Here is a 133,090-nt window from a genome sequence, read left to right as displayed (position 1 = left end):
GCGGGCCCCGCGTGTCACCCACCCGTAGAGACTAGAGCGAGGAGGAGGAGCGCGCAGGCGGGCGGGCAGGCGCAGCGCCAGAGAGCGTATCGTGGGCGGGTGGTACAAATAAATGCGGTAATTAGGGAGTGGGATTACAGCAGCGCGCCGGGGTAGGAGGGGGTGAAGAAAAGGTGAACGACAGGGGCGGTAATAAATGCATGCGTTGCCGCGCCAATAACTGCGCGCGCGCAGTAACGGGCCGGCCGGCGGCAGTGAAACTCTGGCGCGCCACCGACGCGTGCCCGTCAGGCCGTCGCCGGCGACCGGCTGCTCTCCCCCTCCTCCCGCGGCCAGCGGACAGGCCTGGTGTGAACTGAACTCGCCGTCCCGTTCCGTTGCGTTGCGTGCTTGACTAGCCAAGCCAGACTGCCAGAGGGAGAGAGACTGACGAAAGGCGTCAACAAAAGTCAACAGCCCTCTCCCCCTCTGTCCCGTCCGCCTGGCTGCTGCTGCTCCGGCATGCGCGCGGCCTCGTAGAACGGGCCCCCCCTTTGGCGCGCGATCGCTGTCCGTCCGATCTGGGCCGAGAGCGCGAGATCGGGCCCGTCATCGTGGAGAAAGCGCGTTACGGCGGGGGCGGGCATGGCGCGCATGTGCGTGGTCTTCCTCAGCCTGTTGCAGCGCGCTGGCTGGGCTAGCCGTGTGGCCTGTGGCGCTAGGCCCTGGCCGTGCGCAGCGCCCCCTGCCTGCGGCGTACGAGCGCGCATCCATGCATGCGTGTCGCGCGCCATCAGATCACAGGGCGTACGCGTGCCACGCGGATTTGGCACAGTAATGGCGCCGGGGGAGGATCAGCACGTACAGCGAGATTGCGGCTAAAGCAACCAATGCGCCGGATCACACCAAATCTTCTCTTCTTATTCCCTTCGAACGCTGGTAGGCGGCGAACGTGATCACCGGGGATATCGATCAGAAATCAGGATGGTCAGCGTCTTCTTTTGGTCCTGTTGGACGCCAATGTCTGTGGCGGCCATCGCGGCATCGCCGGCGAGCTTCTTGGCGGCGGCGATGGTGTTTCCTGCAGGCGGTCGTGTGTCGTGCTGGCAATGACGTGTAGGTGTGCCGTGTGCGTGCCTCTCTTAAGGATTGGGTTGTAATTGGCTTCTATGATGAGAGCACTCTTTTTAATATAGTATATGGTTATTATAAAAAATCAAAATAGTTCCTTAAAAACAATTCAAAAAATACAGCATTGACGTGGCTACGATAAGATCTGCACGAAAAAAAAGAAAGCATGCAATACCGGAAATCCATTTCTGTGTGAAAGCTTAAGATCCCATTTGATAGGGCGTCGGTTTTTCCACTTTGATTTATCAGGTACAACTAGTCTGCGATTGAGCAACCAATGCACCATATCGCACCAAATCTTCGCTTCCAGCATTCTCTTCGACGCTGGTAGGCAGCGACCGAGATCACCGCGATATCAAAATGCCATTGTCTTTTTATCCTAAACAGATAGGGGCGGAATCAGGATGAACACCTCGGGAGGACTAAATAGTAGAGATTAAGGGTTGGATCTAGAAATTAACGGTGATTTGAGACTTCATCTATAGTGTTTTACAGGTAAAATCGGGCTCGGGGGGGGGGGGGGGGGGGGGGGGCTGGATAGTGATGCCCCTGCAATAAAATTAAAGAGTGCACATTCCATGCTTAAGCAGGCACGGGAGGAAAAACTAAAAGTGGTCGATGCTTGGAGCCGTTTCAGCGTGAAAGCTAAGAGTTTCACCATGGATGACCAACGAGGCAATGACTAGTAGTACCAAAGGAAAGGAAAAAATATATATGCAGTTTCCATTTTAGGCCTATATATGCAAATTCTTTACTTTTCTCTCTCTTTATTTATGCATCTTTGAGGGTTCTGGGATGATCGTGCACGTTTACCGTAGGACGATTAAGGTGTGGTTTTCCGTTCAAAAGTTTCTTCTAGATTAGACAATGGCTTCGTGTCCAATGTCGTTGTCCTCTTTGAGGGTATTGTTTTCGAGTCATATACTTGTACCTTCTCATTGCAGCGGTGCCTAATATAGGAATGAGGTTATGGATTCTTGTAAGCAATTTTTTTTTGTGCTGACGGAACTTTGATGTTAGGCTTTGCTTTGTTCGGCTGACTAAGAGGTCGATGTATATATATTGCCTTCAAGCTAGTGGGCATTCCATTGGCATTATTTGGCCCCGTTCTTCTCCCTGACTCCCTTCATATATTGCAGGGCGATGGCGAGTGAACAAAGCTCATGAAACCCAAATATAATGAGAAGGGCCGTGGTGCATAGCTCCTGAATACGTGCTTGTAGCTCGTCCAAGAGATTCGACATTTTGAGCCATTTCGTCATGACTTAGTCCATATATGGGCAAATCCTTCTGTTGTCGTACCAACCACAACTGCGACAGATTGATCGACATCATTGACATGGATAAATTTAAGAAAAGTGATATACTAAACCAATATTTTAGAAGTACGATACTAGACTAATACTGTGGCTTCCTTCCACAAATATTTTGGATCTCATTAACTCTTTAGCAGCGCATGCATACATACATACATATCTATAGAGAGCGTGAGTATGAGTATACTCTATGGCTGGCTATAGAATAGTTATTCTATAGCTACACCACCTGGCTGCCAGTGTGCACTCCCCACCTCCGTTCCGGCTAGAGGGCGAGCCAGCCGAGCGTCCAGGCTAGGAGCCAGGTCATCACGCAATGGGTGCCAGATTGGGAGGAGTAATCAACAGTAAAAAATAAATTTCTGATAATTCTAGATTTCAACTAGATTATCATGCTAATCAAAACATGTCTCCGTCCAGTAAACATGCAAGTGCAGCTTACATGAATTTTTTTTGAGTTACGAGAATCTGTCTTGTATCTGAATTACTAGAATATAAATTTTGGATTTTTCAAAAAAAAATAATAGCCGCTTTTGCTAACTTTGTAGATCCAACAACCGATTTATAAGAATCTGTTAACGATAATTTTATAAATGATATGCCTTTACAAGTTATTTACGATAATCTTATATTTTTAGCAAAATGTTGTGCTATAGACATAGAGTTACCACAACCGGGCATTACTACATAATGTGGCGGGTGATTTACCGCAAGTGCAAAGGTAAAATTCAGGAAAATGGCAGTGGCAGGCTTGATTGATACAAATGGTAGGAATTCAAGATAATTCAAACGTCTATATCAGATATTGGCGTGTCTAAAGACAACAATATACACTGATCCTGGGAACGGAACGCAAGAAAAATTATGGCAATGAAGGCACTATGCGTCAGTATTTCTTTTGACTGTAATCATCAGCAATGAAGATCAAGATGGAGGCATGTGTGCCACATATATGTCTAGCAGGACCTTATTGATACTGTTCAGGGAATGGTAAAGCCTAGAGTAGCTCTGACATAGTGGCGCACATTTTCTTGCATTTGTAGTTCAAGAAAATCAGGACTGAACTGCATCGAGACAATTGCAACAATGGAAAATGTGGTAAACCCTATGGATCGGAAAATGGAAACATTCAATAGCTCCATGTGGGCAGTGTCACTTCCTAGTGGTAGTTGATGCCTCTAAGCTCAAGTAGATCCAGGCACGAGGTTTCTTTGCCAGCATTGACATGGAGAGCTACCTGATGCGAATAAGCACAAAGCAAAAATACTGAATCAAATTGGGACAATGTATTAACAAACAATTTGAGATAAAAATGCATGCCGATGTGGGAGTTTGTCCATCAAGATCTTAAACTGTCTGCTGATATCTGAAGAAGACAGCCAAAACCCATATCTATGAACAGTGCACAGTTGACTGATTTTTGGCAGCATACAACTCAGCACACAAAGCACATAATGTGGTGACCAGAACGAAGATTTTTTTTGTGTTGTTGCTATAGTAATTGAAAGTTGAGAAGTATAATAGAAGGAAATAAGGTCATGAGCACCAATGAACCACATATATAATAACACAACAAAATTGAACGTAAATTACTGACAATGATTTATGAGAAACACACTTCCTGATAAGGAATTAACATAAACCTATGAATTTACTATAACATTGACCAAATTCCGACATTTCACAAATTTAGTAGTAAATCAACCACAACTCCAATGTATTTAGTAGTAATCGACCACATCATTCAAAAATTGTGGTACCTCAGAAAGAGTAGTAATTATATCATGTATTTACCAATGAGAAGGGTTAATGATTGTCTGGTAAACTTACAAGAATTATGTATGATTAAATTTTAATCGAGAATGTGTGAATAAATTAGTAAATGGTATGATGTAGTTACAATAGTGAAGAGTACCTGAAGATCATGGAATCTCACTGAAAAATTATGTATGGTCGTCTGCACAATATGTTCAGGATTAAAAAATATACCAGAACTGTCTAGTTTGCATTTAAGAAAAAGAGCAATTTAAGTTACACTAGCATTCAAAACATTGCTTTCACGAAACTTAAGAAACAAAGCTACTGCAATCTGGTGCTGCAGTCAAATTTATATGATATGGATACAACAAAAACTACCAATTTCTTACTTGGAAAACAAACCGATTGAAAAGCTTGGATAACCTAATTTAAGAGGAATCCGCTACTAATCTAGAGGGAATTGTCTGCAAATCAGATTTATTTTAATTTGTAAGGTGGATTTCTGTGGCTGCTCACCGCAGATGTACGGGAAGGCACTAAAAATCGGTTGAATAGTGAAGGAATAATCTAATCCAATTGTAAAAAATTATGGATTTACAATGAAGCGATAATCCTAAACTGGATCCTCTACAGGTTGAATCAGAGAGGCAGAATTGCCTCGATGCTTACCTCTGGTATCTCCACTCGATTGGATAGGAATATGGGTACCCTATGGGTCCTCACCGACTAGGGTACTGGTCGGACCTGATAAGTGGGCCTACCCAACCAGGGCGTGCGAGCCAAGCACACGCAGTTACTTGGAGTACACGTCAAGATAACAAGACTGTCCAAATCTACCTGGACATCATGGGATGCGTTTTGTAGTCCGACTTAGATTGCTTTCCATGTAGAGACCGAGTAGATTAGATTCAAACTGACTTTTAATCCTTGGTCGCCAGCCTATATAAGGCGGCCAAGGGTGACATCTCATTGATCCCATCTCACACAAAGCACTACAAACCAGAATATAGGACGTAGGGTTTATTCTCTGGAGGCCCAAACCTATCTAAAAACCTTCATGTCCCTTCGTGTTCTCGCGATTACCTTCGAGATCTTGGTTTCTCAATCGCCCTCACCTACAAATCAACCACTTGGGTAACCCCCTAGTAGACTTCCGGACTCATAAATCCGACAGGGAGCACCTATGCCTGCTCACCGAACGAATCCGGGGATAGCAGTCCTGCATCAAAATCCTCGCACGCCGAGATCCAAGGGTACCTCGATGATGCACCGGCCGAGAAGCTTGGGCTCCATGCGCTTCACGGCATCTGTCACGAGAAGAGTGGCAGATAGCCGCTGAGACGATGCAAAGACACCATGCTACTGGGCTGCCGCAAGAGTCGCTGCCTACTGGATCACCGCTGCTCCTGCTGATGAGGGGAACGCCTCCACTGCCTTTCCCTACAGCCAAGATCTGCATCTCCGAGCCACACGCCAAGATGACGAGCTCTAGCTTACTGATGGCAAAAAGGCTTGGGAGTGTCTAGACTCTAGATTGGCAGCGTCTTCGGTGGGGCACGGTTGGGGCAAACCAGATTGAGGCTATCTCTGTTGTGACGGTAGCCAAAGTAGTCAACGGCCGGTAGGGAGTTTCTGGGAGGTTCCTATTCCTGTCACGTAGGGGCTAGAATCTGGGTATAATTTAGGGGAGTGCCGCTTGGCTCGCTCAACCTGCTCGCTTCGTGCGGAGGCTATGGAAGCTAAGCCGGGACGATGGAGACGGGTGCACACTGTGGACGTGGGGAGCAGAGGTGGTTTGGGTTGCACCAGCGGTTCAGTCGCGTGCATCTGTTGGGTCCGGCTACATAATTAGCTGTTCTGTGGTCGGCTATAGGGAAATAGATTCCCTAATGAGCAAGCAAACTGGTGATGGGTAAAACTATTATATATGCCAACAGAGATCGTGTCATGTAGGACGGGGCATGCACACTACTGGTACCGACCAAGCTCGAGTACTGAATGGCCAGCAATGTTGACGCACAATGAGGCCTAGCTAGCTAGCAGCGTAGTCCGACTCCGATGAACAAGGCGCATGCAGCCTGGCCTCTGGATAGACTACTAGATTGATGGCTGCTGGTACGTGCGTCGCCGAGAGCGATGACACCTCCTTCATTAACTCCTCGGAACTGCAAAAATACATTTAGGCCCTGTTTGGGAACCAAGTGCTAAAGTTTAGCACAGTGCTAAAGTTTAGCACCCTCAAATAGAGGGCTAAAGTTTAGCACCTTAGGATGTTTGGATAGGATGCTAAACTTTAGAACCTTTGGTGGCAAAAGACAATTATACCCCTCCTTTCCCTCCTCTCCTTTACCCCTCCTCAACTTCTTCCTTCAATATCCCTCATCTCCGCCGTCTCCCGTCCCCGTCAACTCCTCCTCCTACTCCTCCATCGACGCCTCAGCCTTCGCCGCATTTGCCACCACGTGGCTCCACCTCGCGCATCTCCACTCCTACTCCCTATGCCCCCGCTCGCTCGTCGTTCCCCACTTCACCTAGTCCCCTTCCCTTCCCTTCCCTTCCCCACGAAACCGCACCGCCGAATCCCCCAGCCCCGCTGCTCCCGCATGGCTAGGCGCTGCCAGCCCTGGCGCCCCCGCACGGCCAGATCCCAGCCGCATTGATGCCGTACAGCGGTGCCGCGTGGCCCCACCACTTAGAGCACTTCTTCTCTGACGCGTTCATCGGGGTGTCCATGGTCGACGCGGTTTTCTCGGACCTCGCCGCCGTCGCGGACTTCGACTCTGATGTGTGGATGGACAGCCTGATAGGGACTCGCCGTTCGCAGACACTGACCTCGAGCGCCTCATCTTTACCACCCCGCCACCTCCCGTCCCCGTCCCAGCCCCCACTGCGGCAGCCCCCGTCGATGCGGTGGCCCAGCCCAAGGCCGCAGCTCCGGCGTCGCGTCCTCAGCCTACAGTCGTGGCCGCGCCGGCAGCGCGTTCCTCTCCGAGCTTCCTAGACGTGTCCTGCTCTAAGCCCATCCTCCAGTCCCTCCTCGCCTGCTCCCGTACCGCAGCTGCTGACCTGGCGCTCGCTGCCGTGGAGCTCATGAAGGTGTGCGCCGCTGCCTCCGACGATGGGGACCTCGTGGAGGAGCTGGAAGGGCCCTCGGGCGGAGGTGGCGTGACCAGCGGAGGGCGGCGGGGGTGTGGCGGGGAGGATAGAGAGGGAGTGCGGGGAGGGGGGCAACGGTGGGAAAGATTAGAACCAGGGATCACTTTAGCACTTTAACACATTTTAGCACCCCTTGGAGGTGCTAAAGGAAATGGGGGTGCTAAAGTTTAGCACCCCACCTTTAGTACACCTGTTTGGCAACACAGGTGCTAAAATGGGGCTAAAAGTGGGGTGCTAAACTTTAGCACCCCTCTTCCAAACAGGACCTTACTAAAGGCATGTGGTTTTTGGTCATGGACTACCGGCCCTCGTACGGACGCATCATGTGTGGTCCGCTCCTAGCTAAGCTAGCTCAGCTCGCTCTCTTGGGCCCGACTGACCTTCCTCCGTCCGCACATTCAGCGAGGTTTGTTTACGAGTGAATTCCCTCGATGCCACAAAAATTAACGTCAATTCCCTCAATGCCATAGATTTGCGCGAACTTCCCTCGGTGCCATTGAAATTTTGATTTATCCTCTAAGTACCATTCCATCCATCTATCCATCCATGAACTGTTAAGTGTGGCTGGAAAAGACAATTTTGCCCCTCCTGGATAGACCTGGGCCCCACCTGTCAGCTCCTGTCAAGCTCCTATCTTTCTTCTCTTCCTCTTTTCTCTATCTCTTCCTCATCTCCCGCCGGCAGCTTCCGTGCTCCCTAGCTGCTGCCCCATCCTCCGTCGGCCCCAAGCTCCTCCCCATGGACCCCTCGTGCGCTAGCCCCGAAGCTCCTCCACGCCGCCCCATCCTCCGACCTAGTGCGGTGACCCGGTGCGAGGATGCCAGGGCGCGCGCGCCGTAGGTTGGGGTCGCGTCCACCATCAGGTGGGCGTCAGCACGCATCGTGGGTCCAAGGAGCAGCGCGGGGGACAAGGCACCGGCAGCTGAGGCCGACCTTGGAGCTCCTCCCTTCCGCCTTGTCCTCCGCCCGGCTCGGAGCTCCTTCCCACCGCTGACCCTGGAGCTCCTCCGCGCCGACCCCTCCTTCACTAGCCTCGACTCGTAGAAGAAGGGCCCCACCCAGGGCATGCTGATCCCCAAGGGCAGGTGGGAGCTGGATGAGGTGGCACGGAGCTAGAGGCGCGTGCGGCTAGTGTTGTGGGGCCCATGGCTGGCGCGCATAGCGGACGGTGGCGAGCCAGCGGTAGTCTGGTAGTGCTGTGGGGGACGGCAGTCGGTGCTGTGGAGAGGACCTCGGAGGCCGAGTGGAGGACGAGGCACCGTGGAGGAGCTCCAGCTGGCAGTGGAGAGGGCATCTGGGAGGTCAGAGGAGCTCCGAGGCCGGGTCGAAGACCGGGCGGCGGGGAGGATCTTCAAGACCGGGTGGAGAAAGAGAAGGAAAGGGAGGAGATTGAGAGGATCTGGGCAATGACAGATGGGGCTAGGGGCAAAATCATCTTTTCCCACATCAGTTAATAGCACATTGACGGAAATGGTAACGGAATGGCACTGAGGGGATAAATCAAAATTTTAAAGGCACTAAGGGAAGTTCGCGAAAATCTATGGCACTGAGGATATTGACGTTAATTTTCATGGCACTAAGGGAATTCATTCTTTGTTTATTGTATAGTGGGATTCATAAAAGTGATGATTCCAGTGAAGAAATATCATTCATATCATTATTTTTTATTCTTTTAAGTGAAAAGGTTCAATTTGCTCCCCTTACTAATCAATTTTATCTTCTTAATCACGAACAAAATTTAGGCTCCATTTACTCCCCTGAACCATTTCAATTCATACAATCTACCCCTCAATTAGATTTCTCTTTTTTATTTTTATTCGCGTCCAAGTTGTGTTTTAATTTCAGATTTTGTTAATTAACTTATAACATTATGTCCTATATTAGAAAAATAAATTAGAATTTTTCATGATTAGTTTTTCATTGTTTTGTATATCTACGATCAATTTCATATTAAATGCTCCTAGCTATGAAAAGTAATCATGAAAAATTCTTAGTATAATTTTTTAACATAAAACACCATGTTTTGTATCTACTCATAAAATTTGAACTTAAAATTTAACTCATGCAAGGAGAACAAAAAGAAAAACTTATTAGGAGATACATTAGGCCAACTGAAATTGTTCGGGGGCAGGGGCAGATCTAGCGGTGGGGCGGGTAGGGCTCAAGCTCCCCTACCACCACTCGGACAATGGAGACCCCCTTAGTCCCCCATGAATTTTTAGGAAGAAGGAAGAAGAAGAGAAGGAGGGAAGGAAGAGGAAGAAGAGGGAGCCCCTCCTAAGCTCACGGGCTAGATCCGCCACTGTTCATGGGAGTAAAATTGAGCCTAAATTTTGTTTAGGGGCTTAAGCGAACAAAATGAATAGGTGAGAGGAGTAAAACTAGCTTTTTCCTTTAGCAAATGGTTCATGTCATCCTAGTTGTCCGCTCTTTCGCTCCCCTCTCAGCTCTCGCTGGTTCTCTCTAGAGGGGACTCGGTGGCTTGGTAGTAGCTCGGGATGTGGCGTCAACAAAAGTGTGGCTTCTAGTTCACTAGTGGAATTGGAGCCTGGGACTGATGTGGCCTAGCGCGTTCTGGTAGTGATAGTGCTGTTTGTACTGATGGTTGGGGGTGTGGGCGCCGCTTTGAGGGGTTTTCTTTGCATGAAGATGACATTTGTCATGCCTGCGTTGGTTCTGAAGTTCGGTTGGTAGCCGTGAGGTTGGAGTTGTTATGCTGTTTGGGTGTCTCGCCTGGTGGCGGTGTCCAAATGTAGTTCTAGGAAGTCAAAATTGATGTGGTGAATGTTCAACAAGCTAAGCAACAATGACTTAAATATGTCATTGGTCAATGGTGGTGATCTGCTTGGAGTCATGGCCTTGTCTTCATTTGGCATGGCATTCTTAAGTGCTTGGAGTCATGGCCTTGTCTTCATTTGGCATGGCATTCTTAAGTGGTTTAGTTGGTATCCAGTGTCGTCTTGTGAGCAAGTTGTTATGGAAGTTGTCCCAAGCTCCAGTCTAGTTGTTAATCTAGATCGGTGTTAATTGGGCCAGGAAAGCTTTCGACGAGCCCGGTACATGGTCCGATTTTGCTGGGTTTTGGTTAAAAACTGACGGGTTCCTGTACCTAGGGTACCCTAGGGAAGAGATTCAAGATAGGCTGACACAAAAAGGCTAGGGGCCAACAGCAAGAAGCATACGAGAGGCGGCCCACCTCCTAAACTCCCTTGGTTGGGCGTTGAGGGACGTAATCCCCTGATCCGGCTAGAGCAGGGGCGAGGCCTGCAAGGGACCCACAACGCCCCACCCACCCCTTGACCAAGGGTGACAAATGCCGTACCGGGAGCATTAAATGCAGGGTGTGCCCCCCTGACCGCCCCACGCGGGGACGTGACTGGGCGGTGGGAGCCAACCTTTAATCGAGGGATCCGAGCGTGAGGCAACACTGGACCGCTCAAAACGGCTTGCAGGACGAGGCCATTTGCGGTCGTACGTGCCCACATGCCCCAACGTCATCAGCACCCTCACCGTCAGGGCGACTCGTTAAGATCAAGGCCATGCCACCACGCCAAGCTTGGTACGGACCCGCAGGTGAGGCAGGACCCAACATCAGACATAACAGCATGGAGTGGCTGTGAGCATGTTAAGGAGGTCGGGGAAAGCCGAAAAAAGCGGCACGCCCTTACCAGACCGCTGACCAGGGCTCACTCACTCATCGCCAGTACAGACGTCAACAGCAGCTTCCGTCCCGTTCACTGCCACGGGGTTGGCGGACGGGACGGGGCACACCGCAGAGCAGGCCAAGCCATGCGTAAGCAGTCCACGCCACACAGGAGTAACCGTACAGGGCGTGTGAAGCCCACGATCAACCAAGAGGATAGGACGAGGAAGCCTCTTGGCACAAGACCGCCCCGACCACCACGACCCCCGACCTCTAAGGTCGGGGACCCCCTCCTTTTCTCAGCATTGTCGCCCGGTCCCTGGCCTATATAAGGGGAACAGGGCCTTCCTTCTCTCCCTCTCTTGCATTCACACACATACACACCCTCACATTGCACAAATGCTTGCTTGCAAGCACCCCGTTGTAAGTCCAGTGCACTTGATCCAAGAAACACAACTCCTGCCGAAACTGGACGTAGGAACCTTCCTGGACCAGTAGAACCCCTTGTCTCTTGTGTGCAAAGCCATCGGAAGTGAGGAGAGCGCGGCGTACAATCACTAGTCGGCGGTACGAAACACCGACAAAAACCAACCCAGGCCATAAGGGACTCTAGTTGATGTTTTAGAAACCGGTGGGTTGTATGGTTAATGGTTTCAACCGATCGCTAATTAAACAACAAAAGCATCTAGGCAAATTCATTGCCAAGACTGGTGGGCGGCAGTGGCGGCGCACAAGCTGTCCCTAGTGCACTGCTCATCTTTCTCATCTTCTTCGAGGTCGCGAGGTCTCCTACGGTGAAGCCGTATGTGCAGTTGTTGTCGCTCATTATTGTTACACTTTTAGTGCCATTTAAATGGTGCTTTCATACATATTCTTATACTAACCCGCCACTTGGCATCTGAAATAATCCCGTTTTCGCATATGCATTGAATTTTGGAGAATATTCTATTTTCACAGAAAATTGGACTATATTGGAACATAACTGGACAAGGCCCTGGACAAGCAACAACCCAGAGAAAGACGAAGGAACCCAGAGAAAGATGAAGGCTAATGGGCCCAAAAAGGGCCTAGACCGACTGGCTTATAGAGGTCCAGGCCGACTGGCTTATAGAGGCCCAGGCCGATCGGCCTAGGGTCCTCAGGGCCCCGATCATGCTCATTTTTGTCAAGCACTCCTCTAACATTACTTAAGGGCTAAGTTTCTGAAGATATGGCAAGATGAGTTCGGGATTAAAGAGGATCAAGCGGAGATTTGGAAAGTTATCATCAATCTCATCCTGAAGCTATCGACGTGCCAAGCCCACATGCACGGAAAAATAAGCTTCCATAACATCAAAGGAGACTTGACAATGAAAGAGGGCGCAAGATGACGAAAGGAAGGCCCAGGCCGATCGAACTAGACCCCCCTAGGCCAATCCGCCTGGGGTGTTCCTTCGCCCGATCGCCTTCCAATTTCTGCCACGCGATGTCCAAACTATAAATACCCCAAAAATCCACCGAGCCCCGGCATCAATCCACTAGAACTTGATGAAACCAAAGGCATACACCAGAGGGAGCTGAGGGCCACTGCAAGTCTTCAGAGTTATCTAGGAGATGGGCCGACCCTAGCCGCCATGGCCTCCCTGCACGGTTGTGCCATGGTGGAGATCAGGAGCAGGAGTAGATCATCGATGGTATGGACTCGAAGGTGATCTAAATACATTTATTATGTAAGCAATGTTGTTCATGTCATCCGATCTGTTAGCGACTCATTGCCTCCTTCTATGCTTTGTCTATCGTGGATATGCTTGTTCCTAGTCTACTTTCGGATTAGAGTATCTAGCATGCTTGATGTAATCATGGTGATTAGATCTAGTATGTCGATCCTTCATGATAGCTAGACATGTTCACCTCTGTTCGTGCCCTTAAACTGTCTGCGCCGATAGGAGGGATCATGATAGGGTCTGCTTCCATGTAGGGTGGGGGTTTTTGGGAGGTTGACTGGAGGTAGTAGTTTAAAGATTGCTTTGGATGAGATGCATGATATACTTGCTTTTTAGCTAGATCTACAACTAGAAGACGATAGGTCCTTGTTACTTATGGTTATGCTATCTCATATGAATTTGTGGATGTGATCAATCTATACTCTATCATTCATATCTATTATGATTTTCTTTATATGCAATCGATGCTTCATGTTAGGATTAGATCCGTTGAGTTAGATAGAAAACCCTAGTTAGTCCACTGCCGATCCACGGATTGATAAACCTTGGATGGAATAATGTAAAAGAAAAGCTACGATGATCCATGCGCTTGCAGTTCACAACTTGACGTGTTAACTACCATCAACAACAGTTCATGGGTCCGCTCTACGCTGCACTTCCTCACCAGCGTCGTCCCCACCGTCGGTGGCTGTGGCACCGTGCTCTTGTTCCTCAAGTACATGGTACGGCACTCACTGTTGTCGGGTAGAGTGGATTGCCATGGTGCTCGAGCTCGTGTCACTCTCGTCGTTCCTGCTCATGTCCAGCATCTCGCTGACCAAGATCGATCCGCTACGAGCCTGCGATGTCGCCAAGGTCTGGAAGCTCTTCTTCAACATGGTCCGGAAGCTCGTATTTGCCTTCATGACCAATAGATCCGGTGAGGACCTCGTGGAGGTAGAGCACGTTGGGGTGGCACAACCCGCGCATGGCGGTCACCTCACGGAGCACGCGCGGCGCCATGCCCGTCGTGCCCATGACCTCGGCCTTGTTAAGAACCTTCACCACCATGGGCTCACCACCGGGGACCGGGCGCACGAGGTAGGCCTTTGCGAACGTGCCACGCCCAGCGTGGATGGGCACGAGGTCGCTGGTATTGACGAGGCGCAGCGCATAGATGGACTCGCGAAGGCTGTCGCGGACTAATACCTGAGCCTTGCTTGAACGGGTTATGTGGTTCAAACCAGAGTAACCCAACCTGTGCATGGTCTTCAGAAGTGGTTTCACATGGGCTAGTTACACGGGTTAGCCGGGTTGAAACCTGACCTTGTATGGGTGGTAATGGATCATGGCCCTTATGCCTCCTTCACAATCTAACTCCGCCTTATCTATTTTTAGTTCAAAATCATATAATATTATGACCCGACCTTTATTGAGCCCGATCCTTAAATTTGCTAGGCTAAATTAGAGGACCCTTTAACACCCCTATGAGCGTGCTTGGATCCTCGAGCTAAAATTTAGTCCTGTCACATCGAATGTTCGGATGCTAATTAAAAGGACTAAACATGAGCTAATTATAAAACTAATTACAGAAACCCTGGGCTAATTCGCGAGATGAATCTATTAAGTCTAATTAATCCATCATTAGCAAATGTTTACTATAGCACCACATTGTCAAATTATAGACTAATTAGACTTAATAGATTCGTCTCGCTAATTAGACTCCATCTGTGCAATTAATTTTATAATTAGTTTATATTTAATACTCTTAATTAGTATCAAATAGCCAATGTACAGAGCTAGCTTTCTTCCGTATAAAAGATGTTGAGATAGTGGTTTTGTTGTAGGTTAGTTTGGTTGTGTTCAACCAAGTTGACTCGGTGTTGCGTATCTAAGCGTATGGTGGTACGGAGTTGATTCGATTTCCATTAAAAAAACTAGACCAGCCTTTATCTTTTTTTCGAATAAAAATCGCTGCAAAAATCAAAAATAAATCTGATCTGCCCGCAGTAATGGGCCGCCCATCAAAAGGCCGTAGTACCACTATCTCCCACCACCTTGCTTGGCAAAGCCCGCCCATCGGGGCCAGGCCCAATCAAACCCCAAAATAATATCCAACAACACGTGGCGTAGCGTCTCACTTCAGTTCGCGTCTCTTCCCTGTCACTGACTTGTGTGTGTTGCGGGGGCTCGCAGCACGCCTCGGCCTGCCTTGTTGTCGGAGCGGCCGCTGCTCCACCCCTGCTCAAATCGACGCCCAGGCGAAGCGAATGGCTCCCCTCTTCGCCGCCGCGTCCCACGCGTCCCTCATCCCCCTCTTCTCCCCGGACCCCGCCGCCGCCCGCCTGGTCCGTGGCACCCTCAGGTCCCGCACCTCGGGCCTCCGCCTCCGCGGTGCCCCGAGGGCCGCCGGGCGTGGACGCGGCCGCGGCCGCGGGAGCGGGGGCATCCCCGACGAGTGGGGTGAGCGCTCTCCGCCGGGCGCCCCCGAGCCCCCCGCGCAGCCCGACCTGCCCGTCGACGAGGACGAGTGGGGCGGCGACACCGCCGAGGGCAACTCGCGCCCCATCGTCGTCGACGAGTGGGGCGAGCCCGCGGAGCCCGAGCCCGAGCCCGAGCCCGAGCCGCCCTCCGCCGCGGACCCGCCCAGCCCTTCCGCCGACAACGAGTGGGGGAAGGATCCCTCGGCGCCGGCGCCGGCGCCGGCGGCGGAGGAGGTGGATGAGCAGGCGGAGAGGAGGGAGGACCTCAAGCGGTGCCTGGTGGACACGGTGTACGGCTCCGAGCTCGGGTTCCGGGCGTCCACGGAGGTCAGAGGGGAGGTCGTCGAGCTAGTCACCCAGCTCGAGGCGGTCAACCCCACGCCCGCACCCGTCGAGGCGCCGGATCTCCTCGACGGCAACTGGATCCTCATGTGAGTTCTTGCTATGCGGAAAGCTATAATCATTTTCTGTGTTCTAGCAAGTTGATCGATCGATGATTTGGGGGTGATGAGCTGTGTTGCTACTGCTAGTAATCATCCATGTTCAAATGATTGGGAGGTCAACTGGAATCTTTAATGATTAGGGGCGAACCATTTGCTTTGAATGCACCTGCACAAGTAGATTGTCCCTCTGTAACCAAAACTGAGCAGCTTCTTGAGCCATGTGATTAGTACAACACCGAAGCATCAGCGAAAGTTAAAAGATGTGGTTTAAGTCACAACTGAACATTAGGGCATCTATTGGACACAAGAAACCGGTATTTATGGGTCCACTAGAATTTTGCTTGGTGCTTACCTATTTATTGGTTTGGTTGAGATGCTTGTAACCATCAGATAGACCATTGTTATTGTGATCTTAAATGAAGTAGGACCAATGTCCTCTTGTTCAAGGAGGTATCTACGAAGAATTATTACATAATCATGTTGGCATTTCCTGCTTCTAATCATTGATTTGCTGGTTCTTTATTTTGGTAGCTTCTTGCTACAAATAAGTTACCTCAAGGTAAAGTGGTTGCCTTATCGTGTTTAATTATTTACTTGCAGATATACAGCATATTCTGAACTCCTGCCTATTCTAGCTGCTGGGGCAACTCCTTTTGTGAAAGTAAAGCAGATATCCCAAGAAATTGACTCAAAAAGCATGACGATAGTCAATGCTTCAACCCTTACGACTCCATTCGCGTCATTTTCATTCAGTGCAACTGCCTCTTTTGAGGTTCAAAGTCCATCAAGGATAGAGGTACAGAATTGATAGCCATCAATGTCATGCTGCTCTATTTGGATTTATTATTCAGTTATAGACATAAGTCAACAACAGCTGTTGATTCACTTTCTTGAAAATTTAGAATTGTGATAGCGTCCTATTGTGTTATTTAGGTTACTATGCTACATTGCTATCCATGTCCCCTAACTGGCTGTAATTGTGGAATGCTGCATTAGTAGTATGATTGCTACCATACTATAGTTTTACTTTCAGTATCAGATTATGATGCATTATATGCTTCTCAGTTGATACTTTAGTGCACAAACACTATAGGCTAATGTTTCCTCTGATTATTAATAAGTTGCTTGATCCATCCTTTTCCATTTATGCTGTTTTGTGATAATGAGTAGAGTCAAACTTGCTAGTGATCAATTGAATGCAGGTCCAATTTAAGGAGGGGAGCTTTCAGCCTCCAGCGATATCATCAACAGTGGATCTACCTGAACAGGTCGATATATTCGGGCAGAAGATCAGCCTGGGGCCAGTCCAGCAGGTGCTGAACCCTTTGCAGCAAACGTTTGCTAGCATTGCAGGCTCCATTTCTGGACAGCCACCCCTCAAGGTACAGATTCCTGGCAACAATAGAGGCCGGTCGTGGCTCCTGACAACCTACCTGGACAAAGACTTCAGGATCTCAAGAGGTGATGGAGGCTTGTTCATTCTCGCTAAAGAGGGGAGCCCTTTCCTAGATCAATTGTAAATCTGTAATAGGTCACGGTGGGAAAGGAAAGGCATCATTATTCAGAACTGCACAGAACTTAATAGAAGACACTGTTTCATTCTTTACCTCTGCTTATCAAACAAGCTTGAGATATGCATTGCTATGAGATCTCACTCTCAGTAACCAGTATTGAATCAGCTACCTTGTGTTACTCAAGAGTCAGACTAAGATTGAAAAAACCAAGAATACTTTGAATTTTGATGCTTCGTTCTGATTGGCACGGTATTCGATTATGTATGGCGTCTGACAACCATCTCTACCTCGGCAACATGGCATGGACAATATTACTCGATATTGTTAGGAATAGCACTTGTATTCATAACAGGGGCTCTAGGCCTATATATACCTAATCACGCACCCGCGCGTGCTCGTATCCCCTAAAAGCGACCCCGAATAGTAGCTCAATAGTGCGCAATAGTGAGTGAATAGTGGCTGAATAGTGCCGCCACCCATAGGTGCTCCATCCACTCCCGGTGAGTGCTCGGGCACTATTCATATTCCCGAATTTGAATAGTGAGCTGAATTTAAATAGTACCGCGAATTTGAATAGTGTTCGCCGAATTTGAATAGTGCTGTGAATAGTAACTCGAAATTTGAAATCCGAAATTTTTCGGAGTCGCTCGTTCCCTCGCCCTCGGTCGGTATTATTCCCGCACTGGTATCAGAGCCGAGGTTGTTAAAATTTTTGTTTCGAGGGTTTTTCTATATTTAGTCAAGATTGAAAAACTTCACTATTTAAATCTAGAAGTTAATACCGGAAAGACAGTTAATACTAAAGAAAATATAAATATAAGGTGCAGAATAAATAGCTCTGAAGATCATACTTGGCATACTTCACACGGTCAGATCAATTTATTAGTTGATTTAATACATAACTTCTATATATCTTGGGGTAAAAGGCAAGACGATTTAGAATTAAAATTTGAAAAACTACAGAAAGAACATAAGCATTTAGAAGAGAATATTTTAGCCTTGAATAATAAGCTAGAATTAATCTTGCAAGCAGCAGAAGAAAGTAGAAATTCTCTAGGAAGAATCATTCAAAATAGTGATTATATTAAAAAGGATATAACTCACCTATATAAGAAATTTGATAATACTAATTTTGAGCATAACAAAGAAATTGTTCTATCATCAACAGGATTAGTCGAGTTTAATAGATCATTAAACTCTGAAAAATGGAAATATCTGAAAGTCTCTCTAGAAGAGACAAGTCTCTCCAACTAATAAATAAAGACATAAAGCCTTTAAGCTTTATGGATAGATTGAAAGGAGGATGTGATGATATTGAAAACTTAGAAGATATGATAGATGTAGAAAGAGATCTTGAAAGATATCAGAGAGATACCTTAAGAAAGATAAGACCTCAGCAAATATATCAAATGGGCTGGTTTGAGAATAAAAATGGGCTATACAGAATATCTAGAGAAGTAGAATTAAGTGTTCTAACAGAACCAGTTCAGCTAAGAATTGTTAGTAAACAATTTGAGAACGGGCTAAAATATTCACGCTACAAATATATTCATCAAGGAATGTATATCATAGGAATTAAAGGAATTACTAGGAAGAAATTAGGAACCAAAGTTCTAATAACCTTGTTAGATAAAAGATGGGATTCAGTGAATAAAGCAGCATTGGGTTTCCTAGAAGGAGATATGAATGAAAATATGTTAATAACATACATAGCTCCAGATTTAATAATGCCAATAAAAGAATTTATAGATAAAATGGCAATAGGGTTTCAGACCAAAGGTTATGAAGACTTTAAAGGTACAAATTTATTAGTAAGTATAGAATTTGTAGGAAGGTTAACTAATAGAAGTGCAACTAAATACAAGGTAAATGTAAACAATGTAATAGAAAGTATGTAGTCTAAGGGAATAAAATTCATGAGTCCTTTAAAAATTAGTTCTGAAGAAAGAGCAGGTGAAGAGTGGAATATAAGTGCTTTAATAGAACCAAAGATTTTAAAACAACCTAAAGATTATGTAAGCTATGAAAATAGTAAAGGCAAAACTAGTATCAGGTTTGTAAATTACAAAGAAAGAAGTTTAGATGATTTAGAAGTTTCAACTTCTGAGTCAAACATAGGAGAAGCTAGAAGACATAGTGTATGTGAATTCATGGAAAAATTAGATATTGATAATGAAATAAAGCACTATGAGAAAAAACTAAGTAATGTTCAAGATGAATATAATACCTCCATGATATGTGAATGGTCTGCTATTAGAGAAAAAGAGCTATATTTCAGACGAGAATTATATAGACTTAATAAAATTAAGAAAGAAAGAGAGTTAAATAATAAAAAGATTAACATGCCGATAATAAAACATGAACCTACTTTGCAACATGTAAGTGATAAAAATAGTAAGATTCAGAAAGAATTAGAGAATAATAAAGAAATGGTAAAGGAAAAAGAAGAGGTTGTTATAAGTGAAGAAGAACAATGGGAGATCAATAATAAAATTTTATTAGAAAGTTATGAAGAAGAGGATGAAGATATAATAGAAATACATAGTAGTAAGTCAGAATCACATATTCTTTCTTTAAGAAGTGAAGAATTATACAATAAAAATACTGCTATAGAAGCCATGGATATAGATCCTAGTCCATCTAAAAGAAGACGAGAACAAGGAAGAGATATAAAAATTGAAGGAGAAACGGATAGACCATCTAGAAAACCAGGCAATTGGCCACCAGAAAAGGAAGAACCTACATATACCTATATACCTGGACAATATAAGCATATGGGTTCAAAAAGGAGAGAATTTGAAAGGACTGTGCAATTTTAGAATTATAGAAGTGATGGTGCAATATTAAATTTAGCTGCACATGATCCTATTGATTGGCCAAATATTATAAGCATATGGAAAAGCTTAATAGTCCAAAAATATATACAAAATCAGCATAATATTGGGAGTAGAGTAGAAGATATGATTACATATTTAGAAACATTCTTAGGAGAATCAGTTAAAGTTCTATGGGAACAATGGGTAGAAACTTATCCTCATTATTATGAAGAATTAAAAAGAGCTGGTAGCAACCCTTATAATTTTGCAAATATCATATCAAGTATTGTTATAGATGAAGATCCAGAATTAGGTTATACTGCATTACAAAATGAAAGATTGAAGGAAATAGAGAAATTGACTTTAACAAATTGGAAAGGAATAAAAGAGTTCTCTCAGCATTATTTGTATAACGCCACAACTGCTAAGCAAGGCTATAATAAGAGTATAGTTGAAAGATATTTTAATAAACTACCAGATCCTTTAGGATCTATGATATTTGAAGAATATAAAAAGGAATCTAATGGAAGGGAATATAATATTTCTCAGGCTATAACATTTGTTTTTAAGCAACTAAGAAAAATATGCACAAGCATACAAGCTCAAAGGTCAATGAAGCAATCAGATTACAACTTTTGTAATAAAATAGTTCAAATACCATTGACATATGGAGAAGAGAAATATAGAAATAAGAAATATCCTAAAAATTATAAGAAGGGAAATGTAAAGACAAAGAAAAGATATTTCCTAAGAAGATCAGATAATAGAGCTCCTTTTCTTCACAAGAGAAATGTAAGAAGATATAATCCTAGAAAAAATTATGATAGTACATGTAGATGCTTTATTTGTAATTCTCCAGATCATTTAAGTAAAACTTGTCCTAATAAAGATAAGAAGAGATATTCTAATAAGCAAGAAGAGCAAGAAAAGGTGTTAATTATAGATAGTGTTAATGAAAACATTCTGGTATGTGATGATGATATAATGGATGATGAATCCATATATTCAATAATAGAAACAGATGAAATTGAATATAATGAAGAAGATGAATCGAGTGATGAAGAGACAAACTTGATTGAAGAACTAGCAGGGTTAAAGATAGAAATGATGGATCAAATAATTCGGGATCATAAAAGAGATGACGTTAATATAAAATGTGTATTTTGTATATACTATCAAGATCCAGGAAAAAGGGCTACTTGCAGTTTATGTATAGAACAGGCATGTAGATCATGTTTAGAACAGCAAAGTGACAAGAATGTAGTCAATACGAAGTATGAGGAAAATAAGATCAGTCCGAAGGAGGACTCTTCAAATGATAAAAGAAATAATAAATATTTAGTCAATACTCCACACGAGTTTCTTATCCCTAGGATAAGTTTTAAGACTGAACAAGTGCTGGCATATTTTACACAAGATATTATAGATCTAATATGGAAGAAATATGCTGAAAGGCAGTACAAAACATTTCATGATATACAAAATTACTTCATGAGGCTATATCAAGGTATAGAAAGGAATTTAGGAATAATAGTTACTATAAATACCTTTCCTTTGCTTCATCTTGATGATAAGTTAATTGTTAAGCCTCATCATAAATTTATAATACTTAAGGCTGATATAAACCTAAAATATTTTACAAACATACAAAGGCATACAGGAGAAGATATTTCTTTACAAACTATTATTGATCATGGGTTAGTCCGAGATATTTATGGAACATTGGAGGAAATACTTCAATCTGATTTAGGAAAGGCTATTAAAGAAGCATGTAAAAGATTGGCGTGTGTTCAAGGAAAATATAAAATAAAATACTTTTCTAACCCACCAAAATTTACACTACCATTAAGACCGGCAAGTCATGATATATATATTATAAAAGGTTCGTATAAATTCCCTACGATATGGTCTTCAGAAATATGGTACAATTATGAAGAAATACGTGCCAAAAATAATCATGATAATTGGAGAATTTTCAATGAAGCAAAAGAAATAGAAGGAAACACTAAATTCAATACTGAGTACCATATGATGTATCAAAACAAAATAACAAAAATATTTCTACGAGAATATTATGGAAGGAATAGTATAATATCGAAATAAGTAGGAAGGCTACTTAAGCCAAATTATGGAATGGAATGCCAGTTAAGAAAAGAATATCGTGAATTACTGTCATGGTATGAACTGTGGCAACCAGAGGAACCGGATTTTGAAGAAGAAGAATAGAAATACAGCTCGCACAAAAAAAATACTTTGTCACACAAGGAAATAAGTCTCCAGTGTTGTTAACGTGTTAACAACAATTCGGCCGGGGCAGAATAATACTACAGCAGAATAATTCTACATGCCATGATGTTTTGATTGAAGTCTGCGGCGTCAATCATTCGGGCGTGGAAGACCATACCAAGCAGCATCCGGAATATCACGAGAAGACAGTACGCGATAGAGGACAAGGCAAAAGGAATAAACAGCAACTCTACTGTACCCAGGACAATTATTGAGGACCAGAGAGCCGTCCAAGTGTCCAGGCAACAGAAGAGGAGAATAGTTGAAGGCACCAGAAGCCTTAAGCACGAAGCAACTCCAGAAGCCTCTGCCGCGACTATAAAAGGAGGTATCGGGTTAAGCATTGGAGGCACCACACTACGGCATCAACCAGACAACCACCAGAGCACCACCAAGAATCACGAAGGCACACTCCACCACCGAAGACCTCCACTCATACTCCACTCATGAAGACATCCACCACCTCTCCCTGAGAGAGAAAGAATTAGCCACCATATTTTAAAATCTACCGCTGTATTACTCCACCTCTGTACTACCACCACTAGAATAAAGGGGGGCCGTTGGAGCTCGTTCCTCGGTTTGTAAGGTAATCAAGGTTTGTGCTAAGTGCTTGGGGTTTCCCGAAAGGGAAAGCCGCATGTAAGCTTGTCCCGTGAAAATGGATTAAGCTGTCCTGGTAGCATCCCTGCCTTCCTTTAAGCTCGTTCTTATGGGGCGATGTCTCTACGCTAGGGACCCTAGAGGAGAAACCTCTGCGTGTGTCGTTCTCGTGTTAGTCCTGGTAGCGGCGTTTGAGGAGAACCCTGTGTGCGCAGAGAAGTGTTCCCTTTGGGTGGAACTGCCTGGGGAGACGGTAGAGCCTGAGTCCTGTGTGAGCGTGGCTGGGGACGGTGAGGGTGCAGTCCGGGCTGGCCTGGTTCTGAAGCGAGCCAGCGAGGCATGCGGTGAGTACCGAGTAGGACTGTCACAAGCATAGCAGCACGACCGGCTGAATCTTCGGTCTCGCCAACCCGCAAAGATCCTGAGAATAGGCTTAATCAAGGAATATACCTAATCACGCACCGGCGCGTGCTCGTATCCCCTGAAAGCGACCCCGAATAGTAGCTCAATAGTACGCAATAGTGAGTGAATAGTGGCTGAATAGTGCCGCCACCCATAGGTGCTCCATCCACTCCCGGTGCAAGAAGGGAAAAATATACAGAAACCCCCTAATAGAAAAGATAAACACCAACAGTAGATATACATCTAACACCCTCCCCCCTCAAACTCATGGTGGGTCAAGAACACTGAGTTTGGAGAGGAAAAATCTATGTTGAATACGTGTCTGTGCCTTGGTAAAGAAATCAGCCAGCTGCAATTCGGAAGGCACATACTGAAGAGCAATAACCCCATCCTGAACCTGTGAACGTGTATAAGAAACATCCACACCAATATGCTTAGTAAGCTTGTGCTTCACTGGATCACGAGCAATACTGATAGCTCCTGTACTGTCAGACAAAAGAGGAGTCGGCACAGAAACTGAAACACAAAAATCCTCAAGCAACCACCGTAACCAAGTCACCTCTGCTGTCACAAACGCCATAGCACGCAACTCAGCCTCAGCACTCGAACGAGAAATTGCTACATGCTTCTTAGTCTTCCAAGCAATAAGGGAACCACCAAGAAAAACACAATAGGCAAAAAGAGACTGACGATCAGAAGGATCACTAGCCCATGTAGCATCACAATAAGCCGTGAGATGTAAGGAACTAGAGCGTGGAAAGAATAGAGGGCATGAAATAGTCCCACGAAGATGACGTAAGACGCGAAGAAGATGACTATAATGAAGATGAGAAGGAGCTGAAACAAACTGACTCAGAATATGCACAGCATGAGATATATCAGGACGAGTAACACCAAGATAAACAAGACTCCCAACGATATGTCGATAACGAGTGGGATCCTCAAGGGGCTCACCATCAGTTGCGCGAAGATGAACATTAAGTTCCATGGGAGTCTCAACAGTCCGATGATCAGTAAGAGAAGCCCGATCAAGAAGATCCTGAATATACTTTTCTTGAGACAGATAGAAGCCTTCGGGCATAGAAGAAACCTCAATCCCAAGAAAGAAACTAAGAGGACCAAGATCAGACATAAGAAACGTCTCACTGAGACGAGTCTTGACAAAGGCAATATACTGAGAATCATCGCCAGTAATGATCATATCATCGACATAAAGGAGGAGAAGAGTCCGACCTCGAGGTGAAGTATGTACAAACAGGGCAGGATCATGTGCACTGGCAGAAAACCCAGCAGCAATGACCACGGAGGCAAAACGCTGAAACCAAGCACGAGGAGCTTGTTTTAGCCCATAAAGTGAGCAACGAAGACGACAAACCATACCCTCAAGAACAGAATACCCAGGCGGCGGCTGCATATAGACCTCCTCACGCAGCTCACCATTAAGGAAGGCATTCTTGACATCAAGCTGAGAGACGGACCACCCACGAACAGAGACCACAGCAAGAAGGGTGCGAACAGTGGTTATCTGAGCAACTGGAGCAAAAGTCTCGTCATAGTCACGACCATGCTCTTGCTGAAAACCACGAGCAACAAGACGAGCTTTATAGCGCTCAAGAGAGCCATCAGAGCGAGTCTTCACCTTATAAACCCACTTGCATGTAATAGGGCGCACATTGGCAGGATGAGGAACAAGGTCCCACGTGTGAGTGCGCTCAAGAGCGGCAATCTCCTCAGCCATAGCGTGTTGCCATTCCGGATGAGGAAGAGCATCACGATAAGATGACGGCTCCGAAAGAACAGTGGCAGCATAAGCAGAAGAAGAATACCAATCAGGACACCTACGAAGACGATGACTACGATGAAGAAGCTGCTCAGGAGGTGAATCCTCTGAAAGAGAGGCCTCAGTAGGAGAAGAAGGCATATCAGACGAAGAGGGCACATCAGAGGGCCGAACTCTACGAGTATAAACATGTGTCACCGGTGGCTTTACAGAAAATTTAGTAGGACATTCCAGAGAAGTAGACTCCGGGGAAAGCACATCAGCACGATGAACAGGCGAGGAGACTACAGGGGGGACCATGTGAGGAGGTGCCGGACGAGATAAAGGGGTGGTAGCAATAGAAGTATCTGGTAATATTAAGAAGGAGAGGGGATCGACCAAAGACTCCGAGGAAACATCAGAAGAAGGGTGAGGATAGAAAGGATGGGATTCATCAAAAATAACATCCCAAGAAATCCGCATCCTACGTCCAACTGGGTCCCAACAACGATATCCCTTATGCTCAGAACTATAGCAGAGAAAAACACACTCGACAGATTGAGCAATCAGCTTCGTGCGTTCACGAGGTGCAAGAAGCACATAGCACACACAACCAAAAAGACGAAGACTAGAATAGTCAGGCACCTTATTCAGAAGACGCTCAAAAGGAATCTCACCATGAAGCGCAGAAGAAGGTTGAATGTTAGTCAAATAAGTGGTTGTAGACACAGCCTCAGCCCAAAAGTGAGGCGGAACAGAAGAAGCAAGCAGAAGAGTACGAGCAGTCTCAAGAAGATGACGATGCTTGCGTTCGGTCACACCATTCTGAGCATGGGCGCCAGGACAAGAAAACTGAGCAAGAGTGCCCTACTCAGAGAGAACCTGACGAAGGGCTACTGAAAGGTACTCGCCTGCAGAGTCAGCACGAAAGACATGGATAGAAGTGTCAAAATGAGTGCGGATCATAGAAGTAAAAGACTTGTAGATGGATAAGGCCTCGGTACGATGTTTCATAAAATAAATCCATGTATGACGAGAAAAATCATCTATGAATATAATATAGTATCGATGGCCCCCTTTAGAAACAAAGGGAGCAGGACCCTAGACATCCGAATGAACAAGATCAAAAGGACGCTGTGACACAGACTCACTAGAATGATAGGGAAGCTAAATTTGCTTGCCCAACCGACAACCTTGACACTGAGCTAAAGACTCATGACCTGAAACAGAACCTTGAAGACCACGACGAATCAAACTAGATAGACAGGAGCCACATAGATGACCCAAGCGATGATGCCATTGATCAAAAGATGCGGTCGACGAAGCAGCCAAAGCGGAGCCAACTAGACTGACGGGCGCAGCGGAAGAAAGACGAAGCCAGTCAAGCTCCCAAAGACGCTGAGAATCACAACGACGAGGGCCAGTACCAACCAGCTGACCCGTGCGACGATCCTGAACATAACAAAAATTAGGATCAAGAATGACACGACAGTCATGATCAGTAAGCTGGCCAACGGACATGAGCTGCATGGTCAGATCGGGAACATATGAAACATTAGGGACATGAAAAGAGTCGGATAGGAGAGTGCCATGTCCGACAACAGGAAGAGAAGAACCATCGGCTGTATGAACAATAGGAGAACCAGGTGGAGACCGTATGGAAGAAAGACAGATGCAATCAGGAGTCATATGAAACGAAGCACCAGAATCAAGAATCCATGGACAAATACCTGGAGTAGACATGGAAGGTGATCCCAAAGTGGAAGACTGCGAAGCAGCAGCAGAACCTATAGGTGCAGAGGGCTGAGTCACAGAACCCGCAGCACCTGGTGACGTAGAGGTAACAAGGCGACTGAGCAACCTGATGATCTCATGTGTCTCAGAACCAGCAGAACTCCTCTGAGGACTTCCAGAATCAGAACCACCAGTAGCACTAGCACCCAGCGAAGAACGAGCAGAACCATCAGCAGCACTAGGACCCTGTGAAGAACGTCCACCGCGGCGAGACTGACCCTCACGAGACTGAGCCTTCTTCTTCCTATAATAAAATGCCTCCACATGATTATCCTTGCCACACCAATCACATTTAAGACCACCCCCTCGACTCTCAGAAGATGGCACCGCAGGACGAGTAGAGGAGCTAGCAGCCAAAAATGAAGAATATCGCATCAATCCAGCAGCAAGAAGGCGAGTCTCCTCATTACGAACAGCAGCAAGAGCCTCCATCAGTGAGACACAGGGATGGCAAGCAAGCAGCTGTGCACGAAGTGGCTCAAACTCATCCCGAAGACGCGTCAAGAAGTCGTAGGTGCGACGAAGCTCAAGAGCCTGCTGCTAACACAGGCAGGACTGGCAGGTGCTAGGAGACAACGGAGGACTAAGAGTGTCGAGCTGGCGCCAAATAGTAGAAATCTGACCATAGAAATCATCAACGGTACCATCACCCTGTCGAACGAGCTGCTCCTGACGAATGGCTGCAAGAAAAGTAGACTGACCAGTGGGCTCATAACGTGTGCGAAGAAAAGCCCACATCTGATGTGCAAAATCAAGCTCAATAATATCAGCCGAAACCTTGTCCTCAATGCTAGCAACAAGAATAGAAGCAGCTCGAGCATCCTCATCAACCCATGTCCGGTATGCAGTAAACTGAGACTCATAAGATGCAAGACCATCATCATAATAAGCAAGGAGCTTCGCCACATCTGCATCATGAGTAGCAAGCAATCGATCCATCTCTTCAGCCGTAGCCTTCTCTGGAATCACTGGCTTCGTAGGAAGCACCGGATATGTAGGAGCAGTAGGACGAGGTGGACAAGGCAACTCGCCAGTAAGAAACTCCCAAAGACGAAGACCACGCATATGAATCCGTAGACGAGGAACCCAATCGCGATAGTTGTTGCCATTGAATAGTACCGGGCAACGTAACACTGGGACACCACCAGACGAAGGAGTTGAAGGAGCCATGGCGACGGCGAGAGCACAAGGAAAATAGTGGCGGGCGACGGCGAGAGCGCAGAAGAAAAGTGGCGCAAGCGTTTTTTTCTTCTTTTTTTCTTTTTTTTTCTTTTTTTTTACGGGACCAAACTCCTTCACAGGAGTCTTATCCTGTCACGTGGTCTGCACCGCACCGCACCGCACCGCACCGCACAGGCGAACGAGCAGGGCGGCCACGAGGGGCCAGAGCAGAGCGGCGCGGGCGAGCGGGGCGCCGGGGCTGCGCGGGCGGGCGGCGACTCTGACGGGGCAGGCGGAGGGGCGGCGCGGGCGGCGACTCCGGCGGGACGGGCGGAGCGCCGGGGCAGCACGGGCGGCGACTCCGGCGGGGTGGGCAGCGTGGGCGGCGACTCCGGCGGGCGGGTGGAGAGCTGGACGACGACGAGTCCGGCGGGTGGAGAGCCGGACGGGCAGCGCCCGGAGTTGACGGAGGAGAATAGCACACAAGTGCAACGTGCGGAGGAAAAAAAAGGAACCCTAGGGCAGATTGGGAAGAAACCTAACCCTAGTTCGGCTCTGTACCATGTTAGGAATAGCACTTGTATTCATAACAGGGGCTCTAGGCCCATATATATACAGGTACAAGAAGAGAAAAATATACAGAAAACCCCTAACAGAAAAGGTAAACCAACAATACATATACATCTAACAGATATAACAGTTACCTCGCTTCTTAGATATTCCCTCCAATTCAAAACATGTTCTAGAGTTGTGCATATGGAAAGAGAAGTTGTTAGTGATAAAATTTATTTAATAGGGGCAAGAAAAGAAGAAAAAAACTAAAAAGGTGATTTAAAAGTTGTAGGATATGTACGGTGGTAAACCAGGAAGACAGGCTGTTCATTGCAAAGACCAATTTGTACCAAACATGCTCACGCCTACATGAAGCACAGATACCTTCTGATTCAGGTGAGATTTCACCTTTCGCTTTGGAGACAAGCGAGTGTCAACAAAAGGAATATCCGTGATCTATACGGGACTGAAGCGAGGTGTTCACCTTTTGTTTTACAGATTAGAAAGGGCTAGCAAGATGTTTACCAACGAATTTTGACGGGCATTAGACATGAATATCCCAGACCCAGAATAAAAAAAACGCTTCAGAAAAGGGAGCAATCAACTCAGAGATGGTTTATACATCATCTACCTTTCTTTTCACACGACTAAACTCCACCATGTGATACACGTTTGCTCGATATAATTACACATGCACCCCATCAGAAAACCATCCTGTACTTTGCTTGTGTTGTAATTTGCTTGATGACCCCTCCAAGCGGTTGCTGCTCCTTGCTCACAACATCATGGAGAACAATGTCCATGGCATACAGTCACACATGCCAAGTGCAATTGCTTGATAGAAACAGATCGCACTCTTCACTGATTCTAGCAACAAAGCATAATGCCAATGACATATCCAATTGCAACACCACAAAGATGTTCCCTGGCAACTCCAGCTCATCCTTCATCATTGTTCCTGATGTTTTTAAGGGTGAAAAGATCAAGAGTACTCAAGGTTGGACCAGAGTTTTGTCAAAAAGATACTTTATGCTAGCAGCAAAGGATTTATATTTAGTTAATGATACATTTGCATTACAAAGAAAGCACACCACTGAGAGGATTGGAGTCATATACAAGTGAAACAAAACTGATGCAGATACAAAAATGAGCCAAAGTATAGTTACAGGTTCAATAATTCTAAATGGCTTCTATAAAGATCTCCAGATCACAAACTGTTAGCTTTGGTTGTTATTTGCTTCTCCTACTCATGCAAGTTTCTTGCATTTTCATTGTCTTATTGGTTCAAACTACTATTTTGCAGAGCAAGAGAAAAAACTCTAAAAAGTTTACCATTTTCCAGTACAGGCAAAATATGTGACACTGGCGGGCTAGCCAGCAGTGACACAAAATCCCATCGGCAAGGTTTTTATACAGGGAGATCAACCTGAAAAACAAAGTGGAATTCTCAAATAATTAAATGTAGCAACAGAAAACCTGTTAGCATAGCTTGTAAGGAGAAAGCTGTGGACTGCACCTGATTTTCATGTTAGGACCACATCCTGCATCCTTTTGAACACCTCGTGAACAGATGACGGGTCTACATCACATCTCACACCATCGCCTCCGTACTGTACAAAGAGGTATTCTCTCGCAGACATTGGTGGGGGCAAAAGATCTGATATCTCTGCCACATCTTGGTTGGGCGGTAAAGGTATATCCCTTTGGTTTAGTGAGTAATAAACATCCGCCAAGAGAAGCCAGACAAGGTCAGCATCCATACAGGCAAGGCCTGCCAATGCCCTTATAGCAGCTTCTTGCAAACCTGTCAAACTACTGTAGGCGATACCAACCACAAGGCCACAAACCTTCTTTAGTACACTTTCTAATGCAATAGCACTTCTTTTGCTGGAAGATATTGTGGCGATCATGTCCAGGACCGCAATCTGAATTTTTTGACTGGAGATCTCAGCCATGGGTTCCTCTGAGGTAAGTGAGGTATCCCTATATGGTAAAATGATTGCTTTTTCATCCATCATTGACATTCTTTTTCGTCGGAATGGAGATAATGCCAGCAACCTCCAAACAATATGTCCATCCTTATGAAAGCGGCGTACATAAAAATCACCACCAGACATACTAATTGCTCTACTCAATACTTCAGTGCACTTTCTAACAACCGGCTGCAAAACAACAGTCTGGTAAGCGCAGAAATTACATAGAAGGGAGATAATGTACAATCAGGCTGAAATTAGAGCAAATGCAGGTGCATAGAATAAAGCAACAAACAAAAGAAAGTTCACAGTTCAGCAATTGTTGAAAATAGAAACACATAGACTATCATATAAAAAAATAATTAGATGTCCCAACTAAACACCGCAAATTCCTGATATAAGCTCAAGCATATAGATTATGTCTAAACACGTGCTTGAGTTCCAACTAACCAGGACATAAATTCCTAGTATGACAGAATTTATGTTTTAGTTAGCTGGAAGACACTTGTTCCCTGACTTCAAGAATACAAACGAACTGAACCTTCAACAAAATGACGGACGATATCAAAAATAATGGAGTTGAAGCTATGAAGTGAACAGCATCACACGCCGTACCAAATTCAGGTATGTATCCACCTAAATTACTGTGCACCAACATAATGGGAAGCCCCAGAAACTAAGGGAAAAGAGAAGGAAGGAGGTCCCTACAACACATGAAGATTAGTGGCTTATCAGTTGGATGAGTGATATGTTCTGGTAGATCAAAAGCCCTAGACCATGACTTTGTGCAAGGGAGACATGAAAACTAACACTGACAAACGATCTCAATGTAGGAGGGCAGTTAACATGGGCACAGGCTAATATAAGAAATATTGTGAGTTTGTATATGGTTGTTTTCTTCTCGAACATGCAGGAGAGCCATGTATCATTTCATTGAGTTATCTATGATTGTTTATGGTGAAAATTAAAGAAACAAGCTAGGCAACTGAAAACGGACCAATCAGAGGCGAAAAAACATACCACTGATATCTTGTTCCTTAGACAGATAATCAAGTAAGGCCATAGTTTGTTCATAGCTGGGAGCAATCGATTCTCATCAGCATCTTCGCTGGCATCTGTACCATCAAGAAGTTCATCAAATGACAGAAACTGGATGGACTCCTCAATAATTCCTTTACTTTGATTTTCACACTTGTAAGCCTCCTCAACCTTGGTGATAGATATAATAGCATTCTGGATACAACAGATAACATCATTATTATTGCCACAACTATCAGAAATAACTTCACTGGGATGAAACATGAAAGTTGCAGGTATATGCTACCTGTGAATGTAACACTGCAGTAAATTTTTACCAATATAAATAAAAATGACAATAGAAATTATGATATGATAACTATCAGGTAGCAAGATTGCAAAAGCAGTTGGGCGATTGGTGCTATTCCATTGGTATAGAAATTGGAAAACAAATAACTTGAACATAGCTGTCCCATGGGTACTGCATAAGCACAGTTAAGCTAGACATTCCTTGACATACAGAATGGCATACAAACCAAGTTAACAAAAAAAAATTATTTGTAATATCACTGCAAATGATGGCCAAAAAGAATAGCAAATGAAACAATGGAAACACATGAAAAAGACAGCCCTAAAACTAAGAAAGTGGTATTTGCCTTCCAAGAAGACAGAAAAATTTCACAATTAGAACTTACAATGTGTTATTAACAGAAAAAGAAAATACCTCCACAACATCAAGGGCCACAAGACAAGCTGTTTCCTTAGTTGAAGAGAGAAGTGGGGTGGCAGCTGATAAGCAAGAACCTGTAAGTGATCCAACTATTCTCCTATATCTTCTCATCTCATTTAACTTACAAAGTAAGTCCTCCCAATATTCCAAGCTCATAAAATCAAGTTGAGCATCAGCATTCATTCTTTCTGATGCAATACAAAAAGACAGGGCATTAGTGAGTCTACAGCGTAAAGCCACCTTGAATAAAGTAAATCTGAAAAATTAAATACAAGGTGCCCAAAAAAACTATATAGAAAGACTGAAACATTTTATTTTATTTTGCATGGAGACGGTGGTTGAGGCTGAGGTGCTGAGCCATAACATATTGCATGAGAAAGTAAGAAAACCGGCAGAACGACATAGAAAAGTAACTAGAACATGCATAAGAGGATAGGAGTCGCAGGAAAAACCTAGCATAATGTTAGCAGAGTACCATGCAACAACAATAACAACATGAACAAAGCCTTTTATTTTCAAGCATGTTGGTGTAGGCTAGAGATGAACTAACGCAAGCTACCAAGGAAAATGGTGTGACAGGGTAAAAAGGCAATAAAATGTTAGCTCAGCTGAGTACCATCATGTTTAGATATCTACACTAAAATATAGGCACTGCAAAATTTCATAGGAAAACAAGTAAAAAAGGAATGAGTGAGAGCATAGCATTATAGAAATGATGGACCTTAACTTCAATAAGGAATTTGCAAGAGCGCTATACGTTAATGATGCAGTATTAGCCCACCACATATTATCAAATATCAGCATGTAATTCAAAATAAAATGGGAAACAAATTCCCATGGTGACTGGTGGTTATATGCGTATTGATCATTTGCCTATTACTTTGATGAACTATAATAGCTGCTGTAGAACATGCTGAAAAATAAGAATGAGTCCTATCAAGCAATTACCAGATGTTGCACTGGATTCCATTCTCTTCTCGATCATATTTTTGACTTCTTGGCCTTCTGAACTGACCTTCAAATAAAATGATTGGGCGTCATCTGGCAAACTAGTAGATTCATGTTTGCATGCCTTGGCAATCTCAGAAACCGCCTAGATAAACCAAAAAGAAACATGAAAATAAATTACTAACTCATATGAAACATGAAGCATCAGTAATGCGCAGGCAGCCAGGCACACTCTGAAAAGAAGATGTAAACAAGTACATGTGTAGAAATTGGATCTTTGCACATACCAACGGAAGGAACAATATTACCACCGATTAATGGGTATTTTTATTTAACTTCGCATAGAATTTTGACATAATGAAAAAATTGTGGACTTCACACATAATTATTTAATTAAGAGATAAATAACCATAACTAGCCATATCCTTAGAAAGCTTTGCCTGAAGAAGTCACTGTATCACTGTATTATCACACACACGAATTTGTGGGCTTGAACCAAACCAAATAACCAAAAATACAAAAGCCTCCGCAAAAACGCCATCCCAACTGTGAGCAGGTACCAAACTGTGTACACAATATTACCTTCAGAAATGGAACAGTTAGATGTGGGTGGTCATGCCTGCCAAGTACCTCCAGCTCAGAAGAAACTGCTCGCATCTGTAAGAATTTACATGCACCATGATGAAATCAGAGGGATGAAACTTACTTGCAAAATAAGGTTATTTTTCATTTAGTAAGAATTGCATAAATCCTCCCCTATATGTCACTTCGATTTATTTTGTTGCAAAAGGCCTCTTAGTAATGCGGGCATGCCCCCACCCCCCCCCAAAAAAAAACAAATACTAGTGATGTACTTCACGAACTTAGCTTTCACTAGCAGGGCATGGTTGGATTACTCATTATGCAGATCAATGATGGAAAGACACTGACAGAAAAAAAACAAGGGATGACAATGGCAATTAAAAGTGGGGCCATCCAAGCACACCGGAGAGAGCCTAAAGTTACTGCCAATCATCCAGCAGTGCTACAAAATAAAAAAAAATGAATCCACATAAGTGTATCGCATAGGCCAAGGGTGAATTAGTAGCCGGCTTCAAGAACATAGGCATCGATGTACTAGGTTGGCTGAGTTGCGCAATTTTCTTACAGAGAAAGTACAGAAGCACCACCCAATTTCAAAAAATCAGCAAACAAATATAAAGTTTTGAACCTTGAGATTTATAGCCACCCTAAAACATACCGGTTCTTCCAAGAATGGTAAAATATCATGAGAAGCACCAATGTAACACAGCATGGAAGCAAGAACATCAGGGACATGGGGATTCATGTCCAAGTGACGTAGCTGTCTACAAAGAGAGTCAACAATGTAATCTGCATTCGCGACAACAAATTGGCCAACCTGTACAGGCAGGAAGACAAATCTTAAATAGAAAATCTAATGATAATTAAACAAACTATGGCATGAGATAAGGCAATCTATTACCGAACAATGACCGCCAGCAGCAGCAAGCGCTCTTAAGACAGCATCTGATGCAATTCTTATCTGAGCACTTGAGCTGATAAGTTCACGGAGCAGAAGATAAAGGGAAGAGTGCATAAACCCACTACGTGCGAAATCTTGACCAAGAACAGCACCCAAGACTCCAATTCCTTCAAGCGTCACCTGAAACCACAAACTGAAATACTTGAGAAGATAGTATTTTCAAAACAGATATTCAAAACTAAGGAGCGAAACAATTCCAATTTGTGAATGATAATTATTCATTATTACCGTGTGCAAAGCAGTGGTATCACGGTAGAAGTGCAATGGCAGGTTCAACTCTGTTAGGCATAGCTCAACATCCTTTTCTGTTGGAAGATCCCACACTTCTGGACATATATATTCATGCAGAATACTGCCGGTACAATGAATAATATTGTCTTTAGTACCCTTTTGTTCATTACATCCCCAGACTTCTCTTTCATTAGTAACTCCATTATGTTTAACAGAAGCGATCAATTGATCATTCTGACAAGCTGTCCTTACCATCTGTGCTGATCTCTTCTGGAACAGTTGCAAAAACATACCAAGAGATCTATCTGACAAACCATATATGAGCTCATTGAGCATGCAAACAGCTGAACTTGCCTGGCGTAGTGTATGTCCAGCTTCACCATTCATGTACCACCTATGACCATCTCTGTAAATATTTTTGGATCGCACCGCAGTGCTCAACCTCCTGAAGTGATCGAGTAGAATATCAACAAAAGGAGATAAGGATGCAGCAGTTTCTTTCCCTAGCATCAATAAGCAAATAAATATGATGAGCCACGATTACAGCATAAAAATGACATAATTCGTAGAACACGACAAGTGGAACACCCTGTAAGTCACTAATTTGCGAAGAAGGTTGCAAAGTACCTGACACTGTTGATAGGCCAACAAGTCTAATTATTCCAGCAAGAACCAAGTAAAGTTTCTGACTGCCAGCATGCACAAACCATGGAGGCACATGGGGCAACTCATATTCAACAGTACCAAGTATTGCATTCGACAAACCGTTATCATGGATAACAGATATTTTGGAGGCTGCCGGCGTATACGTGGCCTGCAGAGAACTATTAGTCATATCTTTAGAATAGGCACCACCCTTCAACTCAGCAACTGAATAGAGGTAACCAACAGACAGTGGCTTTGATACGATTAACTTGTCCATTGAACCAGAAAACTGCGAACTATGACTTATGCATAGACCCAAACAATCAAAGAAACGAGTAGCGATAACCTGCCAGGGAATAAATTTCAAAGTCAATAGACGAATCATGCATCCACATAAGGAACACCTGAACCTCCAGGATCCCAGAGGGCGGTTTTGGGTGGGGGGGTTCTCACAGGAGAATGGTGAAGATGATTTATCAGAAACTGAGGTCCTGCATAAAATATCAGAGCCAACAGCCTCTTAGCATGTGACAGTGCAGTTGTCTCCTCACTTCCAAGTACCACTTGTGGCAACCTTTCAACTAGCCTGCTTAAAAATGAACAACAGTAAGAACTTTGCTCACGCAGGCCACCATCAACTGTGGTCATTTAAGAAAAGAAAATAGCACATACCTGGTAAAAATATCAGAAATCTCATTTTCTGTAATAAAATTGTGACCCTGGTTGAAAAGATAAAGGAGAGCATCTTGTGCAGCCTCAGACACAGCGGCGGCATCATCACATGCAAGAACACATAAGCATTCCTGCAATGTTATATTTGTGAAGTTAAGAAAACAAATACAGCTTTGAGTCAAGGACTAGGAGATTGCTAACAAAGGTAAAGATATTATTTCTCTCGAATACAAAGGCAAAGATATGAATGACACAGTTGTAAAATAACATAATCAAAGATCCAATACTTTCATGCTCACAAGTGACAAAAATATTACAGTTCACATACCACAAGTAGCATCTTGCTTCGCTTTAATGTAGAGCCGCAGCTAGACAAAAGCCCCCTCACACCACTAACCACCGACCTCCTCACCTTCTCAGATGAATGAATAGAAAGCTGCAAAAGATCACACAATATTAAGCATACGTAAGATTACATCAATACATCTTGTTTTCAAATATACTATATAACAAAAAAAAGAAAAACATACATGTGGGAATGTGGCAGAAAGCAATTTATCAACATTACTAGTTGTTTCCTCAAGCCATTTTTTGGTCCGCTTTACATGTAGTGCCTTTCTATCAGCAGAGGGATTATTGGCATCGGAGGTAGAGTCATCTGTAGTTTCATCATGACCTATCTGTTCAGATAGACTTTTGGTTGGTAATTGGCGAAGCATCTGCAATACATGCTCAGTTGAACCATCACCACCAGAAGAATGGGCCCAATCCTCATTTATAGCCATATCAAGGGCACTAAAATTTTCCTTGTCATTTAGGACTATCATCAAAGCCTCTGTCAATCCAAGAATGGCTTGTTCAATGCTCAAAGAACTCCCAGCAGCACCGCTAATCATAGTCTTCGATGTGTAGAGAACCTTTCCGAGGCGACTGACAATTCCAGGAAGGAAAAAGGCAAGTGCATCAGCAGAACCTACCTAACAAGAAAAAGGGTTAAAAGAATTATATGCATTGTGGGCAAGGAAAAAGAACAGTCTCAGCAGGAGGAATCATGCCTGTAATAGATAAAAACCATTGAGTAATGCCTTCATGCAATGTGAAATCTTGCGCACAAGAAAGATACTAGGGCATACCAAGCATAACTACGAGGTTGATTGTCTTACTAATGCAATAAGAGGAAAATTGGTATCACATATATGAGAGTAGGTATACATAACATCAGTTGAATATATCTTATCCATTGTTTTGTTTTTAAAAATAATTGAAATTTGCCATCTCCATAGCATTTTGCATTTCTCAACAAATATAATCTGTTTGGCTATTCTAAGTGGTTCTTTTTTTCTGGGTAAAGAAGAACTTGTCATTTTGAATTCTTGGGTTCAAGAATTTTTCTATAACTTAAATGACTCAATAAAAGCTTTTCATATTCTTTTAGCTAGATTGGTTATTATGCCGATCATCCAATTTTTGTAGCTTCAGTCTATTTCATGCTTCTCTGCTGTGGCAGGTGTAGTTCGGGAAGAAAATACTAGCAAGGCAACTGGTAATCAATGATATGCTTATGCTTAACTGCTTAAGCATCTTCTCACCTTGGCAATAAGAATACGGAGAGCGTGTAATGCTTCCTTTCTAACATCTGCACTTCCACGGTGCCCTCTTGATGCCTCAAGTTCTGATGCCTTCCATATGAAAACAAACATTAATGAGAACTAAAGCTAAGCCATTTTCCCAAGAAGAAATGGATACACACTATATTCAGGAATGTATGTCATACCTGTAGAAGAAGTGAGAGCCAGTGTCCAACGGCAGCTGAAGCATTTTGTGACTGAAGGAATGCAAGCAAGCACTCTTCTGGCTGTGCAGGGAGCTTTGAGTGAACTACACTCCTGGCCTCCAAGCTTGTATTGGTTGAGGACGTAGGCAACACTGTTGCTTGCTTGCAAGAACAGGACCGCTCCAAGCATGGTTGTAACTGCAAAACCATGGCTCTGAAGCATCTTATGATTCCAATGCGGAACTCCTCTGAAGCCTCCAAAGGCGAAAGCATGGCCCCAGAAGTCAACTTTTTCAGCATTGCAACCATCTAGGGAAGGGGAAAAAAACATGAGTTACAGATGTGGCTTGGCAGATTAAAACCCAGATGAAAACATAATCCACATTGTGTGCCTAATTCATTTCATAAAACACTCAATTGTCCAAAGACCAACTACTGAATCAAATAATGCTTAGTTACATTACACTACAGAGTCTGCAGGTTTCAGTAAAGCAGCTAATTGGCAGGTTGCAGCTAAGGGATCCATGAGATGATGCTAGGCTAGAGCGGAATTAAGCGCCTGACCTGATTGACTGAGGTGAGGCGGCACTTGGTTAGGAGCACTTCAAGGCAGGCCAGCCCAGCTTCGGCGACGGCATCAGCGATGCCAATGTCCCCAGCACCCTGCCCCGGTGCATTGCCTTGCTTCCTGCACTGCACCGCTGCATCCAGGAGCATCAGCAGTGGAAACACTGTATAGCTGAAAGGGGAGGGGAATGAACACAAATTAGCAGGCCCAAACCAAAACCAAAATCAAAACAAAAGGAAGCGGTGCTTGAGAAAATTACTCGAAGCAGAGCTGCAGTGCGGGGGCGGGGGCGGAGCGGAGGAAGGCGGCCATTTCGCGGAGGGAGGAGGCGGAGCTGGAGGCGGCCCGGCGGCTGCGGAGGAGGTCGAGGAGAGCGACGGTGTGGGGCTTGAGCTGGGCGAAGACGGCGGCTAGGGTTTCGTCGGAGGCCGCCGCCGCCTCCATCTCCATCTAAATCGGCGGCGACGGTGAGGAGGAGCTGCCGAGCTGTGGGATTGCGCTTGCCTGCTTTTCCAGTCGTCGCGACTCGCGAGGGTTCAAGGTGTGTCGGGCGGAGACGAGACGAGACGCCTCGGGGGTTTTTCTGGAAGCGCCAAGCGACGGGGAGGAAGGAAACAGGGGGAAGACGAAGGTGGCGCAAACTGTGGCAATCACAAGGTTTCGTGTATAGGCTAGGAAAACGTAAATACCAGATACGTGAATTGAACATGAAAGCGCATTAGCAATCAGTTTGTTTATCCCTCGCATTCGGGTTTCTCGAGTCTCAAAGTCCAAACAAACATACATCAATACATGCAAAGACATGTTGCATAGTTTTCGTGGTATAACTTATAAGCACTAAGCAATTATCAGTATAAAAAAAGCACTAAGCAATTAAGATAAGTATCCAAAATATTTCCAGCTTCGGACCAATGAACCACGATCAAAGGCATTGTTTGTGTCAGGCTCAGGACAATGCAGGTTCATCTTCAGTTCAGAGAAGGAGAGCAGGACAAGCCGGCGATCTCATTAAACGGTTGTGCCGTTCATTCACCATTGGACGACAGTCTCCCTGATCCTGAAAATTTGGTTCTAGCATAATATTATCGCGTCTAAGCTTATCCATGCTATAAATTGTAGACACGGCAGCCATTGAGCCATATATGCAAGCACAAAGTCGAGAATAAAACCGGAGTCTCGGAGGTGATGGAATGATTCAGAGACTTTGTTACCCTAGAAGCACTGTGCTCTGCAGATTCAGGTGCTAGTTCCAAGCCGATCTAGTCGAGGTCGCTCCAATAATCTTGTCGATAAGAACACAATGCAGAATACTATGAACTTTCACAAGTCATTTGTCGGTATTCGTGCAGTCGCAACAGATGCCGAACACATAGATAAAACTTCAGATTGCACTAGGTCTGCACTGCCTAAACAAGATGCGATACTTCTTACTCTAGCTAGTGATCTTCTTTTACATCAAAACGAAACAGCCCGAGATTCACCTTTGGATAACGTGTATGTATCACATAATCTTCCAGTTGCGGCCTGCAGGTCAAAACAGACCAGATCAAAGCTCAGACTCTGCAAAAGGTTTGAACTTTTCATTTGGAACTTTGCAGATGTTTAGTTTCGAGACTTTTCTTGCCATTTGGATTCTGATCAACACGTACCACCCCACGCATGATTGCTTGCTTGCCTGGTTGTCCAAAGCTAATAACAAACTCCACCAACCAAGTTCGAGGAGAGCCTACGTGTTCTTTCTTAAGAAAGTGTCAATGTTTCAATAACTTTTTTTAAGTTAATGCTTCAATAACTTGAGCCGAGCATAAAGGGTAATGATTGCCAGACATAGGCTCAATCATTCGAGAAGATAATCCAGGACGACGAACAAGAAGCAAGGATTCACACCAGGACGATCATGCTGACATCTTATCATCCTTGGCCAGAGAGGAACTAAACTATGCCATGCAAATATGCAAGAGACATATGCACTCCATGACTGCAAGCAAACACTGACGGAAATGGATGAACACATTCAATCATGCATGTAATTTGTCCCTAAATTGATTCTCTTTTTTTTTGTTCTGTTATTCACAAGAACACCACACCTCATCTATACCTTCCTAAATTAATCTCCCCAAAAGAAGAAGAACAAAGTGAAAACTGACATGATCAAGGTATGAATCGACGATCGACACCCATGCGGATCGTGGGAATCTCTGTCGGTCGGTCAGGAGAAGATGTTGTCGAATGCGGCGGCGGTGATGGCGCGCGAGAACTCCTGGAAGTTGATGCGCCCGTCCCCGTCGGTGTCGGCCTCCTTGATCATCCCCGTGAGCTCCTTGACGGTGAGCGCGTGGCCGAGCCTGGCCATGGAGTGCGCGAGCTCGGCCGCGGTGATGAACCCGTTGCCGTCGCGGTCGAAGATGGCGAAGAGCCTGCGGAGCTGGTCCTCGGAGTATGGGGAACTGTCGGCGAGGAGGTCGGGGGCCACGAGCGCGACGAACTCGGAGAACTCGACGAGGCCGTTGGAGTTGGTATCGGCGCGGGTGATGAGCGCGTCGAGCTGGTCGGCGCTAGGCGTGAGGCCGAGGGACCGGAGCAGGGACCCCAGCTCCAGCTGCGTCAGGCTGCCGTCGGCGTTGCGGTCGAAGGAGCGGAAGATCTCCCGGAGCTCCGCCAGCTGGTCGTCGTCCAGCCGCGACTGCTGCTGCTGCTGCTGCTGCGCCGCCTGGCTGATGGCGGCGACCACGGAGCTGCCGCCCCGACGGGTGGTCTCCGGCGACGGGGCGACCGGCTTGTGCGCGGCGGCGTCGACGGCGGGGTCTCCGGCTCCGGCGGCGACGGCGGGGGCCGTGGTGGCGTCGCTCATGTCGAGATCGGGAGGCGGGGAGGGAGACCAGGGAGGAGGACGAAATTGGGTGGAGCGGCCGGAGAAGTCGGATCTTGGAGGGGTTGGCGCCCTGGAATGGCGGATCAGTAGTGGAGACGCACGTACTTTCCTATATGAGAGGGCGCGCGCGGGGGGTACCAGTGTACAACAGACAAGGCACAGGCGCACAGCTAGCTTTCTTCAAACCATGGCACGGCACGGCACCACGCGCGGGAACTCGCGACGTGGCCGCCGGCCGAAACGAGCCAGCCAGTCGACACGGCAGGACTTGTTGGAAGGGGCCAGGAGGGAGGCTTGGAGCGAGCAGCGAGCAACATACGGAGCAAGAGCAGAGCAACGATAGACGGAGTCACGGAGGTCCTCTGTAGAAATGGACCTGCGCATTAATGCGTGGATCCTTTGGCATCAGGCCCACGCGTCAGTGAGTGAATCTCTATGCAATTATTGCAGAGAAAGCTCATCCAACTTATGCACGTCTCCTGTTTCGTGGGTGCATCTAAATCATGCATTATTACTGCTGCTTTTATTTACTAATATTAGGTTTATTAGGTTTATGTATGTGACGTTGCTACGGGTGACAAAAGATTTTCAATATGAAAAATATGGTATTCATATTAACAACATACGTGTCAAAGGCTCAAAGCACCGAGATTTTACGTGTGTGTACGTGCTATGGAAGTGCTATTTTAAGACTCACTGAGATTTACTTATAGTGTCAAAACAAAGCACAAATATAACATCAAAATTTTTTTTGACTCCCATAGCAACATATACATACACGGAAGTGACGGAACAGGTGATGTAAGATATTGCATATCACCTTTAAGTCACTTCCAAGATGTAACCGACGACAGTACGGTGCCGTTTGGTTGAGAAATTGTAATGCAAACGATAACGATAACAGAAAGCAGTGGGATCTGATACAAATTAACTCAATACTCTCTTTGTTTGTTTCGTGTGAGGTAACGTAATCAGAAAATGCTTATTACACAAGGCCTTCTCTCTCCTATGGCTGATTGCTTGTCCTCAATAGCTCATCGTGTATGACCAGCAAAAAAGAATCGGCAATTGACGAGAAGGGTACTGCGGCTTGTATCATTCGGTCAAGGTGATCGATCGGCGGCCGTTACCCTGGATCTGTGACTGCTAATCTGGATTACCGCTTCGACTTGAACACTGGTGGCGGGATTTCGGTGGGTAGCAATGTAAACGAACACCGGTACGACGCCTGGTGGTGGAGGGTTAACGGCGATTCCCAGTAGTTGGCGTGAGAGACAAGGCTACGAATCGGACACTACATTGAGGCCGCCGCTGCGATCGCAGCGCTCTAGGTCGCCATGGGCACCTCACTGGAAGCATCAAGGCTAAAGTTTTTAGCGAGAGGGCAGAAGTCTCGGCGTCCCCGTCTTGTGCCTGCTACATCGCAGTCTCCGCCGTGATGAATCATCTCGTCAACGTGCGCAACCGCCACTGTTTGCGGCGACCACAAGCGCGACCATCTCCATTTTTGGCATTCACGAGCACGACACTCTATCATAGTGAGAATGCGGCCGGGAAGGACGACTGCAAGAAGAGAATCGCATCGTCGACTGCTGTGTGCAGGGGCCGCGAGAAAAAGGAGCGATAATGGGATACGATTGCAGTCGATAGGGAGCGCAATTGCGGTTCTACTGAAACGTTCTGTGTTTACGGATGATGCTCCATCCAAAACAATCATATATTAACGTGACTCGTTGGATCCCTCCCAAAATCAGCCGAACGTTCACTTTATCTTGTTAATTTCAGTAACTTTTCCATCCAATATTTGATGGTTGCCAAGATAGAACCTTCCTTTGAAAAAAATAAAAAATGCAACTGGGTAATGACTTCACCATGCCCGGCTGTATTTTTGTCCAACTGCACAGCCGCATATATCCGTCGCTCATCTATCATCCAGTGGCTCTCACACACAACATTATCCTCGGCACATTTTCTTCCTCGTTCACCATCTCTTCCCCGCAGGCATCACACGCTCTGATGTCCGCCGCCTGCCCGCCTCCTATTCTATCATCTAGCTCCGATGGCACTAGGGTTTCATGGGCTCGCGAGTTACGACTGCCGCTCACCACGGAGGAGGCGGTCAGCCTTGTGTCCACTCCTCGCCATGGAGGAGGAGGAGGAGGCTCGGACTCGCGCCCGATGTGTGCCGCTGTTGTGGTGGCGGAGCGGCGGCGGCAGCGTTGAGATCCGGCAGTGGGAGAGGAGTGATTCAGTGGTTGGAACGCGATGGCGCTGGTGAGGGCCGACCTCAGGCGACTGCGGTGGGAGCGGGTGACGCAAGGCACGGCAGCGTCGGCGAGGGCCGGCCTCCGGCGATATGCGGCGGGAATAAGGTGACATGAGGCGCGGTGGCGTGAAACACAGCTCTGACGATCGGATCCGAGCAAATGGCGTCCGATCCGCTCGTCGGAGCGACGGATCTGAGCAGGCGCCACCCAATCCACGAGTTGAGGCGGCTCGAGGGCCTTGCCAGGCTCCCCTGCATTTATTCCCTCATCGTCAACGAGTTCCCCACATCGTTGAAACCAAGGTTGCATCCTTTTATTCCCCTCATTTCCCGTTATTGCACATCCTGTTTTGAGCTAGGTCTCGTTGGGGTCGTTCAGCTGGAATCAGACAACGAGAAGATCAGGGTAGTTGTTTATGAGTAGACATCCTGATTTGTAAATTGCTGCTACGTCCTTAGCTCGTCCTCCTGCTCATGGATCTGACACAAACATAACTGACATTTTTTATCTTTCCATGTTCCAGTCACAATGCCAACCACCAGATCATGCAGAGCCTGAGGTATAGTAACCAATACCGATGTCATATGGCTTCTTGTAGTACTATAGTTCACACTAGTATGCAGATGACATTACTCTACCTTATACTTCTAAACTACTGCTCTAAAGATAAGAGGGAGGGAGGGAGTAATTTTCAGAAAATTTTCATGTGTCCATTCCTTTGCAAATGGTTTAGCTAGCTCAAGTTTCATTGAATAAGAATTTTAGTGAGAGACTGACAGTGAGTGGAATAGATAGCAGCTCATGCATTTAAGCTTGTGTACTGCCAATGGTAGAGCCTAACAAAACCTTGCCATATCGTCCTGATTAAGGCTTCTAGTCCTTCCATTCTAACCTGAATAGAAGGTTAGAAGATTGAGGTCGATAACTAGAAACCGTGGTCAATAACACACCTTTTGCTTGCATGGATAAACCACTGAGAAGACTATAACGTTAGCTTGTATAGAACTTGTCCTATTTAACTCAACAAACTTCAGTCTGATGTGCCACAAAAACACAATCACCTTTTTTCTTTTAGGTGGTGATCATGGTCTCATCTCAATCTGCCTCCTCTTAAGAACAACCTGCTCACATTTCACTTCTCCCCTTGCACTTTCAGAGTTCAGAGTACCATGTGTTGGTTTCACTGGTCATAGCTTGATGCATCTTAGGAAATGGAAGCATGAAGTTAATGGATTGTGGCAAGGAGGTAAAACACATTGCTTTCGCTGCATTCTGGGTGGTATTACAAGGTCACAAATTGGAGTGATGTGCTAATGTTTGTGTTTTTTTGTTCAGTAAAGTAGTATAGCAATATAGAAAAAGTGTCAGGAGTACAGTGGTTAGTCATGGGAAAGAAGTTATATGCAGAGATACGATGCAACTAGAAGGCTCAGCTTTCATTATATGCCTCTGATATGCAGTATGCTCTTTTTCGATACATGTGGTTGTGACTGATAGACTGGAACTGATTTTTTGGACAACATGTTATATGTATTTTAGTTAGACAATAATATGCTACTGAATTAGGAAAAACAATATACTTTAGTAGGCAATAATATGATTTTGAATTAGAAAGAATATAAGTATATATTCTACATCCACTCTTTCTTAGAAAATTATGGTTCTGATCAGGCAAGAATGCATTCTGCATCAGGCAAAGGTTAGAACCAGGAAAAACAATTCAATCTAGCAGTCATATTTTTTACTTTTTCATCCGTAAAAAAATGTGTTTAGAACCAGGCAAAAAATGCAATCCAGTAAGCATTTTTTTACTGCTTTCATCAGAAAATAACGTAGGTGCATCTAGGAAAAACAATGGATTTCGGTAGGCAATTTTTTCATCTTTATTTTTTGCACTACATGCTCTCTAATCCTGCTACTAACTGCCCTTGCTATTCTTTAACTAATCCATGCTTCCGTTTCCTTGTTTTATATTTTCCACACCCCAATTCTCTATGTCATGTACACCTAGGCTTAGACACAATTTTGAGCTGACTTGTTTCTACAGTGAACTTATCACTATCAATTTGGCATTCCTACACAGTATTTTAATAGCAAGGAAACATATTGATTTTGTAAGAGTATGCTCATGCTCTAATCTGATATAGTATTCTTTATGTCTTTTGCTTTGTCATAATACATTTAGGCAAAACAATGTATTTTCGTTAGCAATAACATGGATTGGACTAGGCAATAATGTGGGTTTGGTTTAGGCAAAACAGTTAACTTTTGCTAGTTAATCATACTGTCAAATTAGCAATAACATGGATTGGACTAGCAATATATGGGTTCCCTTGTGTTTTTAGCCCTATTGTTGTGATGTACTATCATATCCAAAAGTAGTTTTTTTTCATCTGTTTTTTATAATTCTCCAGCCTCATTCGTAGCTGGAGTATGTGCACGTCTTGGTGTTTGATCTTTTGTTTTACATCAGCAAACTGTGCTAGCACAATTACTTTGCAACTTTGATTCTGCCAATGGACCTTTCGCTGCCATTTCTGTCATAGTTATGATTGTTTAGTTGTATCAAGAGTTTGTTGTCTCATCAGAAGCATATCTACCTAAAAGAATGATGTTCTAAATGGTGATGTGTCTTTTTGGTTTTCAGATTTTAGGCAAGTTATTCTAAATCAATAAGCAAATTAGTCATATCAGCTAGTTTTTTATTGCATTGTTTTACTAATAAAATTTCTTTTTGCCTATGACTTTTTACTTTGTAAATGCAGATTACGTGGGCAGAAGTAATGGGAAAACTTGAAGTGCATCGATAGTGCAGATAGGAAGACGTTGCGCGAGGGTTTAAAGACCATTCCAACTGGCTTTTTGTTGGCAGATAGTATTTAAAGTGTTCGCCTCAAGCAATTTCGAAAAGTTAAGCTTTCTAAATCTCAGCTGATGACAAAGTGAGAAGATGCATGGCAACAAGGATTGAAGCAGCTACCCTCTTGTGCTTATCTACCAATCTGTCTTGTGGGTACAGCACGCCCTCAGAAATCTAGGCCTGATTGGTCCCAGATTTTGTTGCAAATGTCTGCCACTAAAACTTATGTGAATCTAGAATGTTACAGTCTCAGTTTCCCTGCAGGCCCCTTCCTCATTACCTATACACTCCCAGGAGTAATGTAACAGTTTTGAGCGCATATCAGTAGATTATCTATGTAATTTTGTTGCTTCCTTTCTGGTGTTCAGCTAGCGGCAGTGCCCACTGCCCAAGAGCTGGCAGTTTTTGCCTTTTTCCAGTGAAGAAGCAATGTCATTTGAAATCTTTTAGGAGAGCTGCCAAATTTTTTCCAGTAGAAAATAAATGCGTGGGTCATCTGGGAGCGCGTGCAGGAGTAGTTTTTGTCAAGGAAAAAAGTAGCGGTAGCAGCCTTTTGTCATAATAGGAAAGTTGGCTTTTGTCGTAACAGAAAAGTTAGTTTATGTGTCACATCTTCGATGTTCCTAGCAGGGTTAAATATGAGCTTAGTAGGATTAAATATGAGCTAATTATAAAATTAATTGTAGAACTCCTAGACTAATTTGCGAAATAAATCTATTAAGGCTAATTAACACATCATTAGTAAATGGTTACTGTAGTATCATATTGTTAAATCATAGACTAATTAGATTTAATAGATTCGTGTTGTGAATCACCATATTGTCAAATCATAGACTAATTAGATTTAATAGATTCGTGTTGTGAATTAGACTCCATCTGTGCAATTAGTTTTGTAATTAGTCTATATTTAATACTTCTAATTATTATCCAAACATTCAATGCAACATGTGCTACTTTAGCAAGCAGGAGCCAAACACTCCCTAAGTTAACTTAGGCGGCTCTACATCCGGCCTAAATTACAGCCGGCTGTACGTTAGCAATGTCCAAATAAAAAATGCAACTGCGACACAAGTTTTCACCGACACTCCCAAATTCCAACACATTATGCTTAGAGAACCTTCTTTTAAGAAAAATAAGAAAGAAAACCAAACTCACCGCACTTGAAAAGTTAGGGCTCATTCACCATCCAAACCAATTTGCTCGTCGTCGGATAGGACTCATTCATGCTCAAGTTAGGTTTTCCATCTTTAATTTGCCGAAATCAGTTTATTATCCTCAAATTAAATTGAACCCATGAAAATCATGTTCCCAAGTTGCCAGACACATGGAGGACCTCGGTGTAGCGTACAGTACTACAATTGACGGTCTTGGTGACCTTTATGAGCTAGATGGTGGCACGGTGGCAGGCGGTCAAACCAACATGGCTTACCACCGGTGATAAATTTCAGCTGAAATTTCATGAATTTCGCAAAATTCAGTCTTTTCGGTGGTGACCGAAATTACTGTTCACCGAAAGGGCACCTTGTTAATATGAATTTCGACTGAAATTTTACGAATTTCGCTTTGTCGCGGACATGAAATAGGATGGCATGCATAATTGGAGAATTTGGTACTTTATAGATGCTTTTATGGTCTCCGGGACATGCAACTGATGCAAACTAATACTCTGCATTTTCTTCTCCACTTAGCTCTAGATGGCATAGTTAGTTTGGATTCATGAGTCTCGGGTAGAAACTTTGTGCAAATCACAAACTAAATGTAGGTACTTTTGCCATGTCTCGATTTGTTTTCCGTGTTTTCGGGAGATGATGAGCTTGAGAAGGTAAATTCATACTCCAACGGAAGACAAATGGGAGTCAAGATTTACCTGCACTAGCGTGCAAATCCAACTGCGCCGTGAGAAATCCGTGTAAAAGTGGGAAGTGCACTCCGTGCAAATTCAAGAATTTCTGTAAAAAAATCTTGCACAATTATTTCAAATCAATCGTCCATCCGGTTAAACTCTGTCTCTGCTATTGGTAAGTCTTCATATCGACAAGATTTTGATAGCCAGGAATTGAAAGATCACCACCTCGCCTTCCCCCTGAAGAGATTTGTGACAGTGCTCCTGATCAGAAGAGCAAATCTCATCTGGATCCGTATAGAGCTTTTCAAAAAATGTGCCAATAAAAAATCCAAAAGGATGCGCGATACAAATATTACAGCTCCCTGGACTTTAACTTTTTTTAATACTTATTTTAACGTTAATTTACAGCTGGCACGTGCACTAGCACCGGCGCGTCCTCTCCTCTTGGGCCACGCAAAACGGGACAGACATGCTGGCATTTCCAGCTCCCTTTCCTTGCGCAGTAAAAACCTTCCCTCGTGGGACGAGCGAGATAAATGCACACGCCCCCTTCCTCCGTTAAACCTCGCACCGCACGTCCGCAGCACCTATCCGGCACGGGCGCACGGCTATCCCCTCCCCCCTTCCCCACGCATCGCACCAACAGAAAGGAAGAGAGAGAGAGAGAGAGAGAGAGAGAGAAAAATTCGCCGCCGCCGCCGCCGCCGCAATGCAGCGCCTCTCCCTGGGCTCGCCGGGCGGGAGGCCCTCCCGCGTGAGCGCGGCGGCCGAGGAGGAGGCGGGGCCGGCGGACGAGAAGGCGGCGAAGGCGGCGGTGGCGAGGGCCCCGGCGGCGCCGGACAGGTCCATCCACCTGGTCCCCGTCCTCACGCTGCTCTGCTTCCTCGTCCTCTTCCTCCTCTCCCACGACCCCTCCGCCGCCGCCGCCACCCGCACCGGTACGTCCCCGTCAGTCCGTCCCCGCGCAAGCCGTCACCGCTCGCTCCGCTCCCGCTAATGTAATCGAACCCGCGGCGGATGTTGCGCGTGCAGATTCGCCCGTGCTGGCCGCGGCCGCCACCGTCACCGCGCGCTCCCTCGATGCCGCCGCCGCAGGCGCAGGTGGGTGCCCGAGGATCTCCCCCGCCGACGATGCTGCCACGCCAGGATCTCGCCAACTTCTCACGCTTTTTTCCCTCTCTCTCGCTGTGTGTCTGTTTGCAGCCGAGGCGACGACGGCGTCCAGTGGCGTGTACCGGCGGCTGAAGCAGTCCCGCGTGCGGAGGCTGGGGATGGCGCGGCGGATGCTGTGACGCCAGCGCAGGAGGCGCGAAGCTAGCCGTTGGACGCCGACGACGCAGCGAAGGGAGGAGCGTCACTTTGCTTTTTGCCTTCGTGCCATTCTTCTTTTTGTTTTTGTCTGGTTCGCTTTTTCCGGCGGCAGCTGCGTTCGGTGGAGATGGCTGCAGCGAGCGAGTGCAGCCAGAAGCCAAAGCTTACTATTACATGCATATGGGCAGCCGTTCGGCTCCAGCAGCTTGCTGTTTTGGGCGTGCAGCTGCAGCATAAGCGCTGCAAAAAAATCAGAAACGAACAGGCTGGAAAAAAGTCAGAAATGGTAGTGCACAGCGCAGGCTTCGTCGTCCCGTGTAGGATTGTGTGTGGATTGGGGTTCTAGAGTTCAAGCCCGAGAGATTAAAAAAAAGAAGAGAAATGGTTTCCACAAATCATCGCCAGAATCATATGTTCATACTCCGCCTTTGTTTTGTTCCCCCTGCGTCTGGCATTTTTGTTATGATGAGTAGTGCGCCTTTTCTTCTGCTGTTCCTTTTTCCTTTTGGACTCGGAACCGGAAGTGCTGCTGATCTGATCATTCATGGCCAATTACTACTATCAGAGAACATCATTATCCACCCGTAATACATTGCTCGTCTTGTGGATAGGGCCACTGAATCTTTTAGTCCTTTTTTTTCCCCCTCGCTTTCGATACGAGTGGTACAGACTGACGGGGGGAAAGGTGAGAGTGTGAGACCGAGTGAGCTGAGCTGGTTCCAGGCAGCACACATGTGTGTGCGTGCCCAGGCAGCCAGCACGACCGAGGGCTCAAGAAATTCTCCAGCCGTCGAGTGGTCCTACCCCCAGCAGCGCGGACAGTGCTCACTGATCACCATTTCACCAAGCACGAGTGGACGAGTGGTCAGATAGGAGTCAGTACGCAGCAGAGCAACTTGGGAAGGCCGAGCAGACCAGTAGGTCTGTTTGGTTTCCTTTGCTTATCCATAAGCAACTTAAAAATAAGCAAATAAGTTGCTTATAACCCAAACATTCTTGCTTATAGAGTTGCTTATAAGTTGCTTATGCATAAGCAAATAAGCAAGTTTTGAGTTGCTTATGGTTGCTTATGGAGCACTTTACATCTCCTACCCTCATTCTCTCTCCTCTCTCCCCTTTCTCTCTTCTCTATCCTGTCACCACTCAGGCCACCGCCGGTTCCGCTCGCCGCCGCCTCCGCGCCGCCCGCTGTGCCCGCCGCTGTTGCGCCGGCGCCTCCGCGCCGGCCGCCGCCGCCGCGCCCGCCGCCGCGCCGCCCGCTCATCGCCCGCCTCCGCGCCGGCCGCCGCCGCTGCGCCCGCTCGCCGCCCGCCCGCCCGCCTCCGCGCCGCGCGCCCGCCGCCGCTCGCGCCCCGCCGCCCGCCGCCGCCCGCCGCCGCCCGCCGCCGCTCCTGCCCGAAGCCGCTCGCGCCCCCCCGCCGCCGCCTCTGTACTGAGCTGGTAATGGTTGGGGGTAGTGGGAAATAGGATGGCAGGGGCAAATATGTCATATGCAATCAAATAAGCAACCCAAACCAAACACCTAGACTTATAAATAAGCAACTACAAATAAGCAAATAAGCAACTTATAAATAAGCATCCATAACCAAACAGGCCCTACATCAAACCCAGTACTACATCAAACCCATTAGGGGGTGTTTGGAAGGAGGGGGCTAAACTTTAGCCCTGTCACATCGGATGTTCGGATACTAATTAGGAAGACTAAATATAAGCTAATTACAAAACTAATTGCAGAACCCCTAGGCTAAATCGCGAGACGAATCTATTAAATCTAATTAATCCATCATTAGTGAATGGTTACTGTAGCACCACATTGTCAAATCATGAACTAATTAGGCTTAATAGATTCGTCTCACGATTTAGTCTAGGGATTGTGTAATTAGTTTTGTAATTAGTTTAGGTTTAATACTCCTAATTAGTGTCCAAATATTCGATGTGACGGGGGCTAAAATTTAGCCCCCTCCTCCCAAACAAGTGGCCAAGCAGAGCGAATCATACACAATCTTTAACACATTCGCCAACAGGCAACAGCAGATACTATATTATGAGCAACCATAAGGAGAGTAGATGAACACCGAGACCATTTTTGCGAGCTTCATTGCATTGCATTGTAGGTCTTCGTTCCTCAGCTTGGCGTTTGCGATTTCACTTCATCATACCATTCCCATGCGTTGAAGTTACAGGCTACAGTGGCTGAAGCAGGGTCAGGACTCGGGACAGCAGCAGCAAGACGGGTCCCATGGATAATTATTCGAAAAAAAAAGACGGGTCCCATGGATCGATCGCAACTTGGATGCTGTGACCACCTGTTGGACAACAAACTACTGCACGCTCCTCTTTAACCCATCCAGCAAAAAAAAGAAAAGAAAAATAGTGATTATTCAAAAAAAAGAAATATAGAAGGCAGGTTTAAATGGCAGCATCGGTGTCGGCGCCTAGCATGGCAGTAAGCACAGGCACACCTCCCCAGCGGCAACTGGCAATGCTCTCAGCAGCACAAGCTTCACGAGATAGTCATCAAGCAATGATGCTGTGACTGCAGGAGAGCAGAAAAGATCTTACTCGTGCTACCTACTGTCCATTACTCCAGATTATCCACCGACACCCAGCATATAACACAAAAAAGCCTCATATCCTGACGCCACTCCCATAACATAATGTGGACCCTCAGCACCACAAACTTCAAACTGAAAATCAACAATAGTATGCCAACAAGGTACAGACATCAGGAAATTAAATAAACTGACCTCAGCAACCATAGAACATCACTAGCACAGCTAGGGCCTCAAAACAGAAAGCAGATACAAATGGATCTGCCGGCATGCAAATGCTCAATATCATGCTATCAGCTAATATTAAAACAAGCAAATCTTGATGTATTAGTTTGCTATTACCAAAGATTCAGCACTCTCTTTTTTCCAAATGATCAAAAGAGCCTACTGTAATAATCACATTACTTCCTAGCATTTAAGATTAGAGTTTTTGTTTTATTTGCTTCTTAGTCTATTTATGTAACATAGCTTTAAGGTCAACAATAACATGATAATGAAGAGGATGGATACAATACAGGCATAGACTAATACAAAGAGTCAAAACAACCATAGGGGCATAGGGCAGCGTGTATGCCAGACTAAAAATGGATCTAAAATTCACAATAATGTTACAGATACAATAGAAAGAGAATGACTGACTAATAACCAGTCAATAGTTCAAATGAGAGGGGGAAAAAAGACGTGACATTATGTTGACTAGAGGTGTCTTTAGGCAAAGGCTACAATTATTCTGTGTTTTCGCTAGTTCGGGGTACAGGCAAAAGCATCAGTACATCTATAAGTAAAATTGATTATGACCTACTTTCAGGCGGACTTCACCAGAAGTGGCATCATACAACTTACCTGAACATTATAGGCTACTATATTATACGAAAAATCCATTTAAGAAAAGAAAAAATAAGTGTCCAGTTTCTTCCATTATATTCACTGCTCTATACTCATGAGACAATTGGCAAATACACTCACAAAGTCAACAACTTGAAGCATCATCTCAAAAGAACATGGCTACTGACAACAAACATCACCTCAGCAAGAAATGACTGGTGCATAACCAACTTCTTTTGTGCGCACTAGCAAAAAAATTCCTTCCAAAAGTCTGAAAGCATGGCCTAAATAAGAAAGCTATAGTGTGTACCATACTGCATACATCATTCACGCCAATCTGAAGCCTGCCATTTCTAAGTTGTGGGCCATCATATCAAGCTACTGTTACTACTACAGTTTCCCCAGTTTTGTTCATAGCATTGCCTGTGTCCAACATAGCATAAAGTGCATATTAGACATTTCAAAAGAAGTAAATATTATACGACACACTGGAATCGTCATACAGCCTAATATAATTCTCGTGTGCCTTGTTTTCACTGGAGAACACATGGACATTATCAATCAAGCAAAATGATTTATAAAACCAATGGCACATAGCCCTAATAAAAATGCAGGACACTGCACATTCATTGTGAATGTCTAACACCGTCTGTTAGGTTAACAAAAATGTCCGTGTAACGCTAAGTTATATGTTCATAAGCAGGCACCAAATATATCAGAATCAGGCATGTAAGACTGCCATACTAAAAAGATGATCAAATTTAAATAATAAATCTATGTTTTAATGTAGTTACGACGAGGGATGAATTTTTATCTTGCAAGCTTTCAACTCAACAACTGATAGAAATCTGACATGTTGATGTATTGCAATGCTGGTGATCGTGAGGACCACAAACAGAAAAACTTAGTGTTTGATGGATAGTTTTTTCAACTTTTTGCTGTCTCCTATACCCATGGTGGAAAATGCATTCGCAAAGTCAACTACTTAACTTCAAGTTGAAGCATCATTCTTCAGTGAAAGATAGCTACTGACAATAAGCACTAACCCTGGAAGAAATAACAGGTGCAAAGCCAACTTCCTTTGTAGGAGCTAGCAAAAAGCTCTTTCTTAAGGCCTCAAAGCCTGACCACTATACTACATCACTCACACCAATCTGAATCCCTAGGCATTTCTAATTTCTGGACCATAGTATTAAGCTACTAATTACAGTTTTCCTTATCCATATGCATTGTTCAACATGGCATATAGAGTGCATATTAGCATTCATTCACACTTGAAAGAAAAAAACAACCAAAAAAATAGAAACCCCAAGAATCGTCATACAGTCTAGCTGTCAAGTGCCTTGCTGTCAGTAACAGCAAAGAACACCCCAACATTGTCTATTGAGCAACATAATTTATAAACCAAAAGTGCATAGCCCTAATAAAACAGCAAAACACTGCACATTCATTTTCAAGTCCAATTTGATACATTGGGGTAACAGAAGTGTTTGGGAAATGAAGTTTTGTCTATGGCCTTTTTATTGTTGATTGGTAACGTAGGTATAATCAAATAGTATCAGAGTAAGAAATTAGGATCACTAAATAATATGCATCCAATTTGGTGATGGTGAGGACTAAAGGCATCAAAACTTAGTGTTCAAGAATGTGTTTATCAATGTATTTGATGTCTAGAGTCTCGCCTACATAAGTGGCATATTGTACCTGAGTACCTCTGAGATGTATCCTGTCCTGCATCTTGTTTCATCATACTAAAAGAAGGAAGAGATGAATGAAAAATAAGGCAAGCTGAGTATGCAAAAGATAGGAAAGGCACAAGTCATGAACAGTGCCTGAAACTGAATTATCAGGAATCAACTAGATGGTTTAAAACTGGATCCAATCATCCTTGATACTACAGAACATAGGTGCCTTCATTAATCATCATGGAGTAGGCTTCCTGCAACCACATACATCTATGCCCTAGAAGTTCCTTGTTTTCTTAGATGCTTGACCCAATTCCACGAGTTTCCCTTGTTGCTTCGGCAGGTAAGCACCTGATAAAGACATGCCCCCATAGGGGAACAAATAAAACTTGTAAGTCACAACTGTGAACAACCCCAACCATCACCTAGCAGCAGCCCAATCAATCAGGCAATTGATTCAGGAGCATACAATGCTCACTGACCTATAGAGCACTAAACTGGTCTTCACTCCATTGGACCATAGACATATTCAATAAAACAACAGACCACAAAACTATGTACATACTGCAACCAATTTCAGGAGAAATCCCTTCATACTTTTCTGTTCTTACCGGGCCTGGAGACGAGGTTGATGCGGGACCGTGGCGCGGCGAACATCCAGCTGTCGTCATCAAGCGATCTCACCTCCCTCTGCAGCGCCTCCATCACCTCCGACTTCAGTTCTGCGCGGAAAGGGATAACCCAATCGGTCAGCCACCCAAGCTAGGGCTTGCACGAAAAGGGAGGCGTCTTACCAGCCACGGCCTCGTCCTTGCGGTAGAGCGCGTCGATGGAATCCGCGACGTCTTCCGCTGCGGAGACGGCACCTCCGCTCGCCGCCGATACGGTCGACCTCGCCGGCGAGCTCATCTACGCCCTCCCCTCTCGGGCCCGACTGCTCCGGCTGTAAGGAACCAGCGGCGCGCCTCTGAGCTCGACCTCGCCGACTGGGAGCTGACGGATTGGACGAGGAGGCGTCGGCTTGTCGCTGGCCCGGCGGCCTGTTAGGAGCAAGGGGAAGCGCCCTTTCACACGAGTAAAATTGAAACACGTTCAGATGGGTCAGACCGTTAGATTGTCACGCCGAAGTGCCACAATTCTTTTCGGGAAAAAAAAGTGCCACAATTCTGCGAAGCCAAAATATGAAAGTTTTTTTTTCCGGAAAGAGAGTACTTCATTCATTCAGTATGCAACAAATTACAGTCAAAATTGATTAAGGGAGTGTTTGTTTCTTCCCTCCTAAAATTCCTATCACATCAAATGTTTAGATACTAACTAGGAGTATTAAACATAGACTAATTACAAAACTAATTGCACAGATATGGAGACTAATTTGCGAGAAGAATCTATTAAGCCTAATTAGTCCATGATTTGACAATGTGATGCTACATTAAATATGTGCTAATGATGGATTAATTAGGTTTAATAGATTCTTCTCGTGAATTAGCCTCCATCTGTGTAATTAGTTTTTATAATTAGCTCATGTTTAGTCCTTCTAATTAGCCTCTAAATATTTGATGTGACATGAATTAGTCCGGACTAAGATCCAAACACTCCCTGTACACAAAGTGGGGCTCTGAAACACCACGTGGCACAATGCACCGTATGTCTAGCAAAATCGGCAAGCTCCCTTCTAATTTTCACAATACATGACTAGCAAGAGCCTCAATGCTCCCTTGACCTCCTCATGCAAGAAATGCCATCTTGATCGATCTTCAGAGCTTAACTTAAGATGAGCAACCACGTTGGAGCAATCTGATTCAATGATAGTAGGCTTTTCAATCCATTCAGCTGCCAGTTGGACACCCTCACGGCAAGCAAAGACCAATCACGGAGAATACGCCAAGAGGACAGTAAAACATGAGCATCATGGTCGCCGATGACAACTCCAAGACTTGCTTCACCTGTTTGCTCACAGAACGATCCATCCACGATTAGTTTCACCCAGTCGACAGGGGGAGGCGACCAGGAGGACTTCTTGGAAGCCACTGAATGCCGATCAGAACCATTTGACTTCCTTTTCCAAACATCCAACTTTGGCCCTTTGCCCTTTATGTCAGTTTCCTTATCATGCCGGATTTGTAATAATGTTTCCCAGTAATTTACCAGAAAGCGTACAGACCCTGAAATAGAGCAGTCCCCCTTGCCATGTACTGCATCGTTGCGTATGCGCCATGCACGCCATAAGAGAAATAGGGTCTGGGCCCTCTCCTCTAGACTGAGATCAGTTAGCAGAAGTAACAGCCATTCTGGACCCGATTTCATGAACTTTTGTTCAGGTGCAATCTCCCAACTCTTTCGTAGTGCCTGTCGAAGAGCTCTAACTTTAGTACACGAGATGACAGCATGGAAAGCATCCTCCTCTTCCAAGCCACAAAGTCTCCAGGAGCTATCCACTTCTAAATTTCTTCTCTTTCTGTTCTCCATGGTGGCCAAGGCATCTCTGGCCAATCTCCAAGCAAAGATTTTTTTTTTTGAGGAACAGGTGTAGTCCAGATCGATGCCCATATTTTGCGATCACCAACGCCCTGGTTACTTGACGATCCCACGTTCTGCTCCTTCGTGAACTCATGGACTGCAAGGCGATAAGCACTACGGACAGAGAAAATGCCACCCTTTCATAATGCGAAATCATTCACTTGTCTTGTCGGGATATTTATCTTCAGTTTCATCGGCTGTCGTACATACATTTATAGGTAAGTTTGGACAGTACCAAATATGGGGCCCGATACCGAGACACATTTGATACGAAGAACATGGCGCAGGACGGTGTAGTCTATATGGAAATGCAAGAACTAGTCGAGGATTAAGAAAGTGCTCGTTGTAATAAGTGTGGAACTCCTCTAGTCATATCCGATTAGTATTCTTGTAAATCAACCGACCTGTATGTCGACATTTAGTAGCGTCAACTAGTGAAGATTTTCCGCGTGAATCCTCGGATGGGTTAGCTCGCAAGACACAAGAGATTTATACTGGTTCATGCAATCCGTCCTACGTCCAATTCGTGGCACAACTTCTTTATTTCCTGTGCTCGAGGACTAAGTTTATATGCATATGTGTTCTAATGAGGATCGAATCCCTTTCTCGTTCCCATGCCTTTATATACACGGTTCATGAGAGGGGGTTACATTCTCGGTTGCGTCCTCTTATTCAGTCGGGCATCTCCCTCCGACCGGTGGTCGTGGGCCCTATCCCTCAGTCGGGGCTTCTCCTCGCTTGACTTCCGTTGAAACCTTTGTCCGGGCCCCTTCGTTCAGTCACCTCGGTCACCGAACTCGGCCCCTACAGGTATCCGAGGGCGGCGCTTGCCATCAGTCTCATCACCTGGCGTCGCCATGATGGTGGACGAAAACTGGATGGGCATGACCGGGTACAGCATTGCGACGCCGTCACCGACTAGGGATCTTTATCTTGAAGCAGTTGTCGTGCCCTCCTAGGCACATAATATGGTGCGTCCGACTGGCCAGCCCGCGTTTCCTCATCTCGGTCCACGCGAGCGCCGGTGCGGTTGTTATATCAGGCAGACCTAGCCACGCCCTAGGGACGTGGTAGACCTGGCCCATCGTTGCGCCTCGGCCTTCGCTTGGTAACTTGGACCAGGCTAGCAGCCTGTTTATCTCGGTTCCCGAGCCTCCTTCTGGGGCACCGTCAGTCAGCCGGGCAATGATGATAGTGGTTTTTCTTTCGGCCTAATCGTCGTCTTCTTACTAATCTCACCATCTTCCGGATTTGTCGATAGATTAAGATATCCCTAATCTAGATATCTGTCAGTAGCTCCTGAGTCCTTCTTCGAGTGGAAGTCAGGGAAGGATTGTGTCCCGTCAATGGTCCCTCTTTTCGTCACTCCTGTCAGTCCAACGCGTGTCCTTTATTTTACTATAATCAAGTTGCGATGGGATGGTTTTCTACTCCACATCCTGTTAGGGCGACTTGTAATTGCATCCAATTACTCTTCTCGCCTGTCCGGTCAGGGGGGTGCATTTTCCATACGCGGGCGCCATGGAGACTGCGCCTTTGGGAAGGACCTTCTATCATCTGTGCATAGCTGTGGTTGGATATAAATGGGGGGAGCAACGTCCCCCTCCTCTCATCCATCTTAGCACTCCGGAGGAGATGGTGTTCTTCTCTTCGTCCGGTGAAGGGAGGCCTCCCGACGGGACCACTGGCCTCAAACCATGGGTGTGGTTCTGCCTTAGGTGATAGGAGAATGTCGGCAAGCGGAGGGCTGTGACGAAGGCGTGTGGAGGCAGCGGGGCGGTCCGTTTAAGGACAGCTTCCATGCCGCCCCTAATACTATTGGCCATCTCGTCAGTACTATTGGCCATTTCATTGGTGAGATGGCCAGTTGTGTTGATATCCACGGTTGATCTAGGGACACTTGGTCAGCCGTGGGTGTCGTCCTAGTGGGCGCTGGCGTTTGTCCAGGTACCATCGCGGATGGCTCCCCATCTTCATCCGGTGCTTCCCACCGGGGGGCCGATTGAGCGATGGGCCTTATCCTAGCTCTCCTCCCAGCCTTTGATTGCCCCTTGTGTAATGGTCGGGGTAAATGCTTCCTTTTGAGTCTGTTTGAAAGGAGCTTCCTTTTAGGCAGGCTGCTGATGCTAGCAAAAGGTCGGCGAGGAGCTTTGCTACCTCATTCCACCGCGGTTGTAACACCGGCAGCTGTTTTCCTACCTCGTCGTCCTAACGGGCGACGGCTGTCGGGGATAGATCCCAGTACCCGCAAGGAAGGAAGAAGGCGGACTCTTACTAGAATTCCCTTGTAATCCTACTAGGATTCCTCCTTGTAACCGACTAGTAATCCTGCCTCCTGGAGTATATAAAGGAGGGTAGGGGTCCCTAGATCGGTAGGTGAAGACCTCATAGAGAACCATCATCAATAGCCAACAATCAGGCTACGCAACACCCAAACACAGGGCGCAAAATACAACACCTCAAATAGGACGTAGGGTATTACGCTACTCTGGCAGCCTGAACCTGTATAAATCCGTATCTTGTGTCCTCGCTTTTACCTTTGAGTTCCAGGTCCGGCGATGCCCCACCAACCAATCTATTACCTCGGGATACCCCTTGGTAGGTTGCTAGGTATAAAACACCGACATCTGGTGTGCCAGGCAGGGGTGATCGTCGAGATCATTGAGCGAGCTTGAAGGATCTCATCTTCAAAATCAATCTACTTGATGAGAAGTAAGTCGTCAGGTTCCAATTCGAAGCGGATACGAGAAGCTTGTGGGAGATCAATTGGTTGTTGGCTTGTTTTCATGCAAAAAGCTACAACACTGGTTGCACTGCTATAGCTGACCATCCTCTGTGGCTCCGTGCGTCGCTCAAGGCTGATGATACGCTACTGCTCCACACCCGTGAGAAGGAAAAATACCGACGGAATTATTTTTCCATCTTCGAGTCGAAGTCACCGACGATGCATCTGAAGCTAACTGCCTCCAGTTGTTGAATCCTATACTAAAGCAATGAAGGCCAATCAATATTCCATCTACTACTCGTGCGCTGAGGAAACTATCAACTTGAGTACTCTTTGTGCAAGGCTACTTTTTGGAGTTTCAATACACGTACTAGGAAGACTACCAGGAGATCTGTTCCTCTTCATACACGTACTCAAGAAATGCACGTGGAACTTCAGCATGCATGACTACGCTGGCTTCACCAGAACGCTTGGCGACACAATAGCGACTACCTGAAACTTCTTGTCTCGACTACAAACTAGTCGAGGGCGGGTTCCACATGATCAACAACTAGTTAGAATTGACTCCAGCTAGTCGGCTTCATCAACAACTGTCGCGGCTTCACGACGACCACTACGGCTTCATCGACAATCATCCACGAATCAAGCTAAGTTACTTTTTAAATTATTTCATATAATTTTTTTGGCTTATTTTTCACATGATGGGCAACGCGCTGAGTACTTATTTGTATACGCTTCTCGATGGGAATTACCCTTTGGAGCTACACCATGTCGACTATTCATACGCTTCTCGATGGGAATTACCCTTTGGAGCTACACCATGTTGACTATTCCTGGGGTATGTTGACCGACTGCCATAGGCTAAGTACATCAAATTAGGAGGCTATGGCCACGAGCTTGGTGCATTGAGTGCTGGAGGCTTACAGGAGCTACACCATAAGGAGGCACAAATCCTATGCGTGGCAACACGCGCTCTTCTCGCTAAAAGGCAGAAATGTCTCAATGACTACTTTACACGCAATCGCGCTCTCTTTTTGTCGCAATGTCGACTACTTATTTTTGTTGTCTCTCCTTTTAGCGGTCACTAATCTCCTCGAGCAGAACACACCTTAATCCATGAAAGCCTTGAATTTTCAGTCATGCCTAAATGCTAGGACACGAGACAAAGATCTCCGTAGCAGCAGTGCTAGTACGTGTACACGCGACAAAGATCTCACACGCGGTGGCAATGGCTAAATAGGGACTGAGAGCCTAAATGTAATAGGCTAACTACTCAGGAAAAATATGGTCAAAATAAGAGCATGACGCACAACATTTACATTACACTCATCACTGAATAAATTTTAGTAGTTTCAATATTCTACAAATATTCTACATAATGTATGTTTTTTTTTTCAAGTCAAGCTTTGACGACGGGACGACGACTCTTCAGGACGCTCAACGTACTCCAGTGGCTCAGTTAGCTTCTAAGCTCGGGGGCTAAGCGCCAAATAACTACTTGACGTGGCTCCTACGGCTTACCTGGTGCATAAGCTCGGGGGCTGGACACCGCAAAACTACTTAGACGACGACTGTCGTGAAAACTAAAGCTCACTAGACCCTTGAATTGATTATGTAATCATTCCAAGGCTCGGGGGCTGATAAGCTACACCCAACACTTGATTTTTTCAAGATTTTATTAACTCTCAGCCTGATTCTTTGATTCAACCTAAGGCTCGAGGGCTACTCCATATGGAGTGCGACTTTCACCGCCCTCCATATCACATTCCAAAGATGAAGATTACAAAATCAAGATTATCAAGGCTTGAGCACACCATAGCCTCATGGAAGCTTTGAAAAACTTTGAAGATTTAGCTAGACAAAGTACTCGAGAAGCACTAAACTACTTGGCAAGGATCTAAAAAGTACTCGAAGACTGCTGCATTCGACTATGAAACGCTCGGGGGTTTGTCAGGGATAGATCCCCAGTACCTGCAAGGAATGAAGAAGGCGGATTCCTACTAGAATTCCCCAGTAATCCTACTAGGACTCCTCCTTGTAACGGATTAGTAATCTCGCCCCAAGGAGTATATAAAGGAGGGCAGGGGTCCCTAGATCGGTAGCCGAAGACCTCATAGAGAACCATCATCAATAGCCAACAATCAGGCTACACAACACCCAAGCGTAGAGCGTAATATACAACACGCCAAACAGGACGTATAGTATCACGCTACTCTGGCAGCCCGAACTTGTATAAATTCGTGTCTTGTATCCTCGCTTTAACTTTTGATCCATGTGCTTGTTTTTTGGGCTGGCGATTTCTTTCATTCCTTCGGCCCAATGGGCTAATATCCCTTTTGCAGGGCCGCATCCTACCATGCAATGCACTAGCGCTGCTCGCAGAAGTTGAAGGGTCACCCCGTGACTTCACGCCGTTAGGATCCACCCTATCCTTACCACTGGCGGTTCCGCTTCCCTCGTTTTGGCACGGGTAGTGGCAGGCCCTGTTGCACCTGCGTACATCCCGTCAGTTCCTCTCCTCCTCCTTTATAAGTCGTCTGGGGGGCGATAGGGCTCTATTCCTTCTCCCCTCCTTCCTCATCTCGCATCCGCATGCCGCTCACTCCTTGACACTGCACACACTAGGGCTTGCTGCACCTTTGACTCCACCACCGTCGTGCCATGGGTTCCTGGCACCGCTCAGAGATTACCTTCGCTCGGATCCGTGGCCTCGTCAACAAGGGATTCCTCCTTCTGCAGGAGGAATCTGGGTGGAGTCTTCCCTAGGGGGAATCCTTCCCTGAGCCTTAACCGGTGAGACTGTGGTCTTCACTCTGTTCTATGAGCGGGGGCTCGGCTTGCCGGTGCATCCATTTCTCCGGACGCTCCTCCACCATTACAAGCTAGAGCTGTGACACCTTAACTCTAACAGGTTGCTCCACTTCGCCGCCTTCATCACCTTCTGTGAGTGCTTCCTCGGCGTGCAGGCGAACTTCCTGTTGTGGGTGTATTTCTTCAACGTGCGCGTCGAGACTTGCCCCAGACTTCGCGACGAGGGCAGTGCTTCCATCGGCGGTGCCGGCATCCAGCTGCGACTTGGGAGAGGGAGGGACCTGTTTGGTATCTGTTTCAAAGGAGCAGTTGGAGGTTTCTTGACGACAAGGAGCTCACTTTGATCACGAGGCGGTTCATGCGCTTTAATGACAACCGCAAGAACCGACGAAGGAACAACAACAACTGCTTTGAGTGTGGCAAGCCAGGTCACTTCACCGTCGACTGCCCTGACAAGAACAAGTCCAAGAACGGGTACGACTACAGCAAGTACAAGTACAAGAATAATGACAAGGACGGCAAGAAGAAAAAGAAGAAGTACACCGATCGTGAGAAAAAGGAGTACCGCAAGAAGGCCAAAGCGTGCGCCTTCATTGCCTCCCTCAGCAATGTCGACTCTGACACCGATGACCACACTGACTCAAGCTCAAGTGAGGAGTACAACAACCACAAGGAAAAGAAGAAGGACAACAAGAACTTCAACAACCTCTATTTCTACTTCAACAAGAATAGCAACAGGTACTGCGTCATGGCCCTCAACACCGACAACAAGAAGGATGGCAAGGAAAGCAACTCCGACATAGAAATAGAGGTAAAGCCTACTCCTGAACAACTTGCCTTGGAAGTAGAGGAACTTAATGATTGCTTGCTAAATCAAGATAAGTTGCTTAAAAAGGCTGCTCGTGAACGAATTGAGCTTAAGGCTAATTTGGAGAGTGCTTTGATTGAAATAGATTTGCTAAAATTTGCTCATACTGTTTCTGATGTTGTTGAGTGTGATGAATGTGCTGTTCACATGGCTAGTATAGCTTCTTTGCAATCCAAGCATTCTTTACTTGTAGATGAACTTGATTTGACTAGGGCTGCTCTTGATGAAGTTAAGACTCTACCTGTTTTACTTGGTGCTTGCAAATTGCCCTGCTTTACAGATTCAACTTGATGATGCATGTGCTAAGTTTAAATCTCTTAAGAAATATGATTTAATTGCTAAATATAAAGTTCCTGAATGCACAAAATGTCCTGAACTTAAACATTATTTGCAAAATACTGAGGATGAAAATTACTACTTGCGCACAGTTCTCAATTGGGTGTCAAGTAGGGAACCTCAGTTGGGTATGATGATTCAGGAGTTTAAAAGGGCTGATGGTTTTGGGATTGGGAATGTGATCAACCAGTGTAGATTTGATGGGCTGTATCAGAAGGTTTTTGATGGGTTGTATGAGAAGGTTGGTCAATGCAGTGGTGAGAGAGAAAAACAAGCAACTTCCACCCCTTGTGAGCCACTCAAGCTGAGTGGAGAGCATACCAACCCAGATTGTGAGAAAAACCCTATGGAGTGTGTTAAAGATGGAATGGTCATTGAGATACCACCAAAAGTTCCAAAGAAACCCATTTGGGTGGAAAAACCCAATCACCTCAGAAATAAGCTTGACACACTTCCTGATATGCCTTTGAAGAAACCTCCACCAAAACCCCAAGCCAAACCACAACCAAGAATGAACACTCAACCCAAAGCTAACCCACAGCCAAAACAACCTGCTCGGTTCCATTGTGGGTACTGTGAAAGGGTGGGTGATCTTGAGGACTTTTGTTTTTGAAGAAAAAAAGCTTTGAGGCGTGAGCGTGTTTGGGGCAACAAGGACATGTACTACCCTTCTCACGGTGTACATGCGCCTAGAACAGCTCCTCCACCTCGTCGTATGGATAGTGTGCGTTTAGCTCCTTCTCGCAGGATTGCCAGGCATGCTCCTCGTTATGGTCAATATGATTTAGGACAACATGGCCGTGGCTTTGAGTCTCAGAGGCACAACGGACCATATTTTCCCTCTCGTGGTGGCCGTAGTCCCCTAGTGAGTCGAGAGATGGTTGATTTTGCTAACCCCACTCTTGAGCAAATAGTTCGACACTGGTATTCTACTTGTTTCACTAACCCCAATGTTGAAACATTTGCTCATCCTTGGTCTCCTTTTTGAGCAGGTTGGAGGCCTGGAGAACATGTGGCTTATTGACTCCAGTTGTTCTCATCACATGACTGGTGATCATAGATGGTTCTTCAGCCTCACCCCGATGATGACCAGATAGTACATCACTTTCGGGGATAATAGCAAAGGTAAGGTATTGTCTGAAGGAGCAATACAGGTAAGTGAGAATTTCATGCTCAAGCGAGTTGCTTTTGTTGATTCCCTCGACTTCAATTTGCTTTTGGTTTGGCAATTGCTTGATGATGGTTTTGAGGTTCGTTTCAAGCATGGGGCCTCACGGATTTTAGACTCTCAAGGTGATCTTGTGTGTATGATCGTCCCCGAGGGTCAGGTGTTTCGAGTTGACTTCTCTAAGTCATTTGGTCTCTCTCGGTGTTTAGTTGCTGGTTCGTCTTCTGAGCTTTGGAAGTGGCATAGGAGATTGGGTCATTTGAGCTTTGATTTGGTTTCCCGTTTAAGTGCTCTTGATCTTATTCGAGGTTTGCCTAAGCTAAAATTTGAGAAGGATCTTGTTTGTGCTCCCTGTCATCATGGCAAAATGGTTGTCGCTTCTCACCCACCTATGAACCAGGTGATGATCGAGCATCCAGGGGAGCTGTTGCACATGGATACAATTGGTCCAGCTCGCGTTTGCTTAGTTGGTCGGAAGTGGTATGTTCTTGTGGTTGTTGATGATTTCTCGAGGTATTCATGGGTCTTTTTCATGGAATCTAAGTAGGAGATATTTCCCTTTGTTCGAGATTTGATCTTGAGGTTGAGAAATGAGCGACCTACAGATGCCATGAGAACTATTCGTAGTAACAATAGCACAGAATTCAAGAACACTCATTTTAAAACCTTTTGTCATGATCTTGGTCTTGAACACCAGTTTTCATCGCCTTATGTCCCTCCTCAAAATGGTGTTGTTGAACGAAAAAATTGGACTCCTTGTGAAATGGCTAGGATGATGCTCGATGAGCATAAGACTCCTAGAAAATATTAGACCGAAGCCATCAACACTGCTTGCTATGTTTCCAATTGAATCTTTTTGCGAGCTTTACTGAAGAAAACCTCTTATGAGCTGATGCATCAACGCACCCCCAAAGTAAGTCACATGAGAGTGTTTGGCTGCAAGTGTTTCATTCTCAAGCAAGGTAATTTGGACAAATTTGAGTCTTGTTCTACAGATGGTATTTTTGTAGGAGATACTTCTCATAGTCGTGTGTATCATGTGTTTAACCTTGAAACTAACCGGATCATGGAAACTTGTGAGATTACCTTTGATGAAACTATGCCTTGCACAACTTCTATCTTTGAGGTTGCAGGTGAACATGAAATAGGGCAAAGCATCTTTGAGGAAGAGCAAGAGCGTGTTGATAGTGGTGATGAAGAGGATGAAGAGATTGACCATGCTCCAGCTGTTGCACCTGAATCTTCTACTTTGACTACAAGAGTTGATGGCCCTACCTCCACTTCCACTACTTTAAGCCATCAACAAGCACCACTACATGATGATGAAGAAGAAGATTAGAGTGATCCAGCTGTTGTTGAGGGGGAGGCGACTTCAAAGAGAGGCTCCACGACACATTCGGTGTCACCATTCTCCACAACAGATGATTGGTAACTTACATGAACGCACCACTAGGCACAGATCTAGGCAGATGTCACACTTGCACATTCTGCATTTGTTGCCTCTTTCGAACCCCGATATATTGGACATGCTTTATCTGATTCAAACTAGGTTAATGCCATGCATGAGGAGTTGGAGAACTTTGAGCGAAATAGGGTTTGGGTTTTAGTTGAACCACCTCCAAATTGCCATCCCATAGGAACAAAATGGGTTTTCAAAAACAAACAAGGTGAGGATGGGTTGGTTGTGAGAAACAAAGCTAGGTTGGTTGCCCAATATTTTAGCCAAAAAGAGGGAATTGATTATAAGGAAACTTTTACCCCTGTTACTCATTTGGAAGCGATTAGAATCCTTCTAGCCTTCTCTGTGGCTAAAGGTTTTAAGCTTTTCCAAATGGATGTGAAAAGTACCTTCCTAAATGGTTTTATTAAAGAGGAAGTGTATGTGAAACAACCCCCTGGTTTTGAGAATCCTAAACATCCTGATCGTGTTTTCAAACTCCAGAAAGCTCTTTATGGCCTAAAACAAACACCTAGAGCGTGGTATGCTAGATTAAAATCCTTTTTGCTTGAGAATGAGTTTGAAATGGGGTCAGTGGATAAAACACTCTTTCTTCTGAGGCAAGGCAATGACTTGTTGATTATTCAGATATATGTGGATGATATTATCTGTGGTGGTTCTTCTCATGCTTTGGTTGCCAAGTTTGCAGATGATATGAGCAGGGAATTTGAGATGTCAATGATGGGTGAGTTGACCTTCTTCCTCAGGTTACAAATCAAGCAAAGTAAGGATGGGACATTTGTGCACCAAGGCAAGTACACGAAGAGTGTGCTGAGGAAGTTCGATATGGCTGACGCCAAGCCATTGTCAACTCCCATGGCAACGATGACGGCTTTGGATGCGGATGAAGGAGAACCGGTGGACCAGAAGGAGTATTGAAACATGATCGGCTCCCTCCTGTACCTGACGGCAACGATGCCGAACATACACTTCACCGTGTGTCTGTGCGCTCGTTTCCAAGCTTCACCAAGAACATCTCATCATCAAGTGGTAAAGAGAATCATGAGGTACCTTCGTTTCACACCTGAGTTTGATTTGTGGTACTTTGCCTCCTCGACACTCACACGTCGTGGTTACTCCGATGCGGATTTCGCTGGGTGTCTGTTGGATCGCAAGTCCACTTCTGGTACTTGTTAGTTTCTTGGTTCTTCTTTGGTTTCCTAGTCTTCTCGCAAATAGTCCAATGTTGTTCAGTCTACCAATGAAGCCGAGTACGTTGCCGCTGCTAGCTGCTGTTCCCAGCTATTGTGAATGATCTCCACTTTGAGAGACTTTGGAGGTACCTTTGTTTCACACCTGAGTTTGATTTATGGTACTTTGCCTCCTCGACACTCACACTTCGTGGTTACTCCGATGCGGATTTCGCTGGGTGTCTGTTGGATCGCAAGTCCACTTCTGGTACTTGTCAGTTTCTTGGTTCTTCTTTGGTTTCCTGGTCTTCTCGCAAACAGTCCAATGTTGTTCAGTTTACCAATGAAGCTGAGTACGTTGCCGCTGCTAACTGTTGTTCCCAGCTATTGTGGATGATCTCCACTTTGAGAGACTTTGATTTGAGTTTTTCTCATGTACCCCTCCTATGTGATAGTACGAGTGCCATTAGTGTAGCCAAGAATCCTGTTCTCCACTCAAAAATCAAACACATAGATGTAAGATACCACTTTCTGAGAGATCATGTTGAGAAAGTGGATATTGACCTTGGTCACATTGCTACCCAAAACCAACTTGCTGACATCTTCACCAAACCCCTGGATTAAGCCACTTTTGCTCGTTTGCGGAGGGAGTTGGGTGTGTGATTTCCCTTCTGAGTTGAGTTTTGAAGCTTCTCTTGTATTATACTTGTATCATATTTCTATGTATACCATGGTAAGCTAGCCACCTTTTCTTGAAAGCATTTTGTTATTTTTTTCTTCATGTATATCTTATCATGCTATCTTTTGTGATATATTGTGGTGGATGATACATATGAATATCATGTCATGCTTTACCTTAATTCACTTTTGGGTATGGCATGTTGTTCATCTGTATCATTTTAGCTTAGTTCCATTGCATCTGTATCATGTTGCATTTGTATCATATTGCACTAGATGAGCTTCTCCTATATACCATGTGTACTTTCTTATGCTACTTGTGAGCTAGTGCTTTGGTTGGTTATTTTGATGCAATGTGCAGTTATGCTCTTGATGATATTGTCTTATAAATATGATGAGATAACTGCTTTTGAATCCCATGCTAATTCTACTCTATGAACTTGACTTACTTATCACCTATGAGTAGATGCTTGGTTATGCATTGCTTTTGCTTGAATGTTGGCTCCATGTTTGGCTTATGCTTGGAATTCATGTTCTTTTCAATTGGGTCAAAGACCTAGATATCATTGCAAATGTTTAGCCCATGATGCATTCCTTGGGGAAGCATGGCTTTTTTGTGCCGCAAAGCCACTTCATGTACCTTGTTTATGTGAATGATGAAAAAAAAGATGAAAAGAAAATTTCAATAATTCACCAAGTGTTTATGCTTAATGTTCATATCTTTGCTTGCTTAGTTGTTACATGATGTCTGCCAAAAGAAGTAGGCACATGGTTTCAACAAGTTTTGACATGACTTGTGATGCATATGCGGGTGTTTGCAATGATCTCTTATTGAAAATGTATCTTACTTGTATGAGCTCTGATGGTATAGTTTATTCTTGCTTGGGTGATTTATGACTAGGTGCTTTCTCATATGGTGATATTTTTGCAAATTGTTAAAACTTAACACATGTTATGCCTTATGCTTATATCATAATATCCTCTTGATGGCGATGCAATTGCTCTTTATGATCTACATACTTCTGCATTACCTCACTGATAGCCTTTGTGCATGCTTTGTGATATATTTGAGAAGCTTGCTAGGTTCTTCATTTCCATAGCTTGCATTTTGTGCTCTCAGACTATCCTTGATGTTTGCATTGTCAACAAGGAGGAGAGATTCACACAAACTCATTTACCTGTCAAGGGGGAGAGATTGCATGTATGCATATTTTCAGGAGGAGTGCATAAGTTTAGGGGGAGTTTTGTGAGCTTGTTATGCTCTTGTGCTCTTTTGCTAGTCGCGTTGAGCTTTTTACCTCTTCTTGAGGAGCCGATGTTTAGTTTGAGTATTTGATCTTCACATGATTGGTGTTGAGCCATTTCTGCCTCTTCTTGAGGGATCATGTGTTTTTGTTTCAGTTGTGTAGAGCCGTTGCCCTTATCTTAGGGGACTGAGACTTTTCATTTTGAGTATCTTCTTTTTATTTTGTTACAACTATGAATTTGTGTTGGGTGTTGTCAATGCACTCATCAAGGGGGAGATTGAGGACCAATGGTGGTCACCCTTGGATGATGAGTGATTGACAATGTTGTGTTGGATTGATGTTGCTCTTGGCTTGTGTTGTGCAGGTGTAAGATGCGGTGTGGCGGTCGACGGCGTGCGGTGAAGATCAAGCGAAAGGTTCATGTCGATGGACCAAGGACGGTGAAGGATGAATGCGAATAGGCTTGGACTGATGGACCCAAGGAGTCCAAACGGAGTCATGGGCGGTCCACATGATGCACGGAAGGGCGAGAGAACATGACGGGATGGAGACGGTGTCGGTCGAGTTGAACGGGAGCCTCGACGGAGGCCGGACGCGCATCGACATCGAGGAGGTCGCATGGCGGCCAAGCGGAGATGGACGGTTTGGGTGGTTTGGGCCTCAAAACCATTGCGTAGGCAGGTTTCCCGGTTTGGGCCTCAAAACCGGGGGCGAGCCCAGTGCGGTCGGAGCTTTGAGAAGGAGGGCACGTGGCATCATCGCGAAGTTTGCGTCGAGGCGAAGAAAAGTCATGAAGGTGGCGTGTCCGTCTGATGCACCGATAAAAATCTGGACCAAAATACCCCTGCGTAGGCAGTTATCTTAGTTGTAGCTGTAGGGGTAGTTTAATCATCTGTCATAGACTATATATATAGGTGGATGGCTGGTTGTTTCAGCACCTTTTGAGAAAATCCTAATTCATTTGCTTAGAGGCTAGCCAAGTGCTTAGAGAGAGAGAGGAGAGAGGGAGATGAGAGGGTGATTACTCTTTTCTCTTGATTTTCTTCATCTTAGTGGGTGGATAATGGGAGCAGGCTAGTCCTTATCTTGTAAAGATGTTGACCTCGTGATTTAGTTGTGTTTTGATGTTTTAATTCGTGCTAAATCTTTGATTCCTGAGCGTTTTTCTTTTTCGGTATTTTCGAAGCTATTTTTGGGGATTTTTTTGTTCTTCATGTTTGAGCTCAAATCTTATGAGATTTTTTGGAGAAAATTGTTGCTAAGATCCATGTGAGCATATTTGAAGTAATCCCCCCTCAAACCCCTCACGGATTCAGCTTGAATTCGACATTTTCCCAAAACACTCTCTCTTTTGTTCTTGACCAAATTCCATGAGATCCATAGTGAAGTCTTGATGTTTTTGAGGAGATCTTTTGGGAAAAGACTCACTAGACTATTGTAGAGCTATGGTTAAAATTTCGTGAATTTTGGAGGTCATTTGATTGAATTTTGAAGTGTTGACCTAAAACTTTTCGGACTGTTTTTCTGTGCTGTAGGAAGTTCCGACAATGTGTAGGAAGTTCCGACGGGATGGAAGTTCCGACACAGAATCGAAAGTTTCGATGATTTATTTTTGAAAACCCGAGAGTATTTGTCGGTAGTTTCTCAATACATCCGATAGGTGCTGGAAGTTCCGATATAAGGTCGGAAGTTCCGACGAAATCGCAGAGGACCTCTGTCAAAGCTTTCAAGACAATTCCGATTCCACTTTCGGAAGTTCTGATACCTGGAAGGTGTTTTGAGCTATGTTTTGCCTCAATCTTTTGAGTTTGCTTCCGTGTTGCTTATGAGCCTTACTAGCATCATTCCTAAAGTTAGTAGGTCCACTGTGACTACGTGATCTTGACAATAGCTAGAAGAGAGGGTTGAAGAATATTTTGGGATCAATAATATCATCATGAAGTTTGATTCTTCCATGCATACCCTTGGTGTCATGTTATACGGCATAACAAATACTAGCCATATACTATATGAGTGGGTCATGTTGCCAAATGGATTGAAACCATCGTTTGCGAGGCCAAGGCAAATTCCGGCCAATTTTTATCAAAGTATTTCCGTGCCTCACCATCAGCTAGATGGCTAAGCTCATTGTCCACCGGTTTTCACTTCAACCCCTTACCATTGTGCATCCTTTGCGGTTTTTGATGAAAGAAACATCGTCTTCAGCCTTGAAACCAGCGGAAAATGCCTCAATACCTTATCAGGAATGCGCTTCTTGTTGCCTGCATCTTTCCATCTTGAATCCGCTTTACAACACACTAGGCACACATCATGTTCGGCTAACGTCTTGCGAAATAATACACAATTATTCTTGCAAATATGGATAGAATCATAGGCGAGTCCCATGGCATGTATGTACTTTATTGCGTCATCGTAAGATGTCAGAACACATGCTCTTGGGAAAGTAAGGGATACCACCTTCAGAATCGCATTGATTGCAACATTGCTGATCCGATAAAAGACTTGATATGAAGTAACTTCACAACAAATGTAAATTTGTGTATATTTAGATCTCGGTGACACTTTACGGTTTATATGTTCCTTTATAAATTCTAACATTTCCCTTCAAGCTCTTTAGTGTGGCACATGTCGGCTATCATTTCAGGAAGTCCATCTTCAGTGCCCTCATCCTCCTCCATACCCAATATGTGTTCGTTTTCCTGAACCATTTCCTGATCACCATCTTCCTGCAGAACTGCATCCACAACCCTCTCATCCGACAAAACTGCAATTTCCTCAACCCCATCATCTTGCAGAATTGTATTTTCCTGAACCCCATTATCCTACAGATTTGCATTTTTCTAAACCTTATCCTCGAATATTTCTCTATGATGGATCCATCTAGTGTAGGTGCTTGCCATCCCATTCATAAGTAAGTGCAGGTTCACCACATCTACAGTACATCTAGACTGATTCAGGTATCCATGACACGGGCATAGTATTTGTTCATTGTTAGACTATCTACTCTTAACAAATTCCATGAAATTATTGACCCCTTTCTCATGCTCAGGGGTAAATAGTTGACAACCATGTATCCAATGTTTATCCATCTGGGAAATCTTAGCGAATTCAACTCCAAACTATTGACCAGATTGACGCGTCGCAGCAGGAAGCATAAGATTTGTGCTGCCGTAGGACTGAGCCACCGTGGGAAGGCGCAGATCTCCACCAGAGTGCTCCGTGCTGGCCACCTTCTCTCTGTTTTCTATCGCGGAAGCGCGACAGCAGGTAAACTATTTTTTGGCTGCAGCGCGGGCTTTTCTGTTTCCCAATAACACACTCGCCTGAAACTTACCTTACATGTGGGACCAGGTCACAAGAAAGACTTCCTATTTGATCGGTAATAGGTTCGACCCAAGGGAGGAGCACATTTTCATTTTATTTTACCGCTCTATTTATCAGCTTAAACTTATATGTGGGATCCTCGTTGGTTTATGATATTTTCACGGAGCTTATATCGTTACAAAACCACAATGGAACAGTGAGTGATGATTCTTTTTACTACAATGACAACTTTTATGACGTTCCGTAACTTTTTTCACTAAATTTGCTTGTATGTCAAACTTTATGACATTTTCAGCTAGAAACATCATAGATCTATGACAAGAATGAATGTGTCATAAAATTTCCATCATAGATCAACGTATTTCTTATAGTGTATATTCATTGCGCCTGGTGGGCCTCATCCTGAGGACCCGTCAGGTGTGGAGGAGAGATACTCGAGCTCTCCTCCCTCTCCTTATTCAGCAGAACTACCTTGTCCATGTACATACCCCTGAAGTATAGAATATGTATTTTAGGCCTTGGCACCGGTGGCACATTTAACAAAGGATTTCCTTCAATAATCGTTGGTGGTGAAGCTTGAAGGATAGATGGCCACTGTGTTGAAAAAGTGAATTGGAACCAGATGGAGAATTATGTCGAACAGGTGACGGGCGAGTGGGCGAAGGTAGGGGAACATGAGGAGATGGTAGAGGACGCGTAGCAGCACGAGTGTGACAGCATCCGACCAGCTCCTGTGGCCGCTGCTGGCAAGGCAGAGGGCACCGGCCGGTGACGGCCGGTAAGGACATGGGAAACGCAACGAACGCTGACACGGGGGAGAGGAAAGGATGAAGACTATGTTTGGGATGTTGGGTGAGGAGGGGCACCGCAGGAATGAGAGGAGGAGTAGCGCTAGCGGCGGAGCCGATGGCCAGAGATGGTCGACAACGGCGGAGGAGGTAGGAGAGACAGTCATCCGACCAACAAAGAACAATTGCTGTTGCCGCAAAAAAAATATAAAAGTTTGAATGGACCATCGATACCAGATGAATTTTCTGCAATAATCCAAACCCAAATTAAATTTATAAAATGAATTAACCTCCAGCAAGGCGTAGATAGAAAAGAGAGAGATCATGCAAATGCAATTTTTCTAGCTGCGAGTGCTTTGACTGTATATATGCTGTATGAAAAGATAGTAGAGATACAATCACACAAACAAGCTTTACTTGCACCATGCCCATCCACAAGCATCAAGATTGCCAACAACGATGGAACGTGGTAAATATTGAGTTGTACGCACCAATCAGTTCAACCAAAAATCTTAAGCTGATGAAAAGAAACGTGCAGGCTTCCTCATGCCACATACGTGGAGATTGGAGTAGGCTGCAATTATTTTATTTATTCGCGCCCGCCAGAATTTGAACTTGAAATCTTTGACTCTGATACCATATTGAGTTGCATGCACCAACCAATTCAACCCAAAAGACTGATGGGAAGAGGTGGACAATTCACTTATACTCAACATTAAAACAGCTAAATAATGGTTGAATGTCCCATGTCCTTTTGTAATATACTCCAGTGGTCATCTGAAACTAGACACTGAGCCACAACTGCTTGAGAGGATGAGCCTTGCTTGTGCTTTTAGGATTCTCCAAGATGAAACATGATATTTAAATTACTCATATGAAATTTATACATTTTAAATGGTTGTATAGCATACAACAAGTTTTATGCTTGATGACCATGAGATTAAGCGCCAAACAATCCATCACCTAATCAACACCATTATTTCACCAAAAGATCACCTAAACCCAGCTTAAACCCAGCTTAAGCCCTTCAGCCACAAGCAGATCGCATCACATTTCATCGAGGCTGGTTTTTTTATGAGCTAATATGAGTCCCTCACCATAGGGACCACCAGTTCAGCCAAGGTAGACAGCACTGCAAAACACACACACACATAAGTGACGCATCATCATTAGGAATGGACACAGCAACATAAAAGGATGCCCTTTACATAAACGCAAAATGTTTATACTTGACAAAAGTGAAGTCCTGTGTCTCATCTAAAGCTTTGAAACTATGAACATGGAGCTGGTATTACCACTAAATGTCACTAAAGATCGCCAAGAATCACTCTGGTACAAGGAAACTATAACTACTTAGAAACCAGAATTCTTTCTTTAAGAACTTGGTAAGCCGAATGCATCTCACCCACAAAGGATTTTATTTCGGTGTTCTTTCTTAATTTGCTCTGATGTTTCAGAAGATGGTTAGGAAGGATCTGGCTGCATATATTGGACAACGGAAACAAGTGTACTTACAGTCTTTTAGCTGGTGAAACTACTTGTTGTGAGTCATAGCTGGAAAGTTTTCAAAGAATTCTAATCAGCTGTGCAAATTAGACATCCAACATCTAGTGACCATAAAGGAAAACTTACTTGAAGAATTAGTCTTCAGAGAGGGGCACTATGACTCTTAAGTATAAAGTATTTTAGTAATCTTGCAAGAGGCGTTGCATGTATGACTTAACTTGCATATTGGAGTAGGGAAAAAACAAATAACCAATGATCTAATAGATTGTGAGATGCATTGATTCAAACACAAATGCGCAATCAGAAATATGCGCACATACATGGAAAGCATTACGAACCAGTCATCGATATTAGCATAAATATCGCACATTGTAGGCCTGGCGATAGTGATACAGAGATTAGCAAGACACGCACATGGACACAGAGATCAGCAAGACACAAACCTTACAGGGTCATTCCTTCCGACCGTATCCTTCCTTTATAACAGGGGATATGGAGGGCCAAACCATCAGAAAGGAAAACATACTACTGCTTAAGCTTTACATCCTTTGGTGCCACCTCATACACCTTCTCAATCGCCTTGCGTTTAATGTCAAGCAAGTATTACCTCCACCTCAAATTACTATTCGTTTTGACTTTCCGCGTATATAATTTTTCTACGTATCTAGACATACATACATCTAATCCAAATTAAAAGTTTTATATCTAGAAAAGCCAAAATAAATAGTAATTTAGGGGGGAGGAAGTACACCACACGACCGATCTGCAAGAACACACACTCAGCCTTGAGGCCCTCCCTACGTAACTTCACAGGCGAGCAAGTTGACTTAATCTGATCACCACACTTCTCACGTAAGCAGATGGAATTCAGTAACGGAGGGCCAAGGCGCCGGCGTTTGGGGGGAATCTGTGCAGAATCAGAGCGGGGGGAGCTGTGAAGTCGGTGACAAAAGCATTGGTCTCTTGGGCCACTTACACTTCACTCTGCTGGGCCGGCTCTAGCCAGTGCCAGCCCACAGGCCTGGTTCGGCAAAATGGACTCATCGACCCGTTCAGCTTCGTCTCCCATCGGATCGAGACGAGAACACCAATCCCATTCCCCACCCAGGCGGAGCGAGCGAGCGAGCGGCGGCGGCGGCGAGCGGAGAAGATGGTGCGGAAGGCGAAGGTTGAGTTCGATGAACAGCCGCCGGACAACTTCGACCCGAAGAACCCGTATGGGGACCCGGTGGCGATGCTGGAGTACCGGGAGCACCTGGTGCGGGAGAAGTGGATCCAGATCGAGACCGCCAAGATCATCCGGGAGCGCCTCCGCTGGTGCTACCGGATCGAGGGCATCAACCACCACCAGAAGTGCCGCCACCTCGTTGACCAGTACCTCGAGGCCACCCGCGGCGTTGGATGGGGCAAGGATGCCCGCCCGCCCGAGTTCCATGGTCCGAAACCCTTCATGCCTCGTCTTGTCCTTTCGTTTACATTCGTCAGTTTGATCAATTGGCTGATTCGGTTGTTTCCTCTCTGGTGCGCAGAGCCCAAGAAGGTCGCCGAGGCAGAGTAGCGGCGCTGCTGCTGCGGCTTCTCGTACTGCTGTTCCAGGATTGGAGAGGTGAGGCCTGGTGAAACTAATCGTAGCTTCAAATGAAATGCTTTCGTCCCTGTGAATGTTATGCAGTAATCTATGTGGTGGAAACGAAGTGGATTCCGAAGTTATTTGAGGTGCTGGAAATACATAGCAATCACTCTCCATTAGCACATTTTTTTGGGGGTGGGTGGGCAGTAGTAACCTAAAGGGATAACTGGAAGTAGAATGGAGAATAATAGAATGATCGATAAACTGGCAAGGGCAAATGCAGGAAGATTTTCAGTTGTCTGTATGTTTGGACTGCCTTGTCCGTCTAAGCCTTTGAAAGCATGATTCTTCAGGTCCTCTCTAGCAAATGGTTTGCGCTATCATGGTGTTACACACATTTGAATTGGGAAGGGAACTGCATACTTGTGGCAACAGTGTTAGCCTGTTAGGTGTTGCATGCTTGTGCCCAAGATGTGAATCACGCATCTGAGATAAAAGTCTAAATTTCTTGATTGTACCCATTTACAGTGATGGTCGGTCAACCATTAATTCCATCAAATAAATTGTCAGGATGGGCCAACACTTATCTCAAATATTTCAACCTTAGGTTACTTTTTATGTGTGCTTTCACAACAATTTCACGAGACATTTAGATTTTAGACCTTGACTCACTGTTTGTGCTGATTTACATACATGCCTTGATTGTTGACTGTGATAGGTGGGGAACTTAGTTACCTTATACCACATATTTGGGCTTATGGTATACCCTATCAACATACGTCAATAATAGAAGGATATTATGTATCAAAATTACACCCCTGCTATACTGATTATTGATTGTAATTGGTGGGGAACTGGGTTAGTTTGGTACTGATGTATGCTAATTCATTTGAGGACAATGGTTACATGAAAGACTCTAGGTCTTCAGAGTGGTGTTGTACGGAGAATATATTTGTTAAATTAATGTCTCAATTATCTGTTTTGAACTGGTGATCTAAAGCTAAGGACAAACTGAATGGCTGAAAATACTCATCAGTAATCATGAGCTGCTGAAAAGACTAGAAAACATATCCCAGTTTTCTCAAGAACATCTTTGTATCTCTTTGTGTTGTCTTTACCTTATTCTTAAGTTCGATATGAATATCAAGAGATTATAAATTTTAATACAGACTTCATCTTATACCATTCGATCACCTGTAATATTCTCATAGCATGAAAAGAAAGAAGATATTACTATTCCTATCAATAATTGTGGAATATTTGAGGTAGCTTTATTATCTATTTTGTGCAAACATAATTTGTTCGTGCCAGATTGCAATCTCTCGTGGAACATGTAATCATTCTTCCTGCATGTTGGTTGCTCTGTTCCTTCTATCATGACAATCCTTGTATGCGTGTTTCCATCTATCATGGCAATCTTTGTGTTTCCGTAGAAATTAATTATGGAATAGACAAGCAAATGTAAATAATTTGTCATGTATTGAACTGCGTGAATAACTACATCGATCTTTTCTTATCCTTGTGCAGGTGATCTGATCCTTCCGTTGAATTGAAACGAGTAACTTGGAACTGCTGCAGTTCTTTTACATCTGAAGCTGCTGATAGACTTCAAATAATGTTGTCCAAGAAAACATTCTTGTGCCTGTACCTTTTCGTGGCCTGTTGTGATATTGAGCAAACCGATCCTTGAATCTTCGTGCCTTTTTTTCAGTTCCCAATGCTGAAGTTTATACGGAGTACAATCTGTGCATTTTTTGGTTTTCTTTTCCACTTAATTGCATCTTTTATCTGAAACAATGTCAAAGGCAGTTGTTGAATACCAGTGTCTTTACTGATCGATGTTGAGCTTAAAACTTTGCCTCGTCTTTATAATGGGACGCGAAGAAAACACTTGGTGTGAATGCAGGGCTTGTTAGCTTTGCATAGATTGTTGAGGAGCATTCTACATCTCATATAGTGGAAAGGAAAGGTTTGTGGAATATCCGTGCAGGGCTGATGGAAGTGACGATCAGGTAGAGCACGTAACCCATCGTTACTGAAGCTGGAGCCATGGAGCCATGCCAAACAACCGCTGATCTTGCCTCGTCCACGGCCGTCAAACGCTGATCTTGCCACCTTCAGGGACATTAGGGCGAATAGACACGGCGACGGGCAAGTCACCGCCCGGTCTATTGCTGGTTGGTGCACCATGTGTTGGGGGGAAATATTAACGACCTAATACCGCTTAAAGCGACAGTCATGAAGGTCCAGGCCCACCTGCGGTAATTACGATTACATCCGACCCAGTGAAGGCAGAGAACATCCCACTCCGTCTCGCCCGACCGCGGTCCCAGGGTCGGGAGCGCCCGACACCTCGCCGCAAGGTTCCGTCTCGCCCCGGTCCCATGGTCGGGAGCGCCCGACCCCTCGCCGCAAGGTTCCGCCTCGCCCGACCTAGGGAACCGGGGTCGGGAGCACCCGACCCCCACCACAGAAACTCCACCTCGCCCGACCCTGGACGCGGGGGTCGGACTCACTCGGGTCCACGAGACGGATATTCCCCTCGGGCGCGGACTGGAGGATCAGGATAACGATCTCGTGGGTCCCCTGTCGACCTCGCCATAAATGCGCCGCGGCCCTGTCAAGCCAAAAGGGAGCGGCGTCCCCAACGTAACCGGTCACGAATACCGGTGCACGGCCGTGCGGCGCGGGCTGCAGTGCCCGCGGCTCCTTCTGATTCGTCACAAAGTACTCATGAGCTGCGCCGAACGACACAGGAGGGCGTACCGTTCGCTCTCGCGCCCCGTGCGCCCAACGGCAGTCTCAGGGATGTGACGTCCAGGTCCTACGGTAATCGGTGGGGCAACAGAATCGGGCTTCCTCCCCGGTGGGCACGGATGCCGAGGCTGAAGATCATCATCACGCTCGACGGCGACGACGACTAGGGAGATCAATGACAAGATCAGGAAGGAATCGCCTTCCCGCGCCGGACGTGCTGACAGGGACCGGAGGCCGGAGCAAGAGCGGCGGCCTAGGGACCCTCCCCATGTATCATTTTTCCTACTTAGCTTATCCTTTCTTCCTCTCCTCCTGAGGCCGGTCTCAACTGTAACCCCGAGCTCCTTCTTGCGCTATAAAAGGAGGACCGGGGGTCCTGAGACAGGGGACGGGAACTCTCTCTCTCTCTCTCTCAAGCCAACAGAACACTATCACACTCCCTTAGAGCACAAGCACACTCAAGAGACCTGGGATAAGTTCCCTCTCTCGTCCATCTGTAACCCCTACTATAGAACCCCGCGTGGGTAACACGAGTAGCCTCGATACTGGACGTAGGGCCTTCTTTCGCCCGAACCAGTCTAACCCCGTGTCTCCCACGCCACCATCCGAAGCCTTACGCGCATAAAAGAAATTTACTAGTCTAAGTCTCGATCCACAAATCTTGACAACGACAGTTGGCGCGCCAAGTAGGGGACCTTTGCGCGTACGTCTCCGGCTTCAGATGGCCAGCCACGACACCAGCTTCGCTCTGGGCTCCTGATCCGCTTCGGGAGTCTAAACTTCCTCGCCACCGCCGATGAGCTGGCGAAGGCAGCATCCGGCCGAATGCCCGTCCCCGACGGCGTCTTCGTCAGCGACCAGTTCAAGCCTTCAATCCGTCACCAAGAACCGGCGAGGGTCGGAAAAGCGCCATTGGCTCCGAGCTCGGGTCCCGACCTAGGGGAGGTCGGCAGCGCGCCACCTATCCCAGGCCCGGGCGCCAGCCCCGACGGGGTCGGCACCGCTTCGCCTGACTCGGCCCTGAAAGCCGACCCCTCCAGCCCCATGGTCATGGAAATCACGGCAGACCCCGCGGCAGGGCCCGACCCTCCAACCGACTGGAGAGCCCCATACCTCGATTACCTCGTCCGTGACACGCTCCCGGCGAACAAAACGGAGGCCCGTAGGATCGCGCGTCGCGCCAAATCCTTCGTTGTTATCGACCAGGAGCTCTACAAGAGAAGCCACACCGGCATCCTCCAACGCTGCATCCCAATCGAACAGGGAAAGGTACTGATCCAGGACATCCACGCCGGAGCCTGCGGCCACCACGCTGCGCCAAGAACCCTCGTCGGCAACGCCTTCCGGTAAGGTTTCTACTGGCCGACGGCGGTCGCCGACGCTACCCAAGTAGTCCGCACCTATGAGGGGTGCCAGTTCCATCACGTGGCCATTCGCGGTCTGGGGGCTGGATCTTGTCGAGCCTTTCAAGAAAGCGCCCGGGGGCTTCACCCACCTGCTTGTCACCGTCGACAAGTTCTCTAAGTGGATCGAAGCAAGACCGGTCGTGCAAATCAAGTCCGAGTAGGCAGTACAGTTCTTCACCGACATCATCCACCGCTTCGGAATCCCCAACTCCATCATCACCGACAACGGCACGCAGTTACCGGGAAGAAATTTCTCCAGTTCTGCGACGACCACCACATCCGGGTAGACTGGTCGGCCGTGGCGCACCCCCGCACGAACGGGCAGGTCGAGCGAGCCAACGGCATGATACTCCAAGGTCTCAAGCCACGGATCTTCGACCGCCTCAAAAAGTTTGGCGGACGGTGGGTCGCCGAGCTTCCCGCAGTCCTTTGGAGCCAGAGGACAACCCCTAGTCGGGCGACTGGCTTCACCCCGTTCTTCATGGTCTACGGATCCGAGGCCATCTTGCCCACCGACCTGGAATACGGATCGCTGAGGGTCAAGGCGTACGACGAACAGGGGAACCAGGCATCGCTCGAAGACGCACAAGATCAGCTCGATGAGGCGCGCAACGTGGCCCTGCTGCACTCGGCCAAATACCAGCAGGCCCTACGACGTTATCACAGCCGCAAGGTGCAAGGCCGAGCCTTCAACGTTGGCGATCTGGTGCTCCACCTCGTGCAGGACAAGAGGGGTCGGCACAAGCTGACTCCCTCGTGGGAAGGTCCTTTCATCGTCGCGCAAGTACTACGGCCAGGTACCTACAAGCTAGCGACCCCCGACGGGCAGATCTTCGGCAATGCTTGGAACATAGAATAGCTAAGGCGTTTCTACCCCTAGTTTTCGTTTCTAAGTTCTGTACATAAACTTTTCTGTAAAGTCGAAGATTTCTTTTTACGGAAAAAAAGAATTTCAAGCCAGTTCTGTCCAACGCTTTTTCCGTCGAGCTCAGGGATATCCGACCCTGGCTTCGCTCCAGGGTCGCATATCCCTCGGGGGCTATCGGGGGCTCCGGCCCAAGCCACTTGGCACCGTCTAAAAAACGTTTTTCCTTCCGAACCGAGCCCCCTTTCTGAACTTTTGGGCATAGAAAGGAGAGAGTGCACGAACGGTGTTCAAGTAAGATTGATCGGACTGCGAAAAAACCTATGCCCCAGCGGCTACGGCACCCTCGCTCATCAAAGCTTACTGACATGCCCGACAACGCACTCTAATCTTTCCAAGTCCAAAAAACAAGAAAGGGAATCGAGAACTTTTTTACGATAAGTTAGGGAAAAGGCCCCCATGGCCGTTACAAAACGAGTTTGGACTAATGTATTTACAACATGGGCGCCAGCCCGGTACAGTTAGCTCGCCGGGGGATCTTCGGGAGGGACGGCTTCATCCTCCAGGAGCTTCGCTAAGGCCTCCGCCGGGGTGAACACCAACGCGTCGATCTCATCCAACTCGGCCTCGGAGTAGCCGGCGGCGTATCCTCCGCTCATCCCGGCGAAATTGATGCCAGAGTAGTGGGAGCCGAAGACCCCGAAGGCTCGCCGCACGCCAGTGTGGAGCGCATCCACGGCGATCTCGCGAGCCCAGCGGTACATCCCAAGGACACGCGTCGTCAGCGAGCTCGACCCCTCCCCTGGACCACACCGAGTCCGTCGTTGACGACGCGGACCGCATCCCGCTGGGCGCCGTGCTCACCACGCTCTGCGTCGAGCAGCTCCCTCAGCTTGGCGATTTCGTCTGCAAGAACCACCCGAAAAGACACATCAAGTCAGAAATCACCGCAGCACCACGGAGACACAGAAATGAAAAGGAGTCTCACCGTCAGACCGGGCCTTCAGCTCATGCTCCCGGTCGGCCCCCTGGGACACAGCGGTCTGGAGTGCCTGCACTTGTGCCCGGAGCTGACCGACCTCCGCGCCAAGCTCGACCGCCATCTTCTCCGCCTCATTCCTCCAGACCGTCTCGGAATCCCGCTCCTGCCAGGGCATCAAGCTCCCCCCTCAGTCGTCCGAGCTCCTCGGCATCAAGGCGGGCCTTCTCGGCAGCAGCAGCCTAAAGTTCCTCGCGGTCGAGGTGGGCCTTATCGTCGACGGCTTGGAGTTTGGCTTCCGATCGCCGCACGTCCTCATGCGCCGCCTGCTCGCGCCTTAGCAGGTCGTTAATGGCCCCCTGGGCGGCAACAACCTGCATGGTTAGGTCCCTGGTTCGCTCCCTCTCCAAGTTGAAGCGCTCTCAGAGCCCCCGCTCCAGCCGGAGGAAATCATATTTCCCCCGACTGCATTCTTGGAGAGCCTACAAAGCAGTACACCATCAGGGGTAAGGCAACGGGAAAAGGGACAATCACCGACACGAGAGGTAACGTACCTGGCTACCAGGGAGGACGACATTGTCCAACTCCCCCAACACTGAGGACAGAGCCGCGCGGGCGTTGGCGAGGCTGCCCTGCACCGCCTGCCACTTGCGCCACTCCGCGGCGTCATCCAGGGTGAAGAGGTGCTTCGGCGTGTCCTCACGGGACGTCCAACGCAGGACAGACCCTCTCCACGCCCTGGGAATGGTAGCGGCCAAGGCCGAGGCAGGAGCCGATCCCGACGCCGCCGTCGAAGCAGGCTCCATCATTCCGGAAGCCGCTGGGTTCGCCGACGGCCTCGGCGCCTGCGCACCTGTCGGCGTCGGGGCCGCCGCGGGCCCGCCCGACGGCGTCACCGCCTCCGTCGCAGGCGGCGGAACAAGTATCCCTACGGCTACCTCGCCCTCCGCCGCAACCGTCGAGGGAGGCTCCTCTATCCCTGCTGGAGCCCCTCGAGCGGGCACCTCCGCCCCCGCCGCCAGTGCCACCTCCGCCGGGACCCCCGGGGCGGAGGTCCCCGCCTCCGTCACCGCCGCCTCCTCCGCCGCGGCCGCGGAGGCAGGCCCTCCCTTGTCCGTCGCCGCCGCCGTCCCTGTCGCGGCTGCAGGGACATCCGTCCCTGTTCCCGTCGCCGTCGTTCCTTCCGCCTTTTTGGGCCTTTTTGGGCGGACGACACCCGCAGCGCCTTTTTGGGCGCCAGCTGAAGAACGAGGCCATAGGGGGTGGCGTTGCGAAACAACAAACGAATGTCAGCGGAAACAAACGCAAGGTGGGGAAAGGAGCGAATTTCATGAGGAAATCCAACTCACGTTCCTCCGGAGCAAGGACGGCGCGCGCGCTTCGCCTCCGAGCCGGACGCCGACCCCGGGGCATCCGGCAGCGGCCGCTTGTCGCCACTCCTCTGCTCTTGGGCCGCAGGCGCGACGGTGGGGGCGGGCTCCGTAGACCTCCGGTGAGCGCTCCGCGCTGACTCCTGGGGGGCGCCCCGCACCGGCTCCTGGGGGATGCCCCGCGCCGACTCCTGGGGGGTGCCCCGCGCCGACCCCTGGGGGACGCTCTGCGCCGACTCCTGGGGGGCGCCACGTGCCGACCCCTGAGGGGCGCTCCGCGCCGATCCCTGGGGCATGGCCCCGGAGCCTTGCGGAACCAAGCCCCAGGCGGACGGTCCGCCCGCTTCATCCCTCACGGTGCTAGCGGACGCGCCTCCCAAATAACGAGCGCGCCCGACTGAGGGGATAAAGCAAGCTCTTCCTCCTCATCATCATCATCCTCACTCTCCTCCTCATCGTCATCATCGTCGTCGTCATCGTCATCCGACACGACCTGCCCTCGCCGCCGCCGTTGGAACTCATTGGCGGCCTTCCTCTTCTTTTTCGCCGTCTCCTTGTCCTTGCGGAGCTTCTACTCTTCAGCAAGGAGGCGGTTTTGCAGCCGCCGATCGGCGTCCTCCGGCACCGGCGGGTGTGAGTCCACGACCCGGGTCAGCATACCCTACAAACACAAAATGGCCCCGCGTCAGAACGATGACCAAGAAACACGAAAAAAGAAGGTCGGCGCACGAATTCCTTACCAAGTCGATGAAGCCCTCGTCCGGGCGCATCGGCGGGTGCCCGGGCACCGGGTAGTCGGCGTCCTTGTCCTCCAACGCCTCCCGGATACGCTGTCGGATCTCGAAGGCGGCGAGCGCACCCGTCACCAGGACGGTACCCTTGGTCGACGCGCCCGGAGTCATGTCGGCAAGCGAACGAGCCCGGAGCATCAGCGGCGCCACCCGCCGGGCATGGTACGCCCCGATGACCCCAACTCCGGTAAGCCCTCTCCTCTTCAATTGCTCGATGGCTTGCAGCAGGTCGAGGATCCGCTTCTTCTCCTTCTCGACCGGTCCGTACGCCCACACCTCAGGCGCCACGTCGATGGTAAGGCCGGTGAACTCCAGCAGGGGGGAGTTCGAGTAGTTCTTCACATAGAACCACTGATTGTGCCACCCCTTGTGGGACGCCGCGGTCTTCACCGCCATGTACTCCTTGGAGCGAGTATGGCGGAGATGGATCCCGGCGCACCCAATCGGCACCGGGGGCGACCGCTGCTGGTTCCCCCTCCTCTCCGTCTTCTGGTACAGGCTGACTGTAAAAAGTACTTCCACAGCGAGAAGTTGGGCTCGATGCCCAGGAACCCCTCGCACAGTGCGACGAACGCCGCGATATGCTGGATCCCATTGGGGTTAAGGTGCTGCAGCTCGAGCCCGTAGTAATGGAGGAGCCCGCGGAAGAAGCGGCTCGGCGGAGTCGCGAACCCCCGCTCGTGGAAGTGGACGAAGGAGACGATGTAGCCGGCGGGAGGCGTCGGCACCTGCTTCGACCCCGGCAGCTCCTACTCGTCCACCTCTGTCCTCTCGCAGAGGAGGCCTTTCCTCACCAGGCCTTCGGCGCGCGAGGAATTGAAGTGGGAAATCCCCCAGGATCCCATCGCCGAAGGAGGAAGGAACTCGACAGGGATGGGGAGAAAGGGCGTAGCGCCGAGCAGAGGAAGACGAAGCGGGCGCGGATGAGCTGGGAAGGCGAAAAGACTTGAAAGCAGGAGGCAGGCAGAACCAGCGAGGCGAAGCCTTTGTTTTATAGGGAAGGCGTGAAGGGAGCGGAACTGACGCCCTTGTCACCATAAATGCGGCACCAGGTACGCCCCCATCACGCCCACTTTCCTTTCAGAAACCGCGTGCACGATCGGCCACAGAGACATCCTCTCCCCCTCGATTCGTGGCTCGGCGCCCTCCATAACTCCGTCTCCCGGAAGACGCGCACACAACATCCACCCCGATTCAGCCCAAGGCCCACCGAAAGGTAATAAGGGATACGGGGCTGGAAACGTCCCTACGGCCCATATACGATCCAGAGGTTCGAAGGCCGGCCTGCTACGGGTTCGACAGCCGTCTCAGAATGCCCACGAGCAAGGGGTGAGAAGGGACGGGTCCGCTAGCGGCCACCACCCAGGCGAGCGAAAGCCAAGGGCGTCCCGACCTCACGTTCGAGCCCGGGCTGGTGTCTAAGTTCATGGTTTTTCCTCGAAGAAAGGCAACGAGCCCCCGAATCCGATCGAACGGACTCGGGAACTATATGAATTGGCCAGCCGAAATCTGGAGTACGCCACCAGCTTGGCCCGAGCCGGACCCCCCCGAACAGGGACTGGGACTCCACTCGAACCGACCCGTTCGTAGCTCAACGAGCACCACGGTTCGTCCAACAAGGATAGCGTGGCACGGCTCACCCCCTCCGTCCCAGCGAACGGATGCTTGAGGGGTAACGATCAAAAGCCGATCTAGCCTCCCGATCGGTCTCCTGCAACGCGCGGGGGCTCGGGAGCTAACGTCGCAACCGACGACCACGCGTGTGGTCGCGATTTGAGGACTCGAGGCGGGAGCGCCCTACGGAGCAACGAGGAATCCTTCTGCGCCGAGTCATCCACAGGACACCTCTCCTGATCAAACTCCCTGGCCAAGCCGGACCAACAACACTCCCTACCCCTGATCAACCGCAGCTTGCAGGGCAAGCAAAGATCCCCGACGAGCATTGAAAGAAGCCTCTGGAGGAGCACCTTTGCTCCACCACAGGCTCGGGGGCTACTGTTGGGGGGAAATATTAACGACCTAAACCGCTTAAAGCGACAGTCATGAAGGCCCAGGCCCACCTGCGGTAATTACGATTACATCCGACCCAGTGAAGGCAGAGAACATCCCACTCCGTCTTGCCTGACCGCGGTCCCAGGGTCGGGAGCGCCCGACCCCTCGCCGCAAGGTTCCGCCTCGCCCGACCTAGGGAACCGGGGTCGGGAGCGCCCGACCCCCACCACAGAAACTCCGCCTCGCCCGACCCTGGACGCGGGGGTCAGACTCACTCGGGTCCACGAGATGGATATTCCCCTCGGGCGCGGACTGGAGGATCAGGATAACGATCTCGTGGGTCCCCCTGTCGACCTCGCCATAAATGCGCCGCGGCCCTGTCAAGCCAAAAGGGAGAGGCGTCCCCAACGTAATCGGTCACGAATACCGGTGCACGGCCGTGCGGCGCGGGCTGCAGTGCCCGCGGCTCCTTCTGATTCGTCACAAAGTACTCATGAGCTGCGCCGAACGACACAGGAGGGCGCACCGTTCGCTCTCGCGCCCCGTGCGCCCAACGACAGTCTCAGGGATGTGACGTCCGGGTCCTACGGTAATCGGCGGGGCAACAGAATCAGGCTTCCTCCCCGATGGGCACGGATGCCGAGGCTGAAGATCATCATCACGCTCAACGGCGACGACGACTAGGGAGATCAACGACAAGATCAGGAAGGAATCGCCTTCCCGCGCCGGACGTGCTGACAAGGACCGGAGGCCGGAGCAAGAGCGGCGGCCTAGGGACCCTCCCCATGTATCATTTTTCCTGCTTAGCTTATCCTTTCTTCCTCTCCTCCTGAGGCCGGTCTCAACTGTAACCCCGAGCTCCTTCTTGCGCTATAAAAGGAGGACCGGGGGTCCTGAGACAGGGGACGGGAACTCTCTCTCTCTCTCTCAAGCCAACAGAACACTATCACACTCCCTTAGAGTACAAGCACACTCAAGAGACCTGGGATAAGTTCCCTCTCTCGTCCATCGTAACCCCTACTACAGAACCCCGTGTGGGTAACACGAGCAGCCTCGATACTGGACGTAGGGCCTTCTTTCGCCCGAACCAGTCTAACCTCGTGTCTCCCACGCCACCATCCGAAGCCTTACACGCATAAAAGAAACTTACTAGTCTAAGTCTCGATCCACAAATCTTGACAACGACACCATGAGACGCAGAATAATCTGCCGCCTCAGCTTGTTGCCGGATCCTGTAGCCGGGCCCGGGCATATCTGCAGATGATCCAAATATTACATCGGTATGCATTTCGCATCGTTTCTTGGTCGAGTAATTGCTACTCCCTCCATTTCAAATTGTAGATCGTTTTAGCTTTTTTAGGTTCATAGATATTATTATACATCTAGATATAGTGCATGTCTAAGTGCATAATAATATCTATGAACCTAGAAAAATCAAAACAACCTACAATTTAGAACAGAAAGAGTACCAACTAATTTCCCCACTCTCTGCAGGCATAGCATAGTTGTATGCAGAAGCGGAGCATGCCCAAGTTGGCAATTTTTTAGGCGGGGCAAAATTTACATTAGCGTCGGCCATTTGCAAATGTGCCTGCCAATGAACTGTGCCGCTTGCACTGCTAAACTTGGTCTAGTACTGCCAAATTTCCCTAAACCAGCGCAGCGCCCAAATTTTTAGGTCTTTGAACTGTTGGATAGCATCCTGCTTTATGGGGAGCTTCACCTTTAACGCTTTATAGAAAAATAAAGAATATAATTTTTTATTTTAACTCTTTTTAATCTAAAATTTTAGAAATAATCTCTTCCAATCTATATTTCTAAAATCTTGCTCTTTTAGTCACGTCAAGCTTCATGACAGCAACTAATAGTTGAGTCACATCACATGCAATAGCGTGATCAATATAGAAAAATGAAAAAGTCGACTGCGACGTACTGATGACGTGGTGGAGCCAGTCACGCCAAGCCATCTGCCGTGAGCATGGCGTGACTCTCCTGCTGGCTGGCCATGCTCAAGTGCACAAAAATGCATCTCATTAACTATATTTTGTTTTTCATTTTAATTAGTAAATAAACTCTTCAATTCCCCAAACTTGATGTGTATAATATATAGAGTGCATAAGTTCCATTTTAAGCATTTGCACTCCAAATCATGGTGTGGAAAATGAGAAATCCAATTCCTAAATAGGCTAAGTGTTATTGGTTGATAAAGGAGTGGTGGCTGCTCTCAAAGTGCACAAAAATGCATCTCATTTAATCTTATTTTGTTCTCCATTTTAATTAGCAAATAAAGTCTTAAATTCCTCAAACTCGACGTGTATAATCTATAGAGTGCATAAGTTCCATTTTAAGTGTTTGCACTTCAAACCATGGTGTAGAAAATGAGAGATCTAATTTCTAAATAGGCTAAGTGTTATTGGTTGTACATATATGGCATACTTATTTTCAGTTAAACATAAAATGGCATATGCATGTTTAAGTATCTATGTCTGGTAAAGTTCACTTACACACACGATGCTTGAACTTGTTAAGTTGACATAAATACATATGACATTTAAACAAGTTCACTTAAAAACATATATGACACCTAAATTTGATAGAATCACTTAAGCATATTGTTGATAGTCAAATTTGACAGATTGATAGCTATAGCATGCTCGCTTTGTTAATTTGGCCGTTAGATGTTAATTTGGAGTCAGAAAGGCAAAGCAACCAAAGATCGCTTACACATGCTGTATAAGAAGTAAGGTAGGGGATCATCAAGTTTTCCTGTATATTTGCCTGCCAACAAGTCCTATGGTTGGAGATAAAAGGAAGGCGAAGTCCAGGAGTCAGGCCAGAGACAGCAATGTCCCTGTAATGCGTCCGATATAGTGAAGTCCAAGTGCAGGAGTCAGCTAAGTTTTTTAACGGGAATTTCCCGTTTTCAAACCGGAATTCCCCTCACCGGTCATGTTACTAGTTTTGGCCCTCTAATTATTTTAATATAAATACCATCATGTTAAAGGACGCTAGCACGCACAGTACTTATGCAAAGTCATTCAGAGCTTCTTGTGTTTGAGAATCGCCTTAACCAGGAACTGAACTGAGGAAAGTCATGTGTGATAAGTGGTAAGCAAGAGGAGACAGCTGTATGTGTGACGAACTTCGTGATTCGACCCGTACAGGCGGCTGTTCGTGAATTGGAAGAGGTGTGACTAAGATGTTGCACCAATAAGAGGAATTCAACTTTTAATTGGACGCTGCAACTCCTTTATCTACGTGTCTAACCAATAACACTTAGCCTATTTAGGAATTGAATTTCTCATTTTTCACGTCATGATTTGGAGTGCAAACACTTAAAATGGAACGTATACACTCTATAAATTATACAAGTCAAGTTTGAGGAATTAAAGAGTTTATTTGCTAATTAAAATGGCCATTGCAGTCACCACGTCGCAGTCGACTTTTTCCCAATGCCACCGTGTACATCGGTCACGCCATTGCATATGGTGTGACTCAACTATTAGTCACGCCACGGAGCATGGTGTGACCAAAAGGGCTAGTTTTTGAAAATATAGATTGAAAGGAGTTATTTATAAAATTTTAGACTAAAAGGGGTTAAAATAAAAAAATCTAAAGAATAGAGCAAGACACTAGGCCTGGCGATGCGTGGGCTTTATTTTGCTTTTGGGATTAGCGGGCTGGACCACCAGGTTAAGCATGGACGCAAGAAAAATGTGGAAATCAAGCTTCAAAGCACAAAACAAATGACCAAGTTCTGAAACCTAAAGGGGCATCTGATGGTATAGCGAATATGCTAACAAATGTAGTACTATGTAGTTTTGGTTCACCACACGCTGTTTTACTAGTGAGACAAATCGCCTGCCATCAATGTAAGACTTTGCAGTAGCAGAGTTTGAGCCCTACACTTCCATTTTATCTTTGTATTTTTTTTTTGGCTTTTAGGCCAGATTAACAACAGAGTACACACATGTCCATGACCCTCTTTATGGGCTTATACATTACCGTTGTTTCTCGCACCGGTGCTCTCACTGGGCGCTAGCCCGACAATATTGTGGATCAACAAGCTCAACAGAGAAAGAACTATAGAAAACATGCTCACGAAACAGGAAACACATAAGAAATGAACCTAGCTATGGTGAAAAGTTAGATGCTATATCATTCACAGTCATCAAAATATGATGAGCTGAAGAAAAATGAGGAGTTGAAGATTGAGTTGGAAATACAAATGGACGTGCACTTGTCGAGAGCCTATTATATAATATAACATACTCAATATATGATCAAAACATAACGTTTTTCCCCTATCTTCATGTAATCATGTTAGTGTTCTGCTGTGACAAGATATCATGAACCAGGTGATTCATGGTAAACTTTTCGGGGATAGAATATTGGAGTCAAACAATGCACTCTTACGTTTGCATATAAACTGTGGAGCTCAAAGTGGGAAAAAGGAGTATAATTCCTATTGATTCCTGCAGTCAAGCTCAATGAGAAAGACTACCTGCTACATACATACCGATCACAGGAACCTTCAGGCGCTGAGATTTGCGAACCTTTGGAGTCGACTCTAGTGCAAAAGGTTTCTTAAATCATGGCAATGTCAGACATCAAAGCTGCTTGCTCATAGCACTGAGATGCTCAACATGGTGCTAGAATGCATGGATGAAGTCATGCTGGTCTTAGTGCCGGCTTTGATGGTGATGATATCTTTAAGCGTCATTCCCCTCCTTGGAAGGGTCGTCATGACATCCCTATCCTACCCGACCACTTGTGCCTCCGATTAAAAACTTTGCAAGATTCCTGATCTGTAGTGGCTGCAACTATCGTTATTCCTCGATTAGGTGTTAGGTTGCTTGGAGGCCTACTATGTGGAGGTGCGCATCATATGGTGATGCGATGGCCCGATTCAGAGTCTTCAACATCTATAGGCATGTTCGTTTATGCTACTTTGCAGTGGCTGAAGCTGCAGCTGCAAGCTCAAGTAGCAGAACTTCTGCTTGTTGGCTTCAACTGCAAAACAGCTACAACTTACAGTGGCTTAAAAGAAGCACAACCGAACAGGGCCCCGCGACCCTGAGCACATGCCCGGGCTCACCATCTGCTAAAATCATTACTAATCCTGAGTTTATTCGATGCCTAGCTATTGGTTAGCACCATACGTAGAGCTGTACAGTGAAGGCACCTAATTAAGCTCATCCAAGTTGCTGGGTCCGCCACTGCACCTATGCGATGGAGTTGGTTCATTTAAAGTCGATCATACAAAACAAGCCGCAAAAGGAGGATTACTAAGCTGTCGGTTGGAGATTTTGAATTCTTCTATCTCTATTTTTTTTTGTCCCAGTGTCATCAAAACTTTCTGATGCCGTGGCTACATTTTTTCACGTAACACGTGTATAAGGCATTATAACCCACCTGAGGTACTGTATAAGGTACTACGGTAAAAGATCACTTTAGGATCACTTGAGATCACAAATAATCTGAAATAACCTAACCATGAGTAGCTTATTTCAAATTATTTGTGGTCCCGAAGTGATCTCATGATGATCTTTTACCTTACTGCCTTTGATCATAATCTAGCTTATATAATCTATGAGGGAAACGAACAGGGCTAACCTATATGGTAACTGCCTGTAATAATGGTATGATGTAGGAGAGATGTCCAATCGTGCCATCTCTGTTTCTTATCTGCCTTGCTGCAACGTACTCTCTCCCTCCACCCGCAAAGAGTGTTTTTTTAGTTTGTCGACAAACTGTTTTAAGTTTGACCAAGTTTATAATAAAAAGTATCAATATTTATAATACTAAATAGGTATGCTATGAGAATATATTTCATAACTTGTTACGTATCAAAAGTATTAATATATTTTTATATAAACTTTGTCAAACATAAGATGGTTTGACTTAAGATAGGAAAAATATAAACTTAGTCAAACTTAAGATGGTTTGACTTAGGATAGGAACTAAAGGGACACTCTTTACATGATGGAGTCAAACTTAAGATGGTTTGACTTAGGATAGGAACTAAAGGGACACTCTTTACATGATGGAGGGAGTAATTTTTATTCCTAGCTGCCTCCATAGCACCAAACTCCTAGCTCCTAATTAATCTGCATGCAATTGCTACTTCCGATGATTTGTCCCAGCAATCAATGAGCAAGAGTGTGTAAATTGTGAATGGCTCTCGATTGTTGCCGAACGAAAGACAGTTGGGCCAGTTTGTACTGTTACTAGAGCTCGTCTCGAATAAAGGAAAAAACATATGGATCGAAGATAAATCCGTGAACGTTCGTCCAACTGACAACAGATCAGTCTAACATCGTGGGTGAATTTTGTGCTACTCATCAGAGGCAACTTCACGCCAGACGTCTCCGGCAAAAGTGGATCGTGAATGCCTGAATGGTTTAGTTCTCGCTACTCATGCGTGCATCTACGTTGCGACTGTCATGGGAAATGGCTGATCAAATGGGTGAGCGTTAGCTGTAAAAAGCATGAAACTGAAGAACAAATCGTGCATACAAGAAACGGAGATTGTCATCGAGACCGCGGCCTATATATACATATGTGGCGGGTGTCTTCCAGGCGCATGCTTGATTCGGCGGAGCTGTTTCATCCGTCTTGCCGTACTTCGAAGCTGGCAACTGGATCTCCTAATTCTTCTCAGCCTTCCTCTTCTTGCTCTCCGCCGCCTTGTTGGATGTTGCCTTTTTCCTCATTCGTGTTGCCATGAGGGTATTCTTGCGCATACGCTCGGGGGCTAAGCGATGGAGGATGTTGACACTCGAGCTCAAGGATCAGGCGAGCGGCAGCGCAAGGGATATAGTGTGGAAGATGAAAGAGCATATGGCTCCAGTGAAATGGAAGGGATGATTTTCTCCATTATTTATAACCACAGCACAATTAAAACAAAGGCGAGATTAACTGGAATATTCCGTTTTTAAACGCCCACAGTTATCGCTTGACAGTTTCCATTTTTTTTGGAAAGAGATAAGGCTACTGTTGGCGAACGGTCATGTTGACCAGTGGTTGACCCTTATACCCAAACTAGTCATGTAACGGCTCGGGGGTTGTGTGCCACGTGCCCATCGGCTAAAAAGTTTTTTCTTTGGGTTTTAAGGATTCAGCCTAATTCTTCGATTCAACCTAAGGCTCGGGGGCTACTCCATATGGAGTGCAATTTTCATCGCACTTCCATATAAAATTCAATATTAAAGATTCAAGACCAAGTTAAATGAGGCTTGAGCACATTCTAGCCGAATGGCAGTACTTAAGTATGTTCGAAGACTCAATCCGATGGAGTGCTTGAAAAGCACCACAAACTAGCCGGAGAAGCCTACATAAGTACTCGGGACTGCTACATTTGACTAAAAAGTACTCAGGGGCTTGTCGTCCATACATCTGTGGGCCCACCATAAGGTTTGGACAGTCCTGAATATGGGGTTGTACACCGAAACGTATCAGACATGGAGACTACGGTGTAGGACGGCGTGGTCTACGTGAAGGACAAGAACTAGTCGAGGATTAGAAAACTACTCATAGCAATTAGAGTAAGACTCTCTAGTCGAATCCGACTAGTATTCTTCTAAACAACCAACCTGTAACCTTGCACCCAACAATATAAGGCGAGGCAGGGAGCCCCTCCAAACAAGTTCAATTACTACAACACAACCAACACACGAATCTAGGGTACTACGCAATCTAAGCGGCCCGAACCCGTCTAAATTGTGTGTTTGAGCCCACCTTCGAGCTTTTGATCTCGGCGAGCCCCACGCAAAAAATACTACCTAGGGTACCCCCGCGGTAGCTTGCCGGGTCTAAACACCGACAGGGCCGAGCAACCACTACCAGTCCGGATGGCTGAGCCACAGCGCAGACCACCACCACCGCGTCATTGCTCACCACCCACCAATGCCGGGTCTACGTCTAATTTGACCACGGCTAGCTCGTCAACAACTGGTCCACGTCATCCATGTCGGACTCTTCCCCGGTTCGTGATGGCGCTTCGGCAAGCCCCGTGCCTGTTGCCACTACCTCCCTTCCTTCGATTGGGGCACCCAGCAGGAGGCCAAGGGTGGAGCTTTGTGTCATCCCTCGCACAGTCCAGGTGGTCACCAATGAGATCGCACTAGAACGTACCTTGGTTGTGGTGGTCGTTGGGTCACAGCCAGAAACAACAACCATGGACGTTTAGGCTGACTTGATGGGTCGCTTTGGGGTCAAGCCAGGATCCTTCCTGATGCAACCTCATTACCTGGAGAATTTTCTGCTTATGTTCAGGGACGCCGATGCAATGATGCGAGTGATGCATGCCTAGGTGCCAGAGGGTGCACTCAGGATCATCTTCAAGCGCTGGCGCCGGAGAATTGGGCTAGCGCAGCTAACATGGATTTTCGCCTGAAGATTGGGCTGGTCGGGGTCCCCACCCACCTCTAGCTCCTCAATACTGTGCAGGAGATAATGGGATCCTATTGTAGCGTCATTGTCATGGCGCCGGAGACGGAATCAAAGGCCACCCTCAAGCAGTTCTTTGTTACGGCAGGATGCATTCATCCTGATCTGCTGCCGGTCGAGAAAGTCATGGTCGCTCCAATCCCCTCCAATCAACTGAACAAGTAGCCCTGCCTCAGGTATAGGGTTGTAATCAACATTCTAGAGATTACGGACCTAAGTTCATCTTCTGGGCTGGGGCCTCGTATGGGCGATGGACGAGACGGGTCATCCAGGCTAGGTGATTCAGGCGGCAGTGGGGGCATTGGCAACCCCACCGGGGGCCCTTCCCCTGGGCTTGGGGTCACTCCCTGGGGTGCTCCAGGGCCATTAGCGCCTACTCACAGGGACCCATGCGGGGTCCACGGTGCGCCTGGGAGCTCTAGTCTTCGTAGGAGGCCACTAGTCGTGACTGCCTTTGGCGCACTGATTCTACTACCACCAGCAGCCGCACGACCTCGCTCATTCCCTAATTGGGGTCTTCTAGGCATCCATTGCTCGGCACCGCTATCGTCGCTTCACAGCGGGCTGCCCGCCTCTGCTACGCCCTTCATCCCACCCTCAGCACCTGCCCCTGTGCAATGCGGCACCCCTGTCCTACGAGCGCCCAGTCCTCGCTCCTCCTCTCCACCTCTCTAGGCATCTAAGCCCTCCCTGCTCGAACTTGACGTGTTCTGACAGGATGTTTTGGTCGCGGGACGGGGGGCTGATGATCCCATGTGCCTGGAGGCCTCTATCGCCCCCCGGGCGCAGGTGCGCAGGACCCCCCCTCCCCCCGGGTGCAGGTGTCTATGACGGTCCCTGTGCGCATGGCTTTCAACAGGATCTCGGCCTACCTGCTTCGAGGGGCCGCCAGTCTGCCACCACGGCTGTCCACCGCTAGTCTTGCGCTTGAGGCGGTCTCCTTCCCAGAGGTCGACGTGCCCATGGGGGCATTAGGAATGGAACCAGGTAGTGATGGGGAGGCCGCGACGCCGACAGCCGCAACGCCCGCCCCGGGCCCGGCAGTCGACCGCTCCTCTACCTGGTTCAGCCCTGGCGCGGCTCCCGCGACGTCAGCTCCTGCGGCAGTTCCTGCGTCCCCCCTACCGGTCGCTTGCCCTCCTGCAGTGGAGGAGGTGGACACGGTCTACGGCACCACTACACGAGGGTCCTCCACGGAGGGGCTTGAGGAGCTGGCAGTTGCCTTCTGCTCTGCCATGCAGAAGGAACCGTAGCAGCCTGTGATCCACGCCCAGGGGTCGACGCGCTAAGGCTCCAGCGTCGAACCCCTCAACACTGCATCGAAGTGGCCACATTGCTGCACTTGCTAAGGGAGGTCACACTTTGCTGCTCACTAGGGGGCAGAATGTTGTCATGTGCCAGTTGGGCTTGGTCGGGCGTGGTGAAGCCCTGGACTCGGCCGCCTTCCAGGAGTATCTCCACCTTTTCATCGTCGATCTCTCGGAGGAGCAATGCCTAGCCATAGAGGAGTTGTTAGGTGGCACGCTGGATGCAGCGATGTAGCGATGCATTTTGGAGGATGATGACCTTTTGGCGACTTCGAAGGAGCTTTTCACAGAGGAGCAAGGGGTTGATAGAACACGGCTGTCCGGAGCTAGTTGCTAGGTCGCTTTGCCAATGGTTGTAATGGATGAACATTTAGTAATTTGGAACATGCGGGGTTTAAACCGCCGTGCACGACGCACGGCGGTTCGAGAACTCGTGAGGTCGGAGAAAGTGTATTTTGTTTGTCATCTGGAAACTAAGCTTGATGTTGTTTGTAACAAACTGATGTTGGATATGTTATTGGATTTTGATTACTTCGCTCTCCCCGCTGTTCACACCCGTGGTGGGATCTTGGTCTCTTGGAATGTTAATGTCTAGTCGCTTTCCTCACCTATTATGGGCTCCCATTCACTATCCGTCAAGGTCGCTCCACGAGGATCACCCACCTCTTCTTGGTGGCTTACTATAGTTTATGGTCCTCAGGGAGACATGCCAAAGGCCGAGTTCCTCCAGGAACTACGTTCCCTCCGCACATCTCTGACTGGCTCGTGGGCTCTAGTGGGGACTTTAACCTAATCTACCAAGCTGCAGACAAAAATAATGGCCGCCTATCTCGGCGTATGATGGGTCGCTTTAGAAGATTTCTTAATGATCTCGAGCTTTCGGAGCTCCATCTAAACGGTCTCCTTCTCACTTGGAGCAATGAGCGAACACACCCAACATGGAGTGCATTGACAGAATGTTCATTTCCAACAAGTGGGAGGTGTTGTTTCCGCGCTCCTACCTGCAGGCACTCGCCCCCAGATGATCTGACCACGCCCCGCTGTTGCAACAATTTGACGACAGCTTTCACTCCTAAACGTCGTTTCCACTTCCGGGCCTTTTGGCTGCAATTTGGTGGCTATTTGGAGGCAGTCGAAGCAGCTTGGATAGGTCTGCGCCTAGTGGTGGACCCACTCCGCACAATCGACCACCTGCTTCGCGAGATAGCGAAGGGGCTGAAGCGATGGAGGGTCAAAGTGGTCGGCAGCATCCGCACACAGATTCAGGTTGCCAAGGAGGTCATCTTTCGGCTGGAGGCGGCGCAAGAGCACCGGTCGCTTTCCATGGCAGAGCATGCGCTAAGGCAGTTCCTAAAGAGGCGATTTCTAGGGCTCACATCCCTAGAGCGCACTTGTGGCGGATCCACTTCAGATCTACTTGGTTTAAACATGATTCAGCCGCCTGATACGCGACGCTCATACCGAAGCCGAGTAAATACGAAGTGCCATCGGATTTTCCTCCAATTTAACCACTTGAACAGGACCATTTTAGCAGACTCACATGAAGGTGAGCGGTTCCAAAGAGTACAACAAGTCCACCGAGTTAACAAATTAACCACTTAGCTTAGTTGCGAAAAGAACATCAGAGTCTTACAAGGTTTTCAGAAAGACAAAAGAAAATAAAACCACTAGCGGAAGCAATCGTCGGGGGTCGGACGTCCTGGTGAGGCCAGCCGGGACATCACTGATCCCTCTCCTCGCCGTCCGAGGAGGGATCCCACTCGACCGTCCAACCCGGAGGGAGCTGGAGCGGCCAAGTGCTAGCAGGAGAAGGGTCGGGAGCAGCAACTTCACCTGAAAAACAGGAGCCACAACAAGGCTGAGCTACTAAGCTCAACAAGACTTAACCGACAGGAGTAAAACTACTCCACCATTCTAGACATGCAGGGCTTTTTGGCTGAGGGGTTTGTCTGCCAAAAGCACTAAGTAAATCCCTATTTTCAAGTTTTAGCTCCGGTTCTAAGTTCATTAACCGGTCTAGGTTTTCAACCTATTCTAAGCAATCAGAGGACCAAACAAGATATGTATATATATCAACAAAACCATGTCATCATCAGATTCCTCATTTACTCAGGGTGACATAGCGATCAAGCAGTCTCAAACTGTGAGAGGCAGACGAATCGATTCGAGTTCTTTAACCATGCATGGTGAACCTAACCTCACGACATCCGTGCACCCGGAGGTCGCTTCCTGTGTCGGCCTTCCCCATCAATCCCCTAACCCGTGTCGGGCCCATTTCCTTTGGTGCAAGGTTCCACAGACCCGGCCTCTGCCGTTTTGTGACCACGCTTGCCACCACGTGCGACAACCAGCAGGGGAAACTCCATTCCAAGAACAATGGGGCGACCGCTCACGTCTAGGTTCAATCCGGTACTAGGCTTCCTCATCCCATACTAAGTATGAGGTTAGTACTTTCAAACACTTGATCACGAACACCACCACTGTCGGGCCTTAGCAAGTTTTCATAGACAGACAAGGCAACCATCCGACCACCAAAGAGTTACCCAAAACCCTGCCCCGTCCATCGTCCTTATAGTTGTAACAGAAGGGTAGACATCCAACTCCTACAACTCGCGAGTGATAGGGAATCACTCGGCTTTTACCGTCTCCTAGTTAAGCAAGCAGCTACTCAGTCCAACAGCTAGTGTTCAGATCATAGGAAACTAGGTCATGCATCTAGGGTTTCAAACAACTCCTATACGTAAATGCACAAGCATGTTTTAAGGAAGGCATGCGCAAGTTTGGAAAACAACACAGGATTTTCATGCAACCGAGGCTTGCCTTCGAGCAAGGGGGAAGAGAACTGCTCGACTTCGGGGGCGGCTTCGGCTTCTAGGGGCAGAAGCTCAGCTACAACTTCGTCTTCTGGCGCCGGGTGTAACTCGTAGAAGCCGTCGGCGAGGCACAACTCTACACGAATGCAATGCAAGAGTTAGCATAGACGGTTATTTCAACAGCAACACTTGCAAGCCTGAGCCCAGAAACTCGCGACAAAGAGCAGGAGGGTGTGGAGGTTCAAGGGAGCTGGTGGAGATCAACAGGTAAGGGTTGGAAAGGAACTTATGATCTGATCCTTGAACTAGAGGATGTGGTATACTAGGGATCCTCAGACGCAAGTGCTGAAGGGTTCCTAAGTTTTACACATACACCCTCAGGTTGAAGAAAAAGATCACAGCCGAGCCCTCGGGCGAGGCGGATAAGGGTCGGCGGAACAGATAGGGTCGGGCGAGACGGAACCGGGGTCGGGCGGATAAGAGGGGTCGGGCGAAGCGGACTGAGGTCGGCAGCTTACCTTCTTCCTACAAGGAAGGCTTGGGGTCGGGAAGAAGCAGACTTGGGTGGAGGGACTAAGGCTTTGAACAACGGCTAAGTCCGGCAGTGCTCCGGCGGCGGCGGTGCTTCTTGTGGATCACAAGTGAGCTTTTACGCAGCACGGAGGAGCAAGCGGCTGGGTGGCTTAGGGAAAACGGAGGGGAGCTGAGAGGAGAGTTTCTCAGGAACTTAGGGTGTGGCGCTAGGAGCTTGAGCAGGGAGCAAGAGAAATGGCGGAAGGCAGCAATGGCGGAGGGAACTCCGGCGGGCTCGCGCATTCCCTTTTATAGCGGCAGGGACGGGGGAAGGGAAGCGGCGCAGGAGCGAGAAGGGGAGCGGCGTGAAGGCCGGGGAGAAGCAATGGAGTGCTCTGCCGGGGCGGTGATTGAGCGACGGGGGCGGTGGTGCAGGACTTCGGAGATGACGCCAGCGGTCATTAGGCTCTAGCGTTAGGGCGGCGCAGGAGCGGGTATGCCGGTGGTTGAGATTTGGTGGAGGCGGGCGTCGCCATGCGGTAGATTTGATGGACGCGACCGGGTTAACGGCGCTAGAATCGAGGGCGCACAGGTGAGAAGACAGGCAGCCGCGGGCGCGCGGGCGAGCGCGGAGCAACAATTTGTCGGGCGGCCTCTGACAAGGCGGGGAAAGGAGCTGTCGCTGTCGTGGTCGGGGTTGGCGAAGGAGGAATCGTCGGGTAGCGAAGACCAGGCGGCGCGACTGTGTTCGAAGTGACGGAAAAGACGGGCGACATCGGGCTCTGCGGCCGGGATCTGGCGGTGTGATGATGGGCGCGGGAGGTGAGGCGCTGCAGAAAGGTTGCAGAGGGGCTTCCGCTGCCATTGGGGAAGGGGGCGCGAGAATCCATTCGGTCGCGGGTCAGAGACGAGGCTGAGCGGCGGGCGTCGGAGAAGATGAGCCACGCGGCGGGGAGACTCTGAAGCGGGCATGCAACTTGAGTGCGCCTGTCGCGGAAGATCTGGGGGAAAAAGATCTCGCGGGTCCGCTGGTCAGATAGAACGGATGTTTGGGAAAGACTCAGAAGGATCCGACGGTGGGCTGGTTTTGGCGGGGTCGGAACCGGAGCGAAGCGGGGAGGGGTCGGGTCTCAGGGGTCGGGACCGATCGGAAGATTGAACACTTAGGCGCGGAAAAACTCGATAGGTGATCAGGGGCTCGGATTAAGATTAACTGGGAAGATTTGGGGCCGGTCGTCACAGCACTATGGCGAGGCAGCGTTCTAGCATGCTATGGCTGCACAAAGGGGATGCGAATACTAAGTTCTTCCAATTGCGCACAAACCAAAGGAGGACAAAAAAATCACATAGCATCCCTACAGGTCGATGGAGTAACCCTGCTAAGTGAGGAGGACAAAGCCGAAGCAGCGTTTAACTACTATGAGGCAATCTTGGGCACTTGTCACAACAGAACTTTGGCGCTTGACTTCGGAGCCCTAGGGCTACCGCTGCTTGCTCTCTCGGAGTTGGGTCTTCCTTTCACTAAGGATGAGGTTTGGGAGGTCATTAAGGACCTCCCACTAGACAAGGCACCAAGGCCGGACGATTTCACTGGTCGCTTCTATAGGTCGGCATGGTTGATCATTAACGGTGACATGGTTAGGGCATTAGAGGCCCTTTCATCGATGGATTGTAGAAGTTTCCATCACCTTAATGAGGCGTTGCTTACTCTCCTACCTAAAAATGAGGATCCTATCGGATTGGGAGACTACCGTCCGATTAGTCTAATCCACAGCTTTGGGAAAATATTCTCCAAGGCACTTGCTAACCATTTTGCCCCTCATCTACACAACCTCATTTCACCTAACTAGAGTGCTTTCATCAAAGGTCGCCAGATTCAAGACAACTTCCACTATGTTTTGGGCACTGCAAAAGTGTTAGCAACAAAGAGGATACCGCGGATCATGTTCAAGATTGACCTCACCAAAGCTTGTGACTCAGTGAACTGGGTTTTCCTCCTTGAGTTGCTATCTGTGGTCGGCTGCCCAAGAACTTGGACTAAATGGATCTTGACTCTGCTTTACACTGCTAGTATGAAGGTGCTACTTAATGGTGTTCTGGGAAGGCGCATTTGTCATGGTCGCGGACTTAGGCAAGGGGATCCGCTTTCCCCTATGTTGTTTGTTCTTGTCATGGAATGTTTCAGCGCCATGATCAAGTTGGCCGAGGTTAGGGGCATGCTTCAACCACTTAGGCCGGCCACAATTAAGCAGAGAGTATCATTGTACGCGGATGATGTGGTCATTTTTCTTTCACCGATCGTGCGGGATCTCATACTCATTAGAGAGATCATGTCCTTGTTCCAGCAAGCCTCTAGTCTGGCAGCTAACTACACCAAAAGCAAGGTATTTCCGATACACTGCTCGGAGGACCAGATTCGAGTCGTCGTTGACACTTTGAGCTGCCAGGTCTCGGAGTTTCCTTGCACCTATCTGGGGGTGCCTCTATCAACCCACAAGCTGCCTAAATCAGTTATGCAGCCGATGGTCGAACAAAGCGCATCCCAGCTTGGAAGGGGAGGATGCTTAACAAAAGTGGTGGCTTAATCCTAGTTCAATCGACTCTGCACAATTCCAGTCCACATCCCCATGGTGACGAAGTCGCACCGTGGGCAATCCAAGCTATCGAAAAGCTCATTAGAGGCTTTCTTTGGTGCGGGACGGAAGTTGTCGCAGGGGGCAAGTGCACCATTGCTTGGGTAAACGTCTGCTGCCCTAAGGAGCTGGGAGGATTGGGAATCCCAAACCTCCAGCTTATGGGTTTAGCTTTGCAGGTGTGCTGGCTTTGGCTCGCAAGGACGGATGGTGACAAAACTTGGCCAGGTTACAACTTCAGAGTGGAGGGGTCGACCAAAGCATTCTTCGATGCCTCGGTAACTGTATAGGTCAGTGATGGTGCTCGCGCCCTTTTTTGGATGGATTGGTGGATCAATGGCTGCTCCATCAAACAATTGGCACCCTACCTCTAGCATGCAGTTCTGTCCCGTATCAAAAATTCCCGCACCGGGCGGGAAGGACTGATAGGAAGATGTTGGGTCCGTGACATTTCCCTTGCATGGACGGTGCAGGTCATGGTACAATATCTCCAAGTCTAGGATTTAATGCGCGCTCAACACTTGAGCTCAGACCCAGATAGATTCATCTAGAAATGGTCGCCTTTTGGGGATTTCTCTTCGGCTACGGCATACCGCGCCCTCTTTCTTGGTTGGTCTCAACTCTTAGGTGCAGGTCGCTAGAAGGTCCAAGCGTCGGGGAAATGTTGTTTCTTTGGCTGGCTAGTGCTTAATGGTTGCTGCTGGACTTCTAACAGTCTATGACGGCATGGCTTGCATGACAGGGACGAGTATGCTCTTTGCGCTCAAGAGGTCGAGGCCATGTATCACTTGCTCATGAGATGCGTGCATAGCCGTGAGACTTGGTTCTGTATTCTAGGATACTTTGGTCTTCAATGGTTGACATCTCAAGTCGAACTGCCATTCAGCGAGTGGTGGATGAAATGAGGAAAAGAGTAGCCAAGGTCCAGTGGAAAGGCTTTGATTCGCTTGTTTGGTTGGTCGCTTTGGAATGAACGGAATCGTCGGGTTCATGAGAGGGTGGCACTTCAACCTGTGACTTTGGCACCTTTGGTGTTGGAGGAGGCATGCCGCTAGGGTCGCACTAGGTTTGTTGGGATTCACTCTATGTTTCGGCTTAGGATCTAGTAGGTGTTTAGTTTTCTCCTTCTTCGTCTTGTTTATGTAAAGTCGGTGGGCTGCCGTTCTTCTTTTCTTGTGGCTCGGTTGGCCGCTTTGTAAATGCATTTTTCTCCTCTTTTTAATAAAAAATGTGCTATGCACGTCTTAAAAGAAGAAAGATACTGCACATAACAATAACCTTTGCTACCCTTTAGTTTTCACGGCGCTCCCCTGGTACAGTGGCATACCTGCAAGGCTGCAACCGCGCATCCACTCACGAAGCCCATTTATAATATTAAAAATTTCTAATAAAATAAATTTATCGCTCAGTTCTGCAAAATCAAACTACCCGTGCCGCTGAGCGCTATCGTGTAAATCAGACCAATCGGTCATGTATGTTTTGAAAGCTATTTCCCCTGGCTAAGGCTAAGTAGATATGTTTGTTCGATTGGGCCTTATGTTCCTAGGTTATGGGCCGAGAACGTCGTCCCACAAGATGAAGCTCAGTGCTTCTACACTTCTACAGCAGAGTCATAATAACTTGCCAAGTCTTTTGTGTGATCAGTTCAAAGAACACAAGATGACAAGATGCACTGTGAGCTCACATTCCTAACATGCGCATATGTTTATGTTATCCGTTAAAACCTGGGGGATACACTTCACACTGCCAAGAGAAGAGGTGTACCAATTTGGAGGATAGGAGCAGCAGACCGCTCTGGACTCTGGAGGGAAAAATAAGATGCAACAAAGCCAAATGAAAAAAAAAAAGGGCCCAGAGAAAAGAATGAAGAGGAGAAAATTATGCGCCCAAACCTTGTTCTGGTCGCACCGTTGGATCAACGTTGTTGTATCCAATCTCTAGCATCAAACCTTTGGGCAGCCATACCACTATGCATAAGGAATAAGCACACGGTGCGTGAAGGGTTGACCGATCGACGTTGGATCAGCGACATCTCATATGCTCTCACGATACATTGGATCAACGACATCTCGTATGCTCTCACGGTAGGTCGTTCTGCAGTACCTGAGGATATAGGATTTGCTTCAGGGTTGGACTCTAAACCGGTAGCCAGACAAGTTCGTATGGAGGTGATCGCCATCTGCGGAGTTCTCTTCCGCTTCTGCTTATAAAGCACTTTTCCTGGGCAGGTCGCATCTCCTGGGGGCGCAACAACTTTGGAAGGTTCAGGCTCCGAGTAAATGCAAGTTCTTCAGATGGCTCTTCTACATGGTCGTTGTTGGACTTCTAACTGTCTCCGTCGCCATGGGCTCTGTGACAAAGACGATTGTGCTCTATGTGCACAAGAGGTGGAAACTACAGATCATTTGCTCACCGGTTGTGTGCATAATTGGGAAACGTGGTTACGCACTCTTCCTTATGTGAACCTCCAAACATTAGTGCCCCGAGAGGAAGGTGCGGTCGCTTCATGGTGGCTACAATCTCGAAAGAGGGTGCCTAAACCATGTCGGAAAGAGTTTGATACTCTAGTTTGGTCGTTGTGGCGGGAACGGAACTGTCGGGTGCATGACCGATCCGCTCTACAACCGGTGGCGTTAGCTCCCACCATTCTGGAGGAGGCAAGGCTTCGAGCTTCGGCAGGCTTTGTGGGTTAGCCGGGCTATTAGCAATTAGGTGGTGAGTGTTGTTATTCTTGTTATTCGTGTTACTTCTTTCGAACCGTACGACTTCTTTTTTCTTCTTGCAAACAAACTCTCTTCTTCTTAATGAAAAATGTGCTCAGCACGTTCGATAAAAAAATTATGCGCCCAAAGCATATTGAGATGCTCATAACATGGCATATGCTTTTGGGACATAGACAGGACCCTACCGACTGCGAGCTACCAATCACGGATAAGAAACCAGATACGCATCCCTACTTGCAAGATAACTAGGCATCAGGAGTAAAACACGAAATAAATGCTGCTACAGATTAATTTGAGTTTCCGATCACCACCTGAAACCACTGAATTCTAGGACAATTCGTCGGCCTCGACTCACTCTCACCTTCGAAACTCGGCTCAAAATGGAACACAAGAAAGCACCTGGAGGCATTGCTTTCTTTTCTGTACTACTATGCTCAACAAAGCATCTCAAAACTTCTTTATAAAAGTTTACTAATACATCAGCAACGGAGGATCCATCGCAATGTCAGCAATGATCATTGATCTGCGACAGGGACTGAGCCTGAGCATATTGCCATATCCAAAGCAGAACTGAGGCTTCAAACGTATTGTTCACACGGGGGAAAGTAACAAAAGGTGCATGGGGCAAAGAGGTAGCCAGGCACACAGCTGGAAACAGAGAAGCAACTGATATTGAGCCACCCAGGGGAACCAGGTTCGTGAAATTGCATCCACCGAGTTTGGCACAAATAAATCAAGATACATTCACCTTTCCAAAATATAGGGATCAAGTTTTATGGCAGGTGCTGGCAAGATGCAGCAAGGCACTAGCATGATAAATAGCCAAGTTGGTAAGTAAATTCTGTTTGGACCATTCGCGGCTACATACAAGCAAAGCCGTTTCCTCATGTTCTGCCATGTTGCTTAAAACTTGAAAGAGTGACTGCTGCCACTGTGCACTCCGGTTCATAACTCCAAAAATGGAATATGAAATTCACCCCACAACTTTTTACATGATTAGGTTCACAAGCATTGCAAAAGTGAGCAAGAACAGACTCAGGTCCAGAAGTAAGATAGAAAGATGAACTGATATTCTGATAAGGAACACAAGAAGATTATAAACTAGAGATGGTAAACTAGAGTTCATAGAAATGATTTATAATGTTAGCTTGTTAATATCATATTTGATGACAGTCCCCTAAATGAAGCTCTTAAGTTCATAGTCCACAATACCAACAACTCCAGGAATGTCAAGTATTGCAGTCCATGCTCCAAGAGTAAAATACAGAAAATTCTCAAGGACAATTGTTAGCTTTAATATTACATTACTCTCAGAAGATTAAACAAATAAAAAGTTGTAGTACCCTTTTAGCAATCTAGAATTTTTATTTATTGTTGACATAATATGGCTGCTAAATCCTTTCTAACTATTTCCTCTAGAAAAAATACTAGTTGTTCAACTCCAATCACACCCCCATAATGAAAGCATAAACATGAATCTTACCAGAATGTGAAGGAATGATGTGTGCATCAATCAGCTTATGTCAACAAAATACGGATAAGACAAAGTAGGAATACACAACTTAAAACAATCTGCGTTACGAAGGACAACCAGTGCAGATTGTCGTTACACAACTTTTTTCCAACCATAGAGAGTAACGGCCCATGCAGATTGGCGGATAATATCCAAGCTGATTGGCCAAGATTTCAATAAAGGTAAAAACAAGTGGCACAAGTGCACCCTGTTAATTGTTGTGAATTGATATGGTATTTTCTCTGGTCTACAACAAATTCGAACAACAAATACTCAGACAAGTGGCACAGGTAATTCATATGGCACACGTTCAACCTTGTGGGCAATGATATAACAATGGCGGTTGATAAAACTGGTGCCATAACAAAGAGCTTCCTCTTCACAATTTCGGATGCAAGTAAGACAGTTGCATCGAGAGGACAAACGGTTGCATCAGCTATCACTCATTGCATTCGATGAAAATAAGAACATTCATGGTGGTCCACTATAATGAGAACATAATCACCACTGCAGTATCACTGATAAATGGGTAGTACTGATGCATTTCTCTAGGTTCTTGCTTTGAACTAACCAAAAATGTTAAAAATTCCAATTAGGCACAGAAAGCACATGGCAATTGAATTTCACAAAAGAAGCTACCTGCATTCCATGAGCTTCAGGAAAAGAGACGACATTGGGTTGCCAATCATCCATAGCTCAAGAACAAAATGCTTGCATATCGAGAGCACATTTCTCATTAGAATTCTGGTTTGAGTTATGCCCCATTGCCCCTCTCTTTTGTTCTAACAGACTGAACTAGATGAACTGACTTACCAAGAAAAACAGCAAGATACCTAAACAACTGGTATGGAAAGAGTTAGGAGAAAGGATTTACACAGCAGGGTGCAGGACCTCCACGTGCTGCCGGTTGAAACCCAACTAAATCCCCTGATCAAATTCTGCATCCAGAACCAGCAGCAGTCCCCAGACATCCAAGAATTGCAGTTTTGCAATCATGGCACTGGTCTTATTTCACGGAGACATGGTTGCTCTCCTTCTCCTCCTGGACCACCACATCATCGTCCTTATGGACCATCTCCCAGAAGAAATCAGTGAGGACAGTCTCGTATCCAGGCATCTTGGCGTAGCCCGGGAAGTAGTTGATGTCAATGACGAGATAGCGATCACCGGCGCGGACGTCCCGGATCATGTCAAAGTTGAAGAGTTGTAGGCCTAGCGCGTGGCGGAGGCCGCCCGCGATCTGGTTGACGAATGCGGCGGGCGGCATGACGGCGTCCTCGAGACTCTTTTCGCCGTAGTACTCCTCCGCGGTGCGCTCGGTGGGGAGGTTGGAGACCTGGGAGAAGGAGACGGATCCCTCGGCGGATGCGTCGTCCTCGGGGGACACGTCGGGCAGGCTGCGGCGCTTGACGCAGGTGACGTGGCCGCCGACGACGTAGACCTTGAAGATGACGCCGCCATGGTTGACGAACTCCTGGAGCACGAGCGGCGGGCGGAGCTTGCCGAGGCCCTCGCGGTGGTAGACGAGGGACATCTTGTGGGACTTGGCGGTGCCGTCCGCGACGAGGGGCTTGGCGATGAGCGGGAAGCGGAGCGCGGCGAGGAGGCCGGAGTCGGCGAGCGCGGCGGCGTCGTAGACGACGACCTGGCTGGGGATGCCGAAGGTGCGGTCCTTGTCGGCGGCGTGGTCGAGGTCGGAGACGACCTGGAGCATGGAGATGCGGTTGTGGAGGCGGTCGATGGCGTGGAGCGGGTCGACGACGGGCACGGCCGGGTGGCGCGCGGCGAAGGCCTCGAGCTGGGCGCGCCAGTCGTCGCCGTAGAGCTTGTGGATGAGGAGGTGGAAGGGGCCCTGCTCCGCCAGGGGCCGCGACGCATCCACGGGGACGAGGTCCATGCCCCGGGCCGCCGCGCGGGCCACCAGCGACGGCTGGATGAAGCTCTGCTGCTTCTTCGGCGCCAGCGCGTACCCGATGGCGTAGCGCGGCGTGGGGTGGGTGTCGCCGGAGGAGGGGTCGGCGGCAGCGGCAGCGGCGGCGTCGGAGGCCATGGGGTCGGGTTCGGGAGGAATCGATCGATGGAGATCGAAATTTGTTGGAATTAGGTAGCGATGGATAAAGGGGCAGGATTAAAAGCGAGCAAAGCTGCGACACGGATGTGATGCCTTGTCTTTTATAAGCAACCCCCACCGCTCGCCTTTCGGTTTTCGCTTTGCAGCGCCCCCTGTGGACCGGGTTCTCTCTGGACTTGGTTCACCTACTACTACTCCGGTGAACAACAAACATCGTACTGTGCTAAACTACTGTAACCTCTCTGGACCATTGTGGATGTTGAGGATTTGAAAGCCATAAAAATGGTGATGATCAATCAATCGTATACGCGTGATGTTTTTTCAAAGAGTAAAGTGCATGGTGAGCTTTTAAACTTGTCCGGTTGTATCACCTAGGTTCTCATACTCTTAGAATGCATATCTATCTTTCTAAATTTAGGCTCGGGTATCCATATACTTTCAAAATGCATATTTAATCCGTTAGACTTAGCTTCAGGTGTCATCTAGGTCTATATACTCTCTAAAAGCATTTTCATCTCACTTAAATTGATAAAAAATACTTTTACATAGATGTAATTTAATTATGGTTAAATAAAGTGAATTTCAGCTCAACATGTGTGAAAAATATTGTTGTGCTGAATCCAGAAAGATTGATGACCTTTTACTTCGAAGGCAATATCTTAACTAGCATTACAAACGTGCTCTATCATTCTTAGAAGATTGTTCAAATTTGAGTAATAACTCGGAGTTGCACTCAAGGATTTATAAGATAAATTATTGGATGAATATTGGAAGAAGCTAAAGGGACAATTAAACAAGTCATGAAATGTGCGCCAATGAAAGTTGTGGCTTGCTCGAAAGCATAAAATTTGGTCTTATAATAGTTTATTAGTGGGATGACACTGCATTTCAAGAGTTTAGGGACTATATGACACACGAAGCCTAGTTTAGGAAGTAAGATCTGCATTTTGAGAGTATAAGGATCTGCATTTTGAGCCCAAGTTTAAGGAGCTAGATATGCATTTTGAGAGTAAAGAGACCTAGGTGACACAGCTAGATAAGTTTAAGGACCAGTCATGCACTTTACTCTTTTTCAAAACATAAAAAAAGTATAGTCGTTTAAGTCTTTTGTTAACTTAAGTTATGGTAGTACACAAATTATTAATTTTTTCCTTATAAAAGGGCAAAAGCCATTGTGAGAAGTTTGGCAAGGTTTGTGTTGTCCTCATCAGTAGGTATTTTATAGGGGACGGAAACAAACTCTATGCTAACAATAAATGAAATCTTTTCTACCATTTAACTACAAAGTATATGTGTAGGAGATTATAGATAGTTAGCATTGTTAATATCTGCAACAGAAGATAGGTTGGAGAAGCATATTCTAATATGGTACGGTAGTCAAGGTAATGCTCAATCTACATCGTAGCAACATCAGCAAAACGCCTCCATAGCATCTATAGATATAGGATCGGACGCCTAACATAACGTGTAGCACATCGCCTGCAATGGAAATCTAGAGCCAACTAATGGACGAAGGTGACAAGGATTTCCATTAAGAAATTCTCAAAGAAACGCCCTAGCCTCGTAAACCCATCAAAATATATAGGGTGAATTTCGTCAAGGCAACGCTCTTCGCATTCTAACCCAATGGATGGCAGTGACAGCGGGCGAATAGCTCTCAAACGTTCCCAACTCCTCTCATATATACATTACTTAAAATCCTAATGAACCAAAACCATCTGAGTCTATCGGATCTCATCCGGTTGGGCCCTAGGCAAATAATCGGTTAGGAACGAGAGAGGGAGATTGAGATTTAGAGTGTGTTTGGTTGGTTGTATCATTTGATTCATGTATGAAATGATTCAAAATAATAATGATCTTTTTGTTTGGTTGGGTGAATTGGACCAACTCATCTAGGATGAGGTCATCCCATTAAAGTGAACTATATTGTACAAGCAAATTGGTTGAACCACCCCATACAGGATCATCCATGCGTGTATCATGTGATGCATGCAATCAAACACACAATTAATGACTCACAAATGGCAAATATGAACGTGGGCGCCAAATGGCACCATGGATGTTGAGTGGTTAGTATCCATTCTCAGAGAAGTACTGATAAGGAGTTTTCATTAGATCATTAGTCAACTTGTGGGGTCAGTGTAAGCAAGGGTACACGAGTGGAGAGTGAAGTATCATCACACCTGGTTCTGTCTAGTTACGTGCGTGGACGTGGTCCATCTTGGCTTGCCGTGGTCCCTGATTCGGTGGACGGAGTTGGGTGCGATCAGGTGAGGTTTGAGGCCGGACGCCTCGCTGCAGCGATCACGTGGCGCCCCCCGCCTGCGCTCTCCGGCGTCCGGACGGACGCCCTCCTCTGCGCCTGCGCCGCACCGGACGGACGGCTGCTGATGGCGCGCCTCCCTGGGCCACGTCTGACGTCTCTCTCTCGAGGCCCGTGCACGGAGCGCCACCCCACCGCCGTCTGCCCGTCCAGACGGGGGGGTGTGGTGGAGGAAGGTGCCGGCCGCCACGCGCGCGGGCGCTACAGCTCCACGTTGCCATGTCGCGCGCACGTGCACCACGCCCACGGGCCACGCCAGCCTGGCCAGCCCTCCAGGGCCCACGGAATCCCCCGCCTCCATCACACTCACAAAGGCCAGATCAAAGAATCTCCTCAGCTCGTTTTTTTATCTCGAGAGGAATCTAATCAAAACCAAAAGAAGATGGGGGGAGGAAAAGGCACCATCTGGTGGAGGCACGACTGGTGATAATGGAGCGTTTTGATGATAAACAACATTGTAAATGGACGATGTGGGACCTGCAGGGTGACCTGCGCAGGAAGGTACGGGAGGAAGATTGGGGAATCTTGAGCAAGTTGATCAATGGAGGCCGCCGGATTCTTCATTCTTCGCGGCTGCCAGTGCTTGTGCTCGCCAATTGGGCCATTGGTTCCTTTGATTTCGATGCTATTATTCCAGCAAACTCGCGTGCAGGCCAGTAGTAATTGATGCGTTTTATTTTCCCTTTTTGTGATGGACTGAATGCATCTATTCCTTTTGAAATCTAGTCAGCATTTGTAGGGCTAGTTTATACATGCTGGCTTGTTTTCTTTTCTTTTATTTTTGGAGCAACACATGCTGACTTGCTGAGTGAGTTGCTTTGCTTGTGCTCGCCATGGTGGCACCTGGCAAGGAAGGAGGACACTTTTCAGAGGCTGGAAAGAGCCCGTGGGACCGTCCGAGTCGCAAGGGCCATCTTCACTATATGGGCCAATGGACGGAACAGAATAGTTGGGAGGATATAAGCCCACGGGCCATTTGTGAAAAAAAAGCCCATGGACTCTGAAGAAGGATTTCCCTTGCGTGGAAACCTTTGCTTTGTGGGCCTTGAAATGGTGACGCCATATAGCATCATCAAGCATGTGTTTTTGCTCCCCCCCCCCAAAAAAAAAAAAAAATTCAAACACTTACCAACTCGACAACAACACGTTTACCCTTGGCTCATCTTTTTTACGTTTCTTATCGGAACATACAGAATGAATAGATTAGCTAGTGTGAATATGTTCAGGACTTTTTTTTTTTTGCCAGAAACGTAGAATGGACGATGCAATTAACTGTACGCCGCCTGTACCTAAATTGGCCAATTTTCAGATGCGAGTATAGGACAAGAGGGGGCAATATCGTGCCTGCGAGGCAGCATCCATGATGGGGTGGTGAATGGCGTGGACTGGGACAGCTGAGCGAAAGAGGTAGGGATGATCCGAGAAGTGAGGTGTGCGTGCGTCACTGTATGTGTATACATACGCATCCATTTGATGGCAAAATTTTATTGCACATAGAGTATTGACGTATTGCAGAGCTCTATGTGGTATCCCGGAAATTTGGGTCCTGGAAAGGTGAGGCATAAATTGGAGAATAAATTGCGCAGGAGCAGCTCACCCCCGCACCCCGCAGCATGCGCTTGGTTTGGTCATGTGCCGCGGCGGCCCTGCTACAGGGTAGGTGCACGCGATCCAACTTGCTTGGCTAATTGGTACTGTACCTTCGTTTTGCTGGAGCAGCAACACGTAGGTGCATCGGGCAAATTGATAAAACGATCCAACGCATGGCATTTTACTTGCATCGAGACGGTAATCAGGCTACAAAGCACGCTTCAACATACATCATGCAGTTGTCGTATACAGTATGATTCATCGAGGAAGCTCCTCAGTTCGATCGAAGCAGCAGGAAGCATGAGATCAAGAGCTGAAATGGTACAGTGACTTCTGCTAGCTAGATCTGTAAGTTCTGTTATTCATCATCAAGCTAGGTAGTAATTAGTACAAGGTCGCTCTATACATACTATGTCAATACTAATAATTAAAGAGAAAATGGAGCCCTCGTCGCAGCCTCGCCGACGGCCTGACTGATGAGGCGATGTGCATCTCCGGGGAGCTGCCGTTTCGCCGCCACCATCGTCTCATTTGACGTCGCCGTCGATATGGAAGCATCTCTGCACTGGATCCGGTCCGCCGTCCTCCTATGTACAGTACAGTACAAAACAGTAGTAGATCGGTAAGCAGGTAAACACCCAGTCCCGCCGCGCGCGGATCCATCCGATCAGCACGCGGGCACCAGCGCCGGGGAGTCGCACGACGCCGCAACCACCGTGCTTATTTCGGTGGTGGCCGCCGGCGCCGCCTCGTCGTCGTCTTCTTCGGCGTCCCACAGGAAGCTGGCGTACGATCCCAGCACGTAGCTGCACACAACCATACCAATTACTCTTATTAGTAATGGATCGATAAATGAATGAGCTCGACACGCTGGGCCTGCACGGCGCGTACAAATCCGCGGACAAATCGACGCGTACTCACTCACCAGTCATCCGGCGCGGCCTGCACGGCGCGCTCGAAGTACGCCTCGGCGCGGTCCTTCTCCTGGTTCGCTTCCCAGATGACGCGGCCGTAGAGGCTGAGCAGGTCGGCGTCGCCGGGGCACGCCAGCAGCGCGCGCGCGTAGCACCCCTCGGCGCCGGCGAGGTCGCCCTCCACCTCGTGCAGGTACTTGCCGTAGTTGCGCAGGAGCAGCGGGTTCTCGGGGTCCAGCAGCAGCACGCGGCGGTAGTACTCGCCCATGTCGCAGCCGCTGCCCTGCCCGCCGCTTCCTCCACGGCCCCCGCTGCCATCGCCGGGGCTGTTGCCGTCCCCGCCGGCGCCGGCGCCGTCGAGGAGGCGGTCGAGGCCCGCCGGCGCCTTACTGTCGTACCCTTCCTCGTCGTTGGCCTCGAGGATGGCCGGGATCGGGGTGTGGTGGCGGAGGACGGCGGATCTCGCGAAGGAGGCGAGGTCGGCGTCGGACCTGGCGCGGCGGAGCGGGAGGAGCGCGCGCGGCGACGCGGCGGCGGCGGAGGAGAGCGGGCAGAGGTGCGGGGACGGCGGGAACCTGGCGGTGCGGGAGCGAGGGAGGCGGTTGGCGGAGAGGGAGGCGGAGCGGGTCAGGCGGGGGGAGGTGGCTTCCATCGCTTGTCGGATGTCGTCAGGCGGCGGGGCCGATTGATCGATGGGCTGGCTCTTCTGCGATGGTTTCTCTCCCTCGTCGGTTGCGTTGTTTTATAGGAGGGGAGGAACGAGGATGGGTTGGGCATGTGACGGCGAGATTGACGGCGTCGGCTACTGGGGTCAGGTCGAGGTCATGTGGGACGGCGAGGCGAGGAGGGAGATAAGAGAGACCAGGCTAGCAGAGGGAGCGGAGGAGCACGTGAAGCGGGGGGACACGTGTTGGGGCCGCCGGCGACGGGGAAGTCGCGCGACTCACGAGACAGACGACGATGACGACGACGCTTCTTCGGCGGCCGTGCGGTGCGGTGCACTGCATCGCATCGGTGTCAACAAGCCGCTGCTTGCTCGCTCTTGCTGCAGATGGTATTGGGCCGGGCCGCCGCTGGTTTCCCGGCTTCACCGCGGCCGCGCGGTCGGTCCCCCCAAGCAGATGATGGATCGAGCCGCAAAACGGCAAAAAGGCTGGCTAGAAGACAAATCTGCCTCAATTTCGTAGGTCATGGAACGTAGGAAAAACCTCCGTACGAGCGTGCACGGTGCACCACTGCTAGCTGTGTACAGTACGTGTGTCAGTATGTATGTGCACGTCACGCCAAGATTGGCTAGCTAGCTGTTGCGAGCGTGGCGGCACACAGCATGGGCATGCCCATGCACATCGACAAAGCATCGTATCCACGGGTAAAAATAACTACAAAAATACAGGTACACATGGTGCATTATTGCAGGGAAACAGCAATGGAGCCGCAGTGCAAATACGTGCGGAGGAACGGACGGCCCCGAGCGCTCGCAATTGCGGCGCATGCAAGTCCAACCAGGCGGGAATATTAATAATGCATGGCTGCGCTGCAGCTCGTGTCCAAATCGATGGGTGGCCCGGGGTCGGGTCGAGGTCGACCACATGGTGACGTCATGGGGTCCTGTTCACCGAACCCAGCCAGCAGTCGCTCGATGGAGACGGCTGATGGCTGCATGCATACGTGTGCACTGTGCTAGTGCACGCTGCGCGGGCCGAGCTAGCAGCACACATCGATTAGGTAGCTTTAGCTAGTTGATGGATGGGTGCATTACCTTTCCCTATCGATCCTAGACGCAAGCTGACAAAGCACTTGTTCGATCTTCTTCGTGCCCATTGGCCAGGCCGAGTACACATCGATCGATCTACTGGATCCATCCGTCGATGCACATACGGCGGCGATGGTGATCGAATTGGATTATTGAATGGAAAAAAAGATGCTCTAACACTATGAAATGTACGCGGACGGGCAGTATGTTTTTTACTTAATTTCCGGTGGCGCCGCTAAAAATACTCCTACGTGAGAGGCAAATGATGGCCCGGGTAAACCTCGGACCTTTACCATATCAGACAAACTAGCCTAGGGACCAGCTCCAGCCAGTACACGTCCTGCGGTCAGCCGAGCCTAGCTACCACAGGTGAGCCGTACCGGCGTGCCCGTACCGTTAGTAGTGCGTACAGCTGTGCAAGCCCTTTCTTTAGGACTGGAGAATTTGCATGCGGGACACGTACGTACGTGACGTGGTGGTACTCTCTCTCTCTCTGGGGGATCAACTAGAGTGGTTGGTTGGTGGGGTCATGTGGGTTTTCCACTGGCTCCTATATTGTAATGAAGTGCATGTCTCCAAGAAAGTTGACAGAATAGCTAGCGCACTGAATCCATCATCTTCTCTTATATATTTTCATTTCTTCTTTTTTTTAAAGTTATCCCTTCATTTCTGTCTCTCAAGAAAATTCTTCTTATCCCTTCATTAAGAAAAAAAATGAGAACCTTCGTACGGTCATATGCATGCAGTACCTGCAGCGGTGGCACTGGCAAGTAATAGGTCAAAAAGCGTGCGCTGCGGTTTTCTATCGTGCCTCAGTGTCTCGTGCATTGCAGCCCCGATAAGCATGGGGAGGTAGGCCTTCTCCAACCACAAGAGACAAGAGACAGCTGATAGCTCGTCGAGGATGAGGGTAGTAGGGTACCCATAGTCCAACCGAACAGGATATTGATCGATTCTGACAGGTGGTCCCACCGATCATGCCGTGCAGGTTAAAGCATGATGTTCCGTGAAGCACAAACTTAGAGACCGGGCGAACCGATTCAGCTCGAATATTATAGGATACTTGTTGTAAACCGACTCAAATTGATTTCCTTATAATAAACGACTAGGTAGGATTAGATTCTATCCGACTTGTAACTCTAGGTCGTCAGCTTATATAATGCGGCTAGGGACACCCCCAAGGCAACTCAACCCAATAAACGTTAACTCTTCGCACCTGCGATCTGCAATACAAACCACCAGAACATAGGACGTAGGGTATTACTCTCCGGAGGTCCGAACCTGTCTAAACCTTGCATCTCTGTGTTACCATTCGAGTTCTTGGTCTTGCGATCTCCCTCACCTACAAATCTACCACTTGGGCACCCTCTAAGTAGACTGTCGGTCACTAAATCCGACAGTTGGCGCGCTAGGTAGGGGTGATCCCGTGATCCTCCCCAGCGAACTCGATGGCATCTTGCCCCAGCGTCATCTTCCTCAACAACATGAAGCCCACCCACCCACACCCTTCGATCTAATCACGGGGTCAGCATCTGCGTCCTACGGCGAGCTTGATAGCAGTAATCGTCGAAAGATCGGACCGAGCGTCGCGTAGCGTCATGCGTGCGTCATCAGTGACGGCCTCATGGCAATTACGTGCGGAAGACGGGGCAACTGCCAAGGCTGCCGCCACCATGTTTGCTATCTTCACTCTGCGATCATGGTCGTCTTCATGCAGCTAAGAGAAATTAATCTACAAGAAGCCTAGGTGAACAGGGAATATCCTCTTTATTCTACTTTTCTTTCCATATATAATATCCTATCTTGTGTGTTTGGCGGCAAGATTTATTCTAATCTGTTATTGAGCTAACGTCTAAGCAGCACGGATACGGATACGCGTATCGGTATCGGAAGGATACGGATACGCGGATACGGCAATTTCTTAAATAACCCGATACGCGGATACGTTTTAACTATTTTATTAATAAATAGATAACAATGCATATTAAATTGCAAAATAGATATTCAAGTTCAACAGAGAGACATTTAAGGTCTATTACACTCAGAATAACATGATAGCAGGATTTTATTTAGGAAATTAATAAAAGGTAGTAGCAAACTAGCAATATAGGATAAGGATAGCATCAAGCCATCAACATCAAGCTTCTTCCTCGACTTCCTCATTCTCCTCCACACTTTCAACCTCAAGATCACCCAATCCAAATGATATAGTCTGCAAGTCAGGCTCATCAATGGAGAGGTCAGCAACTTCAAGAAGACCTACACCACTAAGGGAATCAAAAGAATCTCCTCCAACATCCCACATCCTTGTCTCTCATGTCTTGTATGCATCAGTTCTTCTTGACAAATGCCTCAGATTTGAGTGCACAAAGACCAAATCGTCAGCCCGCTCAGGAGTTAAGGCATTTCTCTTGACACTATGGATGAAGCTATATGTGCTCCAATTTCTTTCACAGCAAGAAGAGGAGGCCGGTTGGCTCAGCAATTTTAAGGCCAAACTCATCAATAGAGGGACAGATTGTCCATGATTTGTCCACCAAGTCATTGGGGAAACAACCCATCTATCATGTATAGGATCAGGATCATTGAATTCTTCTGAACAACTAGAAAACCTTGAATATTCTTCGTTTACTTTAGCCAACTCTTGCAGTATGCGAAAGAACTTCTTGAAGCAAGTCATCCTCATTTGTGATACCTCCTTATCCTTGTGGGGGGTAGTCGACCAGCACCTTCTTCAAGCCACTTGTTGCTGTAAAATCTGCATTTGGCAATTTAGCATTACAATTTAGAACATGAGCAACTAAAAAAATAAAGGGCAAAGAATCTGAATTCTGAAATGTATAGTGTATAGTGTTACCTTGGATTGAGTGAATGAGCCAAACAATGTAGTGGATTATTGCCTTTTGTCCACCTAGCAATCAATATATCATGAATAACAGAGTAGAGGTCTGACTCCTCATTTGGTTCCTTCCCTTCATACAGATATATCTCTTTCTTCACTTTCTCAATCATTGAATCCCACATCTCATAGATTAAGTGAAGACATGGGGTGTCGGTGTCCGCAAAGCGTATCATATCATAGATAGGAGTAGTGATCCTAAGAATGTAATCTACATTGCCCCACCAGACATCACTTAGTATTTTTTCCTTTACATGTTGGGCAGTTGAAGCATCCTCTTTGTAGATGCTCCATTTGTCACTAATCACCATGTGTTGGAGAGCTGCTTTTACCTCAACAAACCGTTTTAGCATACACACAACCGATGCAAATCTTGTTTCAGCAATAGAAAGCAACTTCAAATGGCTGAACTCATTGAACATGGAAAGACGCATGCCATGATTCATTATGAAATTCTTGATCATACTAGCCTCAACTTTAACATCATGTATAAATTCTTGTTGTCCCCAAACATGCATATCCTCATCAGTAGGTGTCCTTGGCAGTTTAGGTTCACATATATTTTTCATAGCAAGGTTGAGAGTATGCACTACACAAGGTGTCCAAAATATGTGATCATTTTCAGCTTCAATTAAAAGACCCGCACCTTTGCAGTTTGCAGCATTATCTGTGATGATTTGTACCACATTTTGTCGACCTACTTCATCAATAATAGCCCTCAACTTCTCAGCAATATATTCTTTTGACTTGTATTCTCCGTCACAATTGTCAGCCCTCAAAAATATTGGAGCTTTCTCAGAAACAGCAATGAAGTTGATGATTGGCCTCCTCTGAGGATCTGACCAACCATCACTGCAGATTGTGACCCCTTTCTCTGGTCATGTGCTCTTTGTACTCTCCAATAGAGTCTCTATGTGCCTTATTTCTTGCTTCAGGAGTGATTCCCTAGCCCTGTTATACCCAAGGATTGTGTAACCTTGCAAATTGTGGCTGCAAGCAAATGCAAAAGCTTCTCTAAAATATGGGTTTCTCAAAAAGTTGAAAGATATCCCTCCAAAATACATTGCTCTAACAATTAAAGCATCCAAGTGCTTGCGGTCTTGCAATGCCCAAGATTTTTCCAACATAGAAGCAGGTCCCCTCTTGTTCTTCTTGTTGTAATTGGCTGAAGAAGGAGCTACAGGCAAAGCAACAGTGCGTGTCTTTGCTCTTTCCACCAGCTCCTTGCACCTTTCCACTTCCCTCCTCATCTCACTCAGCATTTCATATGAAACCTTCGGACATTTGCTAATCCTCTTCCCTGATTTCTGCAGCAAATGAGCTTCAACTCTAGTGTAGCTGCTGCTTTTTTCCAATGGACAATAGTTGCATCTCCATAAAGCATTTCCTCCACCAGCTTTAGGCCTCTCTAGAATGGTGACATGATCCCACAGCGGAGCCTTGATATCAGTTGCTTCTCTGGATCCAGATCCCACACTACCACTAGCAGTAGCACTACCACTACCTGCACTACTCAAATTTGGAGATGCCATACTGGTCGACAATGAACATTGGACAAAATCAATAAGGCTCTAATCAGTAATCAGGAAGGGGTAATGGCCTTTGGCCTAATGGGGCAGGCCGACAGGGTGCACTAGCTCTAAATCGGATTGGGGAGGGAGAGGAACTCACGGGTACGAGCGGGGCTAGGGGCTCGAAGAACTCGCAGGGGGCTAGGGGCTCGGCGGCGTTGCATCCGGCCGTCGCGCGGGGGGCCGGCCGGGCGCAGCTCCTCGTCGCCGTCGTGAGGGGCCGGCCGGGCGCAGCTTCTCGTCGCCGTCGCGAGGGGCTGGGGGCTTCTTGTCGCCGGCGAGGGCGGAGCCTTGGCCACCGGCGAGGGCGGAGGCTAGCCGCCGGACGGGAGGCAGAGGCGGCTGCGCGTGTGAGGCAGAGGCGGGCAGGCGGCTGCGTCAGGTGGTCAGGAGTAGGGCAAAGGAAGTTTGGGTGGTGGTAAGTTGGGCTGGGCCGTATCGACTGGGCCGAAACGTTTCCATTCCTTAGTTTCCGGCCCAAATAAGCAAGGATACGCCGACACGCCGCGGATACGTATCCCGGTCGTATCCCAGGTGTATCCGTATCGGATACGTATCGGATACGGGATACGCACCTTCATTGCCGTATCCGTGTTTCTGAGGCTAACGTGATGCATGCATGGTTTTCCGTACGGCTAACCTGCCGAGCACCCAACGACGGATCGCACGGGTCGGAGCTCATGCGCGCCCGGTGCACTAGGCGGCAGCCTCGATGAGACAACCGACAGGACGGTGCACTGCTTACCACCGATACACCACCAACCACTTCGAACACCCGAATCCCTTTGACAACAACTGTTTACAAGATAGCAGCCTACTTGGGCATAACATCGATTCTCCGACTCGGCCAGGAATCTAAGCTAAGTTTTATTTCAATTAAATATTTTACCGCTTCCGTATATCTCCACACGCTTCGATTTTCCTACGTCTTTGTGACTTTCACCGACCACCTTGGTCGCGCCCCGATTGCTTATACAGCTTGGTCCACCCACTAAACGGACAGTCGGGGGGTGCGCCCTACAAGTGCCCATCACACGCTTTCGCTTTTCTGCACAGTTCTAGCTGCCTTGCTGCTTGTCCATCTTTCTTAACGGTTGCTAAAGTACTCGGGTAGCACACGCCTTAATCCGTGAAACCTGGCCCTCATGTGTCGCTTCTTGCTAAGCACACTCGAGTCCGCTCTTGGCAACACCCCGGCAGGATCAGGTGCTTAAATGTAACAGGCTAACTACCTGAGAAAATTACATGACCTACAAGAGCAGGACGTGCAAGAATTTACTTCTACACCACCGAATAAAATTCTGAGTTATTCAATTATTAGTTTTTCTACATTATGCTACATAATCTTTATATTATCCTTTTACAGCTCATAAACTACTCGGCATGCCTCCTGCCACCCGGCCGACCTCCCAGGCTTGGGGATTGGGTGCGGGTGGTGACTTGGCGTGCTTCCATGGCTCGACCGGCTCCCAGGCTCAGGGATTGGGTGGGGGTGGCGACTTGGCGTGCTTCCACGGCTCGGCCGGCTCCCAGGCTCGGGGGCTGGGTGCTACAGATGACTCGGTGTGCCTCCCGTTGCCTGGCTGACCTCTCTAGCTTGGGGCGGGAGGTGACTTGGCGTGCTTCTGTGGCTCAGCCAAATCCTAGGCTCGGGGGTTGGGTGCCACAGACAACTCAGCGTGCCTCCTGTTGCCCGACCGACCTCTCTGGCTCGGGGCGGGAGGCAACTCGGAATGTTTTCGTGGCTCAGTTGGCTCCTAGACTCGGGGGCTGGGCACCACAGATGACTTGGCGTGCCTCCCGTCGCCCGACCGACCTCTCTGGCTTGGGGCGGAAGGCGTCCCTCCTTGGCTCAGCGCCAGTCCTCATGCTTGGGGGCTGGGCGCATAGATTTGGTCGGCGTGCCTCCTTGGCTCTGCCAGTCCTCGCGCTCGAGGGCTGGGCGCCCTATTTTTGGTCGGCGTGCCTCCTTGGCTTCGCTGTGCCTCGTGTTCCGATGCTGGGTGCTTCATCTTTGAGTTAATAATACAGCTACTACACGATAAGACAATTCGACCCTTGGACCGATTACTTTAATCGCTTCAAGGCTCGGGGGATACTCCATATGGAGTGCGTCTTGCGACGCCCTCCATACACTTCCCTTCGATCTGCATGATGCCCGACATCTTGAAGCTCGGCAGTCGCTTGTGCCACGCGCATTTGGTCATGCGCTTGCTCAAATTTGAATTTTTCTTTCTTTCTTTTTTAGCACTGGGCAGCCTCTTTGTCACTACGACGAAACCGCAACTTCAGCCGAGTATATTACAAGCTTTGTTGTATATCCATCAAGCTTCTGTTCGACTCCACATTGTTGGGGAGCTTAAAGGATAAGGGTACCTACGGGTCCCCACCGACCAGGATACTGATTGGTCTTGATAGGTGGACCCACCTGACCATGCCGTGCGGGCCAAGGCGTGATGTTTCGTGAAGCACAAGCTTGGAGGCCGGACGAACCGATTCAGTCTGGATATCACGGGATACTTGTTGTAAACCGACTCAGATTAATTTTCTTATAACAACCGACTAGGATTAGATTCTATCCGACTTGTAACCCTAGATCGTCAACCTATATAAGGCGGCCAGGGACACCCCCCGAGGGCAACTCAACCCAACAAATGTTAACTCTTCGCACCTATGATCAGCAATAGGGTATTACTCTCTGGAGGCCCGAACCTGTCTAAACCTATGTTACCATTCGAGTTCTTGGTCTTGCGATCTCCCCCGTCTACAAGTCTACCACTTGGGCACCCCTTGGTGGACTGCCAGTAACTAAATCTGACGCTCATGAGTATATCATCCAAGGAGTCCCGCATGTAAGGATTTCTTTATTTATATATTCTTTCTTCTATTATATGTGGGACCCGTTCATCATTATTTTTTGTGAGAGGAAATGGTGGGAGTCTGCTCCTTCTGCATGGAAAAACGCAGAGAGCCTAGCTCTTCTTCTCACGCTAGCATGGAGAATATCTACCTCTCCCTCCTCCCATGTGGACAGTTATGCTAGCTTAGAGATAGCCATTGGAGGAGGCCTTATAGAATGAGCAACACTCCATGCACGATCGGAAGGGAATCGCGTTGCAACAGCAGAAACATTATTGTTGCATGCAAAAGCATTCCCCATGTAAAATGCGCGCGCGTCAATTCTTGTTCAGCGAGACATCACATTAGTTATGCGTCATTGTTATCAAAAGAGAATCTCCTACATCAATCGGTCGGTTGATGCGTATGCGTATACGATGAACCCGCGTGATTCAACAAGCTTAGGAAGGTTCACGCGAATGAAAGAACGTCGGAAGTAGCTGATAGATTACGTTGATTAGCGATAACTCCAGCGCTAACCTCACAACTCACAAGTTTAGTTAATCGCTAACCTCCGCCCACGTGCACACCATCAAGTCAAGATTGGCTTAACAATTAAGGGTGCGTTGCATTTGCATGGAAGTATGCAGCCGGCCAGGCCTGCTGCCTTTGTGTTCGCGACTTCGCGTACAAGGCGCGGGTAGCACGGGAGCAAGATCCCGCCCCGCCGTAGACAAGACCGAAGCTAGTAGCAAGCACCAAGCAACAATCACGCTCATTTCGCGTTGACACATGCAGCTAGCCTGCCTCCTCCGTCCGTCTTATGAGGAAACGTTGACTTGTGAACCGATTACTTGCTAAAACACATGGATCGCTGCGTACACGTAGTGAAGCGATCCAGATTTAATTTTTAAAACGTACAGACCGTCTCCGCCGCGTTTGTCGCTTCGATCGGCTTTTTTTTTTTTTTTTTTTTGAAAACACGATCGGCTTTTTCAAACGTACGCTATCGAGCGTTTGCTTTCGGTGGCCACAGCCCACAGCCCACAGTGTCCGGAAACGGCCACACAAAATACCTGGGCTCATGAGCCTGACTGAAGTAGAGCCCATCTGAAAGATAGATCCAGACAACTACGACATCGTCCACGAAGCCCAACCCAAGTCGCCGCGCTCTCTATTTTGCGGTTTTGCCTGCTCTCCAGCATGCATGCCAGACGGATTAATTAATCTTATTTATTCTCCACAATTTTGTTTTGCCGCTGATCGATCGACAAGACCGCAGCAGCGGGCCTCTCTCTCCCCACGAAAACCCACGCCTCCCTCCTCCGGCAGCAGCCGTCCCTCGCTGCCGCCACCCGCCGCCGAGCTCCGTCGATCAGACGGTTCGCTCCCTACGACCCTCTCTCGCCCGCCTCGGTGCCGCAGCCGATTCCGCCAAGCATTCTGGGAGAAAGCCTCCGCCGCCGCCGCCGCCGACGCCTCCAATTCCAGTTCGACCCGCCGGCCCCCGGCTGGCAGAGAAGGTAAAAATCCCGATTCCCGTTGCTCTCTTCTTGTTGAGCATGGAGGATGGCGGCCGGATAGCATTGCGGTAAGATGTTGGGATTGCCTGTCCTTTGAGAGATCGCTGTAGTTTTATGGCGATTGCGGGAGATGTGTTATGCGATCAGCTCTGGAAGGTCTCCTCCTCTTCTTCAAACGAAATCAGGGGGGAGGAGCGGGCTTATCTTCTTATTCGGTTTCTGGTTCTCCACTGGCATGGATGATCATGTGTCATGGCCTCATGGGTGTGTATCAGATCAGTCTGGGTTCTTATGTGCCGCGTTGATACCACAGTGCTGCTAGAAAATTCTAACTATCGCCCCTAAGTTTTGGACTCTGCATCTGTACCTAAACCAGAGTATAAGATGCAATAATCAAGATGGCTATTTTATGACTGCAGTTGGTACAAGATTCTGATCAATGTAAACTATTAAATAAATGGATCACAAATCGAGTTTTTTTCTTTCTTTAATTCAACCGTTGTCAGTTTGTCACCGCATCTTAGATTAAAGAAAGTATGTAAAACTTCAAAGTTTAGATGAAATTATACTACTTGCAAGCAACATTCTTATGTGCTCTGCTAATTTCTGCCGTACATACTGATCTTGCACTTATCACTTGCAGCAGTTCTTCTTGAGCTATAGCTGAGGACAGTTTCAATGGGTCCGGCAAAAGTTTCTCGAACAATTACCAAGATCAGAATAAAAGGATATGAGGATCGACAGCAGCACGAGGAGGTACCTAGTTCAGTCAAGGTATAAACTAAAAGCAAACATATTTATTTTGGAAGTTTGATGAAGATTATCAATTGATAGATTGTAGATGGTGGCCTACAACTGTTGAACTGTATTCTCTAGAATGCCATTTCACTCTGAAATAATGTGTCATTCGTCTGCTCTCGTCATCATAAAAATGTATCCATTTTGTAGAAGGAGAAAATCTCAGATTTAGGTCCCATATGGACCAACGATGAGCTTATGTGCTTCTATAAAGCCTACCATCGACATGGAAAAGACTGGAAAAAGGTTTGGACTGTCCATTTCCCTTTGATTTTCCTTATTATGTACTCCTAAGTATCTCTTGAGGCATAATGGTAATGCTATTTGTTGACTGCCTAAATGCTGTTTGGTGAATATGAATACACAGATCAGTGCAGCGGTCGGTCATAAATCACCAGACATGGTAAAAGCTCTCTATGCTATGCATCGGGTGAGTCTCTAGTGTATTGTTATTGTATCCTTGTTCTTTTGCAAACTACCCTCTTTTTTTTGCAGCTACCGCCATTACTGGGTTTATCAAAACTAAAGACGATATTTTGCTAATAAAAAGTACATTCGGTTCCTCAAAAATAAAAAGTACATTCTATTTGAACAACAATGCTTATCTGAAAGTTCATGTTTTAATATGTGTTTGACTGTTTGTAAAATACAATTCAGCTTGGAGTCATGTTTGAAACCACAATCTGTTGTATATTGACATGTTTTATTTCTTTTGGCAGACTTTCTTATCTCTTCCAGAGCATCAAGCTACTTCCATGGGATTTATTGCATTAGTGACTGGTCATTGCAATGTTTTGGTAAGCTTGAGTTAGGATTTACTTCTTGTAGATGCTCGCATACTGTTTACTTTTCTGTGTATGCTAAATTTTCAGCAACTTCCTCATGTAAACGTGCCTACCATATGACGCCACAGTGCGGAATTTATTATAATGAAGATGACCAGTCCTGGAGTCCCGATTGTTCTTATTCTTCTGAGCTCAGTTACACTGCCGTGTCTTAATTTTCACCACATTAGTTTAGTTTCATTAATCAAACAATAAGATAAGTAAGTATGCGATGATGATGCCTTTCCTAAGCCTAAAAGTAACATTCAATCTGGAGTGGCTTGGGACATTGCATTATAGTTTCTACTTCTTCGGCCTAGTATAATTGTACTTCTTAGGCCTAGTCTAATTATACAAATGGAATATGTGGTCGCTTTTTGGTGACTGGATGGGGTAATGATCTTGATATGTACACACGTTAACTGGCTTCCTCTGAAGCCAACTTCCTTGTCAGATCCATAACACACTATTTGTTTCCTTTAGTTTAGATTTTTTTTGTTAATCTTTTTACCACAAAGCTTAAAGTATACAGAACACATTGACTTGAAATTTTCATTGTCCTGTGATGCTGAAAATGATAGGAATTATCCTCAAGTCATAGAGGAAATGGACAAACAATTAGAGCATCTGGGAAGGCAAAGAAACATGGAGAAGCTACTCAGCATAAAGTACATGAAGCACCTCACCCTCATGGCTCCTATCACGCAGGGAAAATTCCTGGATTTTCACCTTCCTTTAAGAAAAGATACTATGGAGGCAAGTATCCTTTGGAAAATGGTTTTCATCTTTATTTTTTTTCGTACTGATCTTTCTGGCTGTCTCTTGAGGGAAATTGCCAACTAAGAAGGAAGACTTAGCTGAACAAAATGTTGAGAAGCATTTTCATTGGATAATTCTGTTGCCTAAGTAGTTTTGACAACTTCATTGCTTTTTCAGAACTGGCTAGGAACAGTCAAAGTCATCCTGTTGGGAATCGTACCCCTCGGATACCGGTTATAGTTCCTGCAGACAGGAATGCTATTAATGATGCCACACCAGAATTTAAAAACGCCATGAGTTCTACAAAAAGGAATAATGACAAGATTAATAATGACCGTGCTAATTTTTCGATGAACGAGTGCTCTCCTGATGGAAGATCTGGAATCATGGAAGCAACTAAAGGTGTTGAATGCCAAGCTCTCTTGGAGACCAATGGAGACACTGAGATATGTCAGACTCAGCAACCTCTGAAAAAAAGAAGAATGGACCAAACAATGGACAGAGGCCGGGCCAGTAAAGTTGGGCATGAAACTATGATGGAGGTTAAAGAAGAGAACAAACCTTCTGGATTACTCAAGCAACAGATGTCTAGTATGTTTATTTCTGCAGGTATTTTTCTGCAATGATCCTGTTCCTTTCCATAATCACTATTAAAGCAAATTTTAATATTCCTTCAGTTTACAGTTCCATTTTCTGTCTATGATACTTTATACTCCTTTGTCATCATACAATTCACTCATCGGATCATTTAGCCTCTTTCTCTGATCAGGCCATACTGGGAAAGCCTGAGCCTGTGCGCGCATCCTGTCAACCGTTTAGCTGGGGCCTGAGAATTAAGGGAAAAGCTTTTTAGCCTTTTTTTTTCTCGAACTACGCAGGAGAGCTGCCTGTCATTTCATTAAGATAGAGCTTTTTAGCCTTTAATAGTTCATGCAAACAGTCTGAACGCTACTCTATGCTTATGGGAGCTTTTATCTCACAAGCATGCCCTTAGTATATCAATTTTTCTTCCTTTGCAGCAAAGAATGTTTCATTCATGAATTAAATCATGGTTGGCCATATGTGAGTTTTAATAGCCTTTTTAATATGGAATTTTTATACAAATGAACTGATTTATGTGACTACTCAACAATCATGTAAGATAAAGTAGACTAAACCCTTGTTCCCAATTATATGTAAGAAATCAAAAGAAGTGCAATCCAGCCTTCCCCTAAATAAGAATGGAACTCTAACACCAAGTCATTACAGAGCAATTAGGTAGTCAACAAGTTACAAACTTAGAACACATCCATTATGTAGACTTTGTTCCTATATTGAGCAGTTATCAAGTTAATTTCTTCTGCTACTTGGTTGCTTTGACTACTCGTTTGTTCTACCTGATATTAGTACTCATTGGTGATCTTTCAAAAAAAATAGTACTCATTGATAATCTTGGTACTGGTGAAGATTGACAAGCAGTGTAAAAATTTGATAACTGTTATTCTATTATGTTTGCAGATGATATTTTGATCTTAGACGTGTTGCAGAGTCTGGTGGATGAACCTGATAAGATGTCAAAACTCAAGATTAATATTACTTCAAGTTATCTTCCATTACAGCTCCTACTACTTCGTTTTGTTTTTCACAATACATACTATCTCATTCATTTACTCATTGCCTATAATTCCATTTCTCTTTTATAATGATTCAGATACACTTAGAAAAAGTGACTTTACATTATCTGAGAGCAAGGATGAAGGGCATTCTCCTGTTGATCTATCTAAACAAGGGAAGCCAATTACTGAATGCAGTGCTTCCAAGACCAAGCGGAAAAGGCATACCAAGGTAAATTTTTTGATACCGAGCCGTATTTTGTGACAAATCAGTTTAGCATTAATATGCTGACTTCCACAGTTCTTCAATTAGATACTATCATTTTTTTTTGCATTTTTGATCTTTAGCTGTGTCGACTGTGCCCTACTAAGTTCATAAAATCTTGGGGGATGTCCATTGGAACTGGGAAGTCATTGCTTATTTATTTCTGATTGGGTATCTGTTTTGAGCTTTTGATCAATATACATCGAGTGGCCACTATCTGCACATTTATCATTTGAATCCACCTTAGGTCAATTTTATGTGTTCTCCTTTGTTACAACGTTAGTCTCTTTGGATACTCTTATGATAATTCTCATCTGCGTTCTTTTCCTTTTTGGCAGGTGCCCGCTGAAGAAATAAATGTTGTGCATGCTATTGATATCACTGAGGGTTCCTCAAATTCTGACTCTGCAAGAGGATTAGAGGATTTACCGGAATCAACTGCAAATATTTTCTGTGAAGTGTACCCCACTGTACCAAGGGAAATCAACCCTGAAATAAGTATGTCAAGGAGAAGGAAAATGAAAAACAAAATGCATAGAAAAAAGAAGTATGTGATGTGCAATGAAGGTTCAGATAATGTAGAGGTAGAGTGTATGCCATAGTTCATTAATGTTACAGAAACATTTAGTTCCCGCATGGAGTCCTAAATCTGACTATTTTCAGGCAAGAAAATTACTGCACTGTTTGTCATCTGAATTTCTTCGCAGATGGTGTACATATGAGTGGTTCTACAGCGCAATTGATTTTCCTTGGTTTATGGATAATGAGTTTGCGAAGTACATGAATCATCCATATTTGAGGCATATTTCACGGTTGGCTAGATCCGAGTGGAGCATAATACGAAGGTATTATCTAGCAAACTTTGGAACATCATCTGTTCTCTTATCCTCAGTTTTGTTATTATTTTGTTTGTTTATGTTGTAACTTGAAAGAACTTTTTCCTGCAGCTATCGTGGCAAGCCCCGGCGCTTTTCTGATAATTTTCTGGTGGTGGAAAGAAAACAACTCGAGGATTATCGCAAAGAAGTTAGGACATACTATGCTCAACTAAGTGATGGTTCGCTAGATTCTCTACCAGCAGACGTAGCTCGGCCATTTTCAATTGGTCAGCAGGTCATTGTTCGCCACCCAAGTTCTAGGGAACTTTGTGATGGTAAAGTGGTGATGGTGGATCAGGATTGCTGCAAGGTTCAGTTTGATAACCCTGAACTTGGTCTTGATCTAGTACAGGTACATTTCTGCTATTTTGCATGTTTTCAGCATCATCAATATGCTTGTTACTTTGTGCAAAAAATTAGACATTTAGTTATATCAAGTGTTGAATCATCAGTTTTCATTACTGGTTGCAAAACCACTCTTTTACTCCCTGAAGCCGCTCTATTTTTCTTTTACTTTGTAAGCCCATTTCTCTAGAAATGCAGTGGCAAGCCTTTTGCTTTTTACATGTGTACCACGGACAAGTATGCCCAAACAGAATCCACTCAAAACCAGATTGCCAGCTATAAAATGTATTTTCGTTGTCCAGCTACAGTGTTCATAATGTGTAAGGATCCCCTCCATCTGAGAAAACACGGCATATGCATTTTCAGCAAGACAATGTAAAAAAACCCAGATATTTGAAAGGATTATATTGGGGATAGCAGAATTATTTTGTTTTGGAAATATGCTCTGTATTTAGGTCAGTTACAAAAATATGAAAAATATGCCATATAATTTTTGGTTGGATGGAATATATACCAATAGTTTGTATACAATTTGTCTTGTGATGATTTATGTACTTTTGGCCGGATGATTGCCATGGAAATCAGAATCATTACTTTGGATCATATTTCAACATTTAGCTTGGAAAACATATTTTAAAAATTTACAATTTTTTTTGCATAAATGTGGTTGAGTATCAAGACATGCATAACTGAACGTATGTATTTTCAGGACGTTGATTGTATGCCTGTGAATTGGCTAGATAATCTTCCTGATAATGTCAGGAGCACATTGGATTCACATGATGTTCACAACATACTGGAGATGGAGCACGTTTTCAAGGTTACACCAAGTGGTAACAGAGATCATACCATTAATGAAGTTTCTATACCTGAACTGCCTATTAGTGTGGACATTACATCAGATGAACAGCTTGAGGTTCTATTCTGTCCAAATTCATTTCCGTAGGTTCAAAAAAAGCTTATGAAGGCTAAATAACTTTGTATTTACACATAATATCGCTCAGTCCTTGGCTGTTCTGCAAAATGCAATACTCCTGATCTTGGCATCTCAGAGTCAATTCTTTACTGATGTTTTTACTTGCAGGTCGAATACTCTGTAGACAGTGAAAGGACACAAAAAGAGAGTACTTCTGATGGTATTGTACAATCTACAGATTTCCCAAACAACAATGATGATCATTACGATCAATTAGAGTCGTACTGTTCTGCATTCGTCCGAAGCATGCAATCACAAGCTAGGGAGATGGTAGATGAAGTTATGCAGGTTGGTCAATGGTTGCCCTGCAATTACTGACTTCTGCATAATTAAATGTCTTGCAGTCTCACTCAATAATTTGTAATTGCGTTGACAGGCAACATCTGGAGGTAACAGTTCTCAAGATGAAGGAGCAGGCGCAGTTAATCAAGCAACTAATTGTATAAGCCCTGATCTTGGGGCTGTTACTTGTGATTCCCAGCTTCCATCAAACCTGATTATGAACTGCACTGCCACGGTTCTTGCAATCAAGGTAAAATATTTATGCACTTGTCCTCAAAAACATTTACACATTTGTTGTAATTTGTCAACGAGAGATAAAAGTTACAATTGTTTCCATCTCACTTAACATTGCTTGTGCGATTCTGTACCATGCAGCGCCTTGCCGACTCACGGCACCCACCTGCAAACATAGCAGGCATCCTGCAGCGTTTCTCCGCAATGCTGCTCCCTACCTGTTCAGAGAACCTCGCGATCTACAGAGACATAGAGAAACATATTTCGATCATAACGAGCCAGACAGTGGCACTTATGCCCAGGACATTGTAACAGCGGCATGTTTCATATTCATCCCCTTGTAGGACTCCCCCTGCCTTCTTCAAGACCTGTCGGGCCCAGCAGTCAGGCTCAGAGCGCTACTTCCTCGGCTGTCAGTTGAAAACCAAACAGGTGTTGCTGCCCTCTGACTGCGATTGGCTTAATTTTAACGGCGAGTCCAGTTGCATGGCAAGAAAAATAGCATATGGAGCAGATTCCCCATGCACCGAAACAAGTTTGATATGCGGTGTCTATTCTTGTAATCTGTGTATATATTATTGTACTCCTGCACGAACAGGTTTTACTTCCTCATATTTGGTAAATATAGGTTCAGGGATAGTTCATAGTTGACGTCATCTAACTAGTTTGACTACTTTTGACCCTCAACTCTAACACCATCTTCAATTCCAGTCAAAGTGAATACCGGGTGGATCTAGGATTTTAGGAGAGGGTGGATCATTTTACTCTTCTTCTTCCTTCCTCCTCTCCTTTTCTTCTTCTTCTTCCTATTCATCCATGGTTGAAAATTGTTGGGGGCTCAATGGACGGGTGCGGCTAGTTATCACCGAAAGCGACAAATTCGCCACCTTCCGAAAGCGACAAATTCACCACCTGTCGCCTGAAGATTTGGCCCACAAGGTCCAGCTTTAGCAGGAGAAAACTACTCAGATTCTGCAGCACACAAGCCTGAAGATTTGGCCCACAAGGTCCAGCTTTAGCAGGAAAAAACTACTCAGATTCTGCAGCACACAAGCGAGGAAAAAAATTGTTGACATCATACACATGCAAAGTAATTTTGAAAAAAAATCTATAGATTTTAAATCGTATATCCAAATTAAATTTCGATTACACCAATGGATTGCTTACAACAAGATAATTAAACTTCCCGAAGAAATAATTATTTTCCACAAATAAATAATTGAACGTCTGAAACAAATGATTAAACATGATGAAAATAATAAAAATACACTCTGAACAAAAATAATTGAAATTGCAAACAATTTATTGTACAGAACAAATAATAAAAACTAAATATCACGAACAAATACGCACACATTGCCGAACAAATTATATGAAGTCATGGAACAAAACAACTATACACATCAAACAAATTATACAAACTTGTAGAAAAAATGCAATCATAGTATAAATTATAAAAATTCAGGAGACAAAAAAGATTGAAAAACTTCAAAAAAATTATCTTAAATTATAGAAAAAACAATTGTATGCGCTGAAAAAATTATTACACGAACTCACAAAACAAGTAATACCTAGAAAAAAT

The 133,090-nt window shown here is 46.8% G+C and overlaps 10 protein-coding genes and 1 long non-coding RNA gene across 15 annotated transcripts; 5 read left to right on the top strand and 6 right to left on the bottom strand.

Annotated features, from left to right (window-relative positions):
- The first annotated feature begins 14,840 nt into the window (after positions 1-14,840).
- On the top strand, positions 14,841-17,327 carry LOC117840506 (probable plastid-lipid-associated protein 3, chloroplastic). Its single transcript, XM_034721018.2, has 3 exons — positions 14,841-15,579; positions 16,192-16,387; positions 16,794-17,327. Exons 1-3 carry the CDS (start codon positions 14,936-14,938, stop codon positions 17,109-17,111), a joined length of 1,158 nt encoding a protein of 385 aa, XP_034576909.1. The 5' UTR covers positions 14,841-14,935; the 3' UTR covers positions 17,112-17,327.
- Positions 17,328-27,302: 9,975 nt separating this feature from the next.
- LOC140221192 (uncharacterized) lies at positions 27,303-27,701 on the bottom strand. Its single transcript, XM_072290505.1, has one exon. The coding sequence runs from the start codon at positions 27,699-27,701 to the stop codon at positions 27,303-27,305; it is 399 nt and encodes a 132-aa protein (XP_072146606.1).
- A 1,345-nt stretch (positions 27,702-29,046) lies between these two features.
- Positions 29,047-39,189, bottom strand: LOC117838680 (uncharacterized). Of its 3 annotated transcripts, XR_004636680.2 has the most exons (19): positions 38,836-39,187; positions 38,573-38,747; positions 38,009-38,317; positions 37,824-37,913; positions 36,765-37,211; positions 36,563-36,670; positions 36,235-36,365; positions 36,016-36,148; positions 35,545-35,908; positions 34,915-35,420; positions 34,627-34,806; positions 34,384-34,542; positions 33,726-33,800; positions 33,144-33,288; positions 32,190-32,383; positions 31,469-31,681; positions 29,992-30,637; positions 29,808-29,901; positions 29,047-29,433 (listed from the first exon to the last, which is right to left on the bottom strand). XR_004636680.2 is itself a non-coding variant. In XM_034718805.2 (18 exons), exons 1-17 carry the CDS (start codon positions 39,024-39,026, stop codon positions 29,999-30,001), a joined length of 4,059 nt encoding a protein of 1,352 aa, XP_034574696.1. In that variant the 5' UTR covers positions 39,027-39,187; the 3' UTR covers positions 29,589-29,901; positions 29,992-29,998. The 3 variants fall into 3 exon arrangements, 2 of the variants coding, with proteins under 2 accessions (XP_034574696.1, XP_072146873.1); XM_034718805.2 differs by lacking the exon at positions 29,047-29,433 and having other exon boundaries at positions 29,589-29,901; XM_072290772.1 differs by lacking the exons at positions 29,047-29,433; positions 29,808-29,901 and adding an exon at positions 31,064-31,152 and having other exon boundaries at positions 30,509-30,637; positions 38,836-39,189.
- A 1,180-nt stretch (positions 39,190-40,369) lies between these two features.
- Positions 40,370-41,786, bottom strand: LOC117839920 (probable calcium-binding protein CML17). Its single transcript, XM_034720356.2, has one exon. The coding sequence runs from the start codon at positions 41,425-41,427 to the stop codon at positions 40,786-40,788; it is 642 nt and encodes a 213-aa protein (XP_034576247.1). The 5' UTR covers positions 41,428-41,786; the 3' UTR covers positions 40,370-40,785.
- Positions 41,787-43,382: 1,596 nt separating this feature from the next.
- On the top strand, positions 43,383-46,928 carry LOC117838328 (uncharacterized). Its single transcript, XR_004636608.2, has 4 exons — positions 43,383-44,017; positions 44,239-44,274; positions 44,872-44,961; positions 46,481-46,928. It is a non-coding gene; the product is annotated as an uncharacterized lncRNA (long non-coding RNA).
- A 2,029-nt stretch (positions 46,929-48,957) lies between these two features.
- On the top strand, positions 48,958-50,155 carry LOC117836504 (uncharacterized). Its single transcript, XM_034715945.2, has 3 exons — positions 48,958-49,359; positions 49,454-49,522; positions 49,625-50,155. The coding sequence occupies exons 1-3, from the start codon at positions 49,131-49,133 to the stop codon at positions 49,711-49,713; spliced, it is 387 nt and encodes a 128-aa protein (XP_034571836.1). The 5' UTR covers positions 48,958-49,130; the 3' UTR covers positions 49,714-50,155.
- Positions 50,156-54,913: 4,758 nt separating this feature from the next.
- On the bottom strand, positions 54,914-55,875 carry LOC117835768 (protein SAMBA). Its single transcript, XM_034715090.2, has 3 exons — positions 55,589-55,875; positions 55,406-55,516; positions 54,914-55,145 (listed from the first exon to the last, which is right to left on the bottom strand). Exons 1-3 carry the CDS (start codon positions 55,701-55,703, stop codon positions 55,072-55,074), a joined length of 300 nt encoding a protein of 99 aa, XP_034570981.1. The 5' UTR covers positions 55,704-55,875; the 3' UTR covers positions 54,914-55,071.
- Positions 55,876-76,446: 20,571 nt separating this feature from the next.
- On the top strand, positions 76,447-78,797 carry LOC117840990 (NADH dehydrogenase [ubiquinone] 1 beta subcomplex subunit 10-A). The gene is made up of 3 exons (XM_034721547.2): positions 76,447-76,826; positions 76,920-76,996; positions 78,488-78,797. Exons 1-2 carry the CDS (start codon positions 76,541-76,543, stop codon positions 76,946-76,948), a joined length of 315 nt encoding a protein of 104 aa, XP_034577438.1. The 5' UTR covers positions 76,447-76,540; the 3' UTR covers positions 76,949-76,996; positions 78,488-78,797.
- Positions 78,798-107,765: 28,968 nt separating this feature from the next.
- On the bottom strand, positions 107,766-109,224 carry LOC117835850 (inositol-tetrakisphosphate 1-kinase 1). The gene has a single exon (XM_034715164.2). It carries the CDS (start codon positions 109,121-109,123, stop codon positions 108,080-108,082), a length of 1,044 nt encoding a protein of 347 aa, XP_034571055.1. The 5' UTR covers positions 109,124-109,224; the 3' UTR covers positions 107,766-108,079.
- Positions 109,225-113,388: 4,164 nt separating this feature from the next.
- Positions 113,389-114,804, bottom strand: LOC117836423 (uncharacterized). Its single transcript, XM_034715846.2, has 2 exons — positions 113,983-114,804; positions 113,389-113,863 (listed from the first exon to the last, which is right to left on the bottom strand). The coding sequence occupies exons 1-2, from the start codon at positions 114,621-114,623 to the stop codon at positions 113,725-113,727; spliced, it is 780 nt and encodes a 259-aa protein (XP_034571737.1). The 5' UTR covers positions 114,624-114,804; the 3' UTR covers positions 113,389-113,724.
- A 9,477-nt stretch (positions 114,805-124,281) lies between these two features.
- Positions 124,282-132,164, top strand: LOC117835975 (protein ALWAYS EARLY 1). 3 transcript variants are annotated; one of them, XM_034715315.2, is made up of 16 exons: positions 124,283-124,555; positions 125,202-125,329; positions 125,504-125,599; positions 125,721-125,783; positions 126,073-126,150; positions 126,759-126,933; positions 127,114-127,545; positions 128,434-128,517; positions 128,627-128,760; positions 129,132-129,377; positions 129,457-129,638; positions 129,741-130,023; positions 130,726-130,932; positions 131,101-131,280; positions 131,369-131,524; positions 131,650-132,164. In XM_034715315.2, exons 2-16 carry the CDS (start codon positions 125,234-125,236, stop codon positions 131,818-131,820), a joined length of 2,583 nt encoding a protein of 860 aa, XP_034571206.1. In that variant the 5' UTR covers positions 124,283-124,555; positions 125,202-125,233; the 3' UTR covers positions 131,821-132,164. The 3 variants fall into 3 exon arrangements, with proteins under 3 accessions (XP_072147211.1, XP_034571206.1, XP_034571205.1); XM_034715314.2 differs by having other exon boundaries at positions 125,199-125,329; XM_072291110.1 differs by lacking the exons at positions 131,369-131,524; positions 131,650-132,164 and having other exon boundaries at positions 124,282-124,555; positions 125,199-125,329; positions 130,726-130,849; positions 131,101-131,269.
- Positions 132,165-133,090: the final 926 nt, after the last annotated feature.

The sequence above is a fragment of the Setaria viridis genome, chromosome 9, assembly GCF_005286985.2.
Source record: "Setaria viridis chromosome 9, Setaria_viridis_v4.0, whole genome shotgun sequence".
In the NCBI taxonomy this organism is placed as follows: domain Eukaryota; kingdom Viridiplantae; phylum Streptophyta; class Magnoliopsida; order Poales; family Poaceae; genus Setaria; species Setaria viridis.
This window is presented reverse-complemented; position numbering and strand designations above follow the sequence as displayed.

What these genes read in the sequence shown, in the direction of transcription:
- LOC117840506 (XM_034721018.2), top strand. Translation starts at nt 14,936, where the DNA reads ATGGCTCCCCTCTTCGCCGCCGCGTCCCACGCGTCCCTCATCCCCCTC. An exon ending in GACGGCAACTGGATCCTCAT is followed by an intron (nt 15,580 to 16,191) that starts GTGAGTTCTTGC and finishes ATTTACTTGCAG; the next exon opens with ATATACAGCATATTCTGAAC. An exon ending in AAAGTCCATCAAGGATAGAG is followed by an intron (nt 16,388 to 16,793) that starts GTACAGAATTGA and finishes AATTGAATGCAG; the next exon opens with GTCCAATTTAAGGAGGGGAG.
- LOC117835850 (XM_034715164.2), bottom strand. Translation starts at nt 109,123, where the DNA reads ATGGCCTCCGACGCCGCCGCTGCCGCTGCCGCCGACCCCTCCTCCGGC.
- LOC117836423 (XM_034715846.2), bottom strand. Translation starts at nt 114,623, where the DNA reads ATGGAAGCCACCTCCCCCCGCCTGACCCGCTCCGCCTCCCTCTCCGCC. An exon ending in CAGGCCGCGCCGGATGACTG is followed by an intron (nt 113,864 to 113,982) that starts GTGAGTGAGTAC and finishes GGTTGTGTGCAG; the next exon opens with CTACGTGCTGGGATCGTACG.
- LOC117836504 (XM_034715945.2), top strand. Translation starts at nt 49,131, where the DNA reads ATGCAGCGCCTCTCCCTGGGCTCGCCGGGCGGGAGGCCCTCCCGCGTG. An exon ending in CGCCGCCGCCACCCGCACCG is followed by an intron (nt 49,360 to 49,453) that starts GTACGTCCCCGT and finishes TTGCGCGTGCAG; the next exon opens with ATTCGCCCGTGCTGGCCGCG. An exon ending in TGCCGCCGCCGCAGGCGCAG is followed by an intron (nt 49,523 to 49,624) that starts GTGGGTGCCCGA and finishes GTCTGTTTGCAG; the next exon opens with CCGAGGCGACGACGGCGTCC.
- LOC140221192 (XM_072290505.1), bottom strand. Translation starts at nt 27,701, where the DNA reads ATGGATCGATTGCTTGCTACTCATGATGCAGATGTGGCGAAGCTCCTT.
- LOC117838680 (XM_034718805.2), bottom strand. Translation starts at nt 39,026, where the DNA reads ATGGAGATGGAGGCGGCGGCGGCCTCCGACGAAACCCTAGCCGCCGTC. An exon ending in TGGCCTATCAACAGTGTCAG is followed by an intron (nt 35,421 to 35,544) that starts GTACTTTGCAAC and finishes TATTGATGCTAG; the next exon opens with GGAAAGAAACTGCTGCATCC. An exon ending in TGGCCCTTGATGTTGTGGAG is followed by an intron (nt 31,682 to 32,189) that starts GTATTTTCTTTT and finishes TGTTGTATCCAG; the next exon opens with AATGCTATTATATCTATCAC.
- LOC117835975 (XM_034715315.2), top strand. Translation starts at nt 125,234, where the DNA reads ATGGGTCCGGCAAAAGTTTCTCGAACAATTACCAAGATCAGAATAAAA. An exon ending in ATGGAAAAGACTGGAAAAAG is followed by an intron (nt 125,600 to 125,720) that starts GTTTGGACTGTC and finishes ATGAATACACAG; the next exon opens with ATCAGTGCAGCGGTCGGTCA. An exon ending in TAAGAAAAGATACTATGGAG is followed by an intron (nt 126,934 to 127,113) that starts GCAAGTATCCTT and finishes TTGCTTTTTCAG; the next exon opens with AACTGGCTAGGAACAGTCAA.
- LOC117835768 (XM_034715090.2), bottom strand. Translation starts at nt 55,703, where the DNA reads ATGAGCTCGCCGGCGAGGTCGACCGTATCGGCGGCGAGCGGAGGTGCC. An exon ending in CAAGGACGAGGCCGTGGCTG is followed by an intron (nt 55,517 to 55,588) that starts GTAAGACGCCTC and finishes CTTTCCGCGCAG; the next exon opens with AACTGAAGTCGGAGGTGATG. An exon ending in CAACCTCGTCTCCAGGCCCG is followed by an intron (nt 55,146 to 55,405) that starts GTAAGAACAGAA and finishes TGTCTTTATCAG; the next exon opens with GTGCTTACCTGCCGAAGCAA.
- LOC117839920 (XM_034720356.2), bottom strand. Translation starts at nt 41,427, where the DNA reads ATGAGCGACGCCACCACGGCCCCCGCCGTCGCCGCCGGAGCCGGAGAC.
- LOC117840990 (XM_034721547.2), top strand. Translation starts at nt 76,541, where the DNA reads ATGGTGCGGAAGGCGAAGGTTGAGTTCGATGAACAGCCGCCGGACAAC. An exon ending in CCGCCCGCCCGAGTTCCATG is followed by an intron (nt 76,827 to 76,919) that starts GTCCGAAACCCT and finishes TCTGGTGCGCAG; the next exon opens with AGCCCAAGAAGGTCGCCGAG.